At 37.6% G+C, this 144,179-nt stretch overlaps 1 protein-coding gene across 1 annotated transcript; it reads right to left on the reverse strand.

The window, feature by feature from the left end:
• On the reverse strand, window positions 1,028-86,361 carry C8H9orf84 (chromosome 8 C9orf84 homolog). The gene is made up of 26 exons (XM_018052786.1): window positions 86,172-86,361; window positions 82,020-82,107; window positions 73,349-73,527; window positions 69,202-69,364; window positions 68,887-69,001; window positions 67,805-67,955; window positions 65,340-65,441; window positions 64,152-64,260; window positions 59,558-59,652; window positions 58,683-58,919; window positions 52,748-53,164; window positions 49,880-50,005; window positions 48,715-48,891; window positions 47,197-47,301; window positions 41,958-42,136; window positions 37,608-37,680; window positions 30,712-30,781; window positions 29,511-29,689; window positions 24,385-24,502; window positions 22,903-23,014; window positions 20,490-20,611; window positions 14,266-14,359; window positions 7,397-7,528; window positions 5,658-5,807; window positions 4,056-5,016; window positions 1,028-2,214 (listed from the first exon to the last, which is right to left on the reverse strand). Exons 1-26 carry the CDS (start codon window positions 86,359-86,361, stop codon window positions 2,114-2,116), a joined length of 4,545 nt encoding a protein of 1,514 aa, XP_017908275.1. The 3' UTR covers window positions 1,028-2,113.

The raw sequence follows: 144,179 nt of genomic DNA on the forward strand, positions 1-144,179 counted from the left end.
AGATTCCCTAAAGGAAGAAATGGCTCCCTGCTGCAGTATTCTTGCCTCTGATGGGCACCAGCACAAGAGGCTGCTCCAGGCCCAGGCAGAGTGAATGTGTCCTTAAACACCAAGCATCACTGAGAAATGCAGGCAGAAGGGCTCAGGTGCTTTCACTGCGTTTGGTGAGGAGGTAGAGGGGTGTGTGTTGATAGCTTGGCCTAAGCTTGGCTCAGTCTAGGGCGTTGAAGAAACTCCTTTCCTCTGCAAGCTGATTAAAGATGGGATCAAGGAGATCTGCAAGCTGGGAAGACAGCCTTACCTTGGTATAAGAGCAAACCTGCTGAAACTTTAAGAAAGTACAACAGAAATTCTAAGAAAATTTCCAGAAATAGTTTCTCTTTGAAGTCTCTACCCTCCACATACTCAAGCAAAACCAAACATCCTATATATAAATACAAGTGTAGTAAAAGAGTAACAGAGTTGATGTAAAGTCGAGCCTGCTTCCAAAAGGAGGATGTGTATCAAACACTGAAGAGAAATCAAGTGAGGTGATGTCTGAATGTCCATTGGATCTCAGAAGGTAGAAATCAGTTTTGGTAGTAACAGGATGACCATTTCAGAAACCAGGAGAGAGACAGGAAGAATGTGCCTATGGTCTTCAACCATTTTTGCTAAAATAATGTTCAAAATCCATGTACCTCCATTTTGCTGGTGGTGCTCATTTGCTTTATTCTCTGCTCCTAGGTTACCAACACAAGACCTGCCTCTCAATAATACCACTGATAATGGGCTTCCTAGGTGGCACAGTGGTGAAGAATCCACCTGCCGATGCTGGAGACTCAGGTTAAATCCCTGGATCAGGAAGATTCCCTGAAGGAGGAAATGGCTCCCTGCTGCAGTATTCTTGCCTCCCTTGCAGTATTCTTGCCTCCCTTGCAGTATTCTTGACTTAATCAGTAAGTCACATCCAACTCTTGGTGATCCCATAGACTGTAGCCTGCCAGGCTCCTCTATCCATAGGCTTTCCCAGGCAAGAAAACTGGAGGAGGTTGCTGTTTCCTTCTCCAGAGGATCTACTCAACCCAGGGATCGAACCTACATTGCTTGTATAGCTGGTGGATTGTTTACCACTGAGCCACCAGAGATTCCCATACCTCCATTTTAGAGACATATAAAAGTTTCATTATAACCTGAGTAGCAGCAAAGAATAAAATTTTATTAGAAATATTGACATTTTAAAATAAAACATCTTTCTTTTAAATGTATTCAATGGAATATAATTACTACAGGAATTAGAAATCTACAATCATCCATTTAAAAATATACCAAGTATCCTCTCCAACCGTACAGGAAAGCATTCTGTCTCCCATATACTGACACTTGATATTATGAATTCTCAAAAATTTTGCTGATCTGATAGGTGAAAAAATAGTAACTTATTGTTTTAATATGCATTTGCCTGATAAATAATGAAGCTACATATGGTTTTTATTTTTGTTTCTTCTGTGAAATATATATTCAAATTTTGCACAATTCTCCATTACGTTGTCTTTTGCCTATCAATTTGTAGGAATTAGCTGTATATTAGGGACGTAAGCCCTTTTGCTATCATGTGGGTAGCAAATGTTTTCTCTTAGTGATTTGTTTGAATATTTTGTTTGTGACGACAACATTTTGATTGGAAGTTCTCTAACTTCAATTTTGCCCTAGGTTTTAAGTTAGGGTGGAGGGTGGACTGTGGTGATCTTCTGAACTCAGAGGATCAGACTGGGATGGAAGCTCCTTTCAAAGACTTGCTGGAGGCAGCGGGCCTTTGAGGAGACAACAAAATTACCCTTTGATTATACATCCAGTAAGGTTTTCTGCCTCTCTTTTAAAAAAAGGGCTCAAGAAACTTAGGTGAACTGGGAAGATATTTGGATTTTATAACAATATTTTGCTAATTAGAATACTTACAAAGATAAACTATAAAGTAGAATATATATTATGAAAATTTAATATAGGAACATCAAGAACATCTAAGAACAATTGCATTTTCTTTGATATATGATCAAATCTAAATAATTTTATTACTGGTTTATCATTAAAAAAAAAAAACAGTGAAATGTGGCATGCAGCTCTAGTCTTCCTTTCAAAAAAACCTCAGACGAGTTTGTCCGTCAAGTCTACCAGGGACTTTTTCATACACAAGACGTTGTTTTTTGAATTGCGGTAGTTGTAAGGACGTGAAATCTGTTAAAAGGAAAAAAAAGAAAGTTGTTTTATTTCTGATAGTAGTAAGTGTAACTTTTTTTCTCAAATGCTCAGGTGGATCTTGTCTCTTTATCATTTATTTACAGTGTTGAAATGTCCAAACTGAGATAAAATAGTGACTATTAAAAATTAAATTTTTAGCATAAATGTGCCTATTCTTAAAGGCCTGATACTAATTAGTGTAAGACACATGTATGTGTACGTTCTTGTCTTGCACAAACAATTAAATCTCCCCGGATTTAAGACTCTTGCTTTTACGTTTTCCTTCATTAAGTTTGTTTCTTAGAGCCTGTCTGTAATGTTGAAGAATTTATCCTGAGCTCTGATCATGGATGGACTCACCTTTCATGACTGTGTTAGATATGACACAGTTTGAAATATTCTAGATTTGTATACTTACAGAGGTCGATTGATTAATAAAAAGAGAAGCTAAAATATTTAGAATGGTAGTAATTATTCCCAGCAATATAGTCTTATACCTGCCAGTGATGGATACATTTTGAGGAAATTTAAAAGGCAATGCAGTAGATAATTTTTATCACAGAGACCACAAATATACATTCAAGACAAATGGAAAATTATCTTGATGTTATACCAATAGCTCTGGACAAATTTATGTCAGAACTTGACAGAGTACAAATAAAGAACACAATAAATTAATTTCATTTGAAGGTAGATATGAAATTCAATAATAAATAGTAACCATATTCAATAGCATATTTTAAAAAATCATTCCTTAAAAGCCACTTAGGGTCATCACACAAATGACATAAATGATTGATTATTAGTATACCTGTAAATGTTGAGTGATATTAATGTCAAGAGAGAAAACATTTTGATTTTCCCCAATAGGAACCAAAAAGAGTTTGAAATAAAATTCAGCATTTATTTCTTGCAAAAGTTCTTACAAAACTAGGGAAAGAATATTTCCCCTTAAAATCAGGCAAAAACAAATTATGACTATTTATGGGACCAAATCTAAATTTTGGGAATCCTAGAACTTACATAGTTTGGGGATTCTGTTTTAATAAAACAAAGAATTTAAGATTCTTTGGCCTCACAGAATGGTCTGTGTAAAAGAGGAGTTTTGAAACTTCCAGCTTCTCCCTTTTTGTTTGTTTCTCCCCATCATAGTAAGGCCATCTTTGTATAGCCATCAGAACTTAATATTTTGTTTTAAATGCTCAGACCAATGCAATAAGAAATACACAAAAGGTATAATAACCAAAAATGGGAAAATAAAGTCCTTTTAAAAACTGATATGATTAAATGTTCAAAAACATCCATTTTAAAATAGAGAGCCAATAGTAGTATCTATTTAATAGGACTGACAGAATTAAATAATTCACATAAAGGGAATATAATAAGTTTTTAATAAATATTAGCTCATTAAATATCCCAGCTTGACAAAGAGGCTACTTTTCTAATTGGCTAATTTCTTTACTTAGTTTTTGTTACTTTTAGACTTCTGCTTGACTTAGATTTGTTCTGTGTTTTTATTTTTTTTAATAAATTTATTTTTTTATTGAAGGGTAATTGCTTTACAGAATTTTGCTGTTTTCTGTCAGACCTCAATATGAATCATCCATAACTTCTTCAGTTAAATGCTTAGTTCATCTAAAGTTACAAGATTTTGACATAATTTTTTTGCATTTATTTTCATCAAAGCCTATAATTAGAATTTTGATTTTTTTGATGCCGAATTTATTGAAGATTCTTAAGTGTAGTAATTAGAACAAAATTTTGTTTTAATTTGGAGATGATTCTATCTTTTAAAATTACTTTAGAGAGTAGTTTTATCAACTATTGAATCATGTTACCTGTTAATGAGTTGTTGTCTCCTGAGTTAGATGAAGACTCAGAGTGCCTTTTCTGTCCTAAACATTTTCCAGCTCTTTGGTAGAAATAAAGACTGTTGAATTCTTTTTGATTTACATTAGAATCAGAAGCATAGGATAAATCCAAACTGGGGACAGATGGTGATTCTTTCCAGAAAGTCTTTTTAGTCCCAGCATTTGAACTTTCACAGATGAAGCCTTCTAACTCATCCGACTGATATTTTTGCTGATTAATGAATAAATTATCTTTCTGAGAGTACCATTTGTCACATGTACTCTGCTGTGCACCACTCTGTAAATTGAATGAATGATTCTGTTGTTCCCATACATTTCTCTTAAAGTTCCAACGAAGAGGAGGTTGAGAACCCTCAAGTGAAAAGACAGGAGCTGACAATTCTTTTTTTATAGGTCCTTTTTTTTCATGTGTTCCCTTTTTCTGATAACTTATAAAGTGAGGGGTGACTGTCTTCTGAGTGTCGATTGGTGATATTATAGTTTCATAATTCATTTCTGTTAGACCCAAAGAAAAGACATCTGACTCTGAATCATTCTGGTTCAGAAGAGAATTACCAGACACATTCCTTGCTTCTGTGTTAGTCAGAACAGAATTATTCTGTACCAAGTTAGGGTTACAACTAGACTCTTTCCAATAGCTGGTCTGATTGCAAGAACTCACAGATGGTAAAATGCCTGGCATTTCTTTTATTTCCATGAGGGAAGAGGTATAATTTGAAGTGCTGTTGGTGTCTTCATGTACTGTCTCTCCTAAGTCTGAATATTGATAATTATTATGTTCTTGAATGACAGAATCTGAAGAGCCAGAAGCTGAACTCTGAGAAGTAAAGGTTCTAGTCTGATCCCTCTTTTCCCGAGGTGATGAAATTTGAGGTGATTTTGTTATGGAAGGACTAATCTTGAATAAGGAAGTGATGCCACAAAAATGCTAAAAAATTTATAAAGTTAATTAATATAATAAATATGTAACATAAAAATCCATGAAATAAATATAAATAATGATGCTTAACTATATGGAAATAAGGAAAACTATAAATAAGTAGTCCATTCAAAGATATTATATTGATCTATGAGAATAGAACATAATTTGGCTCCCATTAAAAGAAAAACTTATTGTAATTTGCATCTATTTCCTAATCACTTAAAATAGAATTTTTAGTTACACAAGTTATCCATGAATACCATTTCCTTCATAAAAACTAAAGAGACTTACTGATAAGTCTAAAGTTCTCTTTAACTACTATAATGAAGGCATCAGAACTGTTTGGAAGAGATGATATAAACACATAAGAATAGAGTGTAATTGAATATCTGTGGGCATAGTAATACTTCAAAATGATCTGCAATGTGATAAATGATTTGTGCAGAATTATAACTTTAAAATGTATAATGTGTTTGACAGCTAGTGAGAATTCTATATGAAATTTAGCTTAAGTAAATTATTTCTTCACCCTTTGAAGTCCAAAACAAACTTGGATACCTTCATTTTGAAAGCCATTATGGTGAAAATAGATACTCAAATGCAAAGGAAATAGACTCATAGAAGAATATGGATTTCAAATAACTAACCTTTAACACTTTTTCTGGAACTTCAGGCAGGAGTTCCTGAAGTTGACAAAGAGTTGCTAACAATATCCAGTTCAGTGAAGGTCCTTTATTTAACATGAGCTGAGCCACCAATGGAGTAACACTTGGAAAATCAAGTAAGTACATTTCTTCCTAGAAAAACGTTTAAGGAATAATCAGAAGTGGTCTTTTTACTTGGCTCACTCCAGCAGATTAAAATTGATGTCACTGCACCTACCACTCAATTTGAGATGCTTGGGGGAAAAAGTATGGCCAGGAGGGAAATAAATTTGTCTGTCAGTAAAGATTCTAACACCCAGAATTGGGAAGGATCTTAAAGTTCATTGAGTCTAACCACTCATCCAAAGTGATTCATTATAATTCATATCCTTCAAATGACAATTGTTATCTAATGATAGCTCTTCTAATGAGAAACCTTTTAGGGGACTTCATTATATAGCTCAAGATTTTTTCAGCTCTCTCTTTGTAGACCATATGCCATCATAGTTTGGTTAAAATAAACCATGTGCATGATGTCTAACAGATGTTACAATTTCAGAAAAGGCTTATTGTGAAGAGTATAGGAAGAACTTCTATCTAAGTCTAGAAGTATATGTTTTCAGAAAGATCTCATAAATGTCTAGAAATGTAGCAGCCACACTTATTACTATATTCCTTTTGTTTTTTCTGGGTTACATTGACTTTTTGCACCTTCTTTGATTTTATCAAATGAGAGACATGTTAGTAGATTGGACATGGCTTGGTAGGAAGGAAATTGCATATACATACACACAAAAATCTTCTAACCATACCGATACTTGCTGAGAGTACCCATACTTGCTGATAGTTCTATATTCTGTTTATGCAAATAAAAGTCCTATGATTTAATATATATGAATATTTTATTTGTTTTATAATTTTATTTTTTGAGTAGGTAAAATAGTCACATGGTTCAAAATTCAAAAGGACTAAAAGGTGTATTAAAGTCCCATTCCTACTCCACTACCTCAGTTTTCTCTAGAGATAATCAATGATATCATTTTGTGGTATCTTTCCAGAGATATTTTATTCATTTGTAAATGAATACATATTAATCTCTCCCTTTCTTACACAAACGGTAGTGTACTGGATGCTCTGCACTGCAACTTTTACATTTCATTTAATATATTTTCAAAGTCATTCCATGTTAGTACATAATGATCTCCATCCTCTTTCCATGATTTTAGGATTTGAATATATTTAAAAATAAGGTAACAGAAACACTAGGTTGGTATGAGAACCTGGAAATATTTATGCTTAAGCAAAAGGAATTTATAAAAATTAACTACCTAATCTTATAACTATTTCATAACTCTACTTTCACTTTGAATTACATAATTGAATTACTGATGAATCATGGAATGATAGAATTGTGCAATTCTCATATCTACTATTCTTGAATGTTTAAATGCAGAAATTAGAAAAATTATTATATTCTCAAAATATTAGACATTGAAGTCATTAGATCACCCTAAAACAAGTTCATTTTGAAAGTTAATGAAATAAGATCCCATTAAAATAGCTCTATGAAGTTGAAAAATACTCATAGTTCTGGAAAATTGTCTAAATAAATGTTACGCATTATGGCATATTGTTACATATGCTCATGCAAGCATGATAGAACAAGAAAATGCTACCAGAAAGAGAATTCAAGTATATATATTTGCTCTGCAAATCTCTAATTTATATGTTAGGAAATAAACCTTAGATGGTGCAACTTTAAGCCAGGACTTATCCAACCATTCATGAGGATCTCTTTTCGAGGTCATCAAATTGTGGTCAGCAATTTGTCGAATCGTCAGTGCAGTCTCTTCCACTCCTGGGGCAATTATAAGCTAAAATATATTTTTTATGTTAGATTACAGGGAATACTAGGAAGCAAAATATATCATTCAAAAATTGTTTACAATTTGAAGAAACAAAACCCCAGTAGATTCTAATCTTTGAACACTATTTTGGACTATAAAGAAAGCTGAGCACTGAAGAATTGATGTTTTTGAACTGTGGTGTTGGAGAAGACTCTTGAGAGTCCCTTGGACTGCAGGAGATCCAACCAGTCCATCCTAAAGGAGATCAGTCCTGAGTGTTCACTGGAAGGACTGATGTTGAAGCTGAAACTCCAATACTTTGGCCACCTGATGTGAAGAGCTGACTCATTGGAAAAGACCCTGATGCTGGGAAAGATTGAAGGCGGAAGGAGAAGGGGACGACAGAGGATGAGATGGTTGGATGGGATCACTGACTCAGTGGACATGAGTTTGAGTAAACTCCGGGAGTTGGTGATAGACAGGGAGACCTGGCGTGCTGCAGTCCATGGGGTCGCAAAGAGTTGGACACGACTGAGCAACTGAACTGAACTGAACTTAGATACAATTTACTAATTTATCTATGTAAAATTTAGGAGGTTTCATTTGTGAGGATAAACAATTTACTTTCCTTCCTTAAATATGATATCCTTATAGTTTCTAATTTTTGGAATTAAATTGTTTTTCTTCACTTCCATTTGGCATTTATTAGTATAGTCTTTTAAACATATTTGGTGTTTTATTTCATCTGTATTAGAAGAAAAAGCAATTTGGATGTCACTAGTAATATTTAATATTTTGCTTTTTTGTAGGTTAAACCTAATAGTTCTCAAGTAAAAATAAGAATGAAAGATATAGTGCAAGATTTTTAAAAAACAAAGTTGAAAAATAAGGATGTTTACAGACTAATTTGATGCTGTATTCAAAAAGAAAAATATGTTTTGATTTAATATATTTTTTGGAACTGTTCATCCAGTCATGGCTTACTTGATGGTAAGATACCCCTGCCGATGTGTTTGTGTTAAAACTGCATGCTCGGTCACTCAGTCGTGTCTGACTCTGTGACACTGTGAATGTAGCCCTCCAGGCTGCTCTGTCTATGGGATTGCCCAGGCAAGAATAACGGAGTGGGTTGCCATTTCCTCCTCCAGGGGAATCTTCCTGACCCAGAGATCGAACCTGCATCTCCTGCATTGGCAGGTGGGTTCTTCACCACTGAGCCACCTGAGAAGTGTTAAACTTAACTCTAAAAGGAGTTTTAATACCCCCGACTTCCTGTCTGTCACTTATGTTTTCCTCCATGCCCTTCTCTCTTCTGAAATGCCAGCCTTTTCCTTCCGCTTTCATATCTATTTTTATCTTCTTCATCTTTTGGATTTTGTTTACAGAAAGATAACTAATTCATGGGTTAGCAGTTTAAAGTGGATGGAGAATACTGCCCTAAACAATCATATCTTAATAATATAAATATTCTGTCCAGTGGTGGAAACTTAAGAAAGAAAGACTGTATAAACCTCACAAAAATAATTATGACATTTTCTTTTCTTTCACAAGAATAACAAATACAAAGCAATGGACATGAGTTCGAGCAAATTCCTGGAAATAGTAAGGACAGGGAAGCCTGGAATGCTGCAGTCCCTGGGGTCACAAAGAGTTAGATATGACTTAGTGACTGAACAATAACATATGCATACTAAAGAAGGACTTTCTTTATATTAAATATACAGAATACACAGAAATATACTGTTTGATTCCAGATTTATTTTATTATAAGTTTTGGATGTTTTGAGAAGATCTGAGACATTTAAATATAAATTGTATATTAAAGGGCATAATTTTATAATGGTAATGACTATTACCTATACTCTAGGGTGAGGATTCTGGAGCTCCTAGCTAGACTTTGGGATATTCAAGAACCCCCACCTAACATTGTTTTCAAACATGTGCATGTGTGTATCTATACATTTTTCTACAAAGAGAGTTCTTAAGAAATTGACAGAACTTTTTTTGAATTTTAGAGTAAAATATGGGATGAAATACTAACAGTAAAATATTAGCAGTATTATCTTTTAGTTTAAGAAAATATATTTAAATTTCCCCATACTCCTTTTATGGCTAGGCTTTCCAGATGCTTGGAAATGAAAAAGTAATCCAACCTGATGGATTGTTTTTGGCCCGAAAAGCCAAAAATGCAAAAGGCCAAGAAATGCAAAAAAGCAAAATGGCTGTCTGAGGAGGCCTTATAAATAACTTGAAAATAAGAGAAGTGAAAAGCAAAGAGCAAAGATATACCCATTTGCATGCGGAGTTCCAGAGAATAGCAAGGAGAGATAAGAAAGCCTTCCTCAGTGATCAGTGCAAAGAATAGAGGAAAACAATAGAATGGGAAAGACTACAGATCCCTTCAAGAAAATTAGAGATACCAAAGGAACATTTCATGCAAAGATGGGCTCGATAAAGGACAGGAATGGTATGGACATAACAGAAGCAGAAGATATTAAGAAGAGGTGGCAAGAATACACAGAAGAACTATACCAAAAAAATCTTCATGACTCAGATAATCATGATGATGTGATCACTCACCTAGAGCCAGACATCCTGGAATACAAAGTCAAGTGGGCCTTAGGAAGCATCACTATGAACAAAGCTAGTGGAGGAGATGGATTCCAGTTGAGCTATTTCAAATCATAAAAGATGATGCTGTGAAAGTGCTGCACTCAATATGTCAGCAAATTTGAAAAACTCAGCAGTGTCCACAGCACTGGAAAAGGTCAGTTTTCATTCTAATCCCAAAGAAAGGCAATGCCAAAGAATGCTCAAACTACCGCACAATTGCTCTCATCTCACACGCTAGTAAAGTAATGCTCAAAATTCTCCAAGCCAGGCTTCAACAATACATGAACTGTGAACATCCAGATGTTCAAGCTGGATTTAGAAAAGGCAGAGGAACCAGAGATCAAATTGCCAACATCTGCTGGAACATCAAAAAAGCAAGAGAGTTCCAGAAAAACATCTATTTCTGCTTTATTGAGTGTGCCAAAGCCTTTGACTGTGTGGATCACCATAAACTGTGGACAATTCTGAAAGAGATGGGAATACCAGACCACCTGACCTGCCTCTTGGGAAACCTGTATGCAGGTCAGGAAGCAACAGTCAGAACTGGACATGGAACAACAGACTGGTTTCAAATAGGAAAAGGAGTCCATCAAGGCTGTATATTGTCACCCTGCTTATTTAATTTTTATGCAGAGTACATCATGAGAAACGCTGGGCTGGAAGAAGCACAAACTGGAATCAAGATTGCCGGGAGAAATATCAATAACCTCAGATATGCAGATGACACCACCCTTATGGCAGAAAGTGAAGAAGAACTAAAGAGCCTCTTGATGAAAGTGAAAAAGGAGAGTGAAAAAGTTGGCTTAAACCTCAGCATTCAGAAAACTAAGATCATGGCATCCAGTCCCATCACTTCATGGCAAATAGATGGGGAAACAGTGTCAGACTTTATTTTTTTGGGCTCCAAAATCACTGCAGATGGTGACTGTAGCCATGAACATAAAAGATGCTTACTGCTTGGAAGAGAAGTTATGAGCAACCTAGACAGCATATTAAAAAGCAAAGACATTACTTTGCCAACAAAGGTCTGTCTAGTTAAGGCTATGGTTTTTCCAGTAGTCATGTATGGATATGAGAGTTGGATTATAAAGAAAGCTGAGCACTGAAGAATTGATGCTTTTGAACTGTGGTGTTGGAGAAGACTCTTGAGAGTCCCTTGGACTGCAGGAGATCCAACCTGTCCATCCTAAAAGAAATCAGTCCTGAGTGTTGAGTGCAAGGAATGATGTTGAAGCTGAAACTCCAATACTTTGGCCATCTGATGTGAAGAACTGACTCATTTGAAAAGACCCTGATGCTGGGAAAGTTTGAAGGCAGGAGGAGAAGGGGACAACAGAGGATGAGATGGTTGGATGGCAGCACTTACTCAATGGACATAAGTTTGAGTAAGCTCCGGGAGTTGGTGATGGACAGGGAGGCCTGGCGTGCTGCAATCTATGGGGTTGCAAAGAGTTGGACATGATTGAGCGACTGAACTGAAAAGCCAAGAGCCATATTACCAAACTATTCTAAAATAATATGTCTAGGTAACCCCCTTTAATATAACAATGTCATCAAGTAGGAGAATGGGAGGCTTGAGTATTGGTGATATATTGATAACAAAATTAGAGCAATTTGATCATATTTGTTTCTCAACTTTCATGGAAAAATGGACCTACTTTTAAGAGCATTAGGAAAACTTGAAAAGCTTTTGGAATAGCTGAAGTCAGGTAGGAAGAGACTTTCATTTGGAATGGATTGTGCCTGGGCAGTAATTCCTATTTCATCCCCAAATGCCTTCCTTGGAACATACACTTTGTAGGCCATGTCACTGTACCTGAATACTATCACTTATTGGTATCAGATACCCCATTTAGAGAAAAATAAAATGATTCTCTAAATCATGTTTTGCATATGACTGCTCACTATTAAGTGAAGAGAAAAGAGGCTGATTAAATGGTGAAACCTCCCTTGAGTGAATAAATGAGAAACTTACATTTATTTAGATAACTTTTCTGAGAATTGTATTTCTTTGTTAAAAATGCATCATAGGATCAAAATTATCTGGATTTTATGTCAAATAGATCATTTGATGATTTTCTTAACAGGTTCTGCTTTCACTGAATTCTATTCAGTGGATGTTTGTGGAATATTTTTACTGTGTACAAAACACTGTGCTAGAATGCTACAGGTTTTACAAGGAAAAGGGCCTAGTTCTCATGGTTCAGAGTGGATGATATATGAATAAATACCTTATATTATAATAAAGATATGAAATGTTATTTGGAGGATGGGAGGAGAAATTTACCTTGAGTATAACTGGGGCAAAACTTTTTAAAGGCGATAATGTTTAAAGGAATAGTATTTCTGGGGAAAGACAGGACAGAATCACATGGCTGAGAGGTGATAGTGTGGAGACATATTCAGGAAATGGTGGGTAGAATAATATCTTTAAGGATTCTAGGATTACTAGGGCTTCCCTCGTGACTCAGATGGTAAAGAACCTGCCTTCAATGCAGGAGACAGGATTTGATCCTTGGATCAGGAAGATCCCCTGGAGAAGGAAACGGCAACCCTCTCCAATATTCCTGCCTAGAGAATTTCATGGACAGAAGAGCCTGGCAATGGGCTACAGTCCATGGGGTCCCAAAGAGTCAGATACAACTAAGCTATGGGTCAAATTGTGGAGGAGTTTGAATCAGCTGGGATCAACTCTATTTTGATGATGTAGGAAGCTGTACAAGATCTTTTTACAATTCAACTCAACAACATATTTTTCAAGAGCTTGCTATGTAGGTTCTGCTTAGTGTTAGGAAGACAAAAACAAAAAAACACATTCCCTTTCCTTTAGGAGCTTGCAGTCTAAGTAGTGAAGTATCACATCTGTATTTCAGAAATGTAATTGGTGTCAATATACATGATACATGGGAGTGGGAAAAAAGTAGAAATAAGGAGATTAATTAGGAAAAAACTCCAAATACGAGGTGAAGGCCTTTATTTAGGGAAATAGCAATGGGAGTAACAAGGAGAGGCATAATCTAGAGACGCTGTAGAGTTAGAGGGACGATTTTTCTACTGATTAGCTTAGAATAGTAATGCCATAAACTAGGTGTAAAAATTAACAAAAATGTTAAATAAAATAGAGTTAGGAGACCAGAGGAGGAGCTCTCATGTCCTACCATGATAGCAGAGTCCAGTAAGAAGAAAGACTTCCTCTTCTTTCCTGGCATGAGTTCAGTCAATAAGAGACTGTCACAACTCCACTGATGAAAAGTCACTGTACTTTGAACTCTCAACTCCTCCAATGGACTCTTTGTTTATTATAACTTTCCAACTTTCTTTTTCCCTCTTTAAAAGAGTTCCCCTCTCCTTTCTGTGCCTGGACTTGCACATGATTTCCCATATTTCCTATGGTTTCTAATGGTTGCAGACCCTAAATTGCAATTATTTGTTGATTCCATACAAACCCATTTTTACTGCGCAAATAACTGACCATGTATTTGTTTTAGGACAACACAAATTTGGGGGAAGATACAAATTGTGTTTTGGATATGCAGAGTTTGAGGTACCTGTGGGATATTCATGTAGGCATTTCCAATAGAATTCTAGAATATTCGTGCAGACTTTAAGAAAAGTTAGGAAAATGTTAAGGATTTTCTTAGACATGAAAGCTAAATTTGTGGGAAAAGTCTGAGTTTATCAAAGAAAGAATATAAAGTGATAACAGTAGAGAACTGAGCCCTCCATTTGGAGAAACTATCTAAACATCAGAGTGGGACATTGAAAAAAGCCAAGAAAGAAGATTGATTAGAGATCACCAAGGTATTGCTCTATTCATATGTCATAAAATTTCTATTTTATAGTAGATATACACAGTATATCTTCCATAAGTGAATATTTTTGATCAAGGGATATTATTTTTATTCATATTCTGACATGTTTCCAAAAAATCTCAGTAGTAGAGACAAATTATGAATTTAAATTCATTAAAGGCTTTTAGAGTAGAAATTTAAGTTTAAAGAATATATGTAAATTTGAAAAACATTCTTTATATGGCTTTCAATATTTTTTTAGTTTACCCATTTAATGTTTCTTCTCACAGGGCAGTTGAATTTCATTATAATTTTGGTTTATGAAAAATACTCATGAACAAACATATAGAAAAAGAATACCTTTACATCCAGTTCTTCTGATTTTAGCCCAGATGAAACCAAAGCTGCATAAATCAGTGCTAGGTGATGAAGAGTCTTTTCTGTAAGATGGTACCTAAAAAAATATATATGTGTTATTCTACTCATTTGATGTCTGATTGTACTTATTAAAGATTTATTTTATTTTCCACATTTCATAATGTCATATTTTTTGTCCACTCAGCACTCTTTTGTAAAAACAATTCCACCTCCTTTCTTCAACGGTACTGTTAAATCTAGAGAATGCTGTGTGGGGGGTGGGGGCGGAGTGGGGAGAAGTTTAACTTATCCTCTTACTGGCCCCAGGGACAGCTATGTGATTGAAACTCAGATATGAGCACATGACCAAAGTAGGAATAACTAGATTTCTCCCTGAGGCTTTTCCCTGAACTGTTGGGGAAAAAAAACATTCTTTAAAATGATCATTATGTGATGTGATAGAGGTATTAACTAACACCGAGGTGATAATTATAATTATATTGCAGTATATAAATACAGGGGCTTCTCCAGTGGCTCAGATGGCAAGGAATCTGCCTGCAGTGTGGGAGACCTGGGTTTGATCTCTGGGTTGGGAAGATACCCTGGAGAAGGGAATGGCTACCCACTGCAGTATTCTTGCCTGGAGAATCCCACTGACAGAGAGGCCTGTGAGGCTACAGTCCATTGGGTCACAAAAAGTCAGACATGACTCAATGACTAAACAACAACAACAAAACAACAACATATAAATACATCAAATCAACAGATTGTACTCCTTAAACTTATACAATCTTATAAATCAGTTATATCTCAATAATTCTTAAAAACACTCCTTTTTTCCTTCTATAGTTATTAAGCAGGTCAGATGTGACTCTTGAGCTGTGAGTGAATATTTCTATTACCTTTATCCACTTCAAGTACTCCAAGCAACAAAAAAGAAATTTATTGGTTCATATCACTTTGGGTCCAGGAGAAGACATTGTTGGACCCAGGAATTCAAACCACGTCACTGAGGCAATGGCTTTCTTAATTTCCTGCCTCTTCTTTCATCTGCTGGCTTCTTTTTCAGGCAAGCTGTTTTCATAAGAGTGGCTGATAAGACAGGCTCACTGTGCCTAAACTGTTTGTATGAACAATGTGGTTTCTGTTGAACACTTGCTTTCTTTTTGGAGTCTAGAGTTTTGATTTGTGACTAGCTCTTAATAAATGCCCTGGGCACTCAGTGTCTGGTGAGTTTCCTGATAGACAACATTTCACAAGTGTGGGCACAACTCGTTGCTGGGAAAATTAAGCATGTTCTATGTGACTCTACTAGGAGAGGACTCTTGGAAGCTTCCTCCTAGTTTACCCTGGAATTTGCTCCATGCCCTTTTCCCCTTTGCTGAATTTGCTTTGTAACTGTTCACTGTAATAAATCATAGCCATGAGCACAAGAATATGCTCAGTGCTATGAATACTCCTAACAAAGACCAAACTTGGGAGTTGTCTTGGGGATTCCTAGCACTTTTTCTCAAGCAAGAACTAATGGCATGAATGACTAAGGTAGTGATAACTGAAACAATTTATTTTGTAGTTTCAATTTTCCTCATTTGATCAGTTAATTAAGATACTTTTAAAATGTTCTAATCTTCTAGAAATATGGAACTGAGATACCTAGAAGTCTGGAAAGAATTACATTTTAGAATAATATATTATTGTGAATAAATGATAATTCTTCACATCCTGAACATAAATCTATCTCAGACTATTAATTAATTTTTCTCACGAAAATCTGGATAAAAATAAGTGGAAATCTCCTCTTATTATCTCTTGTACTACATTTGCACCTCTACATGGATACCAATCTAAAAACAACTTTAAAAAATTTCACATCAATTGTTTATCCAGAATACTTCCAAGTTCTTGATAAAGCTTAAACTGCATTATAGCCTTTATTAATCTTCAAAGTGAAAATTTGATACCTGAATAATTATTTTAAATTTTCAGTTCTGGTAGAAAGGAAAAACTAGGTTAAATGAGTGCTAGAGATTATTGTTAGTAGAAGAAGAAATAAGAACCAAGTTGTTCATATTCTTACATTCTGACTTACACTTCTCCCCACATGATAATAATTGTATATGAAGAGCTTGGTACAGTAAGATAAGCAAAAATGGAGTCAAACAAGAATGTTAAATAAGATATCTGTGCCTTATCTAATAACTAAAGAATATTTTTGAAACTTCTACTATGACTGATGTGGTATGGGTTATGTAGTATTATAGAGATTAGAAAAGTGAATGACCAGTGTGCAATTTAATTGGAAAGATTCATTCATTCAATCAAGAAGTATTTACCAAGAATCTATCACATGAAAGCAACATGGTCAGTGCTATAGGGCAAGGGCTCCAAAATGATCATATAAAACTAAACATGATAAATATCAAAGATGAGGAAAAAACAGGGAGCTAAGGGGTTTGAAGGATGGAAAGTTTACAACTAAATATTGACCTGTATGCATGAATGGAGGATATTGAAGAAAGGTTGAATAGAAAAAGTAGATTGGTCTTTAAAAAACAGACACAGTTTCACCAGATGAAATAGTTGGAGGAAGTAGGGACGATGGTGGGGTTTCCCCAGTGACTAAGCTGGTAAAGAACCCATCTGCCAAGCAGGAGTTGCAAGACACGTGGGTTTGATCCCTGGGCTAGGAAGATCCCCTGGAGAAGGAAATGGCAACCTGCTCCAGTATTCTTGTCTGAAGAATTCCATGGAGAGAGGAGCCTGGTGGGCTACAGTCCATGGGGTCACAAAGAGTTGGACAGGATGGAGTGTGCACGCATACACAGGGAATATTGTAGAAAGATAGAACTGTATGAGCAAAACTAGAAGTAGGAAAGCAAGGAGCCTGTTTGCAAGCCAATGAGCAGAACTTCTGATTGGAATAGAAAGCAGTGAAAAGTACGCCTGAAAATATAGGTTGGGATTATATTCTGAAGATTTTGAATATAAGGATGAATGGCCTATGTTTTCAGTAAATAATGGGGAAGTCAGTTCAGTTCAGTTCAGTTGCTCAGTTGTGTCCGACACTTTGCGACCCCATGAATCGCAGCACACCAGGCCTCCCTGTCCATCACCATCTCCCGGAGTTCACTCAGACTCATGTCCATCAAGTCCGTGATGCCATCCAGCCATCTCATCCTCGGTCATCCCCTTCTCCTCTTGCCCCCAATCCCTCCCAGCATCAGAGTCTTTTCCAATGAGTCAACTCTTCGCATGAGGTGGCCAAAGTAATAGAGTTTCAGCTTTAGCATCATTCCTTCTAAAGAAATCCCAGGGCTGATCTCCTTCAGAATGGACTGGTTGGATCTCCTTGCAGTCCAAGGGACTCTCAAGAGTTTTCTCCAACTCCACAGTTCAAAAGCATCAATTCTTCGGCGCTCAGCCTTCTTCACAGTCCAACTCACATCCATACATGACTACTGGAAAAACCATAGCCTTGACTAGACGGACCTTAACTGGCAAAGTAATATCTCTGCTTTTGAATATACTATCTAGGTTGGTCATAACTTTTCTTCCAAGGAGTAAGCGTCTTTTAATTTCATGGCTGCGGTCACCATCTGCAGTGATTTTGGAGCCCCAAAAAATAAATCTGACACTGTTTCGACTGTTTCCCCATCTATTTCCCATGAAGTGATGGGACCGGATGCCATGATCTTCGTTTTCTGAATGTTGAGCTTTAAGCCAACTTTTTCGCTCTCTTTCACTTTCAACAAGAGGCTTTTTAGCTCCTCTTCACTTTCTGCCAAAAGGGTGGTGTCATCTGCATATCTGAGGTTACTGATATTTCTCCCAGCAATCTTGATTCCAGCTTGTGTTTCTTCCAGTCCAGTGTTTCTCATGATGTACTCTGCATAGAAGTTAAATAAGCAGGGTGACAATATACAGCCTTGACATACTCCTTTTCCTATTTGGAACCAGTTGTTCCATGTCCAGTTCTAACTGTTGCTTCCTGACCTGCATACAGATTTCTCAAGAGGCAGGTTAGGTGGTCTGGTGGTATTCATTCCCATCTCTTTCAGAATTTTCCACAGTTTATTGTGATCCACACAGTCAAAGGCTTTGGCACAGTCAATAAAGCAGAAATAGATGTTTTTCTGGAACTCTCTTGCCTTTTCCATGATCCAGCGGATGTTGGCAATTTGATCTCTGGTTCCTCTGCCTTTTCTAAAACCAGCTTGAACATCAGGGAGTTCACGGTTCACGTATTGCTGAAGCCTGGCTTGGAGAATTTTGAGCATTACTTTACTAGCATGTGAGATGAGTGCAATTGTGTGGTAGTTCGAGCATTCTTTGGCATTGCCTTTCTTTGGGATTGGAATGAAAACTGACCTTTTCCAGTCCTGTGGCCACTGCTGAGTTTTCCAAATTTGCTGGCATATTGAGTGCAGCACTTTCACAGCATCATCTTTCAGGATTTGAAACAGCTCAACTGGAATTCCATCACCTTCACTAGCTTTGTTCGTAGTGATGCTTTCTAAGACGCACTTGACTTCACATTCCAAGATGTGTGGCTTTAGATTAGTGATCACATCATCATGATTATCTGGGTCGTGAAGATCTTTTTTGTACAGTTCTTCTGTGTATTCTTGCCACCTCTTCTTAATATCTTCTGCTTCTGCTAGGTCCATACCATTTCTGTCCTTTATCAAGCCCATCTTTGCATGAAATATTCCCTTGGTATCTCTAATTTTCTTGAAGAGATCTCTAGTCTTTGGTTTTGGGAATATTAATTGTGTGTATGACAGGTTATGGAGAGTAACATTGAGAGCCATCTGGAGGTGGGGATACCATGGGTAGTGTGTTATAATTGTCCACATAAAATAATGAGAATCTGAATCAAAATGTTGGTAATATTGATAGAGTGAGGGGACAGATGAAAGAGAAAGTACACTGGTTGAATCTATAACATTTGTTTTCCAGTCTTGCTGACTGAAAGGGAGGCAATGGTCATAAGTAGCTAAAGGAAAGAAAAGAGCAGATATGTTTTGGGCAGGAATAGAGAATATAGTGAATTCATACTATGTTAAATTTGAGAGCCTGTGGAATATCAGAATGGAAATATTATATGTAAAGTTAGAGACATATGTCAGAGATTTCAAAGAGACTGAGGCTGCAGATATAAATATAATAATTATATGCAGAAAGATGTTGGCTGAAGCTATCGCGAGGATAAGATTTCTAATGGACAAAATAAAAGGAAAAAAGATTTCAGATCTATTTCAAGACTAGGACAAGGAAGAAGAAGTAAAGTCAGAGAAGAAATAGTAAGATAGAAGATCAGAAACATGCAAGCGCCATGGAACTGAAGAGTTTCAAGACAGAAGGCGCAGACAATAGTCTTAAATACTTCAGGGCAGTGAAGTGGAAATATTTTGGGAGCTGATCATCAAAAAGCCACAAATGGCGAGTGACCTCTGAGAGAGAGACATCAATATAGAGGTAGAGACAAAAGCCAGATTTCAAACAGTAAAAGGAGAAAGTGAAAGCAGTACATTCATAAAACTCAGAATGAGGGAAAGGAGAGACACATGATGATAACTTGAGCCAGTGTCTTGGCATGGGTTTGGGGGGTAATTTTTCAGTTAAGAGCATCAGTGGAAGAAAGTATAGTAAGATGCTAGTTAGTTAGTGTATTTTCACATGATTTTTAGAGAGGAGTGATTTAAGAATGACTTGTTAGATTGGCGCAAAAGTAATTGCTGTTGGTGCAAAAGAAATTGAGGTTAAGAAGTTGGTGCAAAAGTAATTGTGGTTCAAAAGTAATTGCGGTTGGTGCAAAAGTGATAATAATTGCGTCTGGAACAAAAGTAACAGGTTGGTGCAAAACTCAACTGCAGTTATTTTTGAACCTCAATTACTGTTGTTGCACCAACTGCAATTTTACTTTTGCACCAGCCTAATAACAGATGAGTCCAGAATTAAAAATGAACAAAAAGTGAAACACTTAAGGCAACAATTCTTAGTGAGGAAAAGGAGGGGAAGATGATTTGTTCTATTTCCAGGGGAAATAGATCATCTCCCAAATTCTGATTTGTCTTCCTATGGACTTGCTTCCACCTTGAGAATCCCTTACTTAAAGCAAACTAGGTGAACAAGAGGAAAACGGACATAGCTACTTTTGTTCAAAGAAGAAGACTGAATAACTTAACAGATATATATGTGACTTTGGATGGAGAAGTATTACTTACTCTGAATTTAATGGCTTTTTGGCATATAAAATTATCCAACAATAGCTGTACTGGAATGATAATGCCATCAGTCTCATAATGATATTGTCTGATGCCTTCTCACAGTTTAATTCTTCTAGGTCCTACCAGAAAATAAATAAAATAAAAAGATTCACTAGGTTGACCAGTTGTTATGAAATTTTGTTATTATATTTCAAGAATCTATAATATATAAATTATATATTATAGATTGTGGGTGTGGGCTTTTTATGGAAAAATGAAAGTCACACTGAAAGCAATAGGGGAAAAGCTACAATAGATGTAAAACCGTTAATGACAGCCTTGGCCAGGAAGGTTCATGAACGTCCTAAAGTCCTAGACGGGAAGAAAACAGCCTACAGAGTGCTCCTATTTGGGCAAAACCCTTTGTAGACTGGGATCTGACTACTCTTAAGGACAAAACCCTGTGGGATGATCTGTATTAAATACTTATTTAAGGAAGATGAAAACGCAGCTGTTAATATATTTATTGGAATCTCTCACTGATGATCTAGAATCCCTTATCTCCTTTAACAAAATTAATTTTTGATAGAATGAATAATTCAGGAAGTGTTTTATTCTAACATTAAATTATGTAATGTAAGCAAGGATTAAAAGTTTTCCCAAACAGGATATCCCTCCCGCAAATAATTGTTATTTAAGAAATTTAAATACATAAGACACAATATCCTATAAGAACTTTTCTAACAGTTTTTTGTTTCTGTCATATAATTCTTACATTATTATATTTGCTTGTCATCAGACTTCTACCTTAATGTATACTCCATACCATTAAACTGGTTTCTGCTCTTCACTCCCACACTATTAAATTAATTATAATTTGAATTCCAATCAAGCAAACATATCAGGGAGATTCATATACCTTAAATTAAAAAAATATATGAATTTTTAAAGAGATCTTCTCTCTCTTTTAAAAAACTGCCTTATTTATAGGAAATCCTCACTTTAGAGGAAATCTTTTATTATCAATTACAGACTAGTATGTTACTTCCTTTTAAGAAACAGTGGCTAGAATTTGATTTTTAAAAGTTTTAACACTATAATTATTCAATAAATGTATTTTAAAATAGGTCAGTACATAATATTAAAGATTTTATATTTGCTCTATCTTCTTAAAGTATGTTAAAAAAGCTGGAATCAAGATTTCAGGGAGAAATATCAATAACCTCAAATATGCAGGTCCATCCTTATGGCAGAAAGTGAAGGACTAAAGAGCCTCTTGATGAAAGTGATAGAGGAGAGTGAAAAATCTGGCTTAAAACTAAACATTCAAAAAACTAAGATCATGGCATCTGGTCCCATCACTTCATGGCAAACAGATGGGGAAACAATGAAAACAATGACAGACTTTATTTTCTTGGGCTCCAAAATCACTGCAGATGCTGTCTGCAACCATGAAATTAAAAGGTGCTTGCTCCTTGAAAGAAAGGCTGTGACAAACATAGATAGTATATTAAAAAGCAGAGACATTACTTTGCCAACAATGGTCCATCTAGTCAAAGCTGTGGTTTTTCCAATAGTCATGTATGGATGTGAGAGTTGGACCATAAAGAAAGCTGAGTGCCGAAGAATTGATGCTTTTCAACTGTGGTGTTGGAGAAGACTCTTGAGAGTCCCCTGGACTGCAAGGAGATCAAACCAATCAATCCTAAAGGAAATCAGTCCTGAATATTCATTGGAAGGACTGATGCTGAAGCTGAAGCTCTAATACTTTGGCCACCTGATGCGAAGAACTGACTCATTAGAAAAGACTCTGGTGCTGGGAAAGATTGAAGGTGGGAGGAGAAGGGGACAACAGAGGATGAGATGGTTGAACGGCATCACTGGCTGGACGTGAGTTTAAGCAAGCTCCGGGAGTTGGTGATAGACAGGAAAGCCTGGCATGCTGCAGTCCAGGGGGTTACAAATAGTCAGACATAACTGAGCAACTGAACCAAACTGACATAATATTAAAGAGTTTCTATTTGCTCTGTCTTTGTTTTTTTCAAGTCAGCAAACATTTATTAAGCATCTACTTTGTGGCAAGAACCATGCCAGGCACAGGACAGGGCAGAGACAAATGAAACCAGGTCCTCAAAGCACTTACAGCCTCCACAGAGGAAGCTTGAAAGCAATTTCATGAACATACTGCACTGTCACCATCCTCTGCAGGTCTTCTTAAAGTATGTTAAAAATTATAAGGTATTGAAAAAGGCTGGTAATAGCCATTTTCCACAGTGATGATTTTAGCACTTATGGCCCTTTTGCAAAGTTTTGAAGAAATCATGAATAAAGTGTAGTTAAGCTCTTTAAACTATAATCTCTAATAATGTTTACATGGTTACACATACATTTTAATATATTTGATTTACCTTTTTTTACTGTATAGTTTTACCTGCAAAATTACAGCAGTGTGCTCATCAATTGTCATTACCACATAATGCTCTGTACCTCCAAAGAGTTTCAGTGACTCGCTGCAGCATCTCTCCACTAGTGTGATGTTATAGCTGTAAAACACAGTATTTTGGGGTGACATATGGCTAAGAAAAATTCTTTAAGAAAAACTAGATTGTCCTCTAGTGTATTAGACTATTTGAATGACTTTGCAAATTTCATACATCAATTTATTCTACTTTATAAACTTGAGTCTATGAATAATTCATAAACTATCAATTATTCAGTCTATGACTGATTAGTTATGTGCTGCCTTATGTATTTTGCTAAATATTAATGTATATGATACTATTATAAATGTCTTTTGTGTTTGCTTGGTTTTGGGGCTTTTGGGGGCTGTGCCTTTGCCAGTGCCTGCACAGCTTGTGGGATTTTATTTCTCCCACTAAGGACTGAACCAGCCCTGGGTAGTGAGAACAGGGAGTCCTAACCACTGGACAACAAGGGAATCCCCCTATAATAAACATCTTGATCAATTTATTCTGGCTCTGTAAGTAATAATTCATTAAATCAAATCATTCTACACTTATCAGAATTTTCTTTTCTTTCTCCTGAAAAGTGATCTAGATTTTAACTGTTATAAGCTCATAGTTTTCTGTGAATGCCCCACAGTCTTAAGATACAAAAACAAAAGCATGAAAATAGATCTGCATTTTAACTAAGGTCACAGCATAATTATCCTTCCTTGATATAGACAGCCCAATGTCTAAATTTTCTGTGACAACTTGTATGCTATGATAAAGTTTTTATATTAGTTGAAAATTCTCAGTGTTGACATGACCTTAGAACTAAAGGCCTAAAAACTTGAGAATTGATTCAGAACTTCATAATCTTGTTTCCAAAGCAGTATTTTTTTAAGTCTTTATTGAATTGGTTACAATTTTACTTCTGTTTTATGCTTTGCTTTTTTTGGCTGTGAGGCATGCAGGATCTTAGCTCCCCAACTAGGGATTGAACCAGCACCTCCTGCATTGGAAAGCAAAGTCCTAACCTCAAGACCACCAGGCAAGTCCCTAAGCAGTATTTAAAGTCCTCTAAATAGGAATACTCATTCTCAATATCCGTGACCCAAAGATATGACCATGCAGTTCACAGAAACCAATCCCAACATAAAATATTCATATTTGTTGGTAACAGTAGAAATGCAACTGAAATATGAATTGAAATAAATATTATTTCTGTACAAAATTGATATATACCAAAAAAGACAATATTCAATATGTATGATGGTATGCTATAGGGAGAGAAGTATAAATTGACATAAACTCTATGGAAAACTATCTTGTGTGATGCAATTCCAGGCTTGAATCAGAAAGAAATAGTGCCACATTATAACATAATATTTAGTCCATTAGGGAATATATATATATATATATATATATATATATATATCTTTGCTAAAGTTATGAAATCAATAACTTACTTGGATTCTAACAACTGTAGGATTTCTGGAGTATTAAGAAGTCCTTCAGATGCAAAAAACATATATGGAATCTGAATTTCCAAGAGAAAACCACCAAAACTATCAAGCAAGCTGCTTCCTAAAGATGAAAAAAATTATCAGTATGTCTTTTTTTTCTCCTCCTCCATTCTTCCTCTTTTTACTAAACATGAGAATAACAGATGTATATTCAAGGAGTAGTATAAAAATAAAACATGTTCATTGAAAAAATATGAATTCAGAATAAAGACCTGAAAAATAAAATAAAAACCACATGTTATTCTACTGCTGCTGCTAAGTTGCTTCAGCTCAGTTAAGTCACTCAGTCGAGTCCTACTCTTTGCGACCCCATGAATCACAGCATGCCAGGCCTCCCTGTCCATCACCAACTCCCAGAGTTCAGTCAAACTCATGTCCATTGAGTCGGTGATGCCGTCCAACCATCTCATCCTCTGTCGTCCCCTTCTCCTCCTGCCCCCAATCCCTCCCAGCATCAGAGTCTTTTCCAATGAGTCAACTCTTCACATGAGGTAACCAAAGTACTGGAGTTTCAGCCTTAGCATCATTCCTTCCAAAGAGCACCCAGGCCTGATCTCCTTTAGAATGGACTGGTTGGATTTCCTTGCAGTCCAAGGTACTCTCAAGAGTCTTCTCCAACACCACAGTTCAAAAGCATCAATTCTTCAGCACTCAGCTTTCTTCACAGTCCAACTCTCACATCCATACATGACCACTGGAAAAACCATAGCCTTGACCAGACAGACCTTTGTTGGCAAAGTAATGTCTCTTCTTTTTAATATGCTATCTAGTTTGGTCATAACTTTCCTTCCAAGGAGTAAGCGTCTTTTAATTTCATGGCTGCAGTCAGATCCAGCTCTGTGCGACCCCATGGACAGCAGCCCACCAGGCTCCTCTGTCCACGGGATTCTCTAGGCAAGAATACTCGAGTGGGTTGCCATTTCCTTCTCCATGTTATTCTACTACCCAGAAATAAAATATTTATTACTTATTAAAACTACTATATACTAAGAACAGAGTTCAGTATATACTTCCACACTATTTTCCTATACGTTTACTTGTCTATACTTACACATGTACATGCACTTGAAAAAATAAAGAAAGGAAAATATAAGATCATACTCTACCTGAATATTAATATCTGCTTTATTCAATTAGTATTTATTGGACATTTCTGTATAAATATATATACTGATTTATATAAAAATTTAAAGTTATGTGCTGTACAATAATCCATAAGAAGTGTTCTAGATCAATAGGACAAAAATTATATGACTCAATAGATAAGTGGATGAAGGACATAAACAGGCAGTTTACAAAAGAATGGCTATGCAAGATCAATTCACTTATGAAATGATACAGATAAAGATATGCAAATTAACACAACTGTAAAATAGTTTCTATCTCTAATCCCTTCAGAAATTTAAAAGATTAATAATACCTACTCAAAGTAAAAACACAAGGGAAAAAATCCTCTCATACTTTCTGCATAGATATAAACTGGGATAGAATTTCTGCAAAGATATTAGCAATATATAAATGTGTGCACACCTTTGACCCAGAAACTCATTTTACCTTAGAGTTTTTACTTCTGAGAACAAATACATAAAGATATATAAGATACATAAATTGCTATAAATCTTGTGGTGTAATAGTAGAAAATCAAAACATTGTAAATGACCCAAATAAGGAATTGTTTGAATAATTTAATTTCAAAGGTGAATGCTTATGTATTATCCTTCTTGGACCCATGTTTTAATCATTTAATGATGTTCACAAATTCTAAAAGAGTAGGACATGACTTAGCAGCTGAGCAGCAACGCTTAATTCTATATATCAACGATTCCAAAGTAATAATTACAGTGACTGTATTTTAATTTTTATTTATTTTTCTAAATATAAATTTATTTATTTTAATTGGAGGTTAATTACTTTAGAATATTGTATTGGTTTTGCCATACATCAACATGAATCTGCCACAGGTATACACATGTTCCCCATCCTGAACCCCCTTCCCTCCTCCCTCCCCGTACCATCCCTCTGGGTCGTCTCAGTGCACCAGCCCCAAGCATCCAGTATCATGCATCAAACCTGGACTGGCCATTCGTTTCATATATGATATACATGTTTCAATGCCATTCTCCCAAATCATCCCACCCTCTCCCTCTCCCACAGAGTGCAAAAGATTGTTCTATACATCTGTGTTTCTTTTGCTGTCTTGCATACAGGGTTATTGTTACCATCTTTCTAAATTCCATATATATGCGTTACTATACTGTATTAGTGTTTTTCTTTCTGGCTTACTTCACCCTGTATAATAGGCTCCAGTTTCATCCACCTCATTAGAACTAATTCAAATGTATTCCTTTTAATGGCTGAGTAATACTCCATTATGTATATGTACCACCACTTTCTTATCCATTCATCTGCTGATGGACATCTAGGTTGCTTCCATGTCCTGGCTATTATAAACAGTGCTGCAATGAACATTGGGGTACACGTGTCTCTTTCACTTCTGGTTTCCTTGGTGTGTATGCCCAGCAGTGGGATTGCTGGGTCATAAGGCAGTTCTATTTCCAGTTTTTTAAGGAATCTCCACACTGTTCTCCATAGTGGCTGTACTAGTTTGCATTCCCACAAACAGTGTAAGAGGGTTACCTTTTCTCCATACCCTCTCCAGCATTTATTGCTTGTAGACTTTTGGATCGCAGCCATTCTGACTGGCGTGAAATGGTATCTCATTGTGGTTTTCACTTGCATTTCTCTGATAATGAGTGATGTTGAGCATCTTTTCATGTGTTTGTTAGCCATCTGTATGTCTTCTTTGTAGAAATGTCTATTTAGTTCTTTGGCCCATTTTTTGATTGGGTCGTTTATTTTTCTGGAATTGAGCTGTAGGAGTTGCTTGTATATTTTTGAGATTAGTTGTTTGTCAGTTGCTTCATTTGCTATTATTTTCTCCCATTCTGAAGGCTGTCTTTTCACCTTGCTTATAGTTTCCTTTGTTGTGCAGAAGCTTTTAATTTTAATTAGGTCTCATTTGTTTATTTTTGCTTTTATTTCCAGTATTCTGGCAGGTGGGTCATAGAGGATCCTGCTGTGATTTATGTCATAGAGTGTTTTGCCTATGTTCTCCTCTAGGAGTTTTATAGTTTCTGGTCTTACGTTTAGATCTTTAATCCATTTTGAGTTTATTTTTGTGTATGGTGTTAGAAAGTGTTCTAGTTTCATTCTTTTACAAGTGGTTGACCAGTTTTCCCAGCACCACTTGTTAAAGAGATTGTCTTTAATCCGTTATACATTCTTGCCTCCTTTGTCAAAAGATAAGGTGTCCATAGGTGTGTGGATTTATCTCTGGGCTTTCTATTTTGTCCCACTGATCTATATTTCTGTCTTTGTGCCAGTACCATACTGTCTTGATGACTGTGGCTTTGTAGTAGAGCCTGAAGTCAGGCAGGTTGATTCCTCCAGTTCCATTCTTCTTTCTCAAGATTGCTTTGGCTATTTGAGGTTTTTTGTATTTCCATACAAATTGTGAAATTATTTGTTCTAACTCTGTGAAAAATATCGCTGGTAGCTTGATAGGGATTGCATTGAATTCGTAGATTGCTTTGGGTAGTATATTCATTTTCACTATATTGATTCTTCTGATCTATGAACATGGTATATTTCTCCATCTATTAGTGTCCTCTTTGATTTCTTTCACCAGTGTTTTAAAGTTTTCTATATACAGATCTTTAGTTTCTTTAGGTAGATAAATTCCTAAGTACTTTATTCTTTTCATTGCAATGGTGAATGGAATTGTTTCCTTAATTTCTCTATTTTCTCATTATTAGTGTATAGGAATGCAAGGGATTTCCGTGCATTGATTTTATATCCTGCAACTTTACTATATTCACTGATTAGCTCTAGTAATTTTCTGGTGGAGTCTTTAGGGTTTTCTATGTAGAGGATCATGTCATCTGCAAACAGTGAGAGTTTTACTTCTTCTTTTCCAATCTGGATTCCTTTTATTTCTTTTCCTCCTCTGATTGCTGTGGCCAAAACTTCCAAAACTATGTTGAATAGTAGCGGTGAAAGTGGGCACCCTTGTCTTGTTCCTGACTTTAGGGGAAATGCTTTCAGTTTTTCACCATTGAGGATAATGTTTGCTGTGGGTTTGTCATAAATATAGCTTTTATTATGTTGAGGTATGTTCCTTCTATTCCTGCTTTCTGGAGAGTTTTTATCATGAATGGATGTTGAATTTTGTCAAAGGCTTTCTCTGCATCTATTGAGATAATCATATAGCTTTTATTTTTCAATTTGTTAATGTGGTGTATTACATTGATTGATTTGGAGATACTGAAGAATCCTTGCATCCCTGGGATAAAGCCCACTTGGTCATGGTGTATGATCTTTTTAACATGTTGTTGGATTCTGATTGCTAGAATTTTGTTAAGGATTTTTGCATCTATGTTCATCAGTGATATTGACTGTATTTTTAGAATTGAGTTGGAATGTCTCAGAACTCAAACTTCCTACTCAAAGTGGATGGAAAGTAATTTATGGCAAGTTTTGAAAGAGAGGTGCACTGTGAGTAAACACATATAGGGTTTTTAATTTAGTGGATCTTAGAATTCACAGCCTTAGTCATGTGAAGCATTACTGAGAAATACAAAGAAAGCTAATGCTATGTAAAGTGGTTTAGACTTTTTCCCAAGCATTTGTGCACAGTTTTTTTGCATGTTAAAAGTTCTCTGTGTCAGTCAACATACTATTACATATTTTCCCTGAAATTCAGTAAAAATACTGTTTCATAAAAGTCAGATTAAGATTAGATATAATTAAATTGTGTTATTTTAAGTAAAATTTAGAAGTTAAAGTATGAAGACAAATAGAATCAGTAAAGGCTAGTTTCAAAAGAGGAATATGAGGTAAGAGATAGTTAAAGTCTTTGTTCAAGGTCACACAGATGATGGTGAAGTTAGAGCTTGAACTCTAGTCTTCTAATGCTGTAGCTTATTCTCTTTTCATAAATCAGAAATAAAAAAAACAGAAAATTTTTATGGTCATGGAGCAGAAAAAAAGAATTTAAATTATATTCTTACTCTTTAAAACTGTATCTGGAAGAATCACTTTTAAGGCCATGTAAGGAATATTCAATTTTTCACAATGTTCAGTCCAACAAGAGTTTTCTACAAAATTGTATTCCACCACAAATGAGAAATTACTCCAGGGGAAATCTGCTCCAATGTATTGATTGGGTACAACTACACAGAAACTTGTACTAAAGACAAAAGAAAGCCAAGAAGAGAGAATTAGACTTGTATCATTATACCCTTATGATAAAAGATGACTGCTTTGGCTATTTTATGGAAATTCTTCTCTCATCTATGCTCACTTATCTTGGAAAGACACGTGTATTTCCAGCTGATTTGTTCTCCAATTGTGCTAATGTCTTTTCATCTTTCTTTTCGATGGTCATACTTTTAAAAAATATTAAAAATTTTATATATAAAATATATAAAAAGAATATAAAGCAACCTTGGACTTGTTTCACATCCTCAAATGCAAAGGACCCTATTTTATTATCTGATTCTTATCAATAATACACAAATCACCATGAAAAATCAATCTCATTTTCTTAAAGATGGGAGATTTTAATCTTTGATAATCTATATATTAATAGTAGAATATTACCTGACAACTTAAAAAAATTTTTTTTTCTCAATGGGCTTCATAAATAGTTTAACAACAACCAAATGATGGATACTTAAATATCTTAATTTATCTTTCCCATCTTCAAATTTCTTACAATATAGCATTTACTAAATTAAAATTCTCTACTGCTGCTTTCTATTAGAAATAATTTCTACATAAAATAAGGCAAAGTAAAAACATTTTTAGACAAGCAACACTAAATTTATTATTATCAGGCTCTCACTGAAAGAATTTCTAAAAGATGTACTACAGGAGAAGGAAACTCTAAAAGAGGAAGAAAATGTAAGAAGCAATGCTGAACAAAAACACTGGTTAAAAATAAGGGTAAGTCTAAAGAGGTACTCCTTGTACCAACACTAACAATAGAAATGATAATCTGGAGATATTAAAACAAGATTAAGCAAAAATTCTGGACAACAATAATATATAAGGCAATGAACTTAGTTAAATAATTTTTCAGGAAAGGGTAAAGGCATACATTAATTTCAGGTGTTATTAAACTTTTTTTTTTTAAGTTCTAGGGGAAATTGTGCTTTTCCCATGGAACTGGTATGTCTGTTACCCATAGATGAACAAGTACATTTTCACCTGTTTAAAACACCTTCAGATTCCAGAAAGTCTTTTCTTTTGTTTGAATGTAAGACAATCAGTGTCAAACCTGTTGGGAAAAAAAAGAGAAATACGAAAAGATTTTTTTTCAGTATATTTTCATATCTATTTTTAGGTGTGTCATATATTTTACTACCATAGAAATGAACTAAGGCCCATGAACAAGGATTATTTTTCTAAGTCTAGGAAATCAGAAACTTTGAGCCATGGGCACTATTTCTGGTGTGTGTGTATGCTGTGTGATTATAAGCAAGGAAATTCTGAATTTATTATGTAAAATAATAAAACAGATCAAAAACTTAATGTTAAAGTAACAAAACACACCAGTTTCATGTAGTTCCTTTTATTTTGTGAAAAATTATGGTAGATTTTACCTTTCCTTTAGCCAAAAATTTAAGTATATAACTAGACAATAAGAGATGATACTTCACTATGGTAGGAATTTTTTTCCTTTCTATTTGCTGTGTTAGAAAAAGAAGTCTTATTGGACACTGCCTGCTTTGTAGATTTACTCATGCTTCTCAATTATATTTAAATTACTTACATTATTTGTTATATATATTTTAAATATAATAAATTAAAATTTATTACACCCACACTACAGTTTATTTTTGGTAGACACAGTTGGTTTAAGAATAGCTAATTCCAGTTCATATAAATTCTACACTCTATTCATGAACTTCTGTCAACTGTGACTTCTCAAAGGTGTGATATAATAATGACATCAGTTCAGTTCAGTTCTGTTGCTCAGTCATGTCCTACTCTTTGTGACCCTATGAATCACAGCATGGCAGGCCTCCCTGTCGATCACCAACTCCCGGAGTTCACTCAAACTCATGTCCATAGAGTTGGTGATGCCATCCAGCCATCTCATCCTCTGTTGTCCCCTTCTCCTCCTGCCCCCAATCCCTCCCAGCATCAGAGTCTTTTCCAATGAGTCAACTCTTCACATGAGGTAACCAAAGTACTGGAGTTTCAGCTTTAGCATCATTCCTTCCAATGAACATCCAGGAATGATCTCCTTCAGGATCGACTGGTTGGATCTCCTTGCAGTCCAAGGGACTCTCAAGAGTCTTCTCCAACACCACAGTTCAAAAGCATCAGTTCTTTGGTGCTCAGCCTTCTTCACAGTCCAACTCTCATATCCACACATAACCACTGGAAAAACCATAGCCTTGACTAGACGTACCTTTGTTGGCAAAGTAATGTCTCTGCTTTTTAATATGCTATCTAGGTTGGTCATAACTTTTCTTCCAAGGAGTAGGTGTCTTTTAATTTCATGGCTTCAATCACCATCTGCAGTGATTTTGGAGCCCCAAAATATAGTCTGACACTGTTTCCCCATCTATTTGCCATGAAGTGATGGGACCACATGCCATGATCTTAGTTTTCTGAATGTTGAGCTTTAAGCCAACTTTTTTACTGTCCTCTTTCACTTTCATCAAGAGGCTTTTTAGTTCCTCTTCACTTTCTGCCATAAGGGTGGTGTCATCTGCATGTCTAAGGTTATTGATATTTCTCCCGGCAATCTTGATTCCAGCTTGTGCTTCTTCCAGGCCAGCGTTTCTCATGATGTACTCTGCATAGAAGTTAAATAAGCAGGGTGACAATATACAGCCTTGACGTATTCCTTTTCCTATTTGGAACCAGGCCGTTGTTCCACGTCCAGTTCTAACTGTTGCTTCCTGACCTGCATACAGATTTCTCAAGAGGCAGGTTAGGTGGTTTGGTATTCCCATCTCTTTCAGAATTTTCCACAGTTTATTGTGATTCATACAGTCAAAGGTTTTGGCATAGTCAATAAAGCAGAAATAGATATTTTTCTGGAACTCTCTTGCTTTTTTGATGATCCAGCAGATGTTGGTAATTTGATCTCTGGTTCCTCTGCCTTTTCTAAAACCAGCTTGAACATCTGGAAGTTCACAGTTCACGTATTGCTGAAGCCTGGCTTGGAGAATTTGACCATTACTTTACTAGTGTGTGAGATGAGAGCAATTGTGCAATAGTTTGAGCATTTTTTGGTATTGCCTTTCTTTGGGATTGGAATGAAAACTGACCTTTTCCAGTCCTGTGGCCACTGCTGAGTTTTCCAAATTTGCTGGCATATTGAGTGCAGCACTTTCACAGCATCATCTTTCAGGATTTGAAATAGCTCAACTAGAATTCCATCACCTCCACTAGCTTGTTTGTAGTGATGCTTACTAAGGCCCACTTGACTTCACATTCCAGGATGTCTGGCTCTAGGTGAGTGATCACATCATTGTGATTATCTGGGTTGTGAAGATCTTTTTTACACAGTTCTTCTGTGTATTCTTGCCACCTCTTCTTAATATCTTCTGCTTCTGTTAGGTCCATACCACTTCTGTCCTTTATCGAGCCCATCTTTGCATGAAATGTTTCCTTGGTATCTCTAATTTTCTTGAAGAGATCTCTAGTCTTTGCCATTCTGTTATTTCCCTCTATTTTCTAGTGGAAAACCACTAGGCCATTCAGGTATGATTTATAATTTGTAAGGTCATATTATTGAAAACCTAATCTCTTTAAGTGATTTGTACTAGCTTTAATCCCAAAGCAGATTACTTGCTAAGCTTGTTACTAAGATCTTTCAAACACATGGAATATGGACCCACATCTTTGTTTCTAATACTAGACAGAAAAAGGCCTAGTTCCTAGATACAGAGAATAACTGCCAGTTGCAAAGAGAGTAAAAACATTTTTCAATATGTAGAGTTAATATTTTTGTGTCAGTAGACCTTGTTGAAACAAAATATTAAGAGTTCAGTTCAGTTGCTCAGTCATGTCTGAATCTTTGTGACCCCATGAATCACAGCACGCCAGGCCTCCCTGTCCATCACCAACTCCCGGAGTTCACTCAGACTCACGTCCATCGAGTCAATGATGCCATCCAGCCATCTCATCCTGTCATCCCCTTCTCCTCCTGCCCCCAATCCCTCCCAGCATCAGAGTCTTTTCCAATGAGTCAACTCTTCGCATGAGGTGGCAAAAGTACTGGAGTTTCAGAGTAGTAATGATATAATCCCAAATGTCAAAAGAAATAGAATTGTTCAGCCTGAAGCATAGAGGTGATATATATACATTTTTAATAATTTGTCAATACATTTTAAGTGACATCAAAGGAAAAGATGCCCCATTAAGTAGGTTTAAAGCTTCTTTTCTGTGGGGCAGGAATATTTCCTCAGTTCTTCACCAAAATATTCCTCTAGTTATTGAAATGCTTTTGTTTTAATAATGCTAACATTGGTCAGCACTTCCCTGAATTTAAAAAATGTTTCTGGATTTCCCTGGTAATCCAGTGGTTAAGAATCCACCTTCCACTGTTGCGGAACTAAGGTGCCACATGCTGTGGGTCACCTAAGCCTGCATGCCTCAACTACTGAACCCATGCTCTGCAACTGAAACCTGATGCAGCTATAAATAAATAAATAAATAAATAAATAAAAATTTTAAAGTTTCCAGTTACCCTGATTGTCCACAAAACTGTGGTGACTTCAGCTCCACAATGGTTAAGTATTGCTCTAACACATCACTTCATGGCAAATAGATGGAGAAACAGTGGAAACAGTGGCTGACTTTATTTGGGGGGACTCCAAAATCACTGCAGATGGTGACTGCAGCCATGAAATTAAAAGACGCTTACTCCTTGGAAGGAAAGTTATGACGAACCTAGACAGCATATGAAAAAGCAGAGATATTACTTTGCCAACAAAGGTCCGTCTAGTCAAGGATATGGTTTTTCCAGTAGTCGTGTATGGATGTGAGAGTTGGACTGTGCAGAAAGCTGAGTGCCGAAGAATTGATGCTTTTGAACTGTGGTGTTGGAGAAGACTCTTGAGAGTCCCTTGGACTGCAAGGAGATCCAACCAGTCCATCCTAAAGGAAATCAGTCCTGAGTGTTCATTTGAAGGACTGATATTGAAGCTGAAATTCCAACTTTGGCCACCTGATGTGAAGAACTGACTCACTGGAAAAGACCCTGATGTTGGGAGGGATTGGGGGCAGGAGGAGAAGGGGACGACAGAGGATGAGATGGTTGGATGGCATCACCGACACAATGGGCATGAGTTTGAGTAAACTCTGGGAGTTGGTGATGGACAGGGAGGCTTGGCATGCTGCAGTCCGTGGGGTCACAAGAGTCAGACACGACTGAGCCACTGAACTGAACTGAACACTTTGGTACTAGAAAGGATCTTGTGAATTTGGTAAATATGAACTCATTTTCCCACTATTGGAAAACTGAGTGAAACAATATGATCCGAGCATGAAAATTTGCATTCTTGCACATGATAACATCACCCCAAAATGGCACCATATAAGGCTCTCCTTAAAAGAACCTTCCATCCTCACATCACTATAATTTAACAGTTTAGTAACTACTCTGAGAAGCAGATATTAGTCGCAATATTTGCATGTATTTCAGTTAAATCTTTTCCACTAGTCTTAGTCTAAATAGGGCATGTGGGGAGGTATTCATTAGCTCATTCACTTTTTCAAAAAAATCTTTATGTAGTGCCTTCCATGTTCCAGGCATTTTTGTGGGTGCTGGAAATACAATGCACGACATGGTCATTATCCTTAGTAGCTGAAATTGTAGTGAGGAAAACCAACAAGAGCATCAGTTATTACAGACCAGGATGGTAAGAAGTGCCTTAGAAGGATGCACATATTACCCTAAAAATAGAGAGGGAACATATTCAAATTAAGGTTTCCTAACCAAATGTTTTAATTCATTTTTAAAGGATATGTAGGAGTTAGCTTCCTGAAGAAGAGAGAAGAGTATTAATGATACCAGAAACAGGAGGTGTGAAGGCATGGAGATCAGAAACAGCATGATAACTAGCTTGGTAGGAGTAGAGCAAAGAAATATTTTAGAAGATGGTACAAGATGCAGTTTATAGAGGTAAGAGAATAAATCAAGGGTGACACAGTTTGAGGGTGGTATTTTATTTTTAAGACTGGAAAACTTAAAGATTAAGAGAGTTATTAAAGAAGAAGGCTGGCTGGGAAATAATCAATGGAACAAAATGTTCCAGACTCCTGGAAGTGATGGGATCCACAACACAAGTGAAAGATTGGGTTTTTAAGGGTGGAGAGTCACCTCCTCTATCGAGAAAGGAGGAAAGATAAAAGAATAGGAGAAATGAATGTAAGTTTGTAGATGATGGGGAAGATGAACTGAGGAGGATTATTACTCAAATAAAGGTCATTAGAAGGCGTAATTCCCTTCTCAAAATGAGGGGATGAGTGGCATGGTAGGGGTGTATGGTATAGCCATTAGTATGGTAGGTATGGAAGCTAAGAACATATACAAAGATCACTGAAAAGTATTAAAGGTCCATATAAGTTCAGGGAGCCTGATTTTGTAGTGGTACCAATCTATTCGATTTTCTCCAATAATGCACAACATCTTGGGTGTAGGGATAGAGAGATGAAATCTTGATTGATTCAGAGCTGAAGTTTAAATGGAAGGTACAATAGAAGGACAAGACTGCTTAAATTGATGACCATCACCAAATATGGAAGAAGAAAGAAATGAAAAAAGGAGTTGAAAGTTTATAATCTTTAGAATGCTGAAGATCATGAAAGAGCCCGAGGTAGCTATAGACAGAGAGTTTCAAGTTAAGAGGCAGGATAGTTCTGCATTATCAAAAGGTTGATAGCAAAGCCAAGGTATGAATATATTTGTTATGAAGACCAATGAAACTATAAGGTCAGGGTGTTGAATGAATCATTCACATTAAAGACATCTAGTTCAATGGCAGGACCAGGCAGGAATAAAGAGAGTACCATGAGCCAGGTGCAAAACTGTTCATGGATGACTGTGGGGTAATAGAGAATGATATGGCAATATGGCATAGCCTCAAAGGATGGAGGAATAAAGTTTTGGAAAGGATAATGGAAAGCACAAAATGGCCTTCTCATTCTTATATACATACAGAGAGAAAGTTATCAGCTTCTATATGAAAGGCATACAGGGGAAGCATTATCATCTAGGGAAAGTTGAGTTTCCCTTAAAACAAGGAGGTGAAGAAGGAGGAGAGTTTATGTTTTAGCAATGAGTTCCACAGCACAAGATGGAAAGGGCTGACAGAAGGGGCAGTAGTAGTTGGTATGGAAGAGTTGAAAAATGACCCTGGAACAAGAGAGACTTAGGTTCAAATCCTGATTCCCTCACTTAGCTTGTGATTTTGGCATGATACATCAACTATAAAATTCATACTTTAAAATATATAGTTTGGTGGGATCTAATCAGTGGTTAAATCAATGTGGACTGTAAGTCTGAAATGTAAATATACTATAGTGTACTTATGTATATATTCTCATGATGATTATTATTACCTGTTGATACCTTTTATTGTTAAAATTACTAATAATACAGACTATTTACAAACCTATGAGTAGGCTTCATTAACTCAGCTTTTACAAATGAAGAAACTAAAATTCATAAAGTATGGATTTTATAGTATGTTACTCAGCACCTGTCTAGTAAACAGGAGATCCTGGGTTCGTATCCCAGCGGTGCCTGGAATAGTTGACTATAGTATGTGGGCTTCCCTGGTGGCTCAGAGGTTAAAGCATCTGCCTGCAATGTGGGACACCTAGGTTTGATCGCTGGGTCGGGAAGATCCCCTGGAGAAGGAAATGGCAACCCACTCCAGTATTCTTGCCTGGAGAATCCCATGAACGGAGGAGCCTGGTGGGCTGCAGTCCACGGGGTCGCAAAGAGTCGGACACGACTGAGCGGCTTCACTTCACTTTACTTCACTCATATCTTAATTAAAAACTTGGCTAGATCAATACATTTTTATGTGTTCAAGCATTTGTCATTAAATTAAGCAAAATTTAAAAACCCCTACCTTCTATTTTGTTAAGGATTTTAATGAGTAAATGTTTTTCTCCATCTGAATCCATTCTTATTATAATCAGCACCTGATCAAAAATAAAAATTTCATATATATCTGAATGATTATGCTTTGTAATATTCTTTTGCTACAGTGACAAAAATAGCAAGCAACTGGTTACATGAAACTAATGACAATAAGTTGGCAAAGTAAATATTTGCATTGTAAAAGATAGCAGTGCTTAAACACAAAGGAATACACTCTGGTAAGATCAAATGGATGTGAGAGTTGGACTATAAAGAAAGCTGAGCGACGAAGAATTGACGCTTTTGAACTGTGGTGTTGAAGAAGACTCTTGAGAGTCCCTTGGACGACAAGGAGATCCAACCAGTCCATCCTAAAGGAAATGAGTCCTGAATATTCATTGCAAGGACTGATGCTGAAGCTGAAACTCCAATACTTTGGCCACCTGATGGGAAGAGCTGATTCACTGGAAAAGACCCTGATGCTGGGAAAGTTTGAAGGTGGAAAGAGAAGGGAATGACAGAGGATGAGATGGTTGGATGGCATCACCGACTCAATGGACATGAGTTTGAGTAAACTCTAAGAGTTGGTGATGGACAGGGAGGCCTGGTGTGCTGCAGTCCATGGGGTCGCAAAGAGTCGGACACGACTGAGCAACTGAACTAAAGATAAAATGTCAATGAGGAAAACATTTAGGGGCAGGGCATTCTTAGCATTCTTCAAGAATTCTAATATAGATGACTATATAAGTAGCCTCTGCCCATATTGTAAGTGTTAAATTTAACCCAGACGGGTTTGAATTGCTCTTGTTTTTAAGTCCATCCAGCCACCTTGTGTCTTTAGACTGGTGAACTCACTCCATTTACACGTAGGGTGATTACTGATACATGGGGACTTAGTACTGCCATTCTATCTTTTGTTTTCTGATTGTTTTATGTTTCCATTGCTTCTTCATGTTTCATTTTGGCTTGATGGTTTTCTATAATGTTTTTCTCAGGTTCCTCTTTTTTATGTTTTGTGTCTCCATTCTAGATTTATGCTTGGTGGTTACCATGATGACATATGTCATAGGTAAAATAGTACTTTTTCTGCTGATAGCATCTTATCTTCATTTGCCTATATGGATTCTGTTCTTATTCCCCTTTTATGTTTTTGGTTTCTCAAATTCATTCCTTTTTATATTCTGTTTGTTACCAAATTGAAGTAGCTATTGTTTTTTTCTGATATTTCCCCTTTTAACCATTGTTATATAAACTGTTTAAAAACCTATTCTGATATAGAGTTGAATTTTCTAATTGTTTGTCTATTTATCACCTTACCCAAAGTTTTGTGTACTTCTGCCTTTTTGTTTCTGATAGAAGAGGTCCTTTCAATATTTCTTGTAAGGCAGGCCTAGTGTTGATGAAATCCCTCAGCTTTTGTTTGTATGGGAAAGCCCTTATTTCTCCTTTATACCTGAATGATAAATTTATTGGATAAAGTATTCTTGGAGGCCAGTTTTTATCTTTCAGTATTTTGAGGCTGTTATTCTACTCCTTCCTGGTCTGTGGAGTTTCTGCTAAGAAATCTGCTGACAGCTAATGGGGATTCCTCTGTGGGTTGCCATTCTTTTCTCACTGCTGCATTTAACATTCCTTTTCATTGACTTTTGACAGTATCTTGGAGAAGATCTTTTTGCATTGAGGTAATTAGGTATTCTCTTAGCTTCATGGACTTGTATACCCAGTTCCTTTCCCAAGTTTGGGAAGTCCTCAGCTGTTATTTTTTTAAATAAACACTCTGCTACCTTCTGTATTTCTTCTTCTTCTCAGATAATTTTTTTTTTTAATACTCAGCTGCATGAGTTGTTTATATATTTTGGAGATTAATCCCTTGTTGGTCACTTCATTTGCAAATATTTTCTCCCAATCTGTGGGTTTTCTTTTTATTTATAGTTTCCTTAGGTGTGTAAAAGCATCTAGGTTTAATTAGATCCCATTTATTTTTGTTTTTATTTTCATCACTCTAGGAGGTGGATCAGAAAAGATCTTGCTGTGATTTATGTCAGAATGTTCTGCCTATGTTTTCCTCTAAGATTTTTATAGTTTCCAGCCTTACGTTTAGGTGTTTAATCCATTTTGGGTTTATTTTTGTATATGGTGTTCAGTTCAGTTCAGTTCAGTTCAGTCGCTCAGTCGTGTCTGACTTTTTGTGACCCCATGGACTGCAGCACGCCAGGCTTCCCTGTACATCACCAACTCCCAGAGCTTACTCAAACTCATGTCCATTGAGTTGGCGATACAATCCAACCATCTTATTCTCTATACAGTGTTAGGAGTGTTCAAATTTCATTCTTTCACATGTAGCTGTCCAGTTTTTCTAGCGCCACTTATTGAAGAGGCTGTCATTTCTCCAGAAGTCTTTCTCTTATTTTCCAGCAGGTGGCACTACAGCACAAGTTTTTTGGTTTCCCTTACCCTGCACTGCCTCTGGTTGTGGTTGAGTATTGGCACCGGTTACCCTGGTGTTGGAGAAGACTCTTGAGAGCCCCTTGGACTGCAAAGAGATCTAATCAGTCCATCCTAAAGAAAATCAGTCCCGAATATTTATTGGAAGGACTGATACTGAAGCTGAAACTCCAGTACTTTGGCCACCTGGTGCGAAGAACTGATTCATTTGAAAAGACCCTGATGCTGGGAAAGATTGAAGGCAGAAGGAAAGGGGGATGACAGAGGATGAGATGGTTGAATGGCATCATCGACTTGATGGACATGAGCTTGAGTAAGCTCCGGGAGTTGGTGACAGACAGGGAGGCTTGGCGTGCTGCAGGCCACGGGGTCGCAGAGTCGGACACGACTGAGCGACTGAACTGAACTGACCCTGCCATGTCTATGTCAGCGCTGTCACCCAGTGCATTTGTTATCACTGCTTGTGCCTCGAGGGTTGTTGATGCCTTGCTGTTTCCAGTGTTACTGCTTTCGTTGCCTGTGGTACTAGGATGGTGGTCTCATCTGGTATCCCCTGAGTCACACGCTCTGCCACTGCAGGAGGAGGAAGACCAGGAGGAGGAACCGGGGTCATGTGCGCCTCTGCCTTGTCCAATATTCGCAGGTTTCTGGGCTCAGCCACTGCAGGTGGAGGATGGGGCGTCAAGAGTTGTGGGTGGCTCTGCAGCTAGCTGGAGGGACAGGGCCACGGGCCTCATTGCCCCTGCTGCCCGGTTAGCTGAGGCTGTGGGTGCCACCACAAGTGGAGGCTGGAGTCAGGTGCGGTGCCTCCCTTGCTGCTGCTGGCTTCTCGGGGCCTGTGGGCTTGGCTGCCGTGGTTCAGGGACCACAGCTGCAGGCACTGCCTATGCTGGTCCTCCAGTTCTACCCCTTCCATGTGCTCCATTGCACCCACCTTAGATGTGCAGATGTGTGGAACTCTTTAGTGTCCTGGTGTGTTGGGCAGAGGCCCAGTTGGTGAATTGTGGATGTTTTCCTGGTTGTAGATGGAAGGGGAGAGACAAAGAGAGCATCTTGTCCTGCCATGATACTATCACTCCCAATTTTAAATTTCTTGCTGTTGTTCAGTGGCTAAGTCATGTCCGACTCTTTGTGACCTCATGGCTGCCGCACTCCCAGCTTCCCTGTCCTTCACTATCTCCCAGTTTGCACAAATTCATGTCCACTGAGTTGGTTATGCTATCTAATAACCATAGGTTTGGGGATATAGAGATACAGTAGGGACATACAGGAAAATGAAGGAAAAGGCCAAATTTGTTTCCAGAGTTAGTGTAAAGTTTTTTTTTAATATTTATTTTTTAATTGAAGGATAATTGCTTTACAGAATTTTGGTGTTTTCTGTCAAATATCAACAAGAATCAGCCATAGGTAGATGTTTTACTGCTGGAAAAGATTTTTAAAGGTATTTTCTTAGTCTTTGTCCAATGCTTGAGGCAGAGTGGGCAAAAATTTCCAATATAATCCAAGAAGTAAACAAAGTGCTTTGAAAAAGAATTATGGAAGATTATGGCTCAATATCTAAAAATTAATTATCAGAGGTCTGTGGTTAGGTATATGTTCATGAACTTACAAGCAGAAAACAAAATTTTTGAGATTTGAAGGACTAATCAATCCATAGAAAGCTATGTATAATAAAAAGCAAAGTATTTTAAAATTCAAGACATATGAATAATGACACAAATGATCCTTTTTCTGGGTTTGATTCTGTCTGATGAACTTTTATGGAGAAAACTGTCAAGGGACCAAATTGTATATACTATATTATTTCATAATTTCAAATTAAATGCAAAAATTCATCTTACATACAATTCTTATATGAGCTGATTGTTGTAATCTGCTTTATTTCAATACTTACCTTGATTTGCTGTTCACTTTGCATCCAATTTAGTATCTGACATTGCAATTCTCTTATCTTATAGTTGATTTCAGGCTTTTTCCCCCTTATAAACTGTACTATCTCCAGTTGTCGCCAAATGTCATACAAACAGGAACCAAAAACACTTGTGTAGATATCTTTTGCATTTGACAAATATCCTGTTAAAAACAAAAGTAGGGAAAAAAGCAAGTCTTTTTGTTCTTTTAGAAACTCCATGGTAAAAATCTAAAAGGGAAATAAGGGTCATAGCAGAGACAGTTAAATTTTCCTTTACTGGGCTTCCCTGGGGGCTTGGATGGTAAAGAATCTGAACGCAATGCAGGAGACCCAGGTTCAATCTCTGGGTCGGAATGATCCTCTTAAAATTAAGCAAAGCTGAGAAACATATACCAAATGTCTATTTTTAAGCTACATGATACCAATATCACTGGATAGACTCTACAGATTCCTTGAATATTCCCCATCCTTTTCTGCTTTCTAACTTATTAAATGCTACTGCCTTCTTCTTAAACCCTAGAATCTACACTTACTTGCCAAGAAATCCTGTGGTAAAATATTTCACTGAGATTTTCTTGGTATGGCATCGATACAGCTTTTGCACTTGATTTCTGGTTATTTGTGTATATGGCTTAACAACCTCATTAGTCTATAAACTCTCATAATCCATATTTATATATGATAATTAATTTATGTAGCTGCTAGAACAGCAGTGCCTAAATTCAAACTCTCTAAAGGCAACTGTAAACACAGAATCTTGAGACTTATCCTTAAAAGTTCATATTCAAGAAATCTAGATTGAGTCCCAGGGGTTCCTATGTCTATAGACTTCTCCTAGCGATTCTGCTGCACAATGAATTTTGTGAATTACTGGAGTAGAGACCTGACAGTAACTTATGTAGATCAGCTATTCAGTGAATATTTGGGCAATAAATACAATAATAAATAAAAAGTACACTGCTCATGTTCTCATTTTTATATTGTGTACATATTAATTCTAATTTTATATTAATACAGCTAGAATAATGGGCAATTTAGAGGTTGACTTATGTTCTTTCTGCTTCCTAATCTCAAAGCTTCCCACTGATTCTCTGTACTGCTAGTAGATGTAACCGAAAGAAAAACTGAGTCCATTTGTTTCCCTGTTCCAGTGGTTCCCTATCATTTACAGAATAGTGACTGAAGTCTTTTTTGTAGCTGAAAAGGCTTTTCATGATTTAGCTCTTTCCTATTTCTAGTGGCTGAGCTCTCAAGGCTTTCCACCTTGTACTCTTCAGTTTAGCCACATGGAACCGTTTGTCACACACTCACTGAATCATTTTTCTGGGCTCTTAATTCTGCCAACAATACCTTTTCATACTTTATTTACTTGACAAACTCTTACTCATTTAAAGAAAATGTTCCCCTTGAAAGCATAACAGTCACCACCATCCTTTATGCTGTTACTATGTATCTCTATTACAGTACCCATTACACAATACCAAATTTATTTCTGGGTTGAAGCCCAGAAGTGAAACTTTAAACCTTTAACCTTCAAACTCATTACCTTGCTAGCTTGGGAGAGACACACAAACTGGAAGTTGAGGGAAAATACAGAATCTGGGTCCAGGAAAGGCAGCCAGACCATATGGACCTTTCTTCTGCTGCCACTATTCACAGAAGAAAGGAGGTCAACCTAACTTGCTCTTTAATTTTGAGAGGTTTAGAAGAGTGAGAAAGCCTTCCACTAAAAATACCAAAGGCAGCAAGGTTATTCATCATGGCTTGGTAGCTGGGGTTTAAGAAGTTACATTTTTCCAACAAAGATTTTGCTTTTATGAGTATTCCTCAAGGTAGCCAAATAGTAATGCCAAAGTTTGATTTAGTAAATGCATTTCTTTGAGTAACAAAAAAAATTCAAGAGTATATAGCTCTCAACGGTCTCATATAATCTTAGGGCAAAATGTAGAGTACTGAAAGGTGAATATACTTTAATCAACGCTCTATAAATATCATTTCTCTAATTCAAGATTTTGCTAAGTATTGAGCAGGTTCCAAAATCACTGCAGATGGTGATTGCAGCCATGAAATTAAAAGACGCTTACTCCTTGGAAGGAACGTTATGACGAACTTAGAAAACATGTTAAAAAGTAGAGACATTACTTTGTCAACAAAGGTCCGTCTAGTCAAGGCTGTGGTTTTTCCAGTAGTCATGTATGGATGTGAGAGTTGGACCATAAGGAAAGCTGAGCACTGAAGAATTGATGCTTTTGAACTGTGGCGTTGGAGAAGACTCTTGAGAGTCCCTTGGACTGCAAGGAGATCCAACCAGTCCATTCTAAAGGAGATCAGTCCTGGGTGTTCATTGGAAGTACTGATGTTGAAGCTGAAAGTCCAATACTTTGGCCACCTGATGCGAAGAGCTGACTCATTTGAAAAGACCCTGATGCTGGGAAAGATTGACGGCAGGAAGAGAAGGGGATGACAGAGGATGAGACGGTTGGATGGCATCACCGACTCAATGGATATGGGTTCGGGTAAACTCTGGGAGTTGGTGATGGACAGGGAGGCCTGGCATGCTGCAGTTCATGGAGTCGCAGAGTCGGACACGACTGAGTGACTGAACTGAACTGAGCAGGAGTGAGTCACAACTGTACTCTCCCTGTGTGCTTGTGTGCTAAGTCGCTTCAGTTGTGTCTGACTCTTTGCTACCCTATGGACTGTAGCCCACCAGGCTCCTTTGTCCATGGGGATTCTCCAAGCAAGATTACTGGAATGGGTTGCCATGCCTTTCTCTGTATTCTCCCTGGGAGCCCAGATATTCTAGATTCTGATATTCTGTCTTACTATTTCACTTTAATAGTTAGCCTAGTTGTTGGTAGGACTGACAATCTTTTATGGAAGCTGAAAAGTATAATGAAGACAGGAGACTAAACAGAAGGGCATGTGACACTATACCATTATATTAGTTTCAGGTCCTGTAAGCTAGGGCTATCGTTGTCTGATAATAGAGACAAGACAACTTGACCCAGCATCAACATTCAAATGCTTTATCTGGAGAAGAAAGAGAGAGTGTCATGTTGGGCTTTCTAAAGGTTATTGTTGTTCAGTCACTAAGTTACATCTGACTTTGCAACTCCAAGGACTGCAGTGTGCCAGGCTCCTCTGTCCTCCACTATCTTCCAAAGTTTGCTCAAATTCATGTCCATCCTCTCCCTTCTCCTCCTGCCCTCAATCTTTCCCAGCATTAGGGTCTTTTCTAATGAGTCAGCTCTTTGCATCAGTTGGCTAAAGTAATGGAGCTTCAGCTTCAGTACCAGTCCTTCCAACGAACATTTGAGGTTGATTTTCTTTAGGAGTGACTGGTTTGATCTCCTTGCAGTCCAAGAACTCTTAAGAGTCTTCTCCAGCTCCTCAATTCAAAAACATCGATTCTTCAGCACTCAGCCTTCTTTATGGACCAACTCTCACATCCATACATGACTACTGGAAAAACCATAGCTTTGACTATGCAGACTTTTGTTGGCAAAGTGATGTCTCTGTTTTTCAATATGCTGTCTAGGTTTGTCATAGCTTTCTTTCCAAGGAGCAAGCACTTTTTAATTTCATGGCTGCAGTCACCATGTGCAGTGATTTTGGAACCCAAGAAAGTAAAATCTGTCACTGCTGTCCACTTTTTCCCCTTTTATTTCCTATGAAGTGATGGGACCAGTTGTCATGGTCTTAGTTTTTTAATGTTGAATTTCAAGCCAGCTTTTTCAATCTCCTCTTTTACCCTCATTAAGAGGTTCTTTAGTTCCTGCTCACTTTTTGCCATTAGAATGGTATCATCTGCATATCTGAGGTTGTGGATATTTCTCCCAGCAATCTTGACTCCAGCTTGTGATTCATCCAGCCTAGCAATATGCATGATGTACTCTGCATAAAAGTTAAATAATCAGGGTGACAATACACAGCCTTGTCGTACTCTTTTCCCAGTTTTGAACCAGTCAGTTGTTCCATATAAGGCTCTGTCTTTTTTAAAATTAATTAATTTTAATTGGACACTAATTACATTACAATATTGTAGTGTTTCTTCTATACACTGACATGAATCAGCCATGGGTGTACATGTGTTCCCCATCCTGAACCCCTCTTCCACCTCTCTCCCCATCCCATCCCTCAGGGTCATCCCAGTGCACCAGCCCTGAGCACCCTGTTTCTTGACTCGTATACAGGTTTCTCAGGAGACAAGTAAGATGGTTTGGTACTCTCATGTCTTTAAGAATTTTCCACAGTTTGTTGTACTAATATAGTATTTGGCCAAGTATTATAACTCCCAGTATTGTAGAGGGAGTACAATTATAACTTGCTGCTGCCCAATACTTAACAAAACCTTTGTTTAGAGAATACTATTTGGCTGGGTCATATATAAGAAAAAATGTTTGGGTTACAGATCAGAGAAAAATTATTTCCACGTTATATATAATGGTTTTTTGGGGGAGTACAGAGGGCCATACTGCAGGGCATGTGATTGTGGGATTCTAGCTCCCCCATCCAGGTGTTGAACCTGTGCCTCCTTGCAGCTGAAGCAGAGTCTCAACCATTGGACCACCAATGGATTCTAGAAACTGAAGTTATAAAACATAATCCAATGAATACATCCTTACTAAACAAGTCCAAACAGCTTGCAGTAAGGGGTCTAGAGAGCAGTAATGTAGTTAGATAGATACTTTAAGGATTTTAACAGTTTAGAAAAAATTTCCAAAATCTTTAAAATTTTCAATACATTCAAAATAGGTTGATTTTTAATACTGAAGTAATTCATATCCTAATTTACATGCACAAGTGAAAATAACTGCAAAAGATCTTAGTATTAATAATTTAGCTATATTTCATCTAGCAAAGATTCAAAGTCACAAACATTCAATGAAGACCTAAAATGGATATGGCAAAGTATCATCTTACATTAAAAAGCAAGGGTATGATAATAATTACATAATCAAATCTATTAAAAGTCTATAATTCAGGCCTAGAATAGAGAATCCTAAACCTATTTTTCTAGGTGATGGTAGTTGTTATAAGAAAATTTCTTTTAAAGAACATGAAGAGAATTAAATATATAATCCATTATATTTTGTCAAGATGTATATAATGTTTAATGCAGAATAAAGAAGCTACATAATTTCTTACAAGCATCTTTTTCAGAAAAGTAAACATTTTAACAAGAAGAAAAGAGGAAATAAAAAATTTTGACACCAACCCAATGCTGTGTCCAAGTTACAGGTTAAAAGGACATCTCTAATTGTTACCAAAAGGTGTAAGAGAGCAGCATACTTGAATGTCATTTCTCTTTTATCATTTATACCTAAGTAAGCAAAAACATATTCAAAAACAGGATATACATTAGAATTCTAGGCTATATATCAGAATGCTTAAAAATAATAAATGCTATTTATTATTGTGTGCTTATTAGGTACCAAGCTGTATGTAATCTGTTTATTTCATTGAACTTATAACAATAACCCTATTAGACAAGTTCATCATGATTTCCATTTTATGGATGAGAAAACAGTCTTAACTTATTAAGTAGCTGCCCAAGGTCAATCTGTGAAAATATGATGGAGCTGGTATTCCAACCCAGACAGCTAATCTTAGAGCTCATACTCTTGTTGCTCCCAAAGAATGTTCAGTTATTTCTATTCTTGGTAGGCAAATGGTCAATGATTCCCAGTTGTGAAACAAGAAGAAAATTAAACTACTCATAATTTGCCAACTGGTTTGTTTAAATAAAGGTTGGGGCTTCCCTGGTGGCTTAGAGGATAAAGCATCTGCCTGCAATGCAGGAGACCCGGGCTTGATCCTTGGGTCGGGAAGATCCCCTGGAGAAGTAAATGGCAACCCACTCCAGTACTCTTGCTTGGAAAATCCCATGGACGGAGGAGCCTCATAGGCTACAGTCCATGGGGTCACAAAGAGTTGGACACGACTGAGCAACGACACATTTAGATAAAGGTGGGGGATCATAACACAAAGCAATACCTTGACCTGGAGGTAGACATCTGAGACTATTTGTCTTAAGATATGATTCCAACAAGACAGGTACTCATAGGGACAGGTGAATTATCTAATGAATATGTTCCATGTAGTTCCAGACCTTATTGATTGGATAGAGTGGATTTTGGATAGACTGCATGCAAAAGCGAGGCCAAGAAGACAGGATTCTAGGCACAAGTTAATCAGAGAAACTCTGCTTTTCTCTGTTTTATATAATGGGATGCCATGAAATATTCAATGAACAAAGAGTTCTGCTGAAAAGTTTGAAAACTACTGATCTAACCAATGCAGATCAAAGCAAATAAACAGTGATCACTGAGAATCAGGAACAACAGGAGAACAGTTATGGGTAGTATATCCTAGATACGGGTTTCCCCCACTATCTGAAAACAAAGCATTCCTATGAAAACTTTCATAAGCTGAAGTGGAGTAAATAAGCACCTTTTTTCATATAAATGAACATTCTCTTTGATTTCTTTCAGTTAGTGAAAACATATACTTATGCAGGTCTTTCATAAAATCAAAGTGGCAGTGCAAACATGAAAAGCAGGGAATACTTGTATTTTTTACCTTTTTATCCTTGCTTAGTTGATCTTCCAGCATTGGATTGTGGGTGCCATATGCTGGATTATAGTTATGCCTCCATCTGTGACTAATTTCTGCATTTTCTAATAATCCATAAATTCATATTCTTTTAAACAGTGTGACTTTTATTTGCACCCACCTTGATGAACAGCATCACTTATTATTTTTTCTTGTTCTTTCAAGAGGAACCTTGTTTGGTCAAAAATGATAGTGGCAAATTTCCAGTTAGCAGCAGGAAGAGTACAGAGGCATACAAGTTTTTCTAAGATAGGAGAAGCTGCTGCTTCCAGGAGACAATATGCTTGGCACTGGCTATCTGCAAAAATAAAAACATTAAAGGTAGTGTTTTTGTAAGGATGGATGTTCTTTTTGACAAACCAATTATGCATGGTACTTCTTGGAAACCTGAACTCCATCCAAATTCCCATGAGTTAAAAATCATGAGATTGTATAACAGCTTATTTTAGGATATTTATTCTAAATAAACTAGCAACAACAAAACAAAACACCTCTGTAGAATAAGCATAATGTTATGGCTATCTTGTTTATTTGAATTAATTTGGCAAGACAGGTATGAGGAGCCATATAAAGAGAATCACATACTATTTTTTCTTTTCCCTCCACTATTAGTTTATAACCTTAAGCTGAACACATTTATAACAGTGACAAATTATTTTTAGTTTTCACTAGATCGGTATTTAAAGATTTGTATTATCATATAAAGGTCATAAATAAACTTAAACTAAAAGATGAAATAATACTAAAGAACTAGCATCTATTTCCTTATTGATTTTCACAATGAGCATAGTGTTCTTAAGCAGGCTGTTCTTTGGGAGTCAGTGTAAAGAACAGTTTTCTTTACAGCAGAACAAATTATTTTAATCAGTATAGGAATCAATAAAACCACCCTGATGGTGGGTAAGAGAACAGAGAAAGCAACCATTAATGGTTTACTTTCCCAGACTGGGCAGAAGAGTCAGAGTTTGAGGAGCTGCAATTTGCTCTTCTCTGATGAATGCAGGAAATCAGCAAGTTAAATGAAGGAAGAAATAATACTTAGTGGACCAGAGTAGGGCAAGTCAGGGAGGGCAGAGGCAGTAAATAAAGCATTCTGAGTTTGGAAATAACTTGAAAGTAAGATTCGAATGAAGAAATATCTGAAACAAGTGAAGAAAATTACATGGAAAATAAGGTATATTCTAGATACCTAAATTTTAGAAACACATTACCATCTTGAAACATTTTAATATATGAGCTTTCAAATTTACTTAATTTGAAGGCATTTAAAAAAGCATAATATATACCTGATGCTGGAATTTCGATGACATTATCTGCTCTCCCTTCCTGATTTGTTTTCTCTAGGGTTTTATTATTACAAACAATAGGGCTTTCTTCTTGAAGAGCGAAAGAAAGTTCTTCGTTTTGAAGTTCTAATGAAAACATTAATTTGCATTGTTCAGGGCAACTTAATGTTGATTAAAATGCTTTCTTTTAATACAATTGTAACTGTTAAAGTTCTCTGAAATGCATCAGTGAACAACTATCCTGGTCAATGGACTTAACATGGCTCTGGGTAGGAAGCTGAATGGTAATAAAGGAAAGAACTTTGGCATCAAATCAGTGTTTCAGTCCCAATTCTGATGAAGCCTCAGTTTTCTCATGTGTAAAATATGGATTAATATATCTACTACGAATATTGTTATAAGGTGTTATAAACACCAAGGACAGTTCCTGACATCTAAGAGGCACATTCCATTCTACTTCATTTCTCTGTGACTGTCCACATACCCCTCCTCTGCTACTAATCCTCTCCTAGGCCCCAAACCCTACCTGTCTCTATCCTTTCTTAATAAGATCACTTCTTACTTTGTTGTTGTTGTTCAGTTGCTAAGTCAACGTTCAACTCATTTCATACTACTTACCTTTTAGCTCTCAGGCATTTTCTATAACAGGCCTTTTGTAACTGCGCACTCTACTTCCAGGCCAGCAAAGTGCCTCTCCTTTTTGTTTCCTCAGCACTCGGCATACTCTCCTGGCACTGACAACGTTGTACTGAAATTATCTGCAAGTCTGGTACACTCTATTATACTGGAAGCTTCTCAAGGTCAGTGACAGTATCATATTTTTCTCTAAAAAGTGATTTAGTGCCTGGCACACAATGTTCAATAACTGTACTTTTCTTCTATGAGTTTTAAATACACAGTAGAAAAAAAAAAGAGTAAAATATCCTAAACTAGATTGTCATTATTTGCAAGTATAAATAATGTAAGTAGCTTGATTATTATAGTGATTAAATAATCATTATTAGAGTTTTTGAGGGGGCCTGATAAATTCTAACATTCTTCCCTACCCTGGTAAAATAAGAAATAAAAATACATACCAAAACATTACCTCTGTTATTAAAACTAAGTTGGAGAAAGAAGCTTGGGCTGAGAGTCAGGTGAGCTTGTTAAATAAATACCTGAATTCGGCATACTACCTTCCCTGCCCCAGATTATACTGGACGGGCCAGGGTTCTGCATGGCTGGGGACCTGCTTGGAAAAGATGCATGACATAGAGAAGCAGACGAGAAGGCCTGCTACTTGTGGGGCAGCTCATTCCTGTAGGCTTATGCCAACTTACTCTTTTTCAAATTTACAACACACATAATTCATTCCAGGTCCTCTGGGGAGAACACATTAAAGGACAAAGAGGCCAGGAACATAAAACTAACTGAAGAAACATCAAGAGTGTAGAAGCATTCCCACCTAACATGAGTATTCTTTTACGTGTTTAATTAATGGCTAACTTTTTAATAAGAAAACATTCTCTTTATCTTTTTCTCCTTTCTTATTGCTTCCTCTCTCTGTTGCCAACATCCCTTATTACAAGATATCACCACAAGTATGACAACCAGTAAAGGATGTCAGTGCTAATTTTGGATTGAGTTCTTTTTCCTTTGCCTCAAATTTGAATAGAAACTGAAAACATTCATGAACCTGAAAACAACAAATCTTATAAAAATTCCTATTTATGATTCATAAGATAATTCTTTCTATTTTGCTCATTCTTTCAATGTATAGAAATTATGCTCTGGATTATGGTGCAAATTGATTAGAAAGATCTGTTACATATAGAGTTGTCTCCTAGCAAGGGAGGTTATAGGTGGTCAAATTATTACATAAAAAGAAACTTTAGGGTGAATATATATCAACATAAAGGGTCATAAAATTCTGGGATTTTAAATACTTTCCTGCAATTTCATTGAATTTTTCATTGTGTAAATGCACTGACTGACAAAGTACTGTAACTTTAAATAGATCTATAAAAGGCTTTCATATCATGCTGCACAGAAGGAACAAGCATTCTTTTCTGCTTTTCTGTCTTGAATCCCAAGCAGTTCCCCAAGCATGGGGACTCTTAGCCCAGTCCAGCATAGTCTGAGGCTGGGGTAGCTACTCTCCACAATTCTGGTGTTTAGTTAGTAAGCTCACTGGACCCTCAGAATAATTTTTGGTATATATTTTACTTCTGCTTTATTCAGGGGCAAGACCTTGTATACATTAATAGTACATAGGACAGTTATACCTATGTATACTCTAACTCTCATAAATAGTTTTGTACTTATTTCACTTGGGTAACCTATGTCAAACACATTCTAGAGTATTAGAATTCTAGGATAATTTTTTTACCAGGAGTGAAATGATATGACATACTACTTGGATGTTTATAAGCAATTAATGTAAAACAGTTATAAGTCAAACAGAAACTCCTTGGTAAAGTTAAAAGGAATAATAAGCAATCAAATGGATGAAAGATTCTTAGGTACATATTAAAATATAAGTTAAAACATTGATGTAGAACTGTGAGCTAAAAGAGAAAAAAGAATGGCAGAAAGAACAGCAAAAGTTAGGAATACTATGAATCTGTATGACTAAGTTGTAGAAAGTGTTTTTACAAATAGTGGCTTTTCTTACAAGTTCAAATGTGCTTTTAAATTATTTGGAAAACACATATGTACATTTATACCTGTTTATCTCATATCCATCTCTTTATACAATGTGTCATGAATCAATGATATTTTATTTGAAGAATAACATGTTTTACCTGAAGAACTTTATTTCTATAATAAATTATCTGTTTAGTCCTTGAAACTATCATACCTACACCAAATTATTACTAAGTTACCCACCATCTTTTCCATCATTGTCTGTGACTTCAGTCTTTGAGGTACAAGTTGGATACTTATTTCGCAGCATAATAAAGTCGCTCAAAAGGTCCAAATTATTCTCCCATTTTTTACCATGTTTAAAAGATGCTTTTTTAACTTTTGAAGAGGAAGATGATTCAGTAGATGGTACTGTGCTGTCAAGTTCCAAGTGATCTTTATTTCCTTTATTTTGGATTATTCCATAACCTAGTTCTAGGTCATTCTTCGGTTTTTCTTCTTTTCTTGGTCTTTCAACAGAGACATATTCATCAGAAAGATGCAAATCTGATGCTTCTTTAGTTGGAGATGGAGTCTTTCGTGGAGGTGATAAATGATCATTTGTAGATTGCTCATTAATAAGTATAAGAGGAGAGGAACAATCTTCACGTTCTAACCGTGCTGAAAATGGAAAATAAAAATATCCAATGATTTTCATGCCCAAATGGGTGTTCTACTAGGGTATTAAGATAACTTTTAGTTCTAGGCTTTTATTAATATAATGTGATCCTTAGGAGGACTTTGTTTACTGCTTTTAAAATCGATGTTTTCATGAGGTATGCCTGTATTGCTATGAACTTTCCCCTTAGTACTGCTTTTACAGTGTCCCACAGGTTTCCAGAAAATGAGGAAGATAAACTTCCAAACTCATTCTGTGAGGCCACCATCACCTTAATACCAAAACCTGACAAAGATGCCACAAAAAAAGAAAACTACAGGCCAATATCACTGATGAACATAGATGCAAAAATCCTTAACAAAATTCTAGCAATCAGAATCCAACAACACATTAAAAAGATCATACACCATGACCAAGTGGGCTTTATCCCAAGGATGTAAGGATTCTTCAATATCTGCAAATCAATCAATGTAATACACCACATTAACAAATTGAAAAGTCAAAGCCATATGATTATCTCAATAGATGCAGAGAAAGCCTTTGACAAAATTCAACATCCATTTATGATAAAAACTCTCCAGAAAGCAGGAATAGAAGGAACATACCTCAACATAATAAAAGCTATATATGACAAACCCACAGCTAACATTATCCTCAATGGTGAAAAACTGAAAGCATTTCCCCTAAAGTCAGGAACAAGACAAGGGTGCCCACATTCACCACTACTATTCAACATAATTTTGGAAGTTTTGGCCACAGCAATCAGAGCAGGAAGAGAAATAAAAGGAATCCAGATTGGAAAAGAAGAAGTAAAACTCTCACTGTTTGCAGATGACATGATCCTCTACATAGAAAACCCTAAAGACTCCACCAGAAAATTACTAGAGCTAATCAATGAATATAGTAAAGTTGCAGAATTAAAATCAATGCACAGAAATCCCTTTCATTCCTATACACTAATAATGAGAAAATAGAAAGAGAAATTAAGGAAACAATTCCATTCACCATTGCAACAAAAAGAATAAAATACTTAGGAATTTATCTACCTAAAGAAACTAAAGATCTAAATATAGAAAACTTTAAAACACTGGGGAAAGAAATAAAAAAGAACACTAATAGATGGAGAAATATACCATGTTCATAGACAGGAAGAATCAATATAGTGAAAATGAATATACTACCCAAAGCAATCTATAGATTCAATGCAACCCCTATCAAGCTACCAGTGGTATTTTTCACAGAGCTAGAACAAATAATTGGAGAAGGAAATGGCAACCCACTCCAGTGTTCTTGCCTGGAGAATCCCATGGGTGGGGAAGTCTGGTGGGCTGCCGTCTATGGGGTCGCACAGAGTTGGACACGACTGAAGCGACTTAGCAGCAGCAGCAGCAGCAGAACAAATAACTTCACAATTTGTATGGAAATACAAAAAACCTTCAATAGCCAAAGCAATCTTGAGAAAGAAGAATGAAACTGGAGGAATCAACTTGCTTGACTTCAGGCTCTACTACAGAGCCACAGTCATCAAGGCAGTATGGTACTGGCACAAAGACAGAAATATAGATCCGTGGAACAAAATAGAAAGCCCAGAGATAAATCCACACACCATGGACACCTTATCTTTTGACAAAGGAAGCAAGAATATACAATGGATTAAAGACAATCTCTTTAATAAGTGGTGCTGGGAAAACTGGTCAACCACTTGTAAAAGAATGAAACTAGAACAGTTTCTAACACCATACACAAAAATAAACTCAAAATTGATTAAAGATCTAAACGTAAGACCAAAAACTATAAAACTCCTAGAGGAGAACATAGGCAAAACACTCTCCAACATAAATCACAGCAGGATCCTCTATGACCCCCCTCCCAGAATACTGGAAATAAAAGCAAAAATAAACAAATGAGACCTAATTAAACTTAAAAGCTTCTGCACAACAAAGGAAACTATAAGCAAGGTGAAAAGACAGCCTTCAGAATGGGAGAAAATAATAGCAAATGAAGCAACTGACAAACAACTAATCTCAAAAATATACAAGCAACTCCTGCAGCTCAATTCCAGAAAAATAAACGACCCAATCAAAAAATGGGCCAAAGAACTAAATAGACATTTCTACAAAGAAGACATACAGATGGCTAACAAACACATGAAAAGATGCTCAACATCACTCATTATCAGAGAAATGTAAATCAAAACCACAATGAGGTACCATTTCACGCCAGTCAGAATGGCTGTGATCCAAAAGTCTACAAGCAATAAATGCTGGAGAGGGTGTGGAGAAAAGGGAACCCTCTTACACTGTTGGTGGGAATGCAAACTAGTACAGCCACTATGGAGAACAGTGTGGAGATTCCTTAAAAAACTGGAAATAGAACTGCCTTATGACCCAGCAATCCCACTTCTGGGCATACACACCAAGGAAACCAGAAGTGAAAGAGACACATGTACCCCAATGTTCATCGCAGCACTGTTTATAATAGCCAGGACATGGAAGCAACCTAGATGTTCATCAGCAGATGAATGGATAAGAAAGTGGTGGTACATATACATAATGGAGTATTACTCAGCCATTAAAAAGAATATATTTGAATCAGTTCTAATGAGGTGGACGAAATGGGAGCCAATTATACAGAGTGAAGTAAGCCAGAAAGAAAAACACACCAATATAGTATACTAACACATATATATGGAATTTAGAAAGATGGTAATGATAACCCTGTATGCAAAACAGCAAAAGAAACACAGATGTATAGAACAGTCTTTTGGACTCTGTGGGAGAGGGAGAGGGAGAGGGTGGGATGATTTGGGAGAATGGCATTGAAACATGTATAATATCATATAAGAAATGAATCGTCAGTCTAGGTTCAATGCATGATACAGGATGCTTGGGGCTGGTGCACTGGGATGACCCAGAGGGATGGTACGTGGAGGGTGGTGGGAGGGGGGTTCAGGATTGGGAACATGTGTACACCTGTGGCGAATTCATGTTGATGTATGGCAAAACCAATATAATATTGTAAAGTAATTAACCTCCAATTAAAATAAATAAATTTAAATTTTAAAAAAAATCAATATTTTCTCTGAATAAAATAATTTTTTAAAGGATAAAAATTCAGCACCTCTTTTCCTACTACTGGAGCTAAGGTTACTGGGCAAAGAAATAATTCCAGTCTGTTGCCAATAGGCTTACAGCTACTCACAGCCCTAGAGGTAACAGTTATTTAAGGTAAGAGTCAAAAACTTATGTACCAGAAGAAAATACTTGCAATACATACACTTTAAAAAAGACAATATCCAATATATATAAAGAACTCTTATAACTTCACATTTTAAAAGAACCCCAATTAAAAATTTGACAAGATACTTGATCAGTACTTTATATTCAGGTATGCACATGCTTAATATGGACACATTTTGAAAACATGCTAAATGAAGTAAGTCAATCACAAAAGACCACATATTTCATGATTCTATTTCTACAGAACATCCAGAATAGACAAACCTGTAAAGACACAGAATGCGAGTGACTGTTAATGGGTACAAGATTCCTTTTAGGGGATGAACCAGAATTTCATTTACAGAGCCCCACTCTGGCTTCCATAGTTGGGGTCATGCACCAGGAAGGCGAGTCCCCAGAATAGTTGACATTGAAGGCTTCTGGGGCTTTCTTTCAGGAGAGCTGTAGGAAAGTCTCCACTCTGAAAAGAGGCACACAAAATCTCACTCACCCTGAGACCCAGGGCAGAGGCAATACTTTGAAAGGAGCCTGAGTCAGACCTACCAGCTGATCTTGGAGAGATTTCCAAGAAGGCAGGGCAATTGGAGCCCACCCTCGGGACACAGATGTTGGCAGTAGCTGTCTTTTGGACACTTGTTCTGCCATGAGGATTCTAGTGCTGATAAGTACCATTTTGAAATCCTCCCTCTAGCTTATTAGCACTGGGTCAGGCCCCACCCACCAGCCTTTTGGGCATTAGTACTGAGACTCCTCAGGCCCAGGAGCTAGCTGTGTGGGGACACAATACCACCTACCAGCAGGACCCCCAACTCCCCAGCCACCCTGGGATGTGGTCCTGCCCACCAGAAGGCCAAGGAAACATACCTGCCCACCAGTGGCTGGACAACAGCCCAGGATCTCTTAGGCCTCAACCTGCCCACCAGCAGGCCAGTATCAGCTATGAGACCCCAAGACCTGGTTCCATCCGCCAGTGGGTGGGCACTAGCCCTGGATCATCTGAGCCCTACCACAGCCCATCAGTAGGCTAACATCAGCTCTGGGACGCTTTGAGCTCCTCAACAGCCACCTGAGGGTATAAAACCCACCCACTATTTGGCTAATCCCAGCCTCAAAACCCTACAACTAGCCATGTCAAAAACCAGTTCCACCTACCAGCGGGCTGACACTAGATCCAGGACTCCCAGCTTTGCAGCCAGCCATTCTGGGACCTGGATCCACCCATGGGTAGGTCAACAGTAATCCTGGGGTCCCCAGCTCCACAGCCAGCCACTTTGGGACCCAGCCCCACCCATTAGTGGCCAGTAGCCTCCACACAAGAGCAGGGTTTGGCAACCAACTGGACAAGCGGTCAGCCACACCTATCAGACCACTCACATTAGTCAATCTGCCACAACAGAAGTGCCTGTACAGCCCACACAGGGCTGTGCATAGTGCATATAGCTCTAGGGCGTATAGCTAGAGCATACAGCTCTTGTGACCAGAGGGAGTGCACTACTGGGACATATGCAACTGCTCCAAAAGACCACTTTTCCAAAACTAGGAAACATACTCAAACTACCCCACACATAGAAATAAAAACTGTGAATTAGGCAAAATGAAGAGACAGAGGATATATTCCCAATAAAGGAACAAGATAAAACCCCAGAAAGAACTAAATGAAGATAAGCAAACTACTCAATAAAGAGTTCAAGGTAATGATCATAAATATGCTCAAGGAATTTGGGAGAACATAGACATAAAGCTCCTAAATAAAATACTAGAAAAAGTTCCTGAATAAAATCTTTTTAAAAATCCACAGAAATAAAATTCCTAAATAAAATATTTATATTGTATCAAGTTTAAAAATGCCTAATGACTAAACCTTTTGGTATCAAAAGATGATTTCTATTGTTGAAAAGAGATTATTAGACATTACTGAACACTTAAAACTCAGCTGTCAGGTTGAAAAATAATGGTGCTGGTTTACACCTAGGCTGATGTACACAGAAAATGAGCTAGAAATTATCCTTTATAAAAGGAAATAAGGTCTCTTTAACTGAAAATGTCTAGGGATTTAAAGCTCAGACTACAGAATTTTAGAACAGAAAGAGACTTAAGGATTAGTTTGTCAAACTTCCTCTTTTTTTCAAGGAAGAAAATGGGGCTTAGTGAAGGTCAAAGTTATAAATTCTGGCAGAGCCAGAGTTATAGTAAATGCTGGAATTACCTCCTGGAAAGCCAATATCTAACATTTTCTCATTCTGAAAATATTTACAGAAGTGATATTTACTATTATACTTACGTTCTACTTGAGGCACATTTGTAGGTAAAAATGTCTCCAATTTAGTATCATTGGAAGATAAATTATTATGACACAAATATGTACTTAGAGGTTCCAAAGTTTCTGGCAGATTTAGTCTTGCTTCTTTCCACCACTCTGCATTTACAGGATTAACCACAAGTTTTTTGTCTTCAACAGAAAATATCTTTTTCAAATCTGTAAGTGAATATTGATTGTTGGGCTCTTCAATTCTTGGCACTTAAAAAATCAAAACAAACCAAACAACAAATATGAGAAACAATCCACAGGGCAAAAGAATGAAAAAACACAAAAAACAGAATCACACTAGAAATCTCTTATAAAGTAGACTTTTACAAATTAGAATAAAAATAAAACAAACATATCTAGTATTTCATTTTCAAGATGCTAATATTTGTAAAAGTCTAAAATATTATAGCAACAGAAGTCACATAAAGGTTTTTTTCAATATATGGAAATATCATGAAGTTAAATATTCTACTATTTAGCAGGAAATAAAACTTTATTTTGTTTGACTGTTTTAGTAATTACTAAATTAGTACATTCAATAATATTTTGAAGAATTAATGTAAGATTTATTAAATCAGAAATTTTCTCATTATAATGAGCCTAAATAAGAAGATATGTTTTATCAGATTTTATGATAATTATCATTTTAGATATTGTGGCACAGAATTTTCCATTACTTTTTTAGCTTAAGTAGGGAAAGAGATGGAGAAGGAAATGGCAACCCACTCCAGTGTTCTTGCCTGGAGAATCCCAGGGATAGAGCAGCACGTCCAACAACAACAATACATTTCTACTGATTGTACATTTTCATCTATACTTTTTACTTAGCATTCAAAATCAATTTTTACCTCTAATAAAAGATGAGTTCAGAGAGCTTTGGCAGCTTTCTAATTGGCATAGCATATGGTATTTGTTAGCTGATTCTTCAGCAGTAAGCAAATTACTGAAAAAGAAGAGTTAAAGTTTAATATTAGATAATATATATAATACAATATAACAATGGACCCAAGTCCATTCTAAACAGAATTTCTGGAGCTTCTACTGGCTGAGGATCAGAACTATAAAAAACTTCTGTCTCCTCTACCTTTTCAGGAAGTAAAAGATCCTTAAGTTTAGTTCAGGTCCTTCAGTTTTGTGGGTAAGTGAGTGATGTGTCTGTGTGTTTTGGTATTTAGGAGAGAAGGAAGTATGTATGACAAGCAGTGTAAATCAGTAAATACAGCTCATTAGTAGGTACGAGGTCAAAAATTAGTATGTAGCAGGAACAATGGACTGGTTCAAAATTGGGAAAGGAGTACGTCAAGGCTGTATATTTAACCCTGCTTATTTAACTTATATGAAGAGTACATCACGCAAAATATCTGGATGAAGCACAGGCTGGATGAAGCATAAGTTGCAATCAAGATTGCCAGGAGAAATATCAATAACCTCAGATATGCAGATGACACCACCCTTATGGCAGAAAGTGAAGAGGAACTAAAGAGCTTCTTGTGAAGGTGAAAGCAGAGTTGAAAAGCTGGCTTAAAATTCAACATTCAAAAAATGAAGATGATGGCATCCAGTCCCATCACTTCATGGCAAATAGATGGGGAAACAATGAAAACAGTGACAGATCTTATTTTCTTGGGCTCCAAAATCACTGTAGACAGTGACTGCAGCTATGAAATTAAAAGACACTTGCTTGCTCCTTGGAAGAAGAGCTATGACAAACCTAGACAGTGTATTAAAAAGCAGAGCAAAAAGTAAAATTTAAAAAGCAAAAAATTGCTGACAAAGGTCCATCTAGTCAAAGCTACAGTTTTTCCAGTAGTCATGTACAGATGTGGGAGTTGGACCATAAAGAAGGCTGAGCACTGAAGAACTGATGCTTTTGAACTGTGATGTTGGAGATGACTCTTGAGAGTCCCTTAGATTGCAAGGAGATCAAATTAGTCAATCCTAAAGATCAGTCCTGAATATTCATTGCAAGGACTGATGCTGAAGCTGAAGCTCCAATACTCTAGCCACCTGATGCAAAGAGCTGACTCATTGGAAAAGACCCTGATGCTGGGAAAGATTGAGGGCAGGAGGAGAAGGGGACAACAGAGGACAAGATGGTTGGATGCCATCACCAACTCAATGGACACGAGTTTGAGCAAACTCTGGGAGACGATGAAGGACAGGGAAGCCTGGCATGCTGCAGTCCAGAGATATTTTCTTTGGTCACATATAAAAATATATTCACAAGTCAGCAATCAGTTAGTGTAGAAATAAAGGGGTCGCAAAGAGTCAGGCACAACTAAACGACTGAACAAGAACAACAGGGAAGAGACCATTAATTCACAAACCCTTTAATCTATGCCCCAAACCTTCCACACCCTCTTAAGTGAGAAGTGATCGTATTCTGTTTCTCTGTTCATATGTGACCCCGTGGACTGTAGCCCACTAGGCTCCTTTTTCCATGGGATTTCCCAGGCAAGAATACTGGAGCGAGTAGCCATTCCCTTCTCCAGGGAATCTTCCTGACCCAGGGATTGAACCCAGGTCTCCTGCCTTGCAAGCAGATTCTTTACCATCTGAGCCACCAGGGAAACCCCACAGATCATACATGAACATGCTAACTGTAAGTACTGCTAGTTCAATTGACAATTCTGGGTAGTAGCAGACAACTAGATCTTATGTCTAAATCACCCAATTTACTCACATGACCCAAAAATCTTGCATGTGGTGGTAATATTTGAGAAGCTAGACAGTTCTTAAACCTTGCCAAGGTCTCTTTGACAACCTGATACCTCAGATTGTAGGTTATCTTAAAGTAAAAGGAAAGATAAATATTTAGGCAAACCAAGTCCAGCAGAAGATCATAATATAGACAAATGACCTCCTTCTTAATCGAGCTTTCTGAAGACATGTCTGAATTTGATATTTTCTTTGGTCATATATAAAAATATATTCGCAATTCAGCAATCAATTAATGTAGAAAAAGGCTTCACACCACACAGACATTTTTTTAGCACCATACAATCTAGCATAGAGTTTTACATGTAATAGGAACTAAAAATATTTGTTAATTGGTTATATCATTCCCTGGTGGCTCAGACAGTAATGGGTCTGTCTACAATGCGGGAGACCCAGGTTCAATCCCTGAGTTGGGAAGATCTCCTGGAGAAGGAGATGGCAACCCACTCCAGTATTTTTGCCTGGAAAATCCCATGGATGGAGGAGCCTGGTAGGCTACAGTCCACAGGGTTGCAAAGAGTCGGACACGACTGAGCGACTTCACTTTATATCTCTAGCCAAACTGTTGTGTTCTGAAACAAAAGTAATTAGGGCCATAAAAGCAAGTTAAAATTATAATAATACTACATATTATTTTTCTTTTCTGTTTTTTAAAAATTATTTGTTCTCTTTGTTTTCAGTTTCACAGTTGATGTATAAGTTTATTTTTAAATAGGGATTTTTAAGTTTTTATGTTCATGAACCAATGGAAATGATTTCCAGTGATGAGACAGTTTCTTAAAGTTGTTTCAAAAGGCCCTAAAACCTTTGGCTAATTGAAAAGTCTTTTTGTTCTAACTGGCAAATCATAAATACAGATAAGACTTAATTTCATAAATTCTCATTAGATGTTTGAATTATAACAATAAGTAGGTATAAAACATGTGTGATTAAAATGAGTTTACCGCAGTTTAAATAAACACTTTCAATATGAGAAATTCAAGATTATATTAATTCCAGCTAGTGTTTGTTTCTAATTGACAATCTGCCTTAACAGATGCAAACCAGTCAATCCTAAAGGATATCAACCCTGAATATTCATTGGAAGGACTGATGCTTAAGCTCCAATACTTTGGCCACCTGATGTGAAGAGCTGACTCATTGAAAAAGACTCTGATGCTGGGAAAGATTGAGGGCAGGGGGACAGAGGATGAGATGGTTGGATGGCATTACTGACTCAATGGACATGAGTTTGAGCAAACTGTGGGAGATAGTGCAGGACAGGGAATACTGGTATGCTGAAGTTCACAGGGTTGCAAAAAATTGGACATGACTTAGAGAGTTAACAACAACAAGAAGGGTATATGGAGTAAGTAAAAGAGTAAAAGAACACACACAAAAAGAAATATAGGCCCTGCAAATAAAAGATAAAAAATCCTGCACCTTAACAAAGGGATTAAAACATTTAAACAAATTATAGAGTTTCTATACTTGTCTCATGCTATTTTGTTAGAGCTCGTATCTGATATGGACAGTTCTAGTTCATGGTAGAGTTCTGCATAGCTCTAAAACAAAATTTACTCCTCCTAAAGGAAATCCTTCTTTGCCTGAAGATGAAGATAATTGGTACCCTCAATGTCAGCCTTCTTTATTTTATGCTGTGACACTCTCCTGAGACCATTAGTAGAAGCCTGAGCAGCTAGTGATGAGATGCTCCAGTTGCTTCCAGTAATCCAATAGCATTCTCTTCTGGCAGATTAGCCAATCACAACTAAGAACTCAGAATATGTACTATTATTATCCCAATATTATAGATAAGGAAGCTGAGGCACAGGGCAATTAAGATCACAGAGCTAGTAAATGACAGAGCCAGACAATCTGGCTGTACTTCAGGGCTATTAACTACTTACTATGGGCTGAATTGTCCCCGCTCAAATTCATATGTTGAAGCCATAACACTCAGTACCTTAGAATGACTATATTTGGAGGTAAGGCCTTTAAAGAGGTAATTAAGTTAAATGGGGCGATTAGGGTGGGTCCTAATCCAGTACAACTGGTGTCCTTTTAAGAAGAGATCAGGACATAGACATGCATGGAGGAAAGACTACATGAAGACAGAGGGAGGAGACAGCTTTCTACAAGCCAAGGAGAGAGGCCTCAGGAAGAATCCAACCCTGCTGATATCCAGATCTCAGATTTCTAGCCTCTAGATTCTGAAGAAATAAATTTCTATTGTTTAAGTCACTCAGTCTATGGTATTTGTTATGGCAGCCCTAGCAAATCAATATACTACTACACTATATTTCACGGTAATGAGTGCCAATAGAGGCAGTGTCATTGGTAAGCATCCACTGGCAATTTTCTAAGCAGATGGTTTAAGTTTAAAATTAAAATTTCTGAGTTGTTTATATTTGATGGTGATATATTCACATTCAAAATACTAAAAGTATAAAAGAGCCTAGCTCTATCACTTACTAGCTCCTATATATTGTGTTTACCTAGTTCCTTTCTGGGCTCAACCAACATTACTTGATTTTCACGTGTCCTTCTAAAGATATTCTGTGCATATAAAAACAGTTATGTACATATATGTTCATATATTCCCATCAGTTTCTTATTATAAACACCATTTAATCTCTTACATTTTTTTCACAGAAATACTTTGGAAACTGACTTTATATGGAGAGATTTAAAGATTGGTTCTTCTGAATTGCAATCTGAGTTCTAGATATAATCTTTACTTACATTTTACAAACAGGAGAAGATGGAAATGTCTGAAGTTCTGCACATAATGAATTCACTGAAGAATGGTGGTTTGTTAGGTCTAGATGAGTTAATGGCATTCCTAACTCTTCTGGAATATATAAAAATTAATAAAAATCATGTTATATAAACATTGAATAAATATGTATGATTCGTGACTTTTGTAAGCAACTATTACGTTCAATCATTCTGTTACAACAAAAATTTTCAATCGAAATAAATTTGGATTATTTGAAATACAAAATAACAGTTTTAAATTTCCATCTATATAAAGGACTACACATATATGACATGGTGTCTCAACTATGATAATGGTGATTTTTAAAAAATACAATGATAACTGAACTTTATTAAATTTACCATTTAAGATAAATTCTAAGACTTTATGTGTAATAATGTTTTAAATTCTGACAACTAATACTGTCAATACTTAGGACACAGTGTTATTTTTATCTCTGTACTAAATACTGGTGATGTTAAGCAAACAGTATTAATAGAGAGTAATTCTTCACCTTAAAAAGTCTGGAGATTAGGTGGGCTAGCACAAAATTATATTTTTATAGAATGGGTTTGAAAAAATAATCATCATTTATGATACAGAGCCAATGTGTTTCTATCACTCTCATAAATAAAACAGCATACTTCCAAATAGATGATTAATTTCATCCAGATAAAAATGCAACTAAATAACAGTATTGTCAGCACAGTTCGAAAGCAACATAGTCTGGCATTACACTGGAACAAAAGATAATTCTGACCTTCTAAATTTGGTAGGATAGTAATATTAACAATAATGATAGGATTGCTTTGAGGATTAAAAAGTTAAATTTACAAAACTGTAATAACGGTCAGCCAGATTGTTAATACTGAGGTAAAATTTTATTACTGAACTATAAAATTATAAGATTTGTTTTTAATATTAATACTATTTCCTTCATTCCTCTTCTTCAATCTTTGTAACTCTCCTCTATATAGTATTCAATTTTGATGCTTGAAGGATGTTAACGATAGGAACAAATGTAAGGGATAGATAAAAGAACTTGGTTTGCAATAATCAAGTTTTAAACATGAAAATTGTCTCTTAGTAGACTTTATATGTGAATGTATTGTACTTTTACATCATATATAGATATCCCCTGATAAACTCAGTGGTTTATTCAAAATTTCTACCTGGTTGCCTGTACTCTGGTTCATATTGATTTTGAATGGCCAAAATTTCTGTGGAGCTGCATTTTATATCCTCAAGGTCAACTCCATGCTTGATAGTAAGATCTGAAAAGACAAAAAAAAGAAAGTCTATTATCAGCAAAAGTACTATGATATTAGTTTTCTGTAATCTTGTTCATTCCTCAGTGAACTGTTCATTCCTCAGTTCATTCCTCAATGACTGCTCTGAGGAGTCATTTAGTCTCCATTACAGCCAAGTAAGAAGGCAATGGCACCCCACTCCAGTACTCTTGCCTGGAAAATCCCATGGACGGAGGAGCCTGGTAGGCTGAAGTCCATGGGGTCGCTAAGAGTCAGACACGACTGAGCAACTTCCCTTTCACTTTTCACTTTCATGCATTGGAGAAGGAAATGGCAACTCCAGTGTTCTTGGCTGGAAAATCCCAGGGACGGGGGAGCCTGGTGGGCTGCCATCTATGGGGTCGCACAGAGTTGGACACGACTGAAGTGACTTAGCAGCAGGAGCAGAGCCAAATAAGAAGCTTCACTAGTGGTTCAGTTGGTAAAGAATCTGCCTGCAATGCAGGAGACTGTCTGCAATACAGGATACCCGGGTTCAATCCCTGGATTGGGAAGTCTCCCTGAAGAAGGAACTGGCAACCCACACTCCAGTATTCTTGCCTTGAAAACCCCATGGACAGTGGAGCCTGGCAGGCTACAGTCCATAGGGTTGCAAAGAGCCAGACACAACTGAATGACTAAACTATCACCACCAGGGCCAAGTAAAGGCTGAGAGTGTAACACCACAGTCATTCGATAAAGTCACTTGTGCTTAACATTAGCATTCATAGATTTGTATCCTTCTAAAAAGCCCATCACTTCCCATCACTTCATGGGAAATAGATGCGGAAAGAGTGGAAACAGTGTCAGACTTTATTTTTTCGGGCTCCAAAATCACTGCAGATGGTGACTGCAGCCATGAAATTAAAAGACGCTTACTCCTTGGAAGAAAAGTTATGACCAACCTAGATAGCATATTCAAAAGCAGAGACATTTCTTTGCCAACAAAGGTCCGTCTAGTCAAGGCTATGGTTTTTCCAGTGGTCATGTATGGATGTGAGAGTTGGACTGTGAGGAAAGCTGAGCACCAAAGAATTGATGCTTTTGAACTGTGGTGTTGGAGAAGACTCTTGAGAGTCCCTTGGACTGCAAGGAGATCCAACCAATCCATTCTGAAGGAGATCAGTCCTGGGATTTCTTTGGAAGGAATGATGATGAAGCTGAAACTCCAGGACTTTGGCCACCTCATGTGAAGAGTTGACTCACTGGAAAAGACTCTGATACTGGGAGGGATTGGGGGCAGGAGGAGAAGAGGATGACAGAGGATGAGATGGCTGGATAGCATCACTGACTTGATGGACGTGAGTCTGAGTGAACTCTGGGAGTTGGTGATGGACAGGGAGGCCTGGTGTGCTGTGACTCATGGGGTCTCAGAGTCAGACACGACTGAGCAACTGAACTGAACTGAACTGAAAAAGCCCTTTGGCTACCTGTGGTTTTGAGCTCTGCTAGATGTTCAAGTTCTGGTATAAATTTGATTCATTTACTCAGGTTGCCTTTTCGTAACCTTGCTTGACTTACACGCTGAGCAGTAATCCCCTTGATTTAGTCTTGTCTGCAAGAATGCTTTCAAGTATGTTGATGGCAAGCATCCCCATTTTCATTGGATATCACAAATCCCCCTTCACTCCTTCCTAATATTATATATCTTTGATTATTTCAATTGGAATTTATAAGAGGAGCATTAAATATGTGGGCTCAAATTATATTAGAAGACTTCAACAATATTTACTATGTTTAACTAGGAAGAAACCATCTAAATTCCAGGTTATGACTCCCAGTCATCTGATCCATGAATCATAACCTTACTGTGGGTCTCTAAAGTCAGCATAGAAGTTGTTAACATTTTGTCACTGTGTAAATAACTCAAAAAGTTAATATAGCCATATGTGCTTTAGCTCTATTTGTATAATTACCTTGAAATAGATTAATTTGAGACATCTTAAGAGTGTAAGTATACAAAGAGAGGACAATGAGAAAAGAGTTTTATCAATAATAATTTTGAGATTTTTGCTGTATAACCTTACAGGAAACTTTTTAAAAATCTGAAGGTTCAGAAAAGGTTTAATGAACAAGAACTTTTGTAGCAAACATTATTAAGAAGTTCTAACAAGTCATAGATTTTTGGGAGGCCTTTTGAAATTATATTTTAATTTGGCATAATTATAGATTCATGTGGAATTATAAAAATAATATACAGAGATTTCATATAAAAGGGTAACATCTTGCAAAACTTTGTACAACATCACAATCAGTATACTAACACTGAAGTTGGACACAAAACATTTCTATCACCACGATTCCAAATGTTGCCCTTTTATACCCGAACACAGCCATTTAATTCTCACCTGTTTTGGAAAGGTTTTCATTTTCATCTGCATAATTTATTACTTCTGGCGTTAAGTTTAATGACTCCTTCAGTTCTGAGAGTGATGGAATATCAACTTCTTGTCTGTGGCTTATAGGTACTAACAATTCACATTCAAGCAAAGTTGATGACTAAAATAATATATAGGCAAGACAAGTTTTTAGTGAGGCTTTCCAAAGAAATATTTCTGAGTTCACAAAAAGATGCATTTGCTTAATTGGTGTAATTTAAAAACTAAATCCACACTCAAAACTTTTAATGCTCTGCACACATTTTATTTTAAAAGTAAGTGTAGCAGCCAAAAAAAAAAATATATTACAAGCAATTTTCTGTCTGAATAAAATCCTTCATGGCCACTGTTTATATTAGTGATGTACAATATTCCTAGATACAGCAATATTTTCTTTTGTGTTAATAACAATTCAAAATTCTAAGTTAAAGCAATCACTGCAGCAAATGAGAGTTGGTGAATGGAGTAAAAAGAGTAGGTGGAATGGAATGGATCTTTACTGCATTCCATTGAATTTATTTCTCTCTCATTCTGACAGAACTGGATTCTTCAACACGTGAGACTATATATGCATAGCTCTCAGAATTAACAGGGGAAGAAGAGGAGACTGGAGAAAAGGAGCTAACAGGTGAATTAATATTTTTACCATGTGTGTTACGATTTTTGTTTGTAAAAAATAGAAACCTTTAAATGCTTTAAGACCAATGTATATATAACCTCTTAGTGTCCTGTACCAGGTATATTGATTAAAATTATTGGGAGAGGTTTTAAAATTCCCTATACCTGGGATGCACACCAGACCAATTAGATAAGAATACATCTGAGTAGGACCCAGGCTTCAGAATTTTATTAAAATTTATCAAGTAAATTCAATGCATAGCCAAGGTTTAGACTGCTATCTCTGAGGTACATTTGACTCTTTAATTGATACATGTTCAACTCATTATTGAGTTTTTTAATTTGACAACAGTAGATGGCCAATGTGTATTACTACAACTTTAAAAGTATGATTTTCTAACTTTAATTTAAAAATTACTGAAAGCAAATACTACAGCTTCATTTAAACCTACTGTTTCTTTCAGTTTCTCCTGACAAAAGTCCTCTTTATCCATGTAAAAATCTTCTTTCACAAAACATTTTACATCTCCTTGAAGAGAGAAACACTCCCTTAACAAAAAACAAAACATTAAATTAGTGTTTACTTTTTAGTAAGGTACATACCAAATGTAGTTAGTCAAAATACATAGTGATTAAAATTAGACTTGAGGTAATAATAAAATACCATGATTGATAGCATCTAGACTTGTGAACATAAAAAGAATATTTTCTTCTCTTAAAAATATTTACGACACTGGGCAATTAAGTACCTGAAAAATTTAGCTTCTGTGGGGATCTGTGCTTTGAAATCTGGCAAGGGATCCTTTACTAAATATAGTTTTAGCCTACTCAACAGAGTGTGCAAAGTTGGTAGCTGACTTTTATAGGCCATCAAATAATTTACAAAAATTATTTCTTCATCAATAGACAAATCTGAAAATAAATAAGAAATAGAATAAGAACAAATCTAAAAGTTATACAAAAGGATCTAGATAATTACTGTAGTCAGCCATTGATACAGTTGGGGTTGACAGACACATTTTATTTATTTAGTTATTTAAAGAATGGTTGATGTACAATATTATGTAAGTTACAGGTATATAATACACTGATTCACAATTTTTAAAGGTTATACTCTACCTATAGTTTGGAGAAGGAAATGGCAACTCACTCCAGTATTCTTGCTCAGAGAATCCCGTGGACAGAGGAGCCTGGTGGGCAGCTGTCCGTCCATAGGGTCGCACAGAGTCGGACATGACTAAAGCGACTTAGCATGCGTGCATGCATTGGAAGAGGAAATGGCAACCCACTCCAGTATTCTTGTCTGGAGAATCCCAGGGACAGAGGAGCCTGGTGGGCCACTGTCTATGGGGTCGCACAGAGTTGGACACAACTGAAGTGACTTAGCAGCAGCAGCAGCTACCTATAGTTATTATAAAATATTGGCTATATTCCCCCCTGTTGTACAATGTATCATTGTAGCTTATTTTATACATAATAGTCAAACACATTTTAAAGTCTTTAGTTCTTCATTGTATTGTGCAAATAAATCATGTAGCATGGGACTGGTACAGAGGTAGAAGCTCAATAAAATTTAACACGGTTTAGTACAGGGCATGGCAACTCACTCCAGTATTCTTGCCTGGAGAATTCCATGGACAGAGAAACCTGGTGAGCCACAGTTCATGGGGTCGCAGAGTCGGACACAACTGAGTGACTAACACTTCCACACTTTGACATTCAGTACACTGAGTAGGGCTTCCCTGTAGCTCAAATGGTAAAGAATCTGCCTGCAATGCAGGAGACCCAGGTTCCATCCCTGGGTTGGAAAGATCCCTTGGAGAAGGAAATGGCTATGCACTCCAGTATTCTTGCCTGGAGAATTCCCTGAACAGAGGAGTCTGGTGGGCTTCAGTCCATGGGGTCACAAAGAGGTGGACACGATTGAGCAACCAATTAAGCATGGTACAGTACACTGAGTGGTAACCAAGTATCCTGAAAGAGTTGTAAAGGCTCATATTTTTTTCCCCCATAAAGTGAATGTAATCAATGGAGGAAGCTATTTTATGCCTCAGGCTAGCCAGTTAGCCTTAGCAAGACAGTAAAGAAATAAAAGCATTTGACTTTTGCTGATCCCAGTCTTTTCTTCTCTGTATATCTCGTAAGGTCTCCGATTCATCTCCAGAGACTCACACTAGGGAATGGAGATGGTCTAAAAAGCCTACAAATGAGACCAACTCTGATTCTAGCACTCTAAAGTTGTTTAAACACATTTGTTATAAAATTAACTACAATGAAAGCTATATAACAAAGTATCTACTAGAGAAGTGTGATATAGCTTACATGTTAGAAAACACGACTGCTTCGTGTCGTGTTTGAAACACAGGTTTGAAACAGGTTTCGTGTTTGAAACGTGAAACACAGGTTTCTCCTCTGCTCACTCTATCTATTGTGTTTGGATCACTTTAGAATCTTAGCTAATAGTATCAGTGCTTTAGCAGTTTCTAGGCCCAGGGATGGAAGGGGGAGCAATGGTCTCTTGTTCTGGGCAGTGGCCTTTCAGTTAAGTAATTTTAAATGGTATGAGAGAAGGATAATTTGAAGTGAAGTCTCCCATGACCAACTATTTGATACATCATTGGTACACATGTACTTAATAAATATATGGTATAGAGTAGGCAGCCCAGGACCATGCCTTTGCCTGGTGCTAACTTAAAATTACCAAAAGAGAAACTGTTATGTAAATTAGCCTCTTAAGAGATTGTTTATCAGAACTTGTTAAGTTCCCGACAATCCTGTGGCTGAAAACGTCCCGTGATATGCCAGAGAAAGTTGGCCAATCAGCACCATGTCTAAGCAGGCTTTAGCTGAGATAATTAAACAAGGTTCATTCGTACATCCATTCTGTAAATATTAATGAAGTCATATTAATAGTAAAGACTCAAAAATCATTCATTTATATCCCCATCTCCACTTTCCACTTTGAAACACTGACCCTCTAGCTGTCTTTCCTTCCTAAAGGCTCATCCTAGTACTTCTGGGAGTACCATGGGGACATCTCATATCAGTTTTGAGGTCTTTTTTTCCTAACCATTCTGTTTTGTTGAGCCACGTGAGGGCAGCATTACACCACAACCAATGTTCTTTTTACCTATACAAAGGTTTTAACAGAGGTGCTACTTCCTTATATTCTTAAGGCTATACACATACCCTGGATTTCTTATCTTATTACACTAGTATATGTACCAATACAGATATGAGGAGACTGTTTTCCTCTACTGTAGAGGAGTGTTAAGTTGTCATGAGGAAACAAAATTTTGGCTAGTTAGCTATGAAAAAAAAGCAAAAAAGAGATCTACTGACAGGAAAGAGGATGGGGTTATTCTTGGCAGAAAACCCAATACAATGAAATGAAAACAACTGAGTTCACTAAACTGATAAAAAACTATAAAATCAATGGTTTTCAAATATATATACATATATATACATGAACCTAGTCAAAAATTAATGGAAAAACGTGTTCATCATGGCCACAAACATACAAATATTGAGAAATAAACACCAGAAGTGTGCAGAATGTCTATGGAAGATACCATAAAACATTACCAAGGATCATTACCAATAAACAAAAGCAAAAACAACAAAACTTGAAGAAAAGGCAAAATAAACCATTTTCCTGGCTAAAAAATGTTAACTACGGTAAAAACTAAAAAGTTTCAGTTTCTCAAGAAGTCTGTCTTAGAATCTGGAAAGCTGATTACAAAGTAAATCTAGAAGAATACAGATGTGAGAGTAGGAGGGAAAAGACTAATTAATACATGTTATATTTGTATATTAAATAGTTAAAACTGTATGATACTCACACAATAATAGCAAGTCAGTAAAACATACTAGAATATCCAGAAACAAACTATAATGTGGAAAAGGATTTGGCATATAATGTAAGTGACATTTCTAATCAATGGGGAAAGCAAAGAGGATTCCCCAAGTAATATTGGGACCACTGCAAAAACATTTGGGATTAAAAAAAATTTTACTTTTAATCATATACTGAAATCTTAAAGGAAACTTTATGTAAAAATATGAATAAATATTTATTTACTCCAAAGAAGAATTTTCTAAGTATAAAAACAATGATAGAAATCATAAAGGGAATGGTTAGGTTCAAATTAAATATATATGGGGTTATTGATACCATTGATATATAAAGATAAAATTCAAGAATAGAAAAAGAGACAAAAAAGAATCATTTCACAAAATAAAAATACGCAAATGAACACTGAATACCAGTAATTTTAAAAATGCAAGTAAAAATATAATTTTTTGCCAGTCACATTGGATAAACATTTTACAACATCAGATTTAGAATATAATTTGGATAAAATATATCTTTAATTACTTACTGTAAATTCATAAAAACTGAGTGAACTTCCTAACACTGCAACTATTTTATCTCCACATTGAATTATGGTTTCACATAAATTAGATAAGATTGAAAATCTTCAGAATAAATGGGAAAATAAAATAGAACTATCACTTAATAATCTAATAATTTAATGTTATACCAGATTGTCATGTCATCAGATTGCTACAGAGATGCTAATATAACTATAGGAATATGTCGTGAGCAACCTTTGATGAAACTTCTGAGGCTATTTTGAAGCCCAGCACACTTAAACTCCAAAAACAATTAAATTACAAAAAGGAGATTAATATGAAAGAAAATATTTTGCTAATGTGGCAAAGCTTTGAATTTCAATTTTGCAGGTGGATATCCTTAGCAAAATAAAAAAATTTAAAAATCCAGTAAAACAAAAAAATCACTGAAATGAAAAAATTTTTTTAAAAATCACTGAAATGAAAATTTATATATTAGTAAGAAATGTTTTATAACAATGGAAATAACAAATGTTTTACCTTGTGCTTGAAGTGATGGACATTTTTCTAAGCAGCTGACAAGAGTAAAGAATTCATTGTAATCCTTATGGGTATGTAAGCTGGCTTCCTCTACTTCAGTTTGGGAGTTTGGGTTTGAACTTGGAACAATTTCATCAAATTCACAGTTAAGCTGGGTCACCATTCCTGTAACTGTTCTTCTATGATATACGAAAATTACTGATTTTGTGTATGTCTTATTTTAAAACATCTTTATTAATGAATAATACATGTTCACTGTAGAAAGTTACCAAATTCCAACAGATATAGAGAAACATTACCCATAGATCCATCATTCAAGAGATGAATTTAAAAAGTATGTATTTTCTCAATTACTTTTGAATATTTTAAAACAAAAGTGGATTCATATACATAGTATTTTGTAACCTGTTCTTTTCCACTAAGCAATGAAGCATGAGCACATTTACATGTCAGTCAATGTACATTCACTTCATTTTTTGAGTGGATGAACAAGATCCCGTTGTATAGGTAAATAATTTTTTCAACTAGTTCCCTGTTACTGCAAATTTAAATTTGTTATAATTGTTTGCTATTATGAGCAACAATGCAAGGAGTATCTTTGTGTACTTATCTGTTTTCTCAAAACGCAATTCCTAAAAATGGAAATGATGAGGTTAAAGATATATAGATTTTTAGACTTTTCCGTGCATTGCCAAAATGCCCTTGTGCTGGATAGTCAATGTCCGCTTTTCCATGTCATTATTCAACCTTTTATATCCTGTTCTACATCCTAGGAGACTAATCTCAGTGAACCAACTGAACTCCCTTACCCAGTCTTCTGCTTGGATTTAGCCAATGGAAGCACTGGCAGGAGATCAAAGGTGGGAAAATAAATAGGTTGAAATATTATTCTTCCCAAATCTTTCCCTTTGGGGCCACAGTTTGGAGAGACAGCTGCATTCTTCAACCAACAGTTACAACTTTAATCACACAGCATCTCTCTTGTAGCTTCAGTTCTTACTGTGTTGGTTACTTCAGTCCCCTTTCTCCTTCAAGCTTAGGGTGGTAATAACTTCCAGGCATTGTGAGTCCAGGGAACTTGGTTTTGGTTCCCTTGACCCTACCTGTACCTTACTTGTTTCCTGACTGACCCAGATATATCCACCATTGTTTATATCATCAGGATATTTGAACTTAAAACAGAACTTTCTACTGAATTTTCCAGTAAATAAATATACTATTGGCAATTCGGCTACATATTCTAATATATATTTTTATGATATCCTAAAATACTTAGCCTTAATAACCCTACACAGACTGAAAGAGCCAAAATCAATATAATTCCCCAGCGAACTGAAGAAAATAATGAATATGCCATATCTCAAAATCATGTGTAGAAAAACCTCTAGAGTTTCTGCTTTATTCTTTATAAAAATACAAGGTACCAGAAAAAAATATTTTAGCTCATTCAGTTTCATATTACTCATGAGAATGATGATTTCTATGTGGATCTTTAGAGACTTCTAAATTTAGTGCTTAGATAGCTACTTTTAAAATAAATATGACTGACAGAGACAATAATTAATAGTAATCGTTGGCATTATAGTTTTTAAAATTTTTTTAAACATAATTCTATTTATTTTTGGCTGTGCTGGGTGTTTGCTGCTGCACAGGCTTTTCTCTAGCTGCTGCAACTCTGTAGTTGTGGTACACGGGCTTCTCATTGTGGGGGCTTCTTTTGTTGCTGAGCACAGGCTCTAGGGTGTGCAAGCTTCAGTAGTTGTGGCACGTGGGCTCAATAGTTGTGGCACATGGGCTTAGTCGCTCCATAGCATGCAGGATCTTCCTGGATTATGGATCGAACCTGTGTCTTCTGCACTGGCAGGCAGATTCTTTACCATTGAGCCACCACAGAAGCCTGGTACTATAGTTTTGAGAAAACCCTGTCAATTCTCTTTCCCTCACCATAAGTGATCTGTAAAGACCAGTATTTCCAGGTTTTCTTTCCCCCTCCTTATCCAATATCATCTATTTTTTGTTCACTGGTACCTCCTCCTCTGCCTGACTTGTAGATCCTGATGTTTCCTGGGCCTTCAGTCTGAGCTGTCTTTGCTTTCTTTCTATATCATTCTTTTTTGGGTAAATTCATCCACTCCTGTTCACTAATTCCTTAACTCAAAAGAAATATTTATTGAGTGTCTACAATGTGCTAGCACCATGGTAGGCACTGAGTGTGGAGAGGTGAACAAACCAGTGTCCTTGCCCTAGTAAAGTTTTCCATGAAAATGGGATGATAAACAAATAAATAGGTAAATGACGTAATGTCAGGTGGTGAAAAACTCTTATGAGTGAAATAAAAGGAGGTATTAGGACATCAAGTAATAGCCAGAGGGATAACAAAAGGTATGTTTTAGAGAGAGTAGTTAGTGAACGGCCTTCTGAGGAGCTATAGTTACCTGAATAATGGTAAAGAGCAAGCCATACAGAGGCTCAGAGTAGAGGACCAAGTGACATAGTCAAAGAAAAGCAGAAAGGTCAGGTTGACTGGAGTTGAGTAAGGTTAGATAGGTGGGCAAGGACAAGATTATGTTGGATCTTAGAGGACTTGGTAAGAACACTGGATTTTATTCTATGTGAAATGGGATACCAATGATGAAAGGCATAACCCATCAATAACTGAAACATTTCATGAACTGCTTTGTGTCTTAAAAAAAAAAATCACAGGCAAACTCGTATAAGAAAATAAGGAGTAAATTCTTGTGACTTCAGTTTAGGTAAAGCCTTCTTAGATTTGATACCAAAAGTACAAATAACAAAAGAATAATTAGATAAATTGAACTTCATCAAAATCCAAAAAATTTTCTACTTGAAAGGATACTATCAAGGGAGTGAAAAGGCAATCCATAGGAGAAAATATTAGTAAATCACATATCTAATAAGAGACTTGGATCTGGAATACATAATACATAAGGAACTCTTAAACTTCAATAATGAAAAGGCACATAACATAATTTTAAAATGGCAAAGAACTTGAATAGTCATTTATCCAAGGAAGATATACTAACAGCCAATAATTAAAGGAAAAGAAGTTCAACATCATTAGCCATCAGGGAAATGAAAATCAAAACTACAGTGACATGCAATGAGTCATTCACTAGGATGGTTATAATTAAAAAGACAGATAACAAGTGTTGGCAAGATATAAATTGTAACCTTCATAAAGAAAGCTGAGGGCTGAAGAATTGATGCTTTTGAACTGTGGTGTTGGAGAAGACTCTTGAGAGTCCCTTGCAAAGAGATCCAACCAGTCCATCCTAAAGGAGATCAGTCCTGGGTGTTCATTGGAAGGACTGATGCTGAAGCTGAAACTCCAGTACTTTGGCCACCTCATATGAAGAGTTGACTCATTGGAAAAGACTCTGATGCTAGGAGGGATTTGGGGGCAGGAGGAGAAGAGGACGACAGAGGATGAGATGGCTGGACGGCATCACCAACTCAATGGACATGAGTTTGAGTGAACTCCGGAAGCTGGTGATGGACAGGGAGGCCTGGCGTGCTGTGATTCATGGGGTCGCAAAGAGGTGGACACGACTGAGTGACTGAACTGAACTGAGTGGGAATATAAAATGGTACATCTACATGGAAAAGAAGTGTTTACAAAGTTACCATAAGATCTAGCAATTTCACTACTGGAGAGACAAAATCCTATGTCTGCATAAAAACAGTCCACAACTGTTTATGGGGCTTCCCTGGTGGCTCAGACAGTAAAGAATCTGCTTGCAAAGCTATGGTTTTTCCAGTAGTCATGTATGGATGAGAGTTAGACCATAAAGAAGGCTGAGCGCCAAAGAAGTGATGCTTTTGAACTGTGGTGCTGGAGAAGATTCTTGAGAGTTTATTGGACAGGAAGGAGATTGTCAATCCTGAATAGTCATTGAAAAGGCTGATGTTAAAGCTGAAGCTGCAATACTTTAGCCACCTAATGCAAAGAGCTGACTCATTGGAAAAGACCCTGATGCTGGGAAAGAGTGGGAGCAGCAGAAGGAAGCAACAGAGGATGAGATGATTGGATGGCATCACCGACTCAGTAGACATGCGTTTGAGCAAACTCTGGGAGAGAGTGAAGGACAGGAAAGCCTGGCATGTTGTAGTTCATGGGGTTGCAGAGTTGGACATACTTACCAAAAAACAACTGTTTATAGCAGCATTACTCATAAGAGCCAAAAAGTGGAAACAAATGTCCATCGTCGGATGAATGGATAAATACAATGTGGTATATTCACACAGTGGAATATTATTTGATCATAAAAAGTGAAGTGCTGATACATGCTACAAAATAAAAAAGTGTTAGTGACTCAGTCATGTCTCTTTGCAACCCCATGGACTGTAGCCCTCCAGGCTCCTTTGTCCATGGAATTCTCCAAGTAAGAATACTGAAGTGGATAGCCATTTCCTTCTCCAGGGGATCTTTCTGACCCAGGGATGAATCTTAAAAACATTATGCCAAGTAAAAGAAGCCGGTCACAAAGGATCACATATATATGTGTGATATTGTGATTTATAATAAGAGATTTATGTTTGGTCTTCATATCCATTTCTTGCACAAAGCTCCTAAGGTCATTGGACTTTCTTAAGTGCTAAAGTTGACTTTTGTTATGTTAATATGGTAACTTTTCGGAAGCACTTAAGGATGGTGATTGGTTGCCAGGAGAACCAACCATGTGATTAGAAGACTGCAACTTTCAGTTCCACTCCTCTGACCTCCAGGAGGGGGAGAGGGACTGGAAGTTGAATCAACTGCCAGTGACATGTAATCAATCCTGCCCATGTAATGAAGCCTTTGTAAAAACACAAAAGGACTGGGTTAAGAAAACATCCAGGTTGGTGAACACATGGAGGTGCTGGGAAAGTAGGGTGATGGGAGAGAACATGGAAGTTCCATGACCTTTTACCATGCCTTGCCCTATCTGTCTCTTCCATCTGACTGTTTCTGAGTTATACCCTTTTATAGTAAACTGGTAATTCAGTAAGTAAAATATTCCTGTGAATTCTATGAGTCTAGAATTCATAGTTGCTGGAGTCTATGAATCCAGCAAGTTGATTGAACCCAAAGAAGGGATTGTTGGAATCTCTGATCTATAGCTGGTCAGTCAGAAGCACAGGTGATAACCTTGCAAATGGCCTCTGAAGTGTAGGGTGCAGGGGAAGTTTCATAGGACTAAACTCTTAACCTATGGGATCTTAATTTCCATTAGATAACAAAGCTCCTGAATTTAAAATTAAATTTCAATTTGGGAAAGCCTGCTAAACCTTCTGCTCAGTTTTGCTCTGGACCAAAAACTGCTCTAAAAAATAAAGTTCATTAAAAATACTTCATGAGACAAACTTGAAACTAATGATGGCTAACACACACACAAGGAGGGTGGAAGGTCATGGCTAGTAAGGTGGTTTCACAATTCACGAGGGACTGAGACTCCTTTTGTTCGACTCTGCCATTCCTAGACTTAGTCCTTGTCACGTATACTCCAAGGTGGTTGCTGCAGCCAACATCTGCATTCTAACATCAGGACGGAGAAAATGTGAAGGAGAAAAACACGCTGCTTCCTTCTAAGCCATTCTCCACAAATTGCATAAGTCCCTTTTGCTTATATGCTTTGGGAAGAGCTTAGTCATATGGCTACATTTGGCTATAGGGAGGCAGAGAAATGTGAATTTTATCCTAGGTGGTGCCACAGATTCCATCTTCTTTGCCATGGGTTCTGTCTTGAAGGTACTATAAAATGAATGGAGGGTCAGACATGACAGGGTGCCCATTCCTTCAGGGCCTCGAATTTCTCTCATACAAGAATCTTTTGTGTGCGCCAAAGTAGCCTGATCATTACTTATTGAATGTTCTTGACTCTGTATCTTCAGATGTACTGTTTCCTTTGAAATGCTTTCTTTCAAGTTAGTTTCTCCTTTGCCCAACACAAGCTCAATTCCCACTTCTTTATGAAGTTGATCTCTCCTGCTTATAAATGCACAGCTCTACCAATCTAATTCACAGGGAGAAGAGAGATTTTAGAGATTATTTTGTATCACGTGACTCAAACTAGGTTCTTGGACCAGTAGCATCAGCACACTTAGGAGCGTATTAGACATACAGAATCTCAGGCCCCACCACAGACCGACTGAATCAGAATCTTCATTTTTAACAGGATCTTCAGGTGATTCATATGTAAATTAAAGTTTGAGAAGCACTGACCCATCATTTTTATACTGAATCAGAAAGTGAGGGTCAGGGACTTCCCTGGTGGTCCAGCAGTTAGGAATCCACCTGCCAGTGCAGGGGACTTAGGTTCCATCCCTGGTCCATGAAGATTCCACGTGCCACAGAGCAACTAAGCCTATGTGCCACAACTACTGAGCCAAGGCTCTAGAACCTGTGCTTTGCAAGAAGAAAAGTCACGGTAAGCAAAAGCCCATGAATCTCAATAAATAGTAGCCCCTGCTCTCGGTAACTAGAGAACACCTCAGTTCAGTTCAGTTCAGTCACTCAGTTGTGTCCGACTCTTTGTGACCCCATGAATCGCAGCACGCCAGGCCTCCCTGTCCATCACCAACTCCCTGAATTTACTCAAATTCACATCCATCGAGTCGGTGATGCTATCCAGCCATCTCATCCTCTGTTGTCCCCTTCTCCTCCTGCCCCTAATCCCTCTCAGCATTAGAGTCTTTTCCAATGAGTCAACTCTTCGCATGAGGTGGCCAAAGTACTGGAGTTTCAACTTCAGCATCATTCCTTCCAAAGAAGTCCCGGCACTGATCTCCTTTAAGATGGACTGGTTGGATCTCCTTGCAGTCCAAGGGACTCTCAAGAGTCTTCTCCAACACCACAGTTCAAAAGCATCAATTCTTCAGTACTCAGCTTTCTTCACAGTCCAACTCTCACATCCATACATGACTACTGGAAAAACCATAACATTGACTAGACAGACCTTTGTTGGCAAAGTAATGTCTCTGCTTTTGAGTATGTTAACTAGGTTGGTCATAACTTTTCTTCCAAGGAGTAAGCGTCTTTTAATTTCATGGCTGCAGTCACCATCTGCAGTGATTTTGGAGCCCCCAAAATAAAGTCTGACACTGTTTCCACTCTTTCCCCATCTATTTCCCATGAAGTGATGGGACCAGATGCCATGATCTTCGTTTTCTGAATGTTGAGCTATAAGCCAACTTTTTCACTCTCCTCTTTTACTTTCATCCAGAGGGTCTTTAGTTCCTCTTCACTTTCTGCCATAAGGGTGGTGTCATCTGCATATCTGAGGTTATTGTTATTTCTCCCGGCAATCTTGATTCCAGCTTGTGCTTCTTCCAGCCCAGCGTTTCTCATGATGTACTCTGCATAGAATTTAAATAAGCAGGGTGACAATATACAGCCTTGACGTCCTCCTTTCCCTATTTGGAACCAGTCTGTTGTTCCATGTCCAGTTCTAACTGTTGCTTCCTGACCTGCATATAGGTTTCTCAAGAAGCAGAACGCCTACTGGTAACAAAGACCCAGTACAGCCAAAAATAAATAAATAAAAAGTGAGGGTCAGAGAGAGAAAATGGCTCATTGACTAGTTAGTACTTAACTTTTCAAATGAAGAGTTAAAATCCACATCTTTTAGTTCTTAGTGCAAAGCTCTTTCCACTACACCTTTTTGCATCCTCCCTGCTCTAGAGTTTAGTCCTGTGATAGATACTCTGCATTGACCTTATACCTTGTGATAGACCTTTTGAGGGTCATTTTATATTATCATTTAGTTCTTAACATTGTCAATTTTTTTCTGTTCATATATTATCTTCCTAATCTGATTTTAAATTCCTAGATGACAGAAATAGTATATAGGGCTTCTCTTAGTGTCTAGACACATATAAGTTGGTCATTTGTTTCTTTCAAATGTAACTAAGGAAAACAAATTACTAAAACTTGAAAATCTGAAAACTAACTAAATCCTTTGGGTCTGATCAGAACTCTTTGCATGAAGTGATGCAACAGAGTAAATTATTTACATTTGCACTAAAATCTCTATTTTGTGTCTACCTGAACAACACAGAATGGGTTAGATATTCTTCCTCGTATTATGTTCTGTGTGCCTATCTCTGTCATTGAACTTCCCACATTCTATCGTATTATTTATTTATAAATCTCTTATTCTCTATTTTCTTATGTTCTTTGAGAGTGGAGACTGTATCTAATTTTTTTATCCTGTATCCAGCACACAATGTGGTATCTGATAAATATTTGATGAATGACTAGACTACTAATAAATAACATTTTGACAAAGTATGTTAGAAAATAGCCTTAAGTCTGCATTTATACTACAAGGATAAACCACTGATTTTAATATAAAGGATTTTCTATAGATACTTTCTACCAAAATTTCACTTATTGTTAAAGCATAATAGCATCTTGGTTTTATTTCTGTCTCTTGCAAAACAAATGCACAGAAAACTGTTAATATGTGATAATGAGGGAAAGGTTAAAAAAAGAGGTTGTAAATAATTTTGATTAAACTCTTCTTTGCGGTTCAGACTAGGACTTGTTTTTTGGATTAAAGAAGAAAACCTGTGAGGATACAAATGAAAGGATCTTTTCTCTTAGGTAACTGAGGAACTTACTATTCATCTTCTAGATGTAAAGGGGAAATTTGGGGTTAAGGACACATACTTCTCAAGGAACTCGTCCACCGTGAGACTTGCTTTCCATTGATCCAAGACTGAGATATCTGTCTTTCCCCAGACTGAAACAGCTGAAACTAGAAAGGAGAATGGTAAACATTAGCTTCTGGAATTTTCTTTTACACAACACAGGGAAGCCAAACATTCACCTTTTACATTATGGTATTATCTTTATTTGTTCACAAATGTAATTTTTTTAAAGTTATCAGTTCAGTTCAGTTGCTCTGACATGTCTGACTTTATGTGGCCCCACAGACTGCAGCACACCAGGCCTCCCTGTCCATCATCAACCCCCGGAGCTTGCTCAAACTCAAGTCCATCGAGTTGGTGATGCCATCCTACCATCTCATCCTCTGTCATCCCCTTCTCCTCTTGCCTTCAATCTTTCTCAGTGTCAGGGTCTTTTCAAATGAGTCAGTTCTTTGCATCAGGTGGCCAAAGTATTAGAGCTTCAGTTTCAGCATGTCCTTCCAATGAATATCAGGACTGATTTTCTTTAGGATTGACTGGTTAGATCTCCTTGCAGTCCAAGGGACTCTCAAGAGTCTTCACCACCACAGTCCAAAAGCATCAATTCTTCAGCACTCAGCTTTCTTTATGGTCCAACTCTCACATCCATGCATGACTACCGGAAAAACCATAGCTTTGACTTGATGGACCGTTGTCAGCAAAGCAATGTTTCTGCTGTTTAATATGCTGTCTAGGTTTGTCTTAGCTTTTCTTCCAAGGAGCAAGCATCTTTTGATTTCATGGCTGCAGTCACCATCTGCAGTGATTTTGGAGCCCAAGAAAGTAAAGTCTGTCACTGTTTCCATTGTTTCCCCATCTATTTGCCATGAAATGATGGGACCGGATGCCATGATCTTCCTTTTTTGAATGTTGAGTTTTAAGCCAACTTTTTCACTCTCCTCTTTCACTTTCATCAAGAAGCTCTTTAATTCTTCTTCACTTTCTGCCATAAAGGTGGTGTCATCTGCATATCTGAGGATATTGATATTTCTCCCAGCAATCTTGATTCCAGCTTGTGCTTCATTCAGCCCAGGATTTCACATAATGTACTTTGCATATAAGTTAAATAAACAGGATGACAATATTCAGCCTTGATGTACTCATTTCCCAATATTTGTTCCATGTCCAGTTCTAATTGTTGTTTCTTGACCTGCATATAGATTTCTCAGAAGGCAGGTAAGGTGGTCTGTTATTCCCTTCTCTTTAAGAATTTTCCACAGTTTGTTGTGATCCACACAGTCAACGGCTTTGGCATAGTCAATAAAGCAGAAGCAGATGTTTTTCTGGAACTCTCTTGCTTTTTCAATGATCCAATGAATGTTTGCAATTTGATCCCTGGCTCCTCTGCCCTTTCTACATCCAGCTTGAACATCTGCAAGTTCATGGTTCATGTATTGTTAAAGCCTGGCTTGGAGAATTTTGAACAATTACTTTGCTAGAGTGTGAGATGAGTGCAATTATGTGGTAATTGGAATATTTTTTAGCATTGCCTTTCTTTGGGAATGGAATAAAAACTGACCTTTTCCAGTCTTGTGGCCACTGCTGAGTTTTCCAAATTTGCTGGCATACTGAGTGCAGCACTTTCACAGCATCATCATTTAGGTTTGAAATAGCTCAACTGGAATTCCATTACCTCCACTAGCTTTGCTTGTAGTGATGCTTCCTACGGCCCACTTGACTTCACTCCAGGATGTCTGGCTGCAGGTAGGTGATCACACCATCGTCATTATCTGGGTCAGTAAGATAGTTTTGTGTAGTTCTTCTGAGTATTCTTGTCATCTCTTCTTAATAGCTTTATACAGTCAGTAAAAACAAGACAGGGAACTGACTATGTCTCAGATCATGAACTCCTTATTGCAAAATCCAGACTTGAACTGAAGAAAGTAGGGAAAACCACTAGACCATTCAGGTATGACCAAAATCAAACCCCTTACCATTATACAGTGGAAGTGACAAATAGATTCAAGGGATTAGATTCGATAGAGTCAGAGTGCCGGAAGAACTATGGACAGAGGTTTGTGACATTGTACAGAAGGCAGTGATCAAGACCATTCCCAAGAAAAAGAAATGCAAAAAGGCAAAATGATTGTCTTGAGGAGGCCTTACAAAGAGCTGAGAAAAGAACAGAAGCTAAAGGCAAAGAAGAAAAGGAAAGATATACCCATCTGAATGCAGAGTTCCAAAGAATAGCAAGGAGAGATAAGAAAGCCTTCCTCAGTGATCAATGCAAAGAAATAGAGGAAAACCATAGGATGGGAAAGACTAGAGATCTCTTCTAGTTATACCAGATTCCAAATACTTAAATAATCATTCTGATTTTTACAGCCCCCACCGAAAAAAAAAAAAAAAAAAAAAGCAACCCCAAACAACCCTCTCAATCATGGAACAATATCACCTAAACATAGGATCCTCATTTTTACAGCCTTTCTTTTGCTTATACAGCACTACCATCCCAGACAATCCTGTTCCACAGCTCATGTGACTCCTCATAAAACCAGCTCACTTTGATACACTCCCCTTGAAGGGCCATAATATTGTCAGTAGCACACACTTCAGTACTTAATCATATACAGTCATATTTTAAATTTTTATGTGTATCTATAGCTTGTCTCCCAAAATAGACCCTCAGTTCCTTAAGGAGAGGGACCATGTCAGATGCTTGTGTCAGCAAAAGCAACTCACTGAAGAGGCAAAGGACTTGTATTCTAAGTGTTGGTTCTTACTAGTTTTGTTACCTTGAACAAATCACTGAACATTTGAGTCTGTGCTTCACTGAAAAATATAAAAGTTTAGTGGTTAAGAATACAGGTCTGAAAAAAAAAAAGAATACAGGTCTGGAATCACCCTAACTAGATTTTAATACATATACTGCTACCTACTAACTGTATGATCTTGTGTAAATCTCTTATCCTCTTTCGAACTCAGTGTCTTTATCTGTAAACTAGGAATAATAATGACCTTTTCATAGTGTTGTAAAGATTAAATGTGCTAAGACATGTAAATTGCTTAGAATGGTGCCTGATATGGTATAACTGCCCAATAAATCTTGGATGTTATTATGATTTTTAAAAAGAAGAAAAGGAAAAGAAATAAGAGAAATAATTAATTCATTTTCCCTTCTGTACTTTAAGAAAAGCAGTTTGATGAAAACTACTACTCTTGATGGGGCTTCCTAGGTGGTGCTAGTGGTAAAAACCCGCCCGCCGTTGCAGGAGACATAAGAGATGTGAGTTCGGTCCCTGGGTCAGGAAGATCCCTCGAAGAGGGCATGGCAACCCACTGCAGTATTCTTGCCTGGAAAATCCCATGGACAGAAGAGCCTGGCAGGCTACAATATATAGGGTTGCAAAGAGTCAGACACAATTGAAGTGACTTAGCATGCACCCAAGTACACACTACTGGTGATCTTGTTTCCAACCTGATCGAGACCTTCAGTCCACTGACCCTATCATTTTCACAATATTCATCCTCCCTCATATCCTCATTTCCTTTCTCATACAGTTTAGTTTCCACGGCCTCATATCACAATCTTACAAATAGTCAAGTCCCTTGCCTCTCTTTCCCTTATACCAACTTAGAAGACCCCTAGTCTTCACTTGGTATATGTACACTAAAAGTGAAAATGTTAGTCGTTCTGTCGTATCTGGCTCTTTGTGACCCCAGGGAGGGTAGCCCACCAGGCTGTCCATTAAATTCTCCAGGCAAGAATACTGGAGTGGGTGGCCATTCCCTTCTCCAGGGATCTTCCCAACACAGGGATCCAACCTGGGTCTCCTGCATTGCAGGCGGATTCTTTACCATCTGCTCCACCAGGAACTCATATGCGTATATGTACACTAGAACAATTAAAAATTATTTGGAAAAAAATTCACCCAGCCATTCTGAATGAGCTCACTTCAAATTATGACCATAAATTTTAAATGGGCATCCAACTTTGACAGATGATAATAGTAATTCATCTTAATATCCTTCTAATAAAAAGGATTTTTTCATTCTTCAAGACATTTGACACCCCCCTTCAAATTTTTGATACTCATCCCCCTACCCACTCTCTGTCAGAAAATTAATATAAATAGAGAAGAAAAAACCTCATCTTCTACCACCAATTCTAACATCTAACTGGCATAAGTACCTACAAACTTTGCCTTCCTCTCTATCACAGTAGAAGAACCATCCTGGCTTTTAACACCAACTCCTCCAATTGTGCTCTTGGTTCTATTCTCTTTTACTGGGTTATCTTTTTTCTTTCCTGCATCATCATTTTCTCTCTTTTTACCAAGATTATTTCCTTTGGCAAACAAACATTTCATAGTTTCTTTCATTATCATGCATATATATATTTTTAATCTCACATCTTAAAAAAAATTTTCTTTAACTCATTTCTCCCTTCAGCTAGTGCACCTCCATTTTTCTATGTTCTGTCATAGCAAAAATCTTCAAAAGAGCTCACTGTGTCCACCATCTCATATCCCACTGTGCATTCTCTTCTCAAAATACTCTGATCAGGTTTTCATACATAATATTCCAGGGAAACCACTCCTATCAAGGTTATTGATCTACATTTAATTAAGCTAATGGTCAATTCTATTCTCATCTTACTTGACATTTTCCAAAGCAAAAGATGATACTTTGTACATATTCATTTAAAAAATAGTTTTATAGTCAGTGTATCATTACAACTTAGAGTAGCCTTCATACAGTTGGGAAAGATCTTACTCTAATACAACAGTAGAATGTCAGAATATTTTAAGACTTCATCATTTACATATCTTTTGTTTTATTCATATCTAGTGTAAGCTTTCCAATTCCTTACTCTGTCACTTAAATTCTTTGTCACATAAAAATATTAACTTTGTCACCTAAATACTTTGTCACATAAAAATATTAATTTATAAACTTCTTGGAAGTCTGATAAGAATACATTTTCATATAACGAGAAAACAGTACATTTTCTTAATAATTTATTATGCTAAGCTCTGAAATACTTTTAAAAATAGATTTTTAAAAAATAAAAATAAAATATACCTCTTGTCCATGGCCTCCTAAACTTATTATCAATAACACTTGCAGGATAATTGTCATCTTGATATAAACATGAAGGGATCCGAAGCAATAAAGTATCTTTGCACAACTTCTTTCTAACTACACTCTGTGTAAGAAAGATTATGAAATCTTTTAATATATATTGAATTTAAAATATTTTTCTGTCATATTCCAGAATATTAAAATTCTCTATTGTTTCAAATTTATATTATTTTCATTTAAAGATAATACATGTTCACTATAAAATATCTAACACATAACTACGTAACTGAGAAAGTCAAGGTCCCTAGTGATATCAATAAGTCTGGTATATTTTCCTACATACTTTATTTTCTAGATTAGGCTAAAATGTCTGTGTGTTTGATAAAAAAAAAATGGGATCATATCATTTATACACCATTTAGCAAAGTGCTGTTTTTCACTTTTAGTATAATATGGCTATCTTAACTTTTGTTTTCTACATCTTTGCACTGTTTCACTTGTGACATCCAGCAAACATGTTACTAAATTTCAAAAAATCTAATAATTAAAATTTAAAAGGATGTTAAATCAGTTAAGTAAGCATGTAAATAAAAATTCTCTATGCTTGGTTCTGCCTTTACTTTCCAGCTTTATTTCCCATTACTCTTTAATACTAACTGTAGTCTTCAAATAGAGCAATCACTACCCTCTTAACATTTGGTAATCACTTGCTCATCAACAGGATGCCTTTGAAAAATGCCCTGCTACTCTTTTCTAGCTGTCAAAATTCTATTCAACTTTCAAGGCTCATCTTAAGCAAATTTCTTCAGTGACTCCCAACTTGTCACAGAATTCATTATCTACGTATTTGGACAAATGATAGTTTCTTTCATTATTTCCCAAGAGTTTTATGTTTGCTAGGCTTAATAACATATTAAATAAGAGGCCCTTATTATCTAAGAATAAATAGTATAAAGAAAAGATGAGTTAAGTAATTCATAAAAAATGAAGACAAAAGTTTCATAGTCAAAAGTCAAAGGTTCATAGTCAAATGGAACATTACCTAAAAAACAAAATAAAGTCATAAAAATTAAAATTTATTTTAATTAAATTTTGTTTGTATTTAGCTTATAACTACTTTGTCATAATTTCCCTCAAAACTGCATTATATGATGATATGTGTGATACTAGTCATTACTTCATCTGTGATCATAAAGAAGATTTTTCTAAAAAATATTTGAGGATTTAATCAAAATTTCCCAAGGCATCTCTGACTCCTTTGATATTCAAACCTTTCTCTGTCTTACCTGTTATCTGATCTAATTTTGTCAGATTTTCATCTGATAATAGCTTTACCTGTTATTTGAGTGATTCTTCAAAAATGTTTTCATGAACTTTACAAAACGCTGTATCTTTTGCAAGATTTGCCATTGATTAGTATATTTGTACTGTATCATGGGGTTGTGGTACACCAGTGGGAAACTAAGATACCATGGGCAAGGATAAAAGTCTGAGGAAGTTTGAGTATAGACTAATTTTTCAAGTGGATAATACATTCATAAATATATCTGTGTAACAGTGACCTCTGATTCCCTACCACATATGTGGTACATATGCTTCCTTTGCAATGATACATTTGCCTCCCTGTTATGATGGAATAATAAGATGGTAAGAACTACGAACTGGTGTGTGACAATTATTCTAATTAGTTTCTTAACAATGTACCTGGTTTGAATTTCAGCTTTGTACAAGGTATTTAACTTCTCTAGACATCATTTTTCTAACCTGTAAAACTGTAAAACGTGTGTAATAATAGTATCTTCCTCATGGAGTAGTTATGATCATCAAATTGACATAATCCATCAAAAGAGTAAGTGATCAAATGACATAATTAATCAAAATAGTAAGGGACTAATACATACTGTTACAGTCATTTTATCATAGAGATAACTGGAGTTGTTTTTTCCCCATTCCTGCTGAGAAAAATCACTCAAGGTAATCCATAAAAGCAGCCCAAGCTTGCTAACAGTTTCCACTTTTTTCCCATTGACAGCCTCAAATTCACATTAAATTGGCAACAATTTCCTCCCCAAATAGTATTTTTAAGGTATATTAAAACTGGAAAGTAGTTTTTAGTGCATTTCAAAGTAGGACTAAGGATTACTCTAAGGACTACTAAAAAGTGATCATAATATACAGCGCATGTAGATAACACTTTCATAATTCTTAGTAATCAGGTCGTGATCTAATAACACTACCTCATTCAAATAATCTATTGCACAATATTTGAATGCTGGAAACATATCTTCTTTCTTTGGAAGCAGTACAAATTTCACATCTGTAAATATAAAAATTAAAAATAAATATTTGGTAGAATAGCAAAGCTAGGAGCAGAAAACCATTCTTAGTCACAAAACATTGGCTCATTCATTTTTTAAAAAGGCTCTGAATGATGAAAATTTAACTATGAAAATAACATTACTATGATTTAAATCTAATATGAAAATAATATATACATTGGTATAAAATTATTCTTATATTTTTCATATTCTTTTATCCATACAATCCTAGTTGGTAGATTATAATATATTTAATATCATCATTTTGTTGCAAAAGAGGCTGAGGTTCACAAGACTAATAGAGTGGTTTTCTCATGATAACCATATTTCTTAAGTGAACAAGGACAAAACTGTGCTGAAGCAGTGGAGTACAATTTGGAAAATTCCACTCTCTAAGAAAATATAAAGTGAAATCGTTCAGTTGTATCTGACTCTTTGTGACCCCATGGACTGTAGCCTACCAGGCTCCTCCATCCATGGGATTTTCCAGGCAAGAATATTGGAGTGGGTTGCCATTTCCTTTTCCAGGGGATCTTCCCGACCCAGGGATCAACACCAGGTCTCCTGCATTGTAGGCAGATGCTTTACCATCTGAGCCACCAGGGAAGTCCCAAGAAAATAAAAAGCCTTAAGTTAAATTCCCTTTTAGTTAGTTCATTTGGGATAAAACAAATATAGTATATTATTTTTAGGTCATTGGGTCATTATTAGTAACTCAAAAAATTCACCTAATGAAGTAAAATTTTTTTCTTTTCTTTTCCAGTATGGTTTATCCCAAGATACTGAATATAGTTCTCTGTGCTATACAGTAAGACTTTATTGTTTATCCATCATATATATAATAGTTTAGGATGGATAAACTATTTAATAGCTTAGGATAGATAAACCAGTTAATAGTTAAACTATTAAACTATTTAATAGATTGGGATAGATACACCAGTCAATCCTAAAAAAAGGAAATCAGTCCTGAATATTCATTGAAAGAACTGATGCTGAAGCTCTAATACTTTGGCCACCTGATGCGAAAAACTGACTCATTTGAAAAGACCCTGATACTGGGAACAATTGAAGGTGGGAGGAGAAGGGGATGACAGAGGATGAGATGGTTGGATGGCATCACCAACTCGATGGGCATGAGTTTGAGCAAGCTCTGGGAGTTGGTAATGGACAGGGAAACCTGGCATGCTACCGTCCATGGGGCCACAAAGAGTTGGACACAACCGAGCGACTGAACTGAATTGATGCATAATAGTAATAGTAATAGTACATCCATTAGTCCTAGATAGTCCCAATAAGTAAACTTTTGAAAGCTGAATAAGTCCAAGATAGTTTCAAGAATCAGAGGAATTACAGCTTAGAAAGTTTACTCTAGGACACAGTCCAGTTTATCAGAAAGTTCTTAGCATTTTTATCAATCATTTAAAATATTGTGAGGAATTCAGATATAAACTAGTTTTCATACACTAGTAGTTTGTCAATAAGCTTTCAGTGAATGAAACATATATTTTAATTCAAATGGTCTTGCCTTGGTTTCATTATCATTCTGTTTGATATATGTTTATCAATATAATAAATTATCAATTTAATATAATAAATCATATTATAATTTATTATATTATCAATATAATATTAATAATATAATATTGATATATTATATAATGTATCAATAATATAATATATCATATAATGTAATCAATTATATAATATAATATTATCAATATTGATATAATATATCAATAATATAATATTATCAATATAATAAATTATCATTATCAATTTGTCTGAGGTTTACCTATTTCCAAATGGTAAAAGTGCTCACCAGGACTCATGTATATTAATTGGTTATGAACTATTCCTATTTTCAGTTATTATCAAGTGAACATCCTTAACTACTTAACTACTGGGTTAAAAAGCTAAGAGCAGACTTCTTAATATAGAGTAAAATCATTTCATTTCACTAACGAATCAGAACACATTTTGGATATTACAGTAAGTGCTCCAATGAAAACAAACCCCATAAGCTATCTGAATATTTTAAATATTGTTAGATCCTGATATCAACGAATGTGAGGAATACAGAATGTCATGGCCCTCTTTCACACTTAGCTGAACAACGCCAACATAGCATCTTCTAGCTGCTGATTACTTCTCTGGAAATATTTCCAACCATTATACTTTTGTACCTTTTCCATACAGTGTATCACTGATAGCTGAAGCAAATATTGATTCTAGAATTTCTACTTCCTGATACTGCATTTTCAGAAAAAATTATATGATTGTGCCTGATACCAGAAAAAGTTAAAAATCACAACTCTACCTAATTTATCCATTCAAGTTATTGCCGGCATTTTTCTTAAATGTTCCTTTCTTATGAAGCCTATATTCCATCAGCTTCAGATTCGTCACTCCCATAAACTACCTTAAATAATAATTACTGTTGTATTAAAGCTAACCATTTAAGTCCATGCTAGACACATAGTAATAAAAAAAACCGTTGCCATTTATAAAATTTCTTTCATCTATCAACTGTATTTTACTGCATTACAGATATCTGTATCCATCTCATAGTGCTGGGTGGATAGCGAGAGAGAAACTGGCTTGCTTCTAAAATCCAAGACAAGGGGGAAAACAAGTAAATCATGGTTAGAGAGAAAGTATTTTAAAAATTCAGCTTTTGAATTGCAGTAATTCCGGAAGTAGTTTTCCTTACCTGTTTCTAAAAATTTTCTCTCCTGTGCTTCCTCCTGTCAGGAGGCCAAAATGAAAATGCTTCCTCCTGTCACTGGGCCGAAATGAAAATGCATGCAAATCATTAGGTCAGGATTTTATGCACAATGTTAGAGAAGTCAGGTTTTTCAAGATTTTTTCCACCTAGCTTTACTGAGCAGAATTGACAAATAAAAACTATATATATATTTATCTCCCATAGCCTCAGGCATCAGGAGACTTCTCCCCGTACTTCCTTGCACAAAGACCACACTTTCACCATGTCAAATGGCAGAGGAGGTAAGGTGGACATATATTCTCAAGTTGTTTAATTTACGCAGCCTAATTAGTGGCTAGAAATCCTACTGGCCTTTCTGTTCCATTCACATCTTCTGTTCTCGCCCAGTCAGGTTCAGTGGACTCTTGTTCTGGGGTCTTGTACCCACTGGGCCAGGTGAGCCGGACCGCACAGATCTGTTTTCCAGACAGCTGCCATACACTAGCCCCATCCAGCTCTTGTCTTCCCCTCAGCTCAAGATTACCTTGCCTAACGCCTCTCTCCAGCTTCTCAGGACATTGCCTACTACCCGTCTTCGCAAGAGAAAATGCCCGCCCACTGGACACGTGACCTCTGACCTTGGACTCAGTGCTTCCATTGGCTAGCCAGGCTAGGCCACGCCCTACCTCATCCTGTCACCCTGCCCCTCGGGCAGCGGGTCCTTCTGCCGTCCTGGCCTCAAAAAGTGAGGGCCGAAGCGGGGACATGGTTAACAAAGAGGTCCTCGCGGGTGAGCAGACTTTCGCCGCACACGCTGAACGGTGACAGGGAAGATGGTGGCGGGAACCCTGATGGAGCCTGTGTGAAAAGTTGCGACGACCAGAGTCTGGGATTCCTTGGTGTGGCTGCTCCTGAGGTGGCAGGGCCTGATGAGGACGACGGCAGAAGCGTCCCAGAAGGCAGATTGAGAGGATTTAGCAACCACATTCAGGGAAAGAGGAAAGCAAATGGGAGGAGGCAAACATGACTTTAAACATGCCTGACTAGGTGTTGGTCGTGCCTCAATGGACGGAGAACATTCGGGGAAAGTCAGGAAGATGACGAGTTATAATTGGGAAACGCAAAGTGTATGCCTTGATTCCGGGGTGGCTCAGTGGTAAAGAATCCTCCTCCGATGCAGGAGACACCACGGATTCGATCCCTGGGTCTGCAAGATCCCCTGGAGGAGAGCATGGCAACCCACTACAGCATTCTTGCCTGGAGAACCCCATGGACAGAGACGCCTGGCAGGCTACAGTCGCACAGAGTCTGACACGACTAAAGCGACTGAGCATGCATAGTTATACCTTGATTAGCAGCCACCTTTTCACCAACAGACTCTTTTAGAAGTTTCTAGACCCACCCCAGAGGAAGAAGACTTGTCCCTTTCTGTTTCTTAACTTCTGAGTTCCTTCCTGTGACACAGCTTGGCATTAGATTCCTTCCCAGAAGATTGCAAGCACTTACATTTATTTATTTTCCTAACACATGAGTTCTTTTAAAGTTATGATTGAAATACTAATGAAAGGTGAGTGATTAAGCCACATTAAGTTGCCTTCATTCTATTTTGTACAGGTTGGTGCAATTTGCTACAGCGTTATGTTTTAATGTTTGATAAGAATCAGGTGTGAAGATGTGCATCTGGCATTGAGATACATTAATTATTCACTTCTTGGCTATATACCTTTTATTAGAACCAATTTTAATTTAAGTAATTTTTCAAAAATTATAAAATAACACATAATTATACTCAGTGTAGCCATAAAACTATCCAAAGATTGATACAGAAAAAGTAGTCTTTATTACCACCCCCAATTCCCAAGTAGATGATGTTAACATCTGGGGTGTATCTTTTCACATTTTCCTTCATGTTCATACCAATTTATATAGACATGCATACACAAAATAGGTTGGCCAATTATATAAAAATGGGTAACTTATTTTTCTTCCTAAGCAATACATCTTGAACAACTTTCCAGATCAAGATAAACAGATTCAACTAATTTTTAAACAGTCACATATTTCATAGGAAGGCTGTACCATAATTTATCCGAACATTCTACTACTAATGGAGTTTAACAGATTGTTTCCAGTTTTTTACCTTGAAAATAATGCTGCAGTAAGAATTCTTGGACATATGATCTTGAATATTATTACTGCTATTTCTATGGTATGCTGCTGCTGCTGCCAGGTCGCTTCAGTTGTGTCCGACCCTGTGTGACCCTAGAGACGGCAGCCCACCAGGCTCCCCCGTCCCTGGGATAGATTTGTATTATTTTGCTGACTCACATAATGACAGCATTTCAGACTTAATAGATGTTGCCAATTTACTTTCCAAAAATTTGTGGCATTTTATGTTAACAGTGCCTGAGAGAAACCATTTTCCTAAATATGCAACAGAAATGAATATATTGCCCTTTAAATATATTTGCTGGGCTTCCCTCATAGCTCAGTTGGTAAAGAATTAACCTGCAATGCAGGAGACCCCCGTTCAATTCCTGAGTTGGGAAGATCCACTGGAGAGGGGATAGGCTACCCACTCTAGTATTCTTGGGCCTCCCTTGTGGCTCAGCTGGTAAACAATCTCCGGCAATGCAGGAGACCTGGGTTTGCTCCCTGGGTTGGGAAGATCCCCTGGAGAAGGGAAAGGCTACCCACTCCAGTATTCTGGCCTGGAGAATTCCATGGGCTGTATAGTCCATGGGGTTGCAAAGAGTTGGACACAACTGAGTGACTTTCCCTTTCAAATATATTTGCTGATCTGATGCATGAAAAATACTATCTTGTTTAATTTGCATTTCTCTGATTGCTGCTGAGATTAAGTACTTTTTAGAAGTTTATGAGTCCTTTTGGATTTCTTCTTCCAAGAACTAATTGCCTAAGGATTATGTGTGTGTATGTGATCTGGCAACTTTAAAAAAATTCATTTTCATTGGAGTATAGTTGTTGTACACTATTGTGTTAGTTTCTGCTGTACAGCAAAGTGAATCAGCTATTCAGTTCAGTCGCTCAGTTGTCTCTGACACTTTGCAACCCCACGAACCACAGCACACCAGGCCTCCCTGTTCATCACCAACTCCCGGAGTCCACCCAAACCCATGTCCATTGAGTCAGTGATGCCATCCAACCCTCTCATCCTCTGTTGTCCCCTTCTCCTCCTGCCCTCAATCTTTCCCAGCATCAGAGTCTTTTCAAATGAGTCAGTTCTTGTGGCCAGAGTATTGGAGTTTCAGTTTAAACAACAACTATAGGTATATACATCTATACATATGTATGTGTATATATATATATATGTATATATATATATATATTCCCCCCTTTTTTGGATTTCCTTCCCGTTTAGATCATCACAAAGCATTGAGTAGAGTTCCTTGTGTCATGCAGTAGGTTCAAGCCATTTTTCTATTGAGTAGGTTGTTTTTTATAAGATCTAAAATATAGGCATATTAGTTAATATCAAATCTTGCTGTGTAAAAAACAGAAAATTCCAAAATAATATAAAATTTAGTTCTCTTTCATGTAAATGAAATACAGAAGCAAAAGTTTCAAAACTGATATGACAGCTGTTCCCACAAAGTCTTCAGGGACTTACCTTCCAGCTCATTACACTGAACTTCCTAGGTTGTGATCCTTGTTTTCCTGGTCTCAGGTGACAATATCTGTCTTTTCAGGCAGCAAGATTGAGGAAGGAGTGAAAAAGAGGAGAGAAAAGGGGCACAGTGTTTCCTTATATAATTTGTAATTCAAATCATGAAATATAATGTTCATATAGAAAAGTCCATAAGACAATCTATAGTTTAAAAATTATTTTAAAGGAACATCCATGCAAACTCCACTCAGAAACAGAGCTTTACAAGAGTTTCAGGAGCTCTCTGTTTTCTTTTCTAATCACAATTCTCCCTACAGGAAATATCCTCCTAGATCTAGAGATTACTATAATCCTGACTTTATGATAATCATTGCCTTGCTTTTCTTTAGAGTTTCATCCAAGTACATACTTCTAAATGATACAGTTTTGCCTATTTTTCAAATCTTACTGTTTGTGTTAGCTTGGTTCTTGCTTCTTCTATTCAGTGGGTATGTATATATATTAATTCAGTTTCATTGTTGTATATATATTAATTCAGTTTCATTGTTGTATATATATTAATTCAATTTCATTGTTGAATTACTACCATCATATAAATATACTTCACTTGTTTATCCATTCTACTGTTGATGGACCTTTGGATTGTTAGTTTTGGGAAATTACAAATAATGCTGCTAGCAACATCCTTTTTTGTTTATCTTAGTATGTATGTACCTTTCTCTAGGATTTAAATTTAGGAATGAATTTCTTGATTATTGAGAAATGTGTATATCTTCATTTTTATTCAATAATGCCAAACTGTTTTTCAAAATGATTGTACCAATTTATGTTCCCACCAGCAACATTTGAGAGTTCCTGTTGCCCTATATTCTCACTGACCCTTATCAATTTCATTCTGTTTGAGAATCTGGTACATATCTAGCTGTCTTTTTAGGAAGATTTCCATAAGCTGCCATGTGACATCTCTGCTTGCACCTCATTGACCATGCCCTAGTCACATGGTAAGTCCTATCTGTAATAAAGGTTAGAAAATTCAGGTTTTATTCTGGACTGTCATCTGCATAGTCACAACTTGGAGATTTTTTTTATTACAATAAGGAGAGAAAAAATTGGGGGACATACATAGTAGTCTCTGCCACATTAATAATAATTTTAAAATAGCTAACTTTTATTGAGCACTCAGTGTGTGACAAATACTATTATAAACACTTTGCCACTCTTTATAAACTAGATACCATATTACAAACCCCAATTTACAGATAAGAAAACTGGGACACTGAGGACTTAAGTATCTAATTAATTTATTAATGAGCAGTGTTAAGCTAAAAAGTATGAGACAGAATTGCAAACCCAGGTAGTCTGGTTCAGAATCCAGGCTTTTAGCTAGGCCATACATTCTTTAGAAGGAATATTTGTTCTTGGTCTGCTATATGTTTTGCAAAGATTTTCTCCCTGGTTATCTTTGGAAATTTCTAAAAGTTTTCTTTATATTTATATTGGATTTTACCACATCTGAATCATCTATATTTTATCTCAGTTGTTAATATTTCTGCATCATTTCTAAAATTATGCATTTAAGAGAATCTTAAAACAATTAGTTTTCCCTGTAAGTTTTAATTCACCATTATTTGCACCACTACTATTTTGAATCTAGGTGGAAATAAATGCTTAGACACACTTGAATATAAACTAAGTTGATAAGCCATAAAGGAAGGGGGGGAACTCCCCTTCTATCTAGATTAATTCCACACTTCTGTGGAAATCTCCTGTGATAATGTTAAGCTTCGTTGTTGGAGTCACATGCTGTGCTGTTGAGGCTATAGCAATAATGTTTAATGTTTTTGAGAACATACTTTATATGCCAGGCCCAGTATGGAAGCACTGAAAAGGCAAAAAATAAGGAAAAAATCTTTAATAAGCTCACAATTCCTTGTCTGAAGTTATTTTTCATCTCTTCAGATAATTCTGTACATTATTGCCAGGATGATATTTCTAAAACAACATACTGAGAATATCATTCTGCTATACACTCTTTCATCTTTCTTTTACATACGGGATAAAATCTGAAATCCTTGACATGGAACAACTATTCACTCAGCCCCATTTACATTGGAACCTTGAACCACTGGCCATTCTCTGAACATCCCCCACATCCTCCCGCTTCCAAGTCTTTGTTCCTGCTGTTTTATTTTGTTTTCTAATCACAGGTTGAAGCAAAGCAAAGCAAAGTGAAGTCTCTCAGTTGTGTCCGACTCTTTGTGACCCCATGGACTGTAGCCTACCATGCTCCTCCATCCATGGGATTTTCCAGGCAAGAGTACTGGAGTGGGTTGCCATTTCCTTCTCCAGAGGATCTTCCTGACCCAGGGATTGAACCTGGGTCTTCCGCGCTGTAGGCAGACGCTTTACCTTCTGAGCCACCAGGGAAGTCTCCTGTTTTACTTTGTTTTCTAATCACACGTTGAACCCTATTTATTCTATAAGGTTCAGTTCAAATGTTTCCACCTCCCATTGATAATATTGGAATTGTTGTTGTTTAGTCACTGAGTCATGTCTGTCTCTTTTGTGACCCCATGGACTGTAGCCTGCCAGGTTCCTCTGTCCATGGAATCTCCCAGGCAAGAATACTAGAGTGGGTTGCCATTTTTTTCTCCAGGGTATTTTCCCAACCCAGGGATTGAACATGCATCTCCTGAACTGGCAGGAGGATTCTTTACCACTGAGTCAAAAGGGAAGCACAATCTTGGAACTGGTTGTTACCTTTTCCACCCTTAGAGTTGTCGTCAACATCCCGCTTTAGGAAATTTTCATGCTTTGCATTAAATTTGTTTTGTGTCTGCTTTCCTAACAGACCACAGGCTTGTTGAGATGGTAGACCATGGACCTTGTCTTAATTATATATTTTGTAACTAGCACAGTGCTCCATCTGGAGTAAGGTCTGAAATGAATATTTAATTCACTTAAAATCTGGCACTACGTTATTTTGAAATAATAGCTATCAAGATTTTGTTTGTTATTCATTTTTTGGTTTTCCATGTTTTTACAAGAGCACTAATATGTATGAAATATTACAGCTACACACATAACAGCCAAAGTGAGCATGGTATGAATATGGTGGATAATCATCTTGAAACAGAATTGCAGATTAGTCTGAAACTGATCATGGAGAAAATCTGGATATATGGAATGAAATAACATTGCGCAAATGTGTTGCATAAGTAGCTTATTGTCTCACATTTGCAAATTTATGGGTGTAGCCTCACATACTATCTTTTGATCAGTAAGGAACTACTTCACATAAATAGATTGAGACCAAACATTTTAGCACAACATATGTCATCTAATTAAACTAGTAATAGTGCTAGAAGAGAGCTGTGGTAGTATCAGCATGTGAAGAAATTTTCACAAGTATGGAAGAGAAATCTAACCTTTCATATTCATGTAGTTAACTCTGTTTTCACATAAAGAAGCCAAATGTTATTGTAGTTTATGTTTGCAACATTTGTCTCTGGAGACACTCTCAGTATTTTTCTGTTCCACATATCCAACTTCTGAACATTTTTCTAAGTATGAGCTGTCTCATACCACACATGCTCCCTGGCTCTTTGGCACACTGAAAATTCACATAAGCTATGTTTCTGGCCAAGATGAAAACTTTATCCATGCTTATACTTGACTACCCTCCAAAGGAGACACAGGCAGGTGTAAACAGTTATGCTGGTGTCCATTTCCTTGGGGAAAATGAAGAAGCTAACTCTATACTTTAACATAAGCCTGGGTAACTTTTACCCTAACACCTTTCATATTGTTAGCAAACCAAACTAGGATACTTACTTACTTGCCTTAGTGCAGTAAAGGCTGACACCAGGTTGTGGTGAAGAAAAGTGCAGCATTTATTGCAGGATGGCCAAGCAAGTCGTTCAGGACAGCTAATGCTCAAAAAAGCCAGAACTCCTCCCACCTCCTCCCACCCCCATGGGTTTCAGCAAGGCATTTAGAAAGGCAAGGTGAGGGAGGGACATCCCAAGGTATGTGATCAGCTTGTGCACAGTTCTCTGGTTGATGATAACAGGGCGATGTCACATGGGTTAACATTATTGATCCTTAGGCACCAGTAGGTTGGAGGCTACATGCTTATGATCATCAAGTAATTAATTTCTTCCATTTTGGGGGTGGTTTTAGCATCTATAAAACAACTCAGGAAATGTGCATCAGCTACTATTATCTAAGTACTTCAGAGAGGATATAGGGGAGAAATCTGCCTGGGAAAACCTCATAAAGTTTTACTTAGTTACAGTATCTTATGGTCCAGTGAGTTTGAAATTTGCCCAAAATTACACAGGTAGGTCTAGAACACAAGTCTTCTGACTTCCACCCAGTGAGGTATAATTGTTCAGTCACTGATTTATCCATCATCTATTTTGAAGCACACATTATGTGGAGGAACCATGCTAGCTGGAGAGAGCAAATGATGCTACTCTATCAATGTGGCAGGGGAAATAAAACATTCACATTTATAACTAGTTATTCCCTGAGAAAATTAACATCCTGAGAGGTATGGGAATATAAAAAGGAGATAATGCTGTATTAGTTTAACAAATAAAAATTGATTAGATAACTCATTTAGATATTTCACCAGATTAACAACAACTGTGGAAATCTAGCTATTTGAACCATAAAACTCATCACGGTATTACTATGTACCTAATGAAAAATGAACCAACTTTTAAAATAAATAACTTTCTAAGGGCTAAATTTGCAAATTCAAGCTATTATTATTATAAGAAATGTCACAAATATCTATGATAGTCAGTGTCATCCTCATAAAAGGTGGGAAAACCATTGCTTCTCTTATTCTCTTCAAAAGAAGTCTTAAAGTAGTCATGTATGGATGTGAGAGTTGGACTATAAGGAAAGCTGAGTGCCAAAGAATTGATGCTTTTGAACTGTGGTGTTGGAGAAGACTCTTAAGAGTCCCTTGGACTGCAAGGAGATCCAAGCAGTCTATCCTAAAGGAAATCGGTCCTGAATATTCATTGGAAGGACTGATGCTAAAGCTGAAAGTCCAATACTTTGGCCACCTAATACAAAGAACTGACTCATTGGAAACGACCCTGATACTGGGAAAAATTGAAGGCGGGAGAAGGGGATGACAGAGGATGAGATGGTTGGATGGCATCACCAACTCAATGGACATGAGTTTGAGCAAGCTCCGAGAATTGGTGATGGACAGGGAAGCCTTTTGTCCTGCAGTGCATGGGGTTGCAGAGTCAGACACGACTGAGTGAACTGAACTGAAATGAATATTGTTTGGGGTATCCTTGATTGTGTTTATACTGTATACTTTAAAAATAGAGGAGATAGGGCACTTAACTAAATTTGATAAAAAGGATATTACATTAATAGTTACATTTCCATATGCAATGGAAAAGTAATTTTATGGAAAACTGAGGGTATGCTTTTCCCGTAAGTCAAAAGATTTTATAAACAGCAATTCTCACCACTTCATATTTTATTTTCCTTATTTTTCTATTTATTTGAATATCTAATATTCATAGATACTCCTACCATCCAGAACTAGCAAATAATAATTTTTTGTATCATTTATTTCAATGAGGTTTTCTTTTGTTTTTTAGTAACAAAAGATGTAGTTAAAGTCTACTTTTTTAACCTATCTCTATCCTATTCCTCAAGTTCACTTTCACACCACTTCATATTTTAACTTTAGACCCAATCTTGTGCTTTAGGATATAAATTAACTTAATAAAATTTTTAACATTTACTCCGTGCTCAGTATGTACAAAGTTAATGGACATTTAATAAACTTGTATTACCTTTTATAGGAATAACAAAAAGAGAAAAATAGCTGGCAGCAAAAACAACTAACACTATTTGACCAGCTTCTCCTTTAAATAATTTCCTCTTTTGGCTTCTGTCTCACCTGTTCTGTACTTGGTCTCTCCATGATTTGAAGAAAAAATAAGAAAACTATCAAACAGTCTCATTGGTTCCAGTATAAGTATATGCTATGCAACTTCATCTAGTCTTTCAATGCCAATTATCAGTTACTATTTCCCATCATTTTCTATCTATGTATGTATCTACCTACCTACCTACCTACCTACCTATCTAGAGAGTCAGTATGTGCCAGCAATGTTCTAGATGTGAGAAATAGCCTCAAACAAGACAATGTCCATATCTTTAGGCCCCTAATCATATTCCAACAACACCTAGACCAGAGGTATTTTTGTCTCCCAGGGGGTATTTGAGCATGTCTGGAGACATTTTTTGTTGTCCCAACTTGGGGAAAGTGTGCCACAGCCATCTAATAGGTAGGGGCCAAGATGCTGCTAAATATTCTAAAAAGGAAAGGTAAGTCCCACACTTCCCTAAAAGAGAATAAATTATCCCATCCAAAATATCAATAGTGCCCAGATTGAGAAATCTTGATCTACACTAACTAAACTATTTCTACACTTTTATAGTCATATATATAAAACCTACTGCTTTCCTTGCAGATGATGTCACATTCTTCTTGAATTAGAAGCTGTGTTCTTTCACTTTTGTCTTTTTGTCTCAAAATGTCTTTGTAGCCTCATTTGGCGTTTTCTTATTCTCTTCTTTCTATGGATAAATATTTCTCTTTTAAGACTATTTTCATTCAATGTTTATGCCCTACCTTATTCCCCCAATTATGCTATATACAAAAATGCATTCTGTATCTCAGAATAAAGACAGATAAGAAATCAGGCAAAGAATACTATTCCCCTTGGATTCTTTTTCTCATCCCCACTCACCTCCTCCAGAATTTAGTTTGTAGCTTATTTCCTGTCATGTACATCTTCATTCTATCAGCTATACTGTATTTTCATTCTGTGTCCAAAATCTGCCTAATTATATTCTATCTTAAGATATTCTCTGAAACTGATTTTGATCCTTCTTCTTTTCAACTTTTCTGTATCCCCTAGGACTCCTAGACTGCAGTAGTTTTCTCCTAACTGTTCTCCTAGCCTCTGATCTAGGCTGCACATAATTTAGGTTATGTCTACTATTTCCATCAGAGCCCTTCAGCAGTCAACCAGTGCTTATACATTATGACTATGCCATATCAAGCATCTTTTATTTACAGGATGCTGTGCTTGGAACTTGACTTAAGTTAGTAATGTCTCCATCATATAGATGAAAAACTGAGGCTTAGAAAGATTTGTTTGTTGTTTAGGCACTAAGTCGTGTCCAACTCTTTGTGACCGACTCTTTGGATTATACCCCATCATCAGGCTCCTCTGTCCGTGTGATGTTTCAGGCAAGAATACTGGAGTGGATTGCCATATCCTCCTCCAGGGGATCTTTCTGACCCAGGGATCGAACCCACATCTCCTGCATTGGCAGGCAGGTTCTTTACTGCTGAGGCACCCAGGAAGCCTCTTAGAGAAGTTAAGTGATGTCAGAATTATATAGCTAGGGAACACAGGGCCAGGATTCAAATCCACGGCAGTATTTTGTCAAAATTATACGTTTTACTGAACTTTTCCTTCCCTAAGGAATCAAGTCCAAACTCCTTAGTTCAGCCTTCAGGATTCTGTTTGATCTGACTCCAAACTTTTTCCAGTCACTTCTGACCTTCGTCTGTCCCATACTCTTGTTAAAGTACTGCTGTCTTCTTCATATTCTCTTTGCTTTTGTTTCCTCTATTTGCTCTTACTCATATCCTATCCTCTGTCTATGTAATCCTTCTCATACAACTATAAAGGCCCAAATACCCACCCACCTTTCAAGTCCAGCTCAAGCTTCCAGGATGAATTCCCTAATCTTCTCTGATCCTTTCTTTTTCCTCCCTGGTAGAGCTTTCCCTACTTTCGAATTTTGCTATTACTAATCATATATATGCTATTTTGCCTGCCTTTACTCTTACGTCCACTAGAGCAGGGAACTTGTTATGATAGCAATATAGTTTCGTGTAGAATTTTACAGAAACTCTGTTATATATGCTAAGAACCTCGAAAAGAGTAGGAGCTCAATAAATGTTTGTTTGTTTGACTCTAATCTGCATAGCAGTTCTCCAAGTTTTGATTTTACTTTACAAAAGATAAGGGAACAGAGGATCAGAGAGATCAAGAGACCTGTCAAAGGACAAAACTGTCCTAAGCACTAGCCCAAGAGTTATGTCTCCAGTTAAGTGTTCTTTTTATTACACTACCAATGGCTTCTGAGTTTGGTTCCCCCCATATAGTCTAGCACTGTATGTTGGTCTGAGTAGTTATTAAATATGTGCTGAATGAATGAATAAGTGTCTATTAAGAACATATTCTTTCAGTTTGAGAATCATGAAAGATTTATTGGCCACCAGGAATAAGAGCACTTTAGGATGTCAATCATCCTCATACATGGTATTTATTGTTCATTTATGCAGAAGGAAAACAAACCCTCCCATTCTGATAAAATATCTTAGGTAACATTATGTTGAAGTCTGTGTCATCCTCTTAGAAACACCAATGCCACACCTTTAACAAACAAATTTTTAAATGTTATTTAGAATCAACAGGTAGGAAGAAACTGGGAGAATAATTTTTCAGTTTTTGCTTTTCATTTTTACGTTGCCAAATTTATCATTTTCTTTCTTACTGATTCTGCTTTTAGGGTCATGGTTAGAAAGGTAACCTCTATTCCAAAGATTCAAGTGTTTTCTTCTACTGTTTTTATCATGTCATCCTTTACATTTAGAATCTCTGGTAAGTCCCCCTGGAGAAGGAAATGGCAACCCACTACAGTATTCTTGCCTGGTAAATCCCCTGGTGGACTATAATCCATGGGTTCACTAAGAGTCGGACAGGACTGAGCAATTAAGCACTAATTTAATGTTTTTCTTATATAGTTTAGTGAATTATTTATTCATCTCCTTTCTGATTTTAAATTATATACTCCCATATGCCAAGTTCTTATATATGTATAAATATATAGACTTTCTACATTTGCCATTTGTTCTGTTGATGGTTTACTCCTGAGCTGTTTTTATTTATTTCTATTGTCTTAATTATTAAAGTTTTAATTTCTGCCTGTCACTCTCATTTACTACTATTCTTTAAAAGAAATATTCATGGATACTCTAAGGTTTATTCTTAAAAATGAGCATATGAAATATTTTGTCAAGATCCTGGGCTTGTGATTTGAGATAGAATAAAAAGTTATAGATTAGTTTGGGGAATTCACATATTTTAAAATGGAATCTTCAAAATCAGAGACCCTAATACGGTTTCCCATTTACTCAAGTTTTCTCATATTTCTTCTAGTACTTTTACAACTCTCCAATTTCTGTGTATTTGTATGCACGCACCCTTTAGTAAAGCATAGTGCTCTAGAGTACGGGTGCAGGAGTCAGATGGCCTGGGTACCAAACTTAGCTGTCCCATTAACTAATCATGTAACCTATTCACCTTTGTGTGCCTCATTTTTTCCTCCTGTAATATGGAGACAATAATAATAGTGCCTCCTAGAGTTATTATGAAGATGAAATGGGTTAATATATTAAAAGTGCTTAAAACATTATATAGCACACAGCATATAGCATACTAAATTAGTGCTTTATACATTGTTATTACAAATGAGATCATTTTCCCCTTTTCCTTTGGTTTCTACTTTATTAGTTTTGATTATGCAGTACAATTTCAATAAAACACTAAACTGAAATTTTAGCCTCCAGAGGGCCCTGCTTTCCTGTAAATTACTGTCATTTTTCTTCCTTCCTCTTCCTCTCTCCCTTTTTCTTTCTCTGTCTCTTTTTAAAGTTTAAGTTGTATATCATAATGATTTGACTTACATACATCAAGAAATTATTATCGCAATAACTTTGGTGAACATCCATCATCTCATATAAACATAAAATTAAAGTAATAGAAAAAGATGTTTTTCCTTATGATGAGCACTCTTAGGATTTACTCCTTAACAATGTTCATATATAACACACAACAGTGTTAATATGTTTATCATGTTGTATGTTATATCCCTAGAACTTAATCATCTTACATACAAAAGATTGTGTCTTTTGATTGCCTTCATCCATTTCTCTTTCCACCTACCCCCTGCTGCTCACTGGTAAACACAAATTTGTTCTCTTTTTCTATGTGATTGTTTGTTCATTTTTGAAGTATAATTGACCTACAACACTATGTTAGTTCCTCTTAATCTGTGTAGTCCTAGACGTTTGTTGGGAGTTTTTGATTACTGATTCAATTTCGTTACTGGTAATTGGTCAGTTCATATTTCTGTTCTGGCATAGTCCTGGGAGATTGTATGTTTCAAGGAATTTATCCATTTGTTCTGGCCCGCATGAGGCCAGGTTTTGGGGCTAGTGCTGTCGCTCTCTTGGATAATGCTAGGTTACGGATCTCCAGTTGCAGGCCCTCTGGCCCTTGGGCAGTGCCTGTGCACTGTATGTGGGGCTGTGTCCTGGGTCCTAGGGTGGATGGGACTAGGTACTGGGGAGACTGTGAGTTCAGGAAGTCTCAAGCCAGCCAGCCTCCTGGTAGGTGGGACTGTGTTAGTTGCGTAGCCTAAGTTGTCCCATACATACTGACAGGCTGGTAGGCTGAGCCAGGTCTCAGCCCTAAGAAGCCAGACAAAGGATTCTAAAATGGTGCTTGCCAGCACCAGTGCCTTTGTGGTAGAACAAGCTCCCCAAAATGGCTGTTGCAAGAGTCTGTATCCCCAGGGCGAGCTCCAGTTGCTTCCTGCTTCTTCAGGTGGCTCTCCAAGGTCAGCACATGGGTCTAATCCAGGCTTCTTTCAGATTACTCCTCTGCCCTGGATCCCAGAGCTTATGAGATTTTGTGTATGTGTCCTTTAAGAGTGGAGACTCTATTTTCCACAGCCCTCTGGCTTTCCCAAAAGAAAGCCCCACAGGCCTGCAAAACCAGATGTTCTGGGGGCTTGCCTTCCTGGTATAGAACCCGCAGCCTGGGGAGTTCAATGTGGGGCTTGGACCCCTGTCCCTTTGGGAGAACCTCTGCTGTTGTTATTATCTTCCTGTTTGTGGATATAGATCTTGACCCTGTCTCCACCCCTCCTACCCATCTCATTATGGTTTCTTCTTTATATCTTTAGTTGTAGATCTTTTCTACTAGCTTTCTAATCTTTCTCGTCAATAATTGCTCTGTGGTGGTGGTTTACTCATTAAGTTGTGTCTGACTCTTGTGACCCCTGTAGCCCTCCAGACTCCTCAGTCCATGGAATTTTCCAGGCAAGAATACAGTATTCTTGGGTTGTGGGTTGCCATTTCCTTCTCCAGGGGATCTTCCTGATCCAGGGATTGAACCTACATCTCCTGGATTGCAGGCAGATTCTTTACCATTGAGCCACCAGGGAAACTGTAGTTGTAATTTTCACATGCCAGTGAGAGGAGGTAAGCTCAGGGTGCACCATATTGGCCACTCATCTCTCCCAGAGTTTCTTTTTTAAGAATTTTTATGTCACTTAGAGCTAAGTGATGAAACAGAAAATGTATGTCTAATGCTTTTGAAAGATCAAGTAAAATAGATTAAAAATCAATAGCTCGTCCATTACATGCATGCTCGTGCTTAGTCATGTCCAACTCTTTGTGACCCTTTGGACTGTAGCCCATCAAAGTCCTCTGTCCACGGGATTCTCCAGGCAAGAATCCTGGAGTGAAGTGCTATTTCCTCCTCCATGGGATCTTCCCCACTCAGGGATCAAACTTGCATCTCCTGCATTGCAGGCAAATTCTTTACCACTGAGCCATCAGGGAAGTCTCAGTCCATTAAAAACTAACAAATAAAACAGTCATCTTGCAAAACTGATGAAAGAGAAAATAGCAGAAAATGCAAACAAAAAACCCTGGAATTAACAGAAAAATGTGAATATCCAAAAGCTTTAAAACTGTGAGACTACTCAAGGTTTACTCTGTTCATAAAGAGAAATTTTTGACAAGATATTATCTAAGAAAAGTATATCATGAAAATACATGAAGAGGCAGAAATTGAACTCATTAATAACTGAAGAAATGAGAAACACTACCAAAGTTCTACCTCTGAAAAAGGCATCAGATCACAATCCTTTTAAACCTGGATTCTATGAAAACTTCTAAGACAGTGTTATTTACAGAAAATTGAAAAAGGTGGAAAACTTGATAACTCATTCTGTGAGGCTAATGTAACTATGAAACCAAATTAGTGAGGAATAGCAGAAGAAAAGAAAAAACTACAGTCCAGTCTTACTGATGAAATAAATGTAAAAATCCTAAATAAAATACTAGCAAACTTAATTAGGGCTTCCCTGGTGGCTCAGACAGTAAAGCGTCTGCCTGCAATGTGGGAGCCCCAGGTTCAGTCCCTGGGTTGGGAAGATTCCCTGGAGAAGGAAATGGCAACCTACTCCAGTACTCTTGCCTGGTAAATCCCATGGACAGAGGAGCATGGTAGGCTACAGTCCGTGGGGTCACAAAGAGTTGGACATGACTGAGAAACTTCACTTTACTTTTCACCAAACTTAATATAACAGCATTTTAAAAGTTGAATGTACCATAACCAAACAGATTTTATTTAAGGAAAGCCAATCTGTAGTTGACAGTAGAATAAATGGTAAATAAATAAAGGATGAAAAACTCCATTTATAAAATACCTACAGTGGTCCAATCCCTATGTTAAACCCTTTGCTACATTTTCATTTAAGTCTTATGTTACCTTTTGAGACATGTCTTAATGTAAAGTGCGTTAACACAAGTCATTTATGAATTATAGATAAATAAGTATATCTTTAAATATGTTAAAGTATTTCCAACTACCCCAATTTGCTACTTTGCTCAATCATCTCTGCCTAGAACATTTTCTTCTCCATCCAGGAAATTCCTACTTTTTTTTAAAGACTCAACTCATGTCCCTTCTGGGTCTCCTTTTCTGACTGCTCCCTACCTGGAGCTAAGAAGCTGCTTCCCTCATATACTTTTACAACACCCTGTATCCACCTCTATTACAACACTTATCACAGCTGTTTTGTAATTACTAGTCAACTTGTTTGTCTTTCTCACCAAACTATGAGCTCTTGAAATAGAGTCAATTTATTTGTTTTCTGGAAGACTGACACATTAAAAATCTGGCAGAATCAATTGAGAAATAGACACAGAATCACTGGAAATTAAAATGTTAGCTAATTAAGATTAAAGCTGTATTGGAGGACATGATTTTGATGTTTGCCTAAACTGGACTTCCTAAATACTTCACCTGATAATTAAACTTCCTTTTCTTATTACCTGCAAAGCTGGGCAATGTCAGGGCTCTCTGGAAGACATAAGCTTCTTACCATACGGTATAGGACAAAGTGGTGTTAACCTTCTCTGTAGAGCCTAGGAGATGCTCTCTGTAGAGCCTAGGAGATGCTAAGCCATGCATGTCCCATTTTCCATATGTTTTAAATTCAGGCACTCTTCTCATGGGTAAGTGAGGGGTGAAGAGAAAGCCAGGATTGTTATTCTGAAGTTCTGCATGGAAACATCAAGCCAAGAAAATAGATGATACTTCCTAGTAATGGCTGCTGCTACTGCTGCTTAGTCACTTCAGTCGTGAACGACTCTGTGTGACCCCTCAGACAGAAGCCCACCAGGCTCCCCCGTCCCTGGGATTTTCCAGGCAAGAACACTGGAGTGGGTTGCCATTTCCTTCTCCAATGCATGAAAGTGAAAAGTGAAAGTGAAGTTGCTCAGTTGTATCCAACTTTTAGCGACCCCATGGACTGCAGCCTACCAGACTTCTCTGTCCATGGGATTTTCCAGGCAAGAGTACCTAACTTAATATTTTCCTTTAGTACTTAGCTGTCTACAGTTTTAGAGAGAAATTTCAATTGCAGCAATTTTCGCTCAAGTGCTGTAACTTAATTAGCTGGCTTCTGTTTTTAATTTATGATTTTATTTTCTAGCTTCTTCAAATTTCTGTTAGAATGCTCATGCTCAGTCACTTCAGTCATGTCCAACTCTTTGCAACCCTATGGTCTGGGGCCCCGGGCTCCTCTGTCCATGGGATTCTCCAGGCAAGAATACCAGAGAACGTTGCCAAGCCCTCCTCCAGGGGATCTTCCTGACCCAGGGGTCGAACCCACATCTCCTGTGTTTCCCATATTGCAAGCAGATTCTTTGCCATTGAGCCACTGGTGAGATGAAGTAAAATAAATAAAAATACGTAAAATTTCCTCACACATTTATTTGCATTCTATTATATTCTCTGTACTTTTTTCCTAAAGTACTGAAGAGGCACTCTTAACATAGTGAACTGTTTCTTGTATAGCCTCATGAGATTGAATAATAAGGAACTGTCATCTCCATGTATCCTGGATCTATTCAACCTAATAACATGTCTTTTTTTATAATAGGCATTCTGATATGTTTTGTTAACACTGGCAGAGAAGGAGAGGGCTGGCAAAAGCCAGAGAGTAAGGACAGTCTTGGAATATGCATTCATTCACTTACCATTTACTTCAGTAGCTTTTTTCTTTGCTACTGATTCAACTGGTAGATAAATTCTGCATATCTAATATACAGCATAGTGATTACAGTCAAAACTGTATTATATACTTTAAAGTTACTAAAAGACTAGATCCTAAATGTTCTTATCAAAAAATGAAGTAATTATTAGGTGAATTATGTTGCAATATATAAAGTATCAAATCAACATATTGTACACCATAAACTTAGACAATGTTATATGTCAATTATATCTCAATAAAAATAAAATGAAGATATATATCATTATTTGTTTTCATCTGTTGGTGGACATTTAAGTTATTTCTAGTTTTTGGCTATTCTGAATAAAGCTGCTATTCTTGGTTGCATACTAGACTTTGTATGACTGTGTTTACATTTCTTCTGGATGATAACCTAGGAGTGAAATCTTGATGTTATGGTTTGTGTATGTATAAATTTTCTGTTTTTGAGATACAGTTGACATATAATATTGTATTAGTTTCAAGTATATAACATAGTGATTCAATATTTGTGTTTATTGCAAAATGATCACCTAAGTAAGTCTAGTTATCCATTGCCACACATAGTTACAAATTTTTTTCATTATAGTAAGAACTTTCAAGATTTATTCTCTTAGCACCTTTCAAATATACAATATTTCAAATATATTTTATATATATATATAATGCTTATATTGCTTGCTTATTCAAGAACATTGTATTGCTAATACAATATTATATGTACAACATACCCGTGCTGTATATTACATCCCCAGGGCTTATTTATCTTATTTTTTGTAACTGTTGACCACCATAACCCATTTTGCCCACCCTCTAGCTCCTGCCTCTGGCAATTACTAATCCGTTCTTTTGGTTTTATAAGTTCAGTTTCTGTTTGTTTTGTTTTTTAGATTCTACATGTGAGATGGCATGGCATTTGTCTTTCTCTACTTAGCATAATGCCCTCAAGGTCCATACATGTTGTTGTTGATGGCAAGATTTCCTTATATAATGGCTGAATAAATATTCCATTGCATGCATGTACCACATTTCTTTATCCATTCACCCATCAATAAACACTTTGGTTGGTTCCATGTCTTGGTTATAATCAATAATGCTAAAATGAACATGGGTGCATATATCTTTTTGAATTAGCGTTTTGTTTCATTTGGATAAATAAGAGTGGATCATATGGTAGTTTTATTTTTTGAGAAGCCTCCATTCTGTATTGTGTAGTGACTGCACCAATTTACAACCCCGCCAACAGGGCATGAAGGATTCCTTTTTCTCCACACACTCACCAACACTTATTATTTGTTGCCTTTTTGATAATAGTCATTCTAGTAAGTGTGAGGTGATATCTCATTGTGGTTTTGATTTGCATTTCCTTGATGATTAGTGATGTTGAGCATCTTTTCATGTGCCTGTTGGCCATCTGTATGTCTTCTTTGGAAAAATGTCTATTCAGATCTTTGTCAACTTTTTAACTGGCTTGCTTGTTTGTTTCAATGTTGAGTTGTACAAATTCTTTGCATGTTTTGATATTAACCCCTTTTGGATATATCATTTGCAAATATCTCCCTTCAAGTGTGTGGACTTTTTTGCTTTGTTGATAGTTTCCTTCACCACACAAAAGCTTTTTAGTTTGATGTAGTGCCATTTATTTATTTTTGCCTCTGTTTTCCATGCCTGATGAAACATATCCAAAAGAATATTACCAAGACCACTGTCAAAGAGCTTACTGGTTTTGTTTCCATCTAGAAGTTTTGTGGTTTCAGGGTCTTTAATACATTTTGAATTTATTTTTGTGCATGCTGTGAGAGGACAGTCCAGTGACTCTTTTGCATGTAGCTGTCCACTTCCCCCAAAATCATTTATTGAAGAAGTTATCTTTCCTCTGTTGTATACTCTTGCCTCTCTTGCCATAGATTAACTGCCCATATAAATGTGGGTTCATTTCTGGGCTCTCTATTATGTTCCATTGATCTATGTATCTGTTTTCATGCAAGTACCATACTGTTTTGATTATTATAGGTTTGTAATATAGTTTGAAATCAGAAAGTGTGATAATTCTAGCTTTGTTCTTCCTCAAGATTGCTTTGATTTTGGCTTTTGAGAGCAACTTTCATAAAACCTTAAATTTTATTGAGGTTTTTATTGCCCATCTTCTTGCATCTTCCCCCCCCCCATATTTTTGTCTCTTAATCCTTTTTTTCTTAGAATATTTTCTTTTTACTTCTATTTCTCATCTTCTTTTTCTTGATTTTTTCTCTTTGTAGTTATGCCATTTCTTCTTTTTTATATTTATGTAACAAATGATAGGTTGTTTCTAACATAAACAGAAAAGGGAGAATATTGACAAATACAGACTCAGAGAAACTATCTGTGGTACCAGGTAGAGATGTCTAAGAGTCTAGAGAGAGTACTGAAAAATGCAATCAAAAAGCTAATTGGATTGCCAGTATATACGATGATGCCTGAGATGAGAGGAAATTGGAAAGAATGTAGCTCTTCCCAAAGGAAATATATGACAAGTATCCCTGGAAAATATCCCAAAAGGAATATGGTTGTAATATTGTGATTTATTATAAGAAATACATATTTAGTCTTTGTCTTGGTTCCTGGCACAGAGCTCCTAAAGTCCTTGGGACTTCCAGTGATGAAAGAGATTAAAAGTATCTTTTGTTATGTTAATGATGTAATTTTTAAAAGACATGGCATTGGAGCCAACCATAGGATTTGAGGATTGAAACTTTCAGTTCCATCCACCCCCTCCACCTTCTTCCCTGCCCACCCACCACCTCCTGGAAGAGAAGAGGGACTGGATATTGAATTCAGTCACCAAAAGTCAATGATTTAATCAGCCCATGTAATGAGGCCAGGCCCATGTAATGAAGCCTCCGTACAAACTCCAAAGGATAGAGTTTGGAGAGATTTTGCATTGGTGAACATATGGAGATTCTGAAAAAATAATGCACTCTAAAAGGACAACCTTTTCCCTATATCCTGCCCTATACATCTCCTCTATCTGGCTGTTCCTAAGTTATAACCTTTTAAAATAAATTGGTAATCCAGTAAGTAAATGTTGCTGTGATTTCTCTGAGTCCATCAAGCAAACTGATCAAACCCAAGGAGAAGGTCATTGGACCCTCCCTCCAATCTATACCTAGTTGGTCAGAAGCACTGGTGACAACCTGGACTTCCAATTGGCATCTGAAGTGGTGGTAGCAGGAGGCAGTCTTTAGGGACTGAGCCCTTAGCTTGGGAGAGCTGATGTTCTTCCTGAGTAGTTTCAGAATTGAATTGAATTGTAGTACACCCATCCTGGTGTCAGAAAATTGCTTGGTGTGGGAGGAAAAAAACTCATACATTCTTGGAGGTAGAATCTTTAGGGTTCATTCATCCTTTGAGAAATTTCTAAGTAAATAGTCAAAAATTCTGGTTAGAAAACTAAGAACAACTTGCTTCTTCAAGCTTCAGGTGGCCTGTTTATGATTACCTATGATTATAGAGTTGTTGTTTAGTTGCTCAGTCATGTCCAACTCTTTTGTGACCCTGTGGACTGTAGACCTTCAGGGTCCTTTGTCCATGAAATTTCCCAGGCAAGAATTCTGGAGTGGGTTGAGCCATTTCCTTCTCCTAGGGATCTTCCCTACCCAGGGATCAAACCTGCATCTCCTGCATTGGCAGGTGGATTCTTTACCACTGAATCACCAGGGAAACCCATGATTATAGAGACTTCCACTAAATTCCGAATTTAGAGAATTTAATAAGGATCACAATATAATCATTCCATGAGTTTTGATATATGCAGAGATTCCTCTTACTCAAAAGTAATTTTATCTGGCTCTTGGATAAAAGTCAGTTCAGTTCAGTTCAGTCACTCAGTCGTGTCTGACTCTGCGAACTCATGGACCACAGCAGGCCAGGCCTCCCTGTCCATCACCAACTCCCAGAGTCTACTCAAACTCATCTCCATTGAGTCAGTGATGCCATCCAACCCTCTCATCCTCTGTTGTTCCTTTCTCCTGACTTCAGTCTTTCCCAGCATCAGGGTTGTTTCAAATGAGTCAGCTTTTCACATCAGGTGGCCAAAGTATTGGAGTTTCAGCTTCAACATCAGTCCTTCCAATGAACACTCAGGACTGATCTCCTTTAGGATGGACTGGTTGGATCTCCTTGCAGTCCAAAGGACTCTCAAGAGTCTTCTCCAACACCACAGTTCAAAAGCATCAATTCTTCAGTGCTCAGCTTTCTTCACAGTCCAACTCTCACATCCATACATGACTACTGGAAAACCATAGCCTTGACTAGACAGACTTTTGTTGGCAAAGTAATGTTTCTGTTTTTTAATATGTTGTCTAGGCTGGTCATAACTTTCCCTCCAAGGAGCAAGCATCTTTTAATTTCGTGGCTGCAGTCACCATCTGCAGTGATTTTGGAGCCCCCGAAAAATAAAGTCTGACACTTTCCACTGTTTCCCCATCTATTTGCCATGAAGTGATGGGACCGAATGCCATGATCTTAGTTTTCTGAATGTTGAGCTTTAAGCCAACTTTTTTACTCTCCTCTTTCACTTTCATCATGAGGCTCTTTAGTTCTTCTCACTTTCTGCCATAAAGATAGTGTCATCTGCATATCTGAAGTTATTGATATTTCTCCCGGCAATCTTGATTCCAGCTTGTGTTTCTTCCAGCCCAGTGTGTCTCATGATGTAGTCTGCATAGCAGGGTGACAATATACAGCCTTGACATACTCTTTTTCCTATTTGAAACCAGTCTGTTGTTCCATGTCCAGTTCTAACTGTTGCTTCCTGACCTGCATACAGATTTCTCAGGAAGCAGGTCAGGTGGTCTGGTATTCCCATCTCTTTCAGAATTTTCCAAAGTTTATTAAATCACTGCAGATGGTGATTGCAGCCATGAAATTAAAAGACGCTTACTCCTTGGAAAAAAGTTATGACCAACCTAGTTAACATACTCAAAAGCAGAGACATTACTTTGCCAACTAAGGTCCGTCTAGTCAAGGCTATGGTTTTTCCTGTGGTCATGTATGGATGTGAGAGTTGGACTGTGAAGAAGGCTGAGCGCCGAAGAATTGATGCTTTTGAACTGTGGTGTTGGAGAAGACTCTTGAGAGTCCCTTGGACTGCAAGGAGATCCAACCAGTGCGTTCTGAAGGAGATCAGCCCTGGGATTTCTTTGGAAGGAATGATGCTGAAGCTGAAACTCCAGTACTTTGGCCACATCATGCAAAGTGTTGACTCATTGGAAAAGACTCTGATGCTGGGAGGGATTGGGAGCAGGAGGAGAAGGGGACGACCGAGGATGAGATGGCTGGATGGCATCATGGACTCGATGGACGTGAGTCTGAGTGAACTCCAGGAGATGGTGATGAACAGGAAGGCCTGGCGTGCTGCGATTCATGGGGTTGCAAAGAGTCGGACACAACTGAGTGAGTGAACTGAACTGAACACAGTCAAAGGCTTTGGCATAGTCAATAAAGCAGAAATAGATGTTTTTCTGGAACTCTCTTGCTTTTTCCATGATCCAGCAGATGTTGGCAATTTGATCACTGGTTCCTCTCTGCCTTTTCTAAAACCAACTTGAACATCTGTAATTTCACAGTTCACGTATTGCTGAAGCCTGGCTTGGAGAATTTTGAGCATTACTTTGCTAGCTTGTGAGATGAGTGCAACTGTGTGGTAGTTTGAGCATTCTTTGGCATTGCCTTTCTTTGGGAGTGGAATGAAAACTGACCTTTTCCAGTCCTGTGGCCACTGCTGAGTTTTCCAAATTTGCTGGCATATTGAGTGCAGCACTTTCACAGCATCATTTTTTAGGATTTGAAACAGCTCCACTGGAATTCCATCACCTCCACTAGCTTTGTTCATAGTGATGCTTCTTAAGGCCTACTTCACTTCACGTTCCAGGATGTCTGGCTCTAGGTGAGTAACCACACCATCGTTGATTATCTGGGTCATGAAGATTTTTTTTGTACAATTCTTCTGTATATTCTTGCCACCTTCTCTTAATATCTTCTGCTTCTGTTAGGTCCCTACCATTTCTGTCCTTTATCAAGCCCATCTTTGCATGAAATATTCCCTTGGTATCTCTAATTTTCTTAAAGAGATCTCTAGTCTTTCCCCTTCTATCGTTTTCCTCTATTTCTTTGCACTGATCACTGAGGAAAGCTTTCTTATCTCTCCTTGCTATTCTTTGGAACTCTGCATTCAAATGGGTATATCTTTCCTTTTCTCCTTTGTTTTTCACTTCTCTTCTTTTCACAGCTATTTGTAAGGCCTCCTCAGACACCCATTTTGCTTTTTTGTATTTCTTTTTCTTGGGGATGGTCTTGATCCCTGTCTCCTGTACAATGTCCCTTAGGATAAAATGTGAATGCTGAATGATTTACTGCCTTGTGAGGACTGCCTAGAAATAACAGGATGATGCCAGGCAGGTAAGTCTGGTCTAATAAAGATGTTGAAGCCCAACTGTCTACTACTTACTCTTTTTGTTGTTGCTGATCTATTGTGTCTGGCTGGGCTTCAATCCAATACCATTCTACGCCAGTAGACATATCTATCTTACAGAACATGACTATTCTCAACTCATATATCATCCTACCTCAACCAATTAGGTGTGAAGGCATGACCAAAAAAAAAAAAAAAAGACAGTTCTGCATAGCCCTGTACAGAATCTGACTTTGGATTTCATCTGACAATCTAATAAAACAGAACATTTTGTATGAAAGGACAGTACATGATCTCAAAAGTTCTGCTAAAGCTATTGACCTTCTGTTAGTTCAATTAATTCTAGGATGTTTGTAAGATCTTCTTAGAATGGTGCCAACATTTCTATAAACACCCGTGTGTGAGGAAAGTTAGGCGTAAATAAATTTTGACTTGCTGGACTCTAATCCTTGATAGTTGAAAAATACTATATAGGCATGAAACCAGAATTTTGAAGATTACATTATAAATAAAGTGACCACACAGTTTATTCTCTAAACCTGACACTTCAAAGAATTTAAGTGAAAGTTAATAATCATGCCAGGGCAACAATAATAAACAGAGGCTGTCCCAGGCAAGTCAGGGAGCATTGTCACCCTAATTATATTTTATTATAATAAACTACACTTTTGTGTCAATATGTTCAGGATTTCACAAGGGGAGGAAAAGAGAGTTTCTGAAGAGTTTCTTTCTCTGCATCTACTTTCTCAATTTTCTTCCTCACATCCTTTAGAGTTTCCTAATGTCTCCTCTAATAACCCCAGCTACTGTTTTTTCATTCTTATCCACTAGAACGTAAGCTAAATTCAACATAAAAATAAAACTAGTTTCACACATAACTGAACTTTAGTGGCTAGCTACACACAGCAGCAAAACTAGTGTAGGTTTGGGGGAACTCCAGAGTGGTTATCACTATGGCTGCGGTAGAGGCACATGACTTATGTAAAAGATATGTCCATATTTCATATTTTTCCTTTAGAGAAGGAACTCTATGCCTCTTTCCAGTGTGTGAAAAATCAACAGTGCTATGGATAACCAACAAAGTCCTACTGTATAGCCCTGAGAACTCTGTCAATGTTATGTGGCAGCTCTGATAGGAGGGGAGTTTGGGGTAGAAGGGATACAGGTATATGTATGGCTGAGACCCTTTGCTGTCCACCTGAAACTATCACAACATTGTTAATCAGCTATACTCAAATATAAAATAAAAAGTTAAAAAAATCTTTTAAAAAATCAACAATGTTAGAATGTTAATAAGAAATTGAAGTTTTGTGCAGAGAAGCTTATAGATCAATAAAATCCTCTTGATTCTTCTTTTAATTGAGAGGTAATTGACATCTAACATTGCATATGTTTAAAGTGTATAGCATGCTGATTTAGTATATTTATACACTGTAATGTGATTATCACTGGGGCGGTAGCTAATACGTCTACCATGTCCTGTAATTATGTCTTTTTTTGTGGTGAAAATACTCTTAAGTCTTTCCTATGTGGCACTCACCTGACTTTTCATATCTCCCCCAAGCAAAGACAGAACAAGTCTGCCTCATTCATTAATTTGTGTATCAGTGCTCAGTGCTTTAGAGGAACACCCCACACAAGTCACAAGATGTTATCACATTTTCATAAGGTTAAAGAAAGAGGTGAACCCGTGGTAGCTGGCCCAGTGCCCTCTGGGAACTTCAAGAAAATGTCAGCAACTTCACATCTACTGGAAAGGTCAGAGGGAGGGCAAAATACGAAAGGAAGATATTATGTCAAACAACTTTTAACAACTGGCTTTTAAAGTGGAAAATAGAGTGGTGTCCTTAAGAGCCTCTTGATGAAAGTGAAAGAGGAGAGTGAAAAAGTTGGCTTATAGCTCAACATTCAGAAAACTAAGATCATGGCATTCAGTCCCATCACTTCATGGCAAATAGATGGGAGAACAGTGGAAACAGTGTCAGACTATTTTGGGGGGCTCCAAAATCACTGCAGATGGTGATTGCAGCCATGAAATTAAAAGACCCCTATTCCTTGGAAGGAAAGTTATGACCAACCTAGATAGCTTATTTAAAAACAGAAACATTACTTTGCCAACAAAGGTCCGTCTAGTCAAGGATATGGTTTTTCCAGTAGTCACGTATGGATGTGAGAATTGGACTATGAAGAAAGCTGAGCACTGAAGAATTGATGCTTTTGAACTGTGGTGTTGGAGAAGACTCTTGAGAGTCCCTTGGACTGCAAGGAGATCCAACCAGTCCATTCTAAAGGAGATCAGTCTTGGGTGTTCATTGGAAGGACTGATATTGAAGCTGAAACTCCAATATTTTGGCCACCTGATGTGAAGAGCTGACTCATTTGAAAAGACCTTGATGCTGGGAAAGATTGAGGGCAGGAGGAGAAAGGGACAACAGAGGATGAGAGGGTTGGATGGCATCACTGACTCAATGGATTTGAGTTTGAGCAAACTCTGGAAGTTAGTGATGGACAGGGAGGCCTGGCTTGCTATGGTCCATGGGGTCACAAAGAGTTGGACATGACTGAGCGACTGAACTTAACTGAACTTATAAATTGGGCAAATATCTGTTGTCAAGTTCGTGGTATGAATGAGATGTGGGAAGAAAGTCATCTTCAAGCAGTGTCTCCACATTTGTCGTGGCTGCATGAGAATCATTCTCAGAAGAAAGAGGAAATGCTCTTTTGAGAAACACTGGAGTGTCTCACAATGACTTAAAGAATAGCCAATATTAAATGGAACTTGGTATGAATCAGAGACTGTTCTGAATACTTATCATATATCATTTCAGGAAAATTCTGGGCTAGGAATCATAGAGATCTGAGTCAGAGTCCTGGTTCTGTTACTTTATAGCTGTGTGGTCATAGGAAGAAGATTCATAAACTAATATTAAGTTTATTCAAGTATAAAACACTGTTAGGGTGGTTGTGGAAATAGGTGAGATCAGGGGTGCCTAAGCACTAGCAGGTTGCTGGCACATAATGTTCCTACTGTGTTGAATACCCCGTGAGCCTTCAGATGAAACAAGTTTGTGCTAGGAGAACATTGAAGGGCAGTGAGCAATTAGCCATTCTGATATCACACGATATGGGATAGTCCTATTAACTTTAAGAAGATTTGTGTGCCTCTTTCTGCTTGGGAAAAAATATCCCCATTTCTATGACCTGTGTTCTGCAAACATGGAGAAATTTGGCAACAAAGAACATGGTAAGATTCACCAAAGCCAAAGGAAACGTTACAAGAATGACAAAGACCTAATATTTGTTATGAAGATGATGAAGCTAATTTGCATTTCCTTCCAGCATCCTGAGATTTAAGATTTTATTTTCCCAGAAGAGCATTCACGGAGAGGTATCTTAATGTCTGCACAATATAAGAAACATTTATTTCTTGCTAATGGGTACTTGTTGAAAGAGACTGATGCTTATGTGGTTTTGGTTTTTGTTCAGTCGCTAAGTTGTGTTGTCAAAAATTTCTGAAATGTGATATTTACATCTCTACCCATACAGTTACCAGTAAAGAGTGTAGACGGTTTGTGTTGATAATTCTTGGTACTAAAAGACTTGCTAATTAAAATAGTCAACAACCACAAACCACTTTGGGAGTGAGGCTGATACCTATAATTAACCTCATTTTGCAAGTGAAGGAAGAAACAAGAGCACACAAAGAGACAACGTGATCTAGCCAGAGCCACAGCTACTCAAGGGCAAACCTAAAGACTAGAATCCAACGAAACTTGAATCTCAAATCACAAAGCCTGGTTCAATCAACCTTTGTTAACCTTCAGCAATTTTATGGTTCTTTTCTGTGGTTGTGCTTGTGGGATTCAGAAGTGGGCTTTGTTATTATAGTTATATTGGAGAAGGAAATGGCACTCCACTCCAGCACTCTTGCCTGGAAAATCCCATGGACAGAGGCGCCTGATAGGCTACAGTCCATGGGGTCGCAAAGAGTCGGACACGACTGAGCGACTTCACTTTCACTTGGTATATATAATAAGCAAAACAAATTGCACACGTACACACGCATCACACATCTACTGAGAAAATTCCTTCCCAAATAATGACCTACTAAGAGCTTCTAGATAATCAAAGGATAACTGCATCAAAACTACATGGTCCTGTTGAATCTCTTTGAGGGGTTTTATAGGTTGAACACAGGGGTACCAGGAACGCTTTAGGGTGTAAGTGGATCACTTCCATGCCATGTATGTTACCCTGCTCCTGGTCCTTTAAATTTAGTCAGCCCCATAGAGAGTATGTCAAAGTCACCAGTACCAGCTCTCTAGTATTTGCCTAGGATCCCAGTCCCAGCGTGCATGAGAATACTCTTATTCTGTGTTACCAGCTCCCTGAACTCTCTGATGTTGTCTTATGCTGTGGTTTTGAGAAACTATTTCAGGCTTTTCTCTGGGAATGATTTCATACCCCCAGAAGCTCTTTTTTTAAAATAATTTTTTTGTTGTTCAATTTTTATTTATTTATTTATTTTTGGCTGCCCTGGGTCTTCATGGCTCTGTGCAGGCTTTCTCTAGTTGTGGCAACCAGATGCGACTCTCTAGTTAATGGGTGTGGGCTTATTTCAGTGGCTTCTCTTGTGGAGCAGAGGCTCTAGGGTAGCACTCTCAGTAATTAAGGCCCATGGGCTTGGTTGTCCCTCGGCATGTAGACTCTTCCCAGAGCAGGGATTGAACTTAGGTCTCCTGCACTGACAGGCAGATTCTTAATCACTGTACCACCAGGAAAGTCTAAATTTGTACTATAGCTAATAAGCTAACAGGTATAAAATATTTTAAGGTACTGAAGGTTTTTCTCCTTTTGACCCTTGTACTTTTTTGAGAAGCTACCCTCTTCCTATCAGTTGGATAGCAGCAATAGTTTCTAAAGGTATTGCCATAGAGGGGAGGGGAGGGCCTATATAACCAAGAACAAAAAGTTAAATACTTGGCTTTGAATTCTAAAGTTAGCTCTTGAAATTGATAGCAGAGACAGTGAGTGCAAGTAGAGACTTTTAAATTGCAAGAGTTGGGCTATTTGAAAGTGAAAGTATTTTTAAGTTTGGAAGCTTGGCTTTGAAAGTCAAAAGCCAAAATCCAAATATAAAGTTTATACCATAATTATTGACTTTGGAACAATATAGGATGATGTAAGAGCAGTCTTCCTAGCCAAAAGGAAGTAAAATTTCCAGGACTTGGCAGGAGAAAGAAAATCAGAGGGGACATGAAAGAAACTTGGCTTCATGAGTGTAGTTTCTGCCCTTTTCACTCTTCAGACTGAGTCTCAAGAAGAATATTGGTGAAACACATCAGCTATTCTGCTAAGGTTTAGGGGACTCTCAGAGTAGGAGAACCACCTTCAAGCTCCCCAGGGTGGTGCTTGGTGAGATCTCTCAGCTTGTGGTGAAGCCTTAGTTTTTAAGAAGACATCTGAGCTGAAGAGTAGCTTTGGCTAATGAGACCACTAGGCAAAGGGGCCTTAGGCAGCTTCTCAGAGTCCTGCACACCCCTGCATGGTGAGGAAGAACCTTCAAAAGTTCCTATGTTACAGTGTGACAGTTCCTCCAAAAATTAAACATAGAATTACCTTATGATCCACCAGTCTCACTTCTAGCTAAATACTGAAAAAAATTAAAAGTAAGAACTCAAACATATATTTCCATAACAGTGATCTATCAGCAGGGCTTCCCTGGTGGCTCAGATGGTAAAGAATCCGCCTGCAAGGCTGGAGACCAAGGTTCAATCAATGGGTAGGGAAGATCCCCTGGAGAAGGAAATGGCAACTCACTCCAGTATTCTTGCCTGGAGAATCCCACAGACAGGGGAGCCTGGTGGGCTACAGTCCATGGGTTGCAAACAGTTGGACAGGACTGAGCAAGTAACACTTGTTCTATCAGCATTATTCACAATGGCTAAAAGGTAGAAACAACACAAATATCCACTGATGAATGGATAGATAAATAAAATGTGATATACACATACAATGGAATATTATTATGCATCCTATGAAATATCCAATTCTGTTCTGTTGCTCAGTCATGTCCAACTCTTTGCGACCCCATGAATCCCAAAACGCCGGGCCTCCCTGTCCAACACCATCTCCCAGAGTTTGCTCAGACTTCTGGCCATCGAGTCAGTGATGCCATCCAGCCATCTCATCCTCTGTTGTCCCCTTCTCATCCTGGCCCCAATCCCTCCCAGCATCAGAGTCTTTTCCAATGAGTCAACTCTTTGCAGGAGGTGGCCAAAGTACTGGAGTTTCAGCTTCAGCATCATTCCCTTCAAAGAAATCCCAGGGCTGCTCTCCTTCAGAATGGACTGGTTGGATCTCCTTGCAGTCCAAGGGACTCCCAAGAGTCTTCTCCAACACCACAGTTCAAAAGCATCAATCCTTCAGCACTCAGCTTTCTTCACAGTCCAACTCTCACATCCATACATGACCACAGGAAAAACCATAGCCTTGACTAGATGGACCATTGTTGGCAAAGTAATGTCTCTGCTTTTCAATATGCTATCTAGTTTGGTCATAACTTTTCTTCCAAGGAGTAAGCATCTTTTAATTTCATGGCTGCAATCACCATCTGCAGTGATTTTGGAGCCCCCAAAAAATAAAGTCTGACACTATTTCCACTGTTTCCCCATTTATTTGCCATGAAGTGATGGGACCAGATGCCATGATCTTCATTTTCTGAATGTTGAGCTTTAAGCCAGCTTTTTCACTCTCCACTTTCATTTTCATCAAGAGGCTTTGTGTTTTTTTTTTTTTTTTTTTTTGAGAATCCCATGAACAGTATGAAAAGGCAAAATAATAGGATACTGAAAGAGGAACTCCCCAGGTCAGTAGGTGCCCAATATGCTACTGGAGATCAGTGGAGAAATAACTCCAGAAAAAATGAAGGGATGGAGCCAAAGCAAAAACAATACCCAGCTGTGGATGTGACTGGTGATAAAAGCAAGATCCGATGCTGTAAAGAGCAATATTGCATAGGAACCTGAAATGTCAGGTCCATGAATCAAGGCAAATTGGAAGTGGTCAAACAAGAGATTGCAATAGTGAACATCGACATTCTAGGAGCCGATGAACTAAAATGGACTGGAATGGGTGAATTTAACTCAGATGACCATTATATCTACTACTGTGGGCAGAAATCCCTTAGAAGAAATGGAGTAGCCATCATGGTCAACAAAAGAGTCCGAAATGCAGTACTTGGATGCAATCTCAAAAATGACAGAATGATCTCTGTTCATTTCCAAGGCAAACCATTCAATATTACGGTAATCCAAGTCTATGCCCCAACCAGTAACGCTGAAGAAGCTGAAGACCTACAAGACTTTCTAGAACTAACACCCAAAAAAGATGTCCTTTTCATTATAGGGGACTGGAATGCAAAAGTAGGAAGTCAAGAAACACCTGGAGTAACAGGCAAATTTGGCTTTGAAATGTGGAATGAAGCAGGGCAAAGACTAACAGAGTTTTGCCAAGAAAATGCACTGGTCATAGCAAACACTGTCTTCCAACAACACAAGAGAAGACTCTACACATGGACATCACCAGATGGTGAACACCAAAATCAGGTTGATTATATGAAATATTATTTAAGTTTAAAAAGGAATGAAATCTGACACTTGTTGCAATAAGAATGAACCTATAAAACATGGTAAGTGAAATAAGCCAGCAAATGACAAAAACTATATGATTCCATTTATACAAGGTGCCTAGAATAGTCAAATTCATAGACAGAAAGTAGAATAGTGGTTATCAGCGATAGGGAGGGGGAGTGGAGAGTAATTATTTAATAGGTATTGTGTTTCAGTTTGGGATGATGAAAAAGTCATGGTGATGGATAGTGGTGATAGTTGTACATCACCAATGTGAAGATGAACAATAATACCACTGAACTGTACACATAAAAATGGTTGAAATCGAAAATTTTATGTTTATTTTGTTGTTTCATCACTCAGTTGTGCTGACTCTTTTGCAACCCCATGGATTGTAGCCCACCAGGCTCCTCTGTCCATGGGATTTCCCAGGCAGGAATACTGGAGTAGGTTGCTATTTCCATCTCCAGAGGATCTTCCTGACCCAGGGATCAAACCCGCATCTCCTGCATTGGCAGGTGAATTCTGTACCACTGAGTTACCAGGGAAGCTGTATATAATTTTACCATAATTTAAAAAAATCTAAATGTTCTCATGCCTACATCAGAAAGATAAAAATGAAAGTGAGACCAGTGGGTCTAGGGAGGTCAGGATAAGGTGGATAAAGAGTGACCTGCAGTGTCCTTGTGACTGGTGAGCCAAGGGGACACAGATGATTCAACATAGTCATAGTAGACAAAGGCAACCAATACAAGGGAAATAGGGATTGTTCCTCTCAGCAGAAACCATCTAGGCAGTTTGTCAATCACCGTGAACCTTCAAAGTCAGGATGATAGATCACCCAGAACTTGGATTACTGCTCAGGAACAGAAAGAGATGAAGGGAGAAAACACTAACTTGATCTTTATCCAAAAAGATTGAGATTACATTGGATTACAGGGTTAGGTTTTCCATCATCAGTGAAATAAAAACTTCAGAGCTAAAGTAAATTGAATGATAAGGAAACCATTTCCATTTTGCACACATGAATGTGTATGACTGTGAAATATATTCCCATTACATTGCTTTATGCCTTTTGCAAACTTGGACATTCCTCAAATCTATGGCAATTGTAGAGCTATTTTGTGAGGAATGGGGAGTTCTGATTTGCTCAGGATTACTGCAGCTTCTTTGGGCTCACCATCTGAGACAGTTACACAGTTTCACTAATGATCAGCCTTTGGACCAATCCCAGGACATGGATGTTCATGAAGCTGGCTCTTTGGGGCACCTACAATTAAAGCAAGGAACAAACATGGCTCTTCAGGTCCTATGTTATACCTTGACCTTTGAAAGCATCTTTATGCTATTTGGACTGTTGAATAACCCTCCCACCATCATCTTCCAATAGCTAATGGTAAGGATCCAGAAGGCCTCCTGAACTAATAGCTATTAATAATGGCTAATCTATTACACACTTATTCTATGCTGGCACTGTGCTGACTACTTTCTAGGATATCTCATTTAGGCCTCACAGCAAATCCATGAGGTAAGGACTACTATTAACCACATTTTGCCGAAGAAGAAACCAAAGGTTAGTGAAGACAGGTAACTTGCTCCAGGTCTCACAGCCAGTAAGCAACAAGCCAGGAAGACCCTAGAAACCTGACTTCACAGCTCAAGGGTTAATGATGACACCACATCACTTACTGTTATTGGGACATTCTCTTGATGTACGCCTAAATTCTAGCTTCATAGGAATCACTGACATGAATATTCCCAGAGGCAACAGAGTTAAGAACTGGCTTAATCCTTAAGTGTGTTTGAGGCCTCACAGGTTGATTATATGTCCACATAAACAAACAAGGCTTCCAGATGCTGCCTAATAAGTTAAAAATGATTTTGAAATGGGATTTTCTTTAAATTATGGCAAGTATTCAGCATATCTTTGGCTTTATAGTCTTATGGGCAGCTCACCTCCCAATTCCATCCAAATCACGACTTAGCGACTGAACAACAACAACATTTTTAACAACTTGAGAAATTTGAGAGAACTATAAATACAAATAAATCAAGAAGAAAAAAGCTACTAGGAATCCAGGAAAAGAATTAAGAAATAAAGAAAACAGAGTCATGACCCAAATATGAAGCAAATAGACTTTCAAAGTGGTGCAGTGGCTGTATACCATGAAAATGCACTTTGCTCCATCCACAGCAAAAATAAAAATAACATGTAAAGAAAAAAAAGCAAAAGGTGTAACTGGGCTCTAATACCAGGTAAACATGTTCAAAATCCCCAAAGGATTAGAAACTCAAAACAGTGAAAAGAACTAAAGCTGGGAGTTTGGCTTTTATAAAGTGAAAAGGATTTAAAACACTCAAATGAGACAGGAGAGTACATCCAGAGACATAGCTCAAAGCCCTAAGTGATGGTGGGGCACCCTCAACACTGTGGAAAGAGAATGAAAATGAACCACTGCTAACTGTTGCCTGAGACCATAACTTCTAGTGAACTGCAGGCCAAAGGAGGCCAGTGTCAAGATCACTGCCTTGTAACCAGGAGGTAAGCCAAGACACCCAATGAACAGTATACGATGAGATCTGCTCTATCCTTAATATCATCTCTGATCCACTGTTATGAGACCAGGATTTTGAATTAGGGACACAGAAGCCTGAGTGAAGTTAATTTAAAAACTGATAGGCAAAGAAAGATGAGTAGAGAGGTTGAGAGAGAGACAAACCTGTAAGATAAAAAACAAATTCTCACTTAAAATGAAGCAAAATCTCAAGACAAAAATTTATTGCTAACAAAGATAAGCCAATAAAATCTTCAATTAGAACAGGAATTCAATACAGATAAATGCTTTATAGAATGATCTGATGAGGTATTAACCATAAATATGTTGAGGACATTAAAATATATAAGTTGAGACATAATCTCCCTTTAAAAGGCCGTAAGATTATAAACAAAATAGGTAGAAATGAAACTAGGACATTGGATAACTAAAAGAACCAAATCAAAATCTTGAAAATAAAACGTATACTTATTTAGAAAAGGTATGGGCTGATAAATATAACAACAGAATTGAACTTAAAAAAAATACATTAAATGAAAGTCAGATGCAAAAGACCATACGTTGTACAATTACATTTGTTTGAAATGTCAAAAACATTTTTTAAAAAAGCAGATCCATAGAGGCACATATTAGATTAGTGATAGCCAGAGACTGAGAATGGAAATAAGGATTGACTACAAATGAGTAAAAAGGATTTTTTTGGAATGATGGAAATGTTCTTTTTGTTGTTGTTGTTCTTTTTTTTGGAAATGTTCTAAAACTGGATTATGGGGAGGGATCTACAACTCTAGAAATTTACCAAAAATCTTCAAATTGGGTGAATTTTATGACATATAAATTATACCTCAATGAAGCTGTTAAAGATATAATCACTGGAATAAAAAAAGTGTTTATAGTTAAGCATACTTTCAAAACTGGACACAGTTGAAAACTTAGGAATGAAGACATTAGTGAGGAACTTGGTATGTCATGCAGAGACAAATTAAAACTGAGAGAGCATTAAAAAACATGGAGGATAGATTTTGAGGTTCAAACAATTGCCTAATAAAAGTTCCAGAAACGGGATAGAAATAAGTTAGAAAAGAAATCTTTGAAGCAAGAGCGGGTAAGAATTTCTGAAAACTGAAGAAAGCCACTGATTTATTTCAAAAAACTCATCACTTACCTGTTTTGTGCCAAGCACTAGGAATATAACAGCGAACAAAATAAAATCTATGCCCTCCCTCAGATTAGATGTGTATATTCAGTAACAAGCAAGATAATAAAAATGCCAAACTACATCACAATAAAACTGAAGAACATCAAGGATAAAGACATAATCTTAAAATCTTCCAGGAAAAAATGAATTATTATACAGAGTAGTGACATACCAACAGCTGATTTAATATCAGCAGTAGCAGAAGTCAGAAAACAGTAGTAATGGGGTTGATGAAAAATGTGCATCTGCAAGTAATTTTTTATACAGACAAACTGTGATTCATTACTGAGAGGGGGAAAAGGTATGCTCAATTATATGAAACCAAAAGAATTTATCATCCATAGAACCCTATTAAATTAAGAACAGTTAAAGATGTAATTTAGTAAGGAAAAATACAGAGAGAAGACATGGGATATGGAATAAAATATGTCAGTAAGTTTAAAAATTTTGTGTGAAAAACACAACCTTAATTTCTGTGTATATTTAAATACACTTAAAACCATGACTCTAAGTAACAATAAGATGATGGGAATGGTATTCAATGTCTAGCATCCTAAGGCCTGTGTTTGGGTTAGGAGTATAATAGAAGTACTGAATTATTATAAACCTTACAAGAAAAAATAAATAACTCATAGTGTAAATAAAATTTAAACTTAAGAATAGATTAAATAGGTACTTCCCTGGTGGCTCAGATGGTAAAGCATCCACCTAAAATGCAGGAGACCCGGGTTCAATCCCTGGGTTGGGAAGATCTCCTGGAGAAAGAAATGGCAACCCACTCCAGTACTCTTGCCTGGAAAATCCCATGGATGGAGGAGCCTGGTAGGCTATAGTTCATGGGGTAGCAAAGAGTCAGACACGACTGAGAGCCTTCACTTTCAAGAATAGAAATATTATCTATAATAATGTTTAATTAATTAATAGAAGGAAAAAAGAGAAGTGAATCCCAGAAATTGTATGAGGGCATGAAAGTAAAATTGTATGAGGGCATGAAAAAAAAAAAAAGAAAAATGGTAGTAAATAGAAAACACAAATTAAGATGGTGATATTAATGTAAAATATATTTTCAATCACAAAACATAGTAATGAATTAAACTCATCTAAATAAAGACCAAAATTGCATGTTAAAAAATCTAACCCTATATGTCTGGAAAACATATCTAAAACAAAATATCCAAAAAAGATGAAAATAAGTGAATGGAAATAGATCATTTAACTACTAACTGTGTAGGAGCTGGGATAGCAAATTAATATAAATATGATATAAGGCAAATAAGAAACAAGTGAAAATGTAGCATAATTTTAATTGATTGATAGATAAGAAAATAGATGCCAAAAAAAAAAAAAGAAAAGAAAATAGATGCCTTGATTTGACCTTGATGTTAGGACTGGTTTGTTTTATACAGCTGAGGGATCCTGACAATGGAGGAGAAAATGTAATCTTAGTGTGATACCTGAACCAGCACTGGATAATATTTACATTGTCATACTAATGTAAGTGTTGTTGATTGGTTTGCACCATTTAGATTCATCTTGGAAAAACCAAGGAAGACTTGGTTTTCATTGCAGGCAGAATGCATATGTTAACAACGTAATGAAATAAAGATAAAAATGTGCTGACAGTAGTTGCACATGGAAGAGGGGGAAAGTGTGTGGAAATCAACATCTCCACATAAAACAGGGAGTCAAGAGGCCCTGTCAAAAGTTGATGGAATAAACAATGAAATTTGAAGCATATTATTTAAAATTAGACATACAATCCATAAAACATACAATCACTAGAAGAACTAAAAATATTAATATAAAATTATTCAAGGGAATACTGAAACAAATCTTCAACTTCCAGAAATGGGAGTCAACAGATAATGCTTAAAATTGATTAATCAAGAAGTAGAGGTATAAGAATGTGTGCATAACCTGATTTGTTGTTCAGTCGCTGAGTTGTGTCCAACACTTTGTGACCCCATGGACTGCAGCACGCCAGGCTTCCCTGTCCTTCATCATCTCCCAGAGTTTTCTCAAACTCGTCCATTGAGTCAGTGATGCCATCCAACCATCTCAACCTCTGTCACCGCCTTTTCCTCCTGCCCTCAATCCTTCCCAGCAATAGGATCTTTTCTAATGAGTCAGCTCTTTGCATCAGGTGGCAAAACTGTTGGATCTTCAGCTTCAGCATCAGTCCTTCCAATGAATATTCAGGGTTGATTTCCTTTAGGATTAACTGGTTTGATCTCCTTACTGTCCAAGAGACTCTGAAAAGTCTTCTCCAATACCACAGTGGGCCTTAAGAAACATAACCTGATGGAGGTAACCAACAAAAGTTCTAAACTCCTGAGAACAGAACCAGGGATGGAAGTGGAGTAGTGCAAGGAGACTACTGTTTTTCACCATAAGCAGAACTGTTACGCTTTATGAATATGTATCTGAATGTTCAGTTCAGTCACTCAGTCCTGTCTGACTCTTTGCGACCCCATGAATCGCAGCACGCCAGGCCTCCCTGTACATCACCAACTCCCAGAGTTCACTCAGACTCACATTCATCGAGTCAGTGATGCCATCCAGCCATCTCATCCTCTGTCGTCCCCTTCTCCTCCTGCCCCCAATCCCTCCCAGCATCAGAGTCTTTTCCAATGAGTCAACTCTTCGCAGGAGGTGGCCAAAGTACTGAATGTTACATATTCATAGATTACTTCTATAAAAGGAAAACTTAAAGTGAAATTTAAATGCTACTACAAAAGGACTCTTCTTACTCTGGGCCTGTGCCATGCTACATTTCCCGTCATGAAGAACTATGCAGCCTGAAGAAATTATTGGGAGTGTAAACTAGAGCCACTGGGTATGTGGCTTGAGAAGAACCATATCTCCTGGGAATTTCTGAGACGTTTTTTGATCTTACTATTGTCGGTAACAGCCACAGAGACTCACATCAGCTAACATTGAGGTCAACAGTCCTTTCTGTCTTAAGTGACATATCTGAATTTCTGCTGCCCTGGCAGGGGACAGCAGTCAGCAATCATTAGGACTTTTTCTTGGTCAGAAAACACATGAGAGGCATTGCAGAGATTTTGACCAGGTCTTCATTGTCCAGCCATAACTCTTCTCCTTGGATGAAATTTCCCACAACAGGTAAGAGGAGACTTACTTTTCTCAGTCTACACTTTGGGATCTCTCAAACCTGGGACATGGATATTCTTTTTTTATTCAAGGAGTTCATGGAAAACTACTTGCTTTAATCTCTAAATCTTAAATTGAAAACATTGATACTTTTTGAGGCTCTCTTTGTAAGGGTTTTTAAGAAGATGAGGGCTTTCAGAAACTAAGCCCAGAAATCCTGCTGACAGTTTTATAGAGAAGACACCCAATAACGACTTACTGACATTCGTGTTGTTATTGTGGATAATGTTTATGGTAGCGCCAATAAGGAGATGAAGAAGAACTCATTTCATCACCCCACAAAACAAAGCACTGGAGCTTTCTTTGTGAAGAGTCAACACTCTAATTTCTTCAGAAAGGTATGTCAACAATGCTGCTGCCCATTTCCCTTGGGGATGAGCTCCTTGGCTTCTACCTGCTATAAAGGGTCTCTCTTTTGTACTCTCTTAGCATGTCATTCTGCCATCCCAAATATGTTTTCCAAACATCTCATCACCAGCTCTGATAGCCCTGACTCTAGAAAGTCTCTCCATTTAGTAGTTGATGCTGTGGTTGAGAGCAACCCACGGTGTTTGGGAGGAACCTACCATTCAGGAAGCCATGTGCTTACTAGTCAATCAAAGCGTCATGCACAGAAAGCCTATCATTAAGTGATGTGTTCCTGTCTCTCTGGTGCCTAACACATCCACTCAAGTTTTGTCTGGCAGTGGCAGACCTGCAGACTGAGGGTAGGAGAGAGAGACATACAGAGATTATTACCATCTAGATATACCATTCAGCCCAATTAATCATGCATCAGCTATCTGAATATAGCATGGCCCAAGGTTGATCTGGGAACTCTATATTTTTCATCACATAGACATGATCTGTATCTCAGAGGATTCTCCTTCCCTGCTCTTCCCACTTTCCCTTTTCCTTTTTCCCATTTTCCTTCCTTCACTCACCAGACATCATTTGAGATATGTGTGCCAGATACTACTTCAAAGAGAAGGTGCTAAGAATAACACGCCAACTTCCCATTTAGGAAAGTCTGAAAGACCCCAACATCAGGAGCTGAAGTGGGTTTTTTTAGACTCTACCTCAGGAATGAGTGGAACAAATTTCCATTAAAATTGCATAATTCCCATCAGTGTTGCCTCTGCTTGAGTAATACCCGGTCCTCCACCGCATTTGGTTGGTAAGGTTCTGTGAACAATCATAAGTACATGGATGAAAGACTCCCCTAACTTACCTAGGCTCCTTAAAGGAGGAACAGAGGGCCCCTGCCACTGCCCAGTGTGGTTGTGCAAGTTGGGCTATGTATCAGTAGAGGAGTGTCTGAAGGAGGTGAGTTGGGGTAGAAATCTAGCCCATGTTCTGCTCAATAATCCCTGAGGCTAAGGCCCCAGAGAATGGGCCCTTTTTCTCATTGTCCCAAAGATACTGTATGTTGTAGGAAGCAGCTTCGTGTTCTCTGATTGTAATCCTCTGATGGGAAGGCCAGGGAGTTATAAACCAGAGTGAGACTACAGACTGTGTGAAGCACAAGCTTTACAGAGCAAGATCCAGAGTGAACATCACTATCCACACCAGGTACCCTGCTCTGAAGCAGCCTAGGGCCAGGGTTTTCTGATGCTCCTGATAAACATATGTAGCTTGGGATTTAGGTCTCATAATGGAGAGTTTGGTTTCTACCCAATCAGTTCTCACATTAGTCCTGTTGATACTTACCTCTCAAATAAATATGTCTCCTGAATGTAAATACACCCTCTTCATCCTCACTGATATTTTCATATAGGAAATCCCCAGAAAGATGCAATTAAACCTGAACACAGGATTTGAGGAGATGTGGCATAGAATAGCTAATTTTCCAGGACCAGCCTTGTTGTTACCTAAAAAACCTGTCTGGAAAAAAGATCCAGGTTCCAGTTGTGGCTCTGATCCTAACGCTTGCCTGTTCTTGAATAAATCTTTACCTCTCTCTGGGCTTCAGTCTCTTGATCTGTGCAATAAGAGGGCTGGGTCTTTATTTAGTTGTGCCAGGCTGTGGTTTTACCCGACTTGGCTTTCAGAGGTTGGAAGCAGAAAGGTGATTTGGCAGTAAGCCCTGTGGAGCCTGCCTCTAGGACAGAAGGGAAGATATGGTTGCAAGGCACAGAGCCCTGGCTTTCCTCCCTATTCAGCTCATGCCAAGGGAATGAAGGATATAACTGCCTTGGGCATACCAAACATTACTTATACTGACTTGAGCTTCAGCTTCTCCTTTTGTTCGTTAAGCCCTTGTGGAAGTTGCCATTCCTCCCACCTGTACATGAGTATGTAAGATGCTATGGTAAAAACCCAGCAGCTTTGAAGTCTCAGAGAAGAACCTGTTTGTTAGTTATATGGCTGATTCCCAGTTTCCTAATCTGTAAAGTGGAGATAATGTTTATTTAATGAAGGTGCTGTGAGGATGAGATGCAATTTTGTCTAAAAAGCGGGTGGCCCTGGACCTGGCTGATACATTATCACTTCCTTTCTTCTCCTTCCCCTCCACCCTCCCCGCTCCCCACCAGGCTGCACTTGTCAGTAAAGACAACTACAGATTTGCACCCTGGAACCAGTGGGTTGGCTGGCAAATGATACAAGTTCAGGCATGAAACTCTTGGCTATTTGTGGCTTGAAATCTCACCCCTGCCATTTTTTCAGTATGAGTTTCATTGGAAGAGATGTCTCATTAGAATGATAATAACATATTTTTCACTTTGAAGTGATGGGTGTCCCCAGTTTTATTGGATAGAATAATCCTACATGTGTGTGTATGGAAGAGGTTAACATCTAGTGGGTCCACTCAAATGGCTCTGAAAAGTTCACCTAAGTTTCAACTCAGTGCTCTCTGTTAAACTGACTGTCTCCTACCATCCGTCCTTGAGGTGAAGCCCCATTATGTTGTCCCTGATACTGAGCCACCGCTTGAGGAACTTTACTCCCTCACTTTGACACTCATTCTACCAATGGAGAGTCCTATTTTAGTGAAATATACAGTCTCTGCAACAACCGCACACAGCCCCATCTCTCTCTTTTTTTTTTTTGAGGTAGAGTTGATTTACAATATTATATAAGTTTCAGGTGCACAACATAGTAATTCACAATTTTTTAAAGGTTGTACTCCATTTATAGTTATTATAAAACATTGGCCATACTCTCTATGCTGTACAATATATCTTTTATTCTATACATAATAGTTTGTGTCTTAATCCCCTGCCCCATCTTGCCCCCCTCCCCTTCCCTCTCCCCACTGGTTACCACTAGTTTTTTTTTCTATATCTGTAAGTCTGTTTCTTTTCTGTTTTACTCACTAGTTTGCTTAACTTTTTAGATTCCACCTATAAGTGATAACATTCAGTATTTGTCTTTCTCTGTTTGACTCATTTCACTAAGCATGATGCCCTCCAAAGCCTGACTGTGTTGCTACAAATGGCAAAAATCTTCTTTTTATGGCTAAGTAGTACTCCACTGTGTGTGTGTGTGTGTGTGTGTGTGTGTGTGTGTGTGTGTGTGTGAATCACATCTTCTTTATCCATTCATCTGTTGATGAATATTTAGGTTGCTTCCATATTCTTGCTATTGTAAATAATGTTGCTACAAATACTGGGGTGTATGTATCTTTTCAAATTAGTGTTTTTATTTTCTTCAGATACATACCCAGGAGTGGAATCACTAGATCATATGACAGTTCTGTTTTCAGTTGTTTCTGGAGCCTCTGTGCTGCCTCAGTGTACAAGTGCTCCCTTTTATCCACATTCTCTCCAACATTTGTTATTTGTGGCATTTTTGATGATAGCCATTCTGACAGGTGTGAGGTGATATTGTTTTTTTCATTTGCATTTCTCTAATGATTAGGGAGGTTGAACATCTTTTCATGAACCTGTTGGTCATCTATTTGTTGTCTCTGTCTTTATAAAATAAGCAAATTAGTATAACATACTGGTTAAGAGCAAGGCTTCCATATTCAGACTGTTTGTTTGATTTTAAAGAATGAGTCTACCACTTACTTACTAGCTTTGTGATCTTGGATATAGTAACTTCTCAGGTTCCTTATCTAAAAAGTGGGGTCAATGAGGCTGACCTGATAATGTTATTGAGGTGATTAAATAAATCTATTTACATACATGAAGTGTCTGTTACATAATAAGTTCTCATAAGTATCTATTATTAATAATAATAATATTTGCTCTTAATTATTTCTGTTAATAATTTCCCTTAATTCTCTTAATAATTTCTATTATTATTAATAATAATCTTTAGAATAGAGTTGGTGGGGAGAAGCCAGTACCTAGAACTTGAACCATCTGGTTTGGAGACATGCCAGCCTCAAGTCCTAGAAGCCTTATCTTGGGACAGACCATTGTAATTGAGAGGAAAGACCATAAAAGCAGGTAGAAGATATTCAACGTGAAGGGCAGTTTTCTACCCATAGATCTCCTGTCTAATCATTTAAGAGAGCTCAAGTGCCCCTCTCTGCCAGGTGGGACATCTAAGCCCAGTGAGATCAGAATGGCTGTGAATTCCTGATCACCAGCCATCTTGGCACAGTTAGTCTGACTGTCGTGGCCCAACAATCTTTTGGAACTTCTAGACCATGGCCTTTACTTCAATCTGCCGCTGTGAAAAGTATATGCAACTCATGTCAGTGACTGAATGGCATCACCAGGACTTGGGCTTCTTGATGGAAAAGATTTTCACAGAAGAAAAGGCACAAGAGCTATCCTTTGCTAGGATCTCATGCCTAAATCCTGAGTATGCTTGCGTTTGGAGCTGAAGACCTGAGTCCTTAGAAAGGACACAGCAGAGAAATTGTTGGTTAGGGTTCCTCTGGCTTTTGATTTTTTTTTTTTTTTACATGTGTGCTTAGTCATGTTCGACTCTTTGCAACCCCGTGGACAGTAGCCCACCAGGCTCCTCTGTCCATGGGATTTTCCAGGCAAGAAAACTGGAGCAGTTTGCCATTTCCTGTTCCATGGTATCTTCCCAACCCAGGAATGGAACCCACGTCTCCTGCGTCTTCTGCACTGGTAGGTGGATTCTTTACCACAAGCTACCTGGGAAGCCCCCAAAAAAGGAAGTTGTGCATGACTCTTGCAGCCCCGTGGGTTGTAGGCTGCTCCTCTGTCCATAGAATTCTCCAGGCAAGAATACTGGAGTGGGTTGCCATTTTCTTCTCCAGGGGATCTTCCTGACGCATGGATCGAACCTTGGTCTCCTGCATTGCAGGCAGATTCTGAGCCACCAGGGAAGCCCTAGCTTTTGATTTACCTTGCCATAAAATAAGAAGGATGGCTTGAATCAGAATGTGATGGGATCACTAAGGCTTCTTGCAGTCAGAGCATGTAATAAATACCTACCCTTGATACATCTTAACTTGCTGGGCCACCCAGGGAAAACTGGGATATTCATAGAGCCTGAACTTGGCAGTTTGTAACTTCATCAGAATCTAGGAGGATGCTTGGAAGACAGTATTGTACAATGACTCAGAAGATCTGAATGCCAAAGGATGCCCTTCAGTTTCTGTACTTGAAGACATGCATTTTTAGAGGTGCAGAGAATGAAGGGTAAGGGGAATGAGCAGAAAAGTTCCCTGGAGGATGTGGTCTTTAATACTCTGTTTCCACTTGCAAGACTAACTTGTCACTTTCCCCTCACTCCCACCCCTGGACCATAATGACTAAAGTCCTCTGTATCTTTGAGCTTTTCTTCCTATTGTAAATGACATATGTTCTCCCCTAAGGATGCTATTTCTCCTACTGCCCTTGCTATACTCCATCTACCACAAGACCCAGAAGAGACAGCAGCATTCTTACCTCTCAGTATCATTTACAGGCCATTAACTCCTATGTGTGTGTGTGTGTGTGCTCAGTCGTGTCTGACTCTTTGTGACCTCGTGGACTGTAGCCTACCAGGCTCCTTGTCCATGGGATTTTTCAGGCAAGAATACTGGAGTGGGTAGCCATTCCCTTCTTCAGGGCATCTTCCTGGTCGGGGATTGAACCCACATCTTCTGCATCTCCTGCATTGGCAGGCGGATTCTTTATCATTGAGCCACCTGGGAAGTAATTAACTTCTACACCCTCAAGCACATAATTGTCCTCTGTTGAATTTCAGGCTCACTGTATCACAGCTCCCTTCCATGACTCATACTACCATCTTCCTGGTCCCTTCCCCACATTTACCTCTGATGCCTGATCCACTTCTGGCCTCACAGGCACCAGGGGTGACCACAATGTCCACGTGCTCTCATGCTCAGTTGCTCAATCATGTTGACTCTTTGCAGCCCTTGGACTGTAGCCTGCCATGTCCTCTGTCCATGGGATTTTCTAGGCAAGAAAACTGCAGTGGGTTGCCATTTTCTCCTCCAGGGGATCTTTCTGACCCAAGGATCAAACTCCTATCTCCTGTGTCTCTTACATTGCTGGCAGATTCTTTACCTGCTGAGTCATGCAGGAAGCCATATGACCTGTCCAAAGGCTTCTTGACTTTCTCAACCCCATGACCTCCATGTAACTTTAGTTTCGCCCATTCACAGACAAGGCTTAGATCTTGTCAATTGCCCCACACTACTCCACCTCCAGTATCTTAAACTCTAATATCTTACTCTCTGGCTTCAATCTTCCATTTCTCTCACTCATTGCTCCTTCTAGACCTGCTCTTTGATCTTAACAAGATCTCCCAGTATTTGATTCTTTCATTTTCTTCCGGTCTATTTGTCTCTTTCCTATTCAACCTAAATTCTTGATCTTTCAGACGATTACTGTGTTGACAAAAGAGTCTGTTCTTTTTGTCCCCTTAACAACTTTTTATCTAACATACCTGAAAAAACAGTTGGGCCTTCCATGACACATCACGGGTCAACTCTCTTTTTTCCCAATAGCAGTTATTTCAGATTCTCTATTTTTTTTTCAAATTCTCTACTGCTTCTTTGTCTCATCTCATTTCTTCACTCTTACTAAATGGCCTCAGTTGATACCTTACAAGAAAACAAATTGTATTTAAGAATAATTACCTTAAGCCTCTGTTCCTCTTCTCTAGTAGGCAAAATTACCTTTATCTGTTCATATCCTTTCCTTCTTCTTGTCTAAAGCTTATCTTCTGATGGAAAGCTAATCTGAAGCCAAAGCTGCCTTTAATTTTATCCCTCTTCTCCTCTTCATGGGTCTTGCTCCATCAGCTCTCATTATTATCAGTTGTCTCCCTCTCTACTTGTATCTCAGAAGCTTCTACACCATGTAGATCCTTGTTCACTAGGCCTCTGCCTCACCTGGAAATTATCCTCTTTAAGCATTTCCTCAGGGGCCCCACTGATGGAAGGAAGTCAGAAAAGGGGGAATATTTTTAGGAATAGGAATTAGGATTTGAGACTTTAGTTTCTTAAATTCATAGTTTGATGGGATATTCCAGTAAAAATGTAAAGTAGGAATTTTGGAGATGCATCTTTAGGAGAGAGATCAGTCTGGGACATCCAACTTTCTTCTTTACTCTGATACATTAAAGGCATATCAGTTCAGTTCAGTTCAGTCACTCAGTCGTGTCTGACTCTTTGTGACCCCATGGACTGCATCATGCCAAGCCTCCCTGTCCATCACCAACTCCCAGAGTCCACCCAAACTCATGTCCATTGAGTTGGTGATGCCATCGAACCATCTCATCCTCTGTCATCCCCTTCTCTTCTTGCCTTCAGTCTTTTCCAGCATCAGGATCTTTTCCAATGAGTCAGTCCTTCACATCAGGTGGCCAAAGTATTGGAGTTTCAGCTTCAGCCTCAGTCCTTCCAATGAACACCCAGGACTGATCTCCTTTAGGGTAGACTGGTTGGATCTCCTTGCAGTCCAAGGGATGCTCAAGAGTCTTCTCCAGCACCACAGTTCAAAAGCATCAGTACTTTGGTACTCAGCTTCCTTTATAGTCCAACTCTCACATCCATACATGACAACTCTCACATCCATACATGACAACTGTCACATCCATACATTAAAGGAATATAAGAACTTGGACAGAGGGGCTTGTCCCTGAGTATTTTTTTTCATAGTGTTTTTTCCTCCAAAGGGCCTTTAAGTTTTTGTCATATTAATACACTTATTTGAAATACTTTTTATTTACTTATTTGTTTTATTTTTTGGCTGTGGTGGGTCTTTGTTGCTGCACTTGGGCTTTCTCTAGTTGCCTAGCAGGCCTACTCTTCATTGTGGTTCCTGGGTTTCTCATTACAGTGGCTTCTGTCCTGTTGTGGAGCAAAGGCTCTAGGCATGTGAGCATGAGTGATGGCAGCGAGTGGGCCCAGTAGTTGTGGCACATAGGCTTAGCTGCTCCACAGCATGTGGGATCCTCCCCAACCAGGGATCAAACCAGTGTCCCTTGCATTGCAAGGTGGATTCTTAATCTCTGGGCCACCAGGGAAGCCCAGTATATTTATTGTAATGGTATTTCAAGTGGTATTGAAAATCTACATGTTACAGTTCTGAATTTCATCTAATCTCCAGGTGTTGAGTCCATCCTATTCTTATGATGGAGCAGGAAATGACAGTATTCACCGGGGTCCTTGTTAGGAACTTTATATTTTTGCATGGTTAAGAGGTCATTTAGGGACAATTTGCAGCCATATACGAAAAGTTCCTAAAATTCTTGATAAAAAATGACTTTACTATTTCTCTGGGAGTCAAAGTGCACTAATCTGCAGATATGTCAACCTTCCCTGAGTACCACTTCCTAATAGAGTATGTGCTACATTTACAGTAGCAAGAGACAGAGGCTAAGAAATGCTGGTGAGCTCTTGGGTAGCATGTCTTTGGCCTTTGGAGTAGTGTGAACTACTCCCCAGAAGTTTGCATGAGTGTATGCTAAGTCACCTCTGTTGTGTCCAACTCTGCAACACCAGGGACTGTAGACCACCAGGGTCCTCTGACCAAGGGATTCTCCAGGCAAGAATACTGGAGTGGGTTGCCATGTCCTCCTCCAGGGGATCTTCCCAATGCAGAGATCGAACCTGCATCTCTTATGTCTCCTGCATTGGCAGGTGAGTTCTTTACCACTAGCACCACATGGGAAGCTCCATCAGAAGTTTATCATATTCCAAATTCCCTTTTAAAATTGTGCTTTATTTCTCTAATGGATAATTGTTCTATCAGTCTCTACTACTTTTCTCTTACATATTTAAATTTTATCTTATCTTGCTTTGAACTAATCAACATAGTCTTTTTTCATTATAATGCACTGGCTATAAATATTATCACAAAGTGCACTTGAACATTCATCAGAAGCTTGAAGGTTTCTTTGAACTAACAGGATGACATTCCTCAGTGTACTTGAATATCTGCAGTGCAGCTCTGCCAAATGGTCATCTGTCTTCTCTTTGAATTATAGAATCAGATTTCAGAATTCTGATAGATGAAAACCTGTAAATAAAAAGATAGACAAGAATGAAAAGACTAGAAGAGTCTTTTAAATGTCACTTCCTCTTTTCAGGTGCTATACTACAGAAGTCATTCCACAGGATGAGATTTTACAATCCATTCCTATCTCCTTCCCTTTCTTTCTTTTCCTCTCTTCTTCCTTGTCCTCCTCTTTATGTAAACATTTACTGAGCATCCACAATATTCTCTGTCCTATATTAATTACAGAGCATTTAGTGATGAACAACAATCAGTTCCTGCCTTAATATTCTGTTTAAGAGAGGAAAGAGACTATATTACTACATTCAGGAGCCCAGACAGGACATCTGCATTCCTTATCTGAGTGATTAGGAAATATTTCTAGGGAAGTGATGCTTGAAATCCTCCTTTAAAGGATGGGAAGCAATTAGCCCAAGCAAGCAAGGGAGAAAAGGCATTCCAAGCAGAAGAGACATCACAGGCCACACCTTGGGAGAGTGAGGGTACATGAAGTTGTAAATGGGTGGTGTGGCTGGGCATATTGTGTGAATGTAGATAAAGGGGAGTCCTGCTCACCTATTCAGATGATGGCATTGCAATCGAAATAAAATTAGGGCTTTCCTGATGGTCCAGTGGTTAAGAATCCACCTTCCATTGCAGGGGACACTAGTTTTATCCCTGGTCCAGGAAGATCCCACATGCCTCGAGACAACTAAGCCTGTGTGCCACAATTAAGCCTGCGCTCTACAGCCCATGCTCCACAACAAGAGAAGTCACTTGCCTGAGAAGCCCATGTACCACAACAAGAGAGTAGCCCCTGCTCTCCACAATGAGAGAAATCCCACGCATAGCAACAAAGACCCAGCACAGCCAAAAATAAATAAATAAATAAATAACATTCAAAATAAAATAAAATTAGCAATTAATTTTAATCCTCTTCTTGAAAAGCTGACAAGAATAAAATGTAACTTTATGTTAAGGAGTTGGTGATGGACAGGGAGGCCTGGTGTGCTGTGGTTCATGGGATCACAAAGAGTCAGACACGACTGAGCAACTGAACTGAACTGAACTGAATCAGAAGTGCCTTACTACAAAATACAGAAGAGGAAGCAAAGGAAAATTTTCATCTCTTCAACTTTCCTTTAAGGTTACTCTTACTATTTGCTGAGGGCCACAGTTACTAATAAGAGCAGTCAAGGGAACAATTTCTCAGTTATTCTCAGCTGATTTTCCTGGCAGTATTTCATTCAGATCAGAATTCTATTTTTTGTAAGAGAGCAATATGACCACTGTGTCAAGTAGAATCCAAACCTCAAAGAGTTTCACGTCATTTGGATTAGCCGCAGGAAATCCTGATTTTTATCTGATGTGGCCCATAAGTCCAATTATTATAATCACCAGAGAGGTTATTTGGGGACTGGCTATTAGCCTCATTTTGCATTCAGAGGCAGGAGGTGATAAATCTTAAAACAAGGACACATGATTTTAGAACTGATATCACTGAGGTCTCTCCTCCATCTCTCCCTCTTGACCTCTCTGCATCCTTCCTTTTGATTCTAATCCTTCCTATTTGCCCAGTCTCTTTTTCTTTTGCCCCCTATTATTTTCCCTTATTGATTTGTCTTGTGCTTACTGGTATCTCTTCGCACATCTAAATTTTTCTGCTGGTGATACTTGAGTTTCTAACAGTTTTTCTTAAAAAATATTTCAAGTAACTATTCAAACTACTCACTTCTTAAGGAATGTCAGATAAGCTCCTCTTATGATTCCTCCCCTATTTCCTCCCATGCTTGACAGACGCTACCTAGAGGAATGCTATAATTATCTGTGTCACTCCAGACCAAGTCTTTGGTAGAGGATTCTGTCTGTCCTTGGCCCTGTCCTGGCATTTTAAACAGGGATATGTATGAAGACATGGAAGGCAGAATTACCTAATTGGCAGGTGGATTAACAGAGAAGGCAATGGCACCCCACTCCAGTACTGTTGCCTGGAAAATCCCATGGATGGAGGAGCCTGGTAGGCTGCAGTCCATGGGGTCTCTGAGAGTTGGACACGACTAAATGGCTTTACTTTCACTTTTCACTTTCATGCATTGGAGAAGGAAATGGCAACACACTCCAGTGTTCTTGCCTGGAGAATCCCAGGGACAGCGGAGTCTGGTGGGCTGCCGTCTGTGGGGTGCACAGAGTCAGACACGACTGAAGTGACTTAGCAGCAGCAAGTGGATTAAAGCCAGGAAAGACAGCTAAGACCATAGACGACAGAATCCATTTCCAAAGTGATTTCAATTGGCTGGAATGCTGAATGAAACCAACCAGCTGAAATTTAAGTCAGAAAGATGAAAACTCTGACATACTAAATTTAAAGAGAATTTTCAGAAACTCAGGTCCTGACTTAGATTATGTCATGTGGACTAGATTGAAGGATGTTAATTGAATCTTAGGTTAATATAAGCCCAAAGCATGACACAGCTATTGAAAAGGCTAACATATTGTTAGACTGTAATAACAAGTAGGTCCCAGATCAAAGAGAGGAATTGTCTTACTCTACTGTGTGTTGTCCAGAAAAACATCTATTTCTGCTTTATTGACTATGCCAAAGCCTTTGACTGTGTGGGTCACAATAAACTGTGGAAAATTCTGGAAGAGATGGGAATACCAGATCACCTGACCTGCCTCTTGAGAAACCTGTATGCAGGCCAGGAAGCAACAGTTAGAACTGGACATGGAACAACGGTCTGGTTCCAAATAGGAAAAGGAGTACGTCAAGGCTGTATATTGTCATCCTGCTTATTTAACTTATATGCAGAGTACATCATGAGAAACGCAGGGCTGGAAGAAGCACAAGCTGGAATCAAGATTGCCAGGAGAAATATCAATAACCTCAGATATGCAGATGACACTACCCTTATGGCAGAAAGTGAAGAGGAACTAAAAAGCCTCTTGATGAAAGTGAAAGTGGAGAATGAAAAAGTTGGGCTTAAAGCTCAACATTCAGAAAACGAAGATCATGGCATCTGGTCCCATCACTTCATGGCAAATAGATGGGGAAACAGGGGAAACAGTGTTAGACTTTATTTCTGGGGGCTCCAAAATCACTGCAGATGGTGATTGCAGCCAGGAAATTAAAAGACACTTTCTCCTTGGAAGAAAAGTTATGACCAACCTAGATAGCATATTCAAAAGCAGAGACATTACTTTGCCAACTAAGGTCTGTCTAGTCGAGGCTATGGTTTTTCCTGAGGTCATGTATGGATGTGAGAGTTAGACTGTGAAGAAGGCTGAGCGCTGAAGAATTGATGCGTTTGAACTGTGGTGTTGGAGAAGACTCTTGAGAGTCCCTTGGACTGCAAGGAGATCCAACCAGTCCATTCAGAAGGAGATCAGCCCTGGGATTTCTTTGGAAGGAATGATGCTAAAGCTGAAACTCCAGTACTTTGGCCACCTCCATGCGAAGAGTTGACTCATTGGAAAAGACTCTGATGCTGGGAGGGATTGGGGGCAGGAGGAGAAGGGGACGACAGAGGATGAGATGGCTGGATGGCATCACTGACTCGATGGACGTGAGTCTGAGTGAACTCTGGGAGTTGGTGATGGACAGGGAGGCCTGGCATGC

Source organism: Capra hircus, chromosome 8 (assembly GCF_001704415.2).
Source record: "Capra hircus breed San Clemente chromosome 8, ASM170441v1, whole genome shotgun sequence".
NCBI classification, from domain to species: Eukaryota; Metazoa; Chordata; class Mammalia; order Artiodactyla; family Bovidae; genus Capra; species Capra hircus.

What these genes read in the sequence shown, in the direction of transcription:
- C8H9orf84 (XM_018052786.1), bottom strand. Translation starts at nt 86,361, where the DNA reads ATGAAAGAAACTATGAAATGTTTGTTTGCCAAAGGAAATAATCTTGGT. An exon ending in ACCAGAGTACAGGCAACCAG is followed by an intron (nt 64,261 to 65,339) that starts GTAGAAATTTTG and finishes TATATATTCCAG; the next exon opens with AAGAGTTAGGAATGCCATTA. An exon ending in TCCAGATACAGTTTTAAAGA is followed by an intron (nt 24,503 to 29,510) that starts GTAAGAATATAA and finishes TTTCATCTTTAG; the next exon opens with GAAGCAGCTTGCTTGATAGT.